Source organism: Coregonus clupeaformis, chromosome 31 (assembly GCF_020615455.1).
Source record: "Coregonus clupeaformis isolate EN_2021a chromosome 31, ASM2061545v1, whole genome shotgun sequence".
In the NCBI taxonomy this organism is placed as follows: Eukaryota; Metazoa; Chordata; class Actinopteri; order Salmoniformes; family Salmonidae; genus Coregonus; species Coregonus clupeaformis.
In genome coordinates this window covers 35,208,807-35,352,985 of record NC_059222.1, presented here as the reverse complement: position 1 = coordinate 35,352,985, position 144,179 = coordinate 35,208,807, and the positions used below count along the sequence as shown (strand labels likewise).

Here is a 144,179-nt window from a genome sequence, read left to right as displayed (position 1 = left end):
TGAGAGCTTGTTGAGTGATAAAGGCTGTCCAAGATATTATATACGTGTGGGAGCATCATGTACTGTACGCCAACAACAACTCCTTACTGCTCCAACAACTCCTCACTGCTCCAACAACTCCTCACTGCTCCAACAACTCCTCATTGCTCCAACAACTCCTCACTGCTCCAACAACTCCTCACTGCTCCAACAACTCCTCACTGCTCCAACAACTCCTCACTGCTCCATTGTAGCTTAGTGAAGAGAAATAAAAAAAAACAGCCTTAAACACTATTTAACACATGACCTTATCTAATAACATGTCAATGTGTATTCACAAAAGTTAGCATGGGATTTATCTCCAAACGTATCTTTTAACAGTGCTCATGAGAAGGCAGAGATTATTTATGCAGTTCAAGTAGCCAATGCAAAAATGTGTTGCATATGACGAGGAAGTATTCCAAACTGGTGTTAGTTAAAGTTCTAAACTCTACAACCTCGTCACATACAGTATAGCTACTTCAGTCCTCCTGGCCTCGTTGGTTGACTAGTGCTGCAGGCAGATAGACTTGTTTGACAGGAGAGGAAGACTGTTTCTTTCAAAGCTCAAGTTCAAAGTGCAGATGGCCTCTCTGTGTGTCCCTGACTGCACCTGTGCTGTTCAGCCAGACACACACACCCTTCCGTCTTGTCCACACCTCTGACAGATCAGTGACCTTGTTTTAAGCCTGTGGCAGTGTTTGTGTGTGTGTGTGTGTATGCATGCGTGTCTGTTTGTGTGTGCATGTGCTGTTGCTCACTAAAGAGCTTGTCAGAAGATTTTAGGAATTTTGTCACAACATCTGAGATGGAGGGAAGGGTTGGCGGGGTAGACGGAGAGGGAGGGGTTCATGAAAGGGTGGAAAGAGAGAGTGGTGGACACCTGCATTCATCTGCAAGAATGCTACTTATCATCAGACCCTCTACAGACTTAACCTTTAATGCCCAGGGAGGTGAGCGAGAGCGAGAGAGAGAGAGAGAGAGAGAGGCAGAGAGAGAGAGAGAGAGAGAGAGAGAGAGAGAGAGAGAGAGAGAGAGAGAGAGAGAGAGAGAGAGAGAGAGAGAGATAGAGAGAGAGGGAGAGAGAGAGAGCGAGAGAGCGAGAGATAGAGAGAGAGCGAGAGAGAGAGAGAGAGAGAGAGAGAGAGAGAGAGAGAGAGAGAGAGAGAGAGAGAGAGAGGGGGAGAGAGAGAGCGAGAGAGAGAGAGAGAGAGAGAGAGAGGGAGAGAGAGAGAGAGAGAGAGAGAGAGAGAGAGAGAGAGAGAGAGAGAGAGAGAGAGAGAGAAGACAAGTATAGCCTGAGGATGTAGGCTAAAGCAGGAGGAACACTTAGCTGGATCTCATGTTGTACTTTCAAAATTAAATGCAACGCAACCTACCCACTATATACACACACACACACACACACAAACACATCCCCAAGCAATAGATGCTTTCGTGACACACAGATATATATACACAGGTCTACACATAAAGACACACCCTCCTTCAATTCTTTCTCCCTCTGTCTCTCCCTCCCTCCTTCCCTCGCTTCATCTCTCCTCTTTCAGTACCACCATTAGTCTTTGCTCGCTGATGCCAGCATGCTGTGGGGTGGCAATAAATCAGCTTAGCTAATGCAGGACCATTCACTGTACCACGCACACCCATATGGGCTCTTCCACACACACACACACACACACACACACACCACACACACCATTGACTGTAGCCTCCCGGTTGTAGCCCATTAGCTGTGGCATGTCTTTCTAAACAGTTGGATTTATTGGGCAAGCCGTCTATTCACTGCAAGGCTAGCATGATGTCTTGTATTGGGGAAGAAGTGTGAAGTATCTTGTTTCACACACACATGCGTATGCACGCACGCACACACACACACACACATAAGCACACGCACACACGTGCACACACTCAAACACACTGTTTTCCCATGATTCCATGATATCTTCCATAGCATAGACACACGAATAAGCCAGCTGTGCCCCATCCCTCCACAGTTCAAGGTCAGATGAAGTCTCAGGCATGTGTGTGTGTGTGTGTGTGTGTGTGTGTGTGTGTGTGTGTGTGTGTGTGTGTGTGTGTGTGTGTGTGTGTGTGTGTGTGTGTGTGTGTGTGTGTGTGTGTGTGTGTGTGTGTGTGTGTGTGTGTGTGTGTGTGTGCTAATCATAATCTTGTATCTGTGGTGGTGGGAAGAATTTGCCTCTGTGCTCATTGTCTGTAGTGATGACAGGCACACGTTCTCCTCCACATCTTAATTCTCTGACACACACACACCATACATTCATCAATGGGGGATAATGTCTGCCAATATTGAAGTTGCAGCGTTCTGTCCACAATAACTCATGATCATTTCTTTCTTTCTCTCTCCTTGGCTGTGTGCAGGGAAAGCTCTCTCTCTGTCCAGAGTAACTGTAAGTAAGTAAGCAGTCTACACTGTTAGTCTAAAATGTACTTGATTTGAACTATATCTGTGTGTCTGATAGTATCATTGTGTTGTCCAGCCTGCTCCTGTGGTCAATAATGGGGATTTAACATGATCACAACATCAGATAGCATCTTCACTCACACCTCTCTCATTCACTCACCACACATTGTCTCTGTAGTCAGATCTGGTCAGTGTGTGTAATATTTTTCAAAGGAATTGATCATGAAGCCGTTATCATCACCCATCTGCAGTTCAAATCAGTTAGGATTTTTGAATAGAGACAAGCTGAAAGCTGAGAGTTGGTTTAGTACAGGGAGAAGACTAACAGGGATCTGCATTAGAGTCCAAACCTCCCCATGCTCTTGTCTCCTACTCTACTAAAACACTCCTCTTGAGACAAAACACAGAACTGAAAGCACCAGCTAAAACTGTAACTATAACTATTACACACACAGACACGGAGATAGAGATCATCTAAGAGCACCGCTCTACCATCACCACCCCCTACCTGTCCTCTCCTTGCTCCTGAAGTGGGAGTGACAGAAACAGGCTGTTATGTGGGCAGCTTGTCTCTCCCTTTTCTGTTTCCCTTCCTCCTTGTTTTGTCCCCTCTGTGTCTGTTGTATCTGTATGTGTGTTTGTCCCCTTTATGTGGGTGTGTCTGGAGTGGATCAGGGGGCGTGCTCAGGATCTGCCTCTCCTGTGCAGCTGCGGGTTGTTTCCAGTGATTCCTGCCTACGCAGCTGCATCCTATTCTCTAATCAACCTGCACTACTAATTCCGGGGCATGGCTCTCCACCGGCGCCAGATCGTTGTTCTTACCAGAGCGTTTCGGACATACCTCCCAACCTGCCTGCCTTCCTGCCTGTCGGCCTGCCTGCCTGCCTGCCTGCCTGCCTCAGCCTCTCCTTCCTCCGGAGCCGACTAGCCCACTCTGTTCCTTTACTTCAGTTGTTTTTGGACTAAGACAATTTTAACTTTTATTAAATATTTTTGTTTCTTCCACTCCCTTTGTCGTGTTTGTTTCTCTGAGTGCTGGGTTGAACCATAGCCTAACAGAACGATCTGGCCATGGACCCAACAGAGAGACAGCACGGGGCAAACGAAGACAGCTTCCAACAAGCTATCCAGGCTCAAGGAACGTTGCTAGGACAGCATGACCAACTGATTCGGACTCTTTTGGAAAATAATCATCAACTGCTGAACCAGGTGACTCAGTTAACTACACAAGTCTCTAAATTGTCTGTTATCAGTTCTCCATCTCTCTCTGACCCCCAGTTTGATGCACCCCAAGTTGGTTCCTCGGACATGATGCAGGCTTCGTTCCATCGGGAACCCCCTGTCACGTCGCCTGAACCGTTCAATGGAGAATTGGACAAGTGTCGGGGATTTTTGCTTCAGTGTGACTTGATTTTTCGGCAGAGACCACTGTCATTTTCTACTGATTCCTCTAAGGTACATTATGTTCTGGGGCTGTTAAGAGGGAGAGCTCTGGTTTGGGCTGAGGCTGTGTGCTCAAATCAAACTTTGACTGGATTGACTTTCGCTGATTTTTCTGCTAAATTGAAGACTGTTTTTGACCATCCTGACCATGTGGGTAATTCCTCCAAGATACTTTTTAATTTGAGGCAGGGTTCTAACAGTGTGGCTGAGTACTCTATTGAGTTCTGGACTTTGGCAGCGGACTCCAAGTGGAACAATGTGGCACTTCAAGGAGCATTTCTAAACGGTTTGAATGAAGCCATTAAGGATGAACTGGCTGCTCGTGACGAGCCACATGATTTACATTCTCTCGTTTCCCTGTCCATTAAGCTAGACAACCGGTTGCGGGAGAGGCGTCGGGAGAGAGGCGGTCGGCCGCATCTAGGAGGACGAGTTCCCCAGCCTTCAACCACTCGAGTCTCGCCTCCCCGGAGCCGGCAGCTTCTTATTCCTGATTCCATCCCGAGCACAGAGGAGGAACCTATGCAAGTGGGTCGAGCTCGACTACCTCCAGCAGAACGGCAACGGGCGCCTCCAGGCGGGTGAGTGCCTGTACTGTGGAGACGCCACACACATTCTGGCTACATGCCCTAAGCGGCCAAAGACAAGGCTCGCTCGTAGCGGTGGGTCTACTTGCGAGCCCAGAGTTAGATCCTGAACCCATCATTCCCCGATTACAAGTACCTGTAACCTTACGTTTCCAGAGTCATTCCCTGCCACTCTCAGCTCTCATAGACTCAGGTGCAGAAGACAACTTTATTAGCCACCAGTTCGTTACACAAGCTCGTATCCCCATGGAGCCACTACCTACCCCCATTCGGGTCACAGCCCTTGATGGGCGCCTCCTCGCGGAGATAACTCATCAAACCACCCCCGTTTCCCTAGTGATTTCTGGCAATCATTGTGAAAGCATTCAGCTAAGAGTTATGTCTGGCTCAGCTACCTCCCTAATCCTTGGCTTCCCCTGGTTGGCTCTTCACAACCCACAAATTGATTGGACACGTCACACCATTCTCAGTTGGAGCACTAACTGCCATTCAGAGTGCCTTAGGTCAGCGGTTCCCCCACTAAGTGTAACCCAACTCATCCCTCAGCTCCTCTTGATCTGTCATCTGTCCCCAAAGAATACCATGACTTAGCGGAGGTTTTCAGTAAGGACAAGGCTCTGTCTCTACCCCCACATAGGCCTTATGATTGCCCTATTGAACTGCTTCCTGGTGCTCCCTTGCCCTCTAGTCGCTTATACAATCTGTCCCGACCGGAAAGAGAGGCAATGGAGCAGTACATTGGTGATTCTCTGGTCTCGGGCATAATCCGTCCCTCGTCATCTCCTTTGGGTGCAGGTTTCTTTTTCGTGGAAAAGAAGGACAAGTCGTTACGCCCTGTATCGATTTCAGGGGTTTAAACAACATAACTGTTAAAAACAAGTATCCCCTTCCACTCATCAACTCTGCTTTTGAACCTCTGCATGGCGCCACAGTTTTCTCCAAGCTCGACCTCAGGAACGCTTATCACCTTGTCCGGATCCGTAAGGGAGATGAGTGGAAAACCGCTTTCAACACTCCACTGGGACATTTTGAGTATTTGGTCATGCCCTTTGGGCTCTCAAACGCCCCTGCTGTTTTCCAAGCCATGGTGAACGATGTTCTTAGGGATTTTTTGAACCGTTTTGTCTTTGTATACCTGGATGATATTCTTGTTTTTTCCAAGTCACCCGAGGAGCATGAGTCACACGTCCGTCAAGTCCTTCAACGGCTCTTGGAAAACAAGCTGTATGTCAAAGCAGAGAAGTGTGAGTTCCACAAACAGTCTACATCGTTCCTTGGTTTCATCATTGAGAGCGGGCAGGTGAAGGCGGACCCCGAGAAGATCCGGGCAGTGACGGAATGGCCCATACCCGCCACCCGTAAGCAACTTCAACGATTTTTGGGCTTTGCTAACTTCTACCGTAGGTTCATTAAGGGTTTTAGTAAAGTGGTGGCACCCCTTACTAGACTCACATCCCCAAAAGTCCCTTTTCTGTGGTCCCCTGAGGCGGAGCAGGCGGTAGGGGTTTTGAAGGAACTGTTTTCCACCTCCCCTGTGTTGATACACCCCAATACCTCTCTGCAGTTTGTTGTGGAGGTGGACGCGTCGGACTCAGGTGTGGGAGCCGTCCTCTCCCAGCGCTCCCCCACTGACCAAAAGCTTCACCCCTGTGCTTTTTTCTCCAAAAAATTGTCACCCACAGAACGGAATTACGACGTTGGAAACCGAGAACTGCTGGCGGTCAAGCTAGCACTGGAAGAATGGCGGCACTGGCTGGATGGAGCTGAACTGCCGTTTGTGGTCTGGACAGACCACAAGAACTTGGCTTACATCCAAGCCACTAAGAGACTCAACTCACGCCAAGCCAGATGGGCCCTGTTTTTAGTAGGTTTAACTTTATTCTTACATACAGACCGGGGTCAAGAAATGTTAAACCAGATGCTTTGTCCCGCCAGTTTGCTGACCCTTCGGAGACCAGCGAGCCTGAGGCAGTCCTGCCTTCCTCATGCGTCGTGGCGGCTGTTCAGTGGGAGATCGAGTCTCTTGTGAAGACTGCACTTGCCACGGACCCGGGACCGGGTGATGGACCTCCCAACCTACTCTTTGTTCCCGAGACGGTCCGGTCTCAGGTGTTGCAGTGGATTCACACCTCCCGTTTTGCTGGTCACCCTGGGATGAGACGCACGTTGACGCTGCTTAGGAGACATTTTTGGTGGCCTTCAATGGAAACTGACGTTCGGGCTTTTGTGGCAGCCTGTTCAACCTGTGCTCGGGGCAAAGCCTCCCATCAGTCCCCTTCGGGGCTGCTGCTACCCCTCCCAGTTCCCAGCCGTCCCTGGTCCCACATAGCCATGGATTTTGTCACCGGCCTACCCAAGTCTGAAGGTAATGATACTATACTTACCATTGTGGACAGATTCTCTAAATCTGTTCACTATATAGCATTACCAAAATTACCGTCTGCCAGTGAGACAGCGGACCTCCTAGTCCAACATGTATTCCGTCCCCATGGAATACCTGTGGACATCGTATCTGATAGAGGCCCACAGTTTACTTCCCGTGTTTGGAAGGTTTTCTGTTCTGCTTTGGGTGCTTCCGTTAGTCTGTCCTCAGGGTTTCATCCCCAGACCAACGGTCAAACAGAAAGAGCCAATCAAGACCTCGAAGCAACCCTTCGTTGTGTGCCTGCTCAACATCCATCATCCTGGGCCAAACATCTGCCTTGGATAGAGTACGCCCACAACTCCCTCACCACCTCTGCCACTGGTCTTTCACCCTTCGAAGTTACCATGGGTTATCAACCCCCTCTGTTTCCTGCTCAGGAGAAGGAATTGGCGGTTCCTTCGGTTCAGGAGAACCTCCGCCGCTGCCAGAGAGTGTGGCGCGACGCTCGGGAAGCGTTGCTTCGGACCACCGACAGGAACAAGATGACAGCGGATAGGAGCAGGACTCCCGCACCTGTGTTTCATCCTGGTCAAGAGGTTTGGCTGTCGTCTAAGAATGTACCTCTTCGTACCAAATCACGCAAGCTGTCTCCTCGGTACCTGGGTCCGTTTGTGGTGGAGTCCATCATTAACCCCGCTGCGGTTCGTTTGAAGTTGCCTTCAGCCATGAAGATACACCCTACTTTCCACGTCTCCCAACTGAAACCTGTGTCCTCCAGCCTTTTGTGTCCGCCGGCTGTTCCACCTCCACCTGTTCGTCTCATTGACGACCATCCGGCCTACACCGTCAGTAGGCTACTGGACTCTCAGAGGCGGGGTAGGGGTCTCCAATACCTAGTCGATTGGGAAGGTTATGGACCAGAGGAGAGGTCTTGGGTCCCTAAGCGTTTTGTGTTGGATCCTCAGTTGATCACGGACTTCCATCACGACAACCCTGACAGGCCTGGTGGGTCGCCAGGTGGCGACCATTGAGGGGGTACTGTTATGTGGGCAGCTTGTCTCTCCCTTTTCTGTTTCCCTTCCTCCTTGTTTTGTCCCCTCTGTGTCTGTTGTATCTGTATGTGTGTTTGTCCCCTTTATGTGGGTGTGTCTGGAGTGGATCAGGGGCGTGCTCAGGATCTGCCTCTCCTGTGCAGCTGCGGGTTGTTTCCAGTGATTCCTGCCTACGCAGCTGCATCCTATTCTCTAATCAACCTGCACTACTAATTCCGGGGCATGGCTCTCCACCGGCGCCAGATCGTTGTTCTTACCAGAGCGTTTCGGACATACCTCCCAACCTGCCTGCCTTCCTGCCTGTCGGCCTGCCTGCCTGCCTGCCTGCCTGCCTGCCTCAGCCTCTCCTTCCTCCGGAGCCGACTAGCCCACTCTGTTCCTTTACTTCAGTTGTTTTTGGACTAAGACAATTTTAACTTTTATTAAATATTTTTGTTTCTTCCACTCCCTTTGTCGTGTTTGTTTCTCTGAGTGCTGGGTTGAACCATAGCCTAACACAGGCAGGTGGATTATTATCAACAGCTCCTCCATCCAGCATCACCCCTTAAGAGAGCATGGGACTACAACCTGTGTGTGTGTGTGTGTGTGTGACTCACCCCTCATCCAATACATACCATGGCCAGGCATCAGCATATTAACGCCAGAGCTGGCCGAGAGAGAGATTGAGAAAGGTCGTTGTAGGCAGACCTGGCTCTCAAGAGAAGACAGGCTATGTACCCACAAAATGAGGTGGAAACTGAGCTGCACTTCCTAACCTCCTGCCAAATGTATGCCCATATTAGAGACACATATTTCCCTCAGATTACACAGACCCACAAAGAATTCGAAAACAAATCCAATTTTGATGAACTCCCATATCTATTGGGTGAAATACCACAGTGTGCCATCACAGCAGCAAGATTTGTGACCTGTTGCCACAAGAAAAGGGGAACCAGTGAAGAACAAACACCATTGTAAATACAACCCATATTTATGTTTATTTTTCCTTTTTTTCCTTTAACTATTTGCACATCGTTACAACACTGTATATATACATAATATGACATTTGAAATGTCTCTATTATTTTGGAACTTGTGTGAGTGTAATGTTTACTGTTCACTATTTATTGTTTCTTTCACTTTAGTTTATTATCTATTTCACTTGCTTTGGCAATGTAAACATATGGTTCCCATGCCAATAAAGCCCCTTGAATTGAATTGAGAGAGAGGGGGGGTAGAGAGAGAGAGGGGGGTGGAGAGAGAGAGGGTGGGGGAGAGAGAGAGAGTGGGAGGGTGGGGGGAGAGAGAGAGAGGGAGGGGGAAGAGAGAGAGAGAGAGAGAGAGAGAGAGAGAGAGAGAGAGAGAGAGAGAGAGAGAGAGAGAGAGAGAGAGAGAGAGAGAGAGAGAGAGAGAGAAATAAAGAAAGGGGGAGGAAGGGAGGATATATTTCTCTAACTCATGAGTAGGTGAGGGAGTCTGGACCTGTCTGGTCTGACTATTGAGAAACAGAGGGAGTGTCAGAGTTGGACGTATACAGAAAGACAAAGACAAAGACAAAGAAAGGAAAAGCAAGAGAGAGAAATAGAGAGAGAGAAGGAGAGGTAGAGAGAGAAAGGGAAAGAGAAGGAGAGGGAAAGAGAAGAAGAGGTAGAGAGGGAAAGAGAAGGAGAGGTAGAGAGAGAGGGAGAAAGATAAGGAGAGGTAGAGAGGGAAAGAGAAGGAGAGGTAGAGAGAGAGGGAGAAAGATAAGGAGAGGTAGAGAGGGAAAGAGAAGGAGAGGTAGAGAGGGAAAGGGAAGGAGAGGTAGAGAGGGAAAGGTAAAGAGATTCAGGATGATGATTATCTTTTCGGGGAGCAGAGTACTTGAGGAGGTCACATTCTGTAGCTCCCCTGGTGAGTGTGTGCCTGGGGGTGGTGTGTATGTGCCTGGGGGTGGTGTGTGTGTGCCTGGGGGCGGTGTGTGTGTGTGTGTCACCAGCCCCCTCCACAGGTGTGAGCTGTGAATGGCACTGACCCGAGGCTTGGTTTCCAAAACAGGGGCTTACACCATGACTCAGGGGAGTGTGTGGGTGTGTGTGTGTGTGTGTGTGAGAGAGGCCTTCCTTCGCATGTGTAGGTTTGTTACACAGGAGAATGTGTGGGTGTGTTTGAGGCCTTGATAACACTTTCCCCGTTGTAATCCTCTTGGGAAGATTGTCACTCTAGACTGGGGCGGCAGGTAGCTTAGTGGGTAAGAGCGTTGTGCCAGTAACCGAAAGGTTGCTGGTTCTAATCCCCGAGCCGACTAGGTGAAAAATCTGTCGATGTGCCCTTGAGCAAGGCACTTAACCCTAATTGCTCCTGTAAGTCGCTCTGGATAAGAGCGTCTGCTAAATGACAAAAATAATAATAAAAATAATAGACTATATACCCTTACAGAAAAACCACATGATTTCACATGCGGAAAATTTCAAGAGAAATAATCATGTGAAAACCTGTATTTTTGTAACACTTCACGTGATCACGTTTTCACCTGTGTAGTTTCATGTTATCACATGTTGCTTTACATGTTCTCATGTTAATACATTACCGTCACATAAGATCACGTGATCACATGAAAACGTGTTTTTGGAACACTTCACGTGATCACGTGAAATTTCTGTGGTTTTTCCGTAAGGGTAGGACCTGTGTCCTATATAATGTATCACACCCCATGCACATTTGATTGTCCACTGCTCATGGGTCAGAAGCTGGTCAATCAGAAGCATAAAAGAAAACGCAGCCGCCTCCATTGGTTACTATGTAAAGCCGATGGTAGTGGCTCTCTGCAAAAACAAATGCCTGCTAGCAAATGTCGTCCTCGTTGGACCTGCGTTTACGGCGTATTCAATTTCGGTTTGTGTGGATGTTGCTGTACTTTTCTGTAACTCTAGGTCTGTTTGGTCAAATCATCAAATCAAATCAAATTGTATTGGTCACATATACGTGTTTAGCAGATGTTATTGCGGGTGTAGTGAAATGCTTGTGCTTCTAGCTCCGACAGTGCAGTAATATCTAACAAGTAATATCTAACAATTTCACAACATATACCCAATACACACAAATCTAAGTAAAGCAGATGTGATTTAGAACGGTAATAAGGCATTTTCTGTTGGGTCTACTTCAGACGTGTACAGTAACTTTTACAATTGTCCCATTATCTGAAATTAATGCACAGTGTAAGTACGGCGTCACTAAAGACCCCCTGGTTCGATTCCAGGCTGTATCACAACCGGCTGTGATTGGGAGTCCCATAGGGTGGCGCACAATTGGCCCAGCGTCGTCCGGGTTTGGCCGGTGTAGGCCGTCATTGTAAATAAGAATTTGTTCTTAACTGACTTGACTAGTTAAATAAAGGTTAAAAAAATATATATATAATAATAATATGAAGAGCTCAGTAACTTTCAACGTGGCACCGTCATAGGATGCCACCTTACCAACAAGTATTTTAGTTAAATTTCTGTCCTGCTAGAGCTGCCCTGGTCAACTGTAAGTGCTGTTATTGTGAAGTGGAAACGTCTAGGAGCCACATCAGCTCAGCCACGAAGTGGTAGGCCACACAAGCTCACAGAACGGGACCGCCGAGTGATGAAGCGCGTAACGAGTAAAAATTGTCTCTCCTCAATTGCAACACTGACTACTGAGTTCCAAACTGCCTCTGGAAGCAACATCAGCACAAGTGTTCGTTGAGAGCTTCATTAAATGGGTGATCTTAGGCACTCAAGCCTAAGACCACCATGCGCAATGCCAAGCGTCGGCTGGAGTGGTGTAAAGCTCGCCGCCATTGGACTCTGGAGCAGTGGAAACGCGTTCTCTGGAGTGATGAATCACACTTCACCATCTGGGTTTGGCAGATGCTAGGAGAATGCTACCTGCCCGAATGCATAGTGCCAACTGTAAAGTTTGGTGGAGGAGGAATAATGGTCTGGGGCTGTTTTTCATGGTTCGGGCTAGGCCCCTTAGTTCCAGTAAAGGGAAATCTTAATGATTCCGTGCTTCCAACTTTGTGGCTACAGTTTGGGGAAGGCCCTTTCCTGTTTCAGCATGACAATGCCACCATGCACAAAGTGAGGTCCATACAGAAATGGTTTGTCGAGATCGGTGTGGAAGAACTTGACTGGCCTGCACAGAGCCCTGACCTCAACCCCATCGAACGCCTTTGGGATGAATTGGAACGCCGACTGCGAGCCAGGCCTAATCGCCCAACATCAGTGCCCGACCTCAGTAATGCTCTTGTGGCTGAATGGAAGCAAATCCCATCAGCAATGTTCCAAGATCTAGTGGAAAGCCTTCCCAGAAGAGTGGAGGCTGTTATGGCAACAAAGGGGGGACCAACTCCATATTAATGCCCATGATTTTGGAATGAGATGTACGACGAGCAGGTGCCCACATACTTTTGATCATGTAGTGTATCTATAAAGAGAGAGAGTTGTTATACATACTGAAGAGGTCTGTCTCGTCAAATGCATGAAAATGCAGTTGTTTAAGATATACATCAAATTATATTTGTACAGTATTTGTGGGTTAATTTACTTCTCCCCGATGCCTTTTATTAACGTTTTCGTTTACGAATACGCAATCGAAAACTTTCATGAAAGGCATCGGTTAGTAGTAGCCTAGAATAATCCACGAATGCGAATATAGTTTTATATATAAATATATACAGTGGGGAAAAAAAGTATTTAGTCAGCCACCAATTGTGCAAGTTCTCCCACTTAAAAAGATGAGAGAGGCCTGTACTTTTCATCATAGGTACACGTCAACTATGACAGACAAATTGAGGAAAAAAAATCCAGAAAATCACATTGTAGGATTTTTTATGAATTTATTTGCAAATTATGGTGGAAAATAAGTATTTGGTCACCTACAAACAAGCAAGATTTCTGGCTCTCACAGACCTGTAACTTCTTCTTTAAGAGGCTCCTCTGTCCTCCACTTGTTACCTGTATTAATGGCACCTGTTTGAACTTGTTATCAGTATAAAAGACACCTGTTCACAACCTCAAACAGTCACACTCCAAACTCCACTATGGCGAAGACCAAAGAGCTGTCAAAGGACACCAGAAACAAAATTGTAGACCTGCACCAGGCTGGGAAGACTGAATCTGCAATAGGTAAGCAGCTTGGTTTGAAGAAATCAACTGTGGGAGCAATTATTAGGAAATGGAAGACATACAAGACCACTGATAATCTCCCTCGATCTGGGGCTCCACGCAAGATCTCACCCCGTGGGGTCAAAATGATCACAAGAACGGTGAGCAAAAATCCCAGAACCACACGGGGGACCTAGTGAATGACCTGCAGAGAGCTGGGACCAAAGTAACAAAGCCTACCATCAGTAACACACTACGCCGCCAGGGACTCAAATCCTGCAGTGCAAGACGTGTCCCACTGCTTAAGCCAGTACATGTCCAGGCCCGTCTGAAGTTTGCTAGAGTGCATTTGGATGATCCAGAAGAGGATTGGGAGAATGTCATATGAAACCAAAATATAACTTTTTGGTAAAAACTCAACTCGTCGTGTTTGGAGGACAAAGAATGCTGAGTTGCATCCAAAGAACACCATACCTACTGTGAAGTATGGGGGGTGGAAACATCATGCTTTGGGGCTGTTTTTCTGCAAAGGGACCAGGACGACTGATCCGTGTAAAGGAAAGAATGAATGGGGCCATGTATCGTGAGATTTTGAGTGAAAACCTCCTTCCGTCAGCAAGGGCATTGAAGATGAAACGTGGCTGGGTCTTTCAGCATGACAATGATCCCAAACACACCGCCCGGGCAACGAAGGAGTGGCTTGCACGAAGCATTTCAAGGTCCTGGAGTGGCCTAGCCAGTCTCCAGATCTCAACCCCATAGAAAATATTTGGAGGGAGTTGAAAGTCTGTGTTGCCCAGCGACAGCCCCAAAACATCACTGCTCTAGAGGAGATCTGCATGGAGGAATGGGCCAAAATACCAGCAACAGTGTGTGACAACCTTGTGAAGACTTACAGAAAACGTTTGACCTGTGTCATTGCCAACAAAGGGTATATAACAAAGTATTGAGAAACTTTTGTTATTGACCAAATACTTATTTTCCACCATAATTTGCAAATAAATTCATAAAAAATCCTACAATGTGATTTTCTGGATTTTTTTCCCTCATTTTGTCTGTCCTAGTTGACTTGTACCTATGATGAAAATTACAGGCCTCTCTCATCTTTTTAAGTGGAATTGCACAATTGGTGGCTGACTAAATACTTTTTTTCTCCACTGTATATATATATCTTAAATGACTGTGTTTTTATGCATTTGATTATATAATCTTGAAGCCCATTCAAAACAGTATGGGACTGGATATGGAAGTAAAACTTAAAAGGCGGTCACTTTCCCAGCTTATTATACAGTCCCACTGTAAGAAAGGGATTCTCCTGTACTTTAGTTAACTTTTTAGCCAGTAGTTCTGCAAGTAGCCTCACTAGCCAAAAGTAGTCCTTGAAAATTGTGTACTACGTCACATATGTGCATCTCTCTCTTTCTCTGCTGTGTGTGCATGATGTGCCAGCTGTCACTCAGAAAGGGGCTGAAGCTCATTGTTTGAACTCAAATTGCTAGGGGGCTGGCCAACGTGGGGGAAAATGTAGGGAAAATGGCACAGCACAACTACCAGAAAAACAGTTGCTTTCAAACTAGGGATTTCGTGGCTAATTGAGGTAAGACAGTAATTATTCTCATAGATTATGAATGTATGAACGACACATTGACACATCCAGCCCAAAGCGGGAGGTTTAAAAATATTTAGTAGTCGCTAAAGTTCCGGAGCACATGTTTAAGCAGTAAGACACACGAGGCTGTGCTATATCATGAATAAAGTCACAGGTAAATTGTGTTGCTGTGCCAGATGTGGAGGGACCTCCAGCCACAGCTTCTGTTGACTCAACACTATACTGTACAGCAAGCACACTGTCAGCTACCATTACTAATGGTAATTAGTAGTCCCGTGGTCCCACTTCTGTCCTGTGGTCTTCGTGTTCATCATTTACCTACCAAATACATTCCTATCAGATAATAGAGGCAAAACTTTCATTTGTTTTCAAACTAGTAACAAATGCATGTACACACGCACACACACACACACACACCAACAGGGCTTAGCTTCAGACTAAATAGTTTACATTAGGCTGGGAGATTGGTAGGCAAGAGACGGCACACACGCAGTCAGGCTCTCATGAGGAGCATCAACAGAGGCTTGGTGGGGCAAGCTTCAGCTAGCTAAACCACAGAGAGGAAGAGAGGGGAAGGGCCAAACACATGCACAGACAGACAGACACACAGACAGACAGATGGCTCATTAACACTCGCTGTTTGAATAGGTGTCTGGCTGACAAGAGACAATGTGTGAGTGAGTGTGTGTGTGTGTGCATGTCTGTGTCTGTGTGTGTGTGTGTGTTTGTGTGAGATGAGCCAGTGGGACATCACTCTACACTTGAAGCTGTGTGAAAGGGAGCTGATTCTTCCTAAAGCTGCTTGTCTAAAACATCACTGCCTTACTGTAGCTAACCAGAGGACACCATGCTTTAAGCTACTTCTCTATACCCCTCTCTGTTCAACATTAACAAATCAGTCAGCAGACACTACAGTGATTTACTGTACAATAAGTTCATTCATCAGGAAGGGGAAACAACCATGATCATCACATGTACAGTGGCTCAACCTTAATGCAACATTCCTCAATCAATTAATCAACAACGTTATTGTCCAGGTTGAGAAATTAATTAATTCATCCGGCTTCTTTACATTGGGAATGTTCTATTGCTCTGAATGTGGTCTGTAACCAGCCACACACTCCAGAAGAGGCTGCTGAGGGGAGGAATAATGGCTGGAACCCAGTGGTCTAAAGTACTTAAGTAAAAAAACTTTAAAGTACTTAAGTCGTTTTTGGGGTATATTTTTGACGTTTACTTTTCTCCACTACTTTCCTAAAGAAAATAATGTACTTTTTACTCCATACATTTTCCCTGACACCCAAAAGTACTCGTTACATTTTGTATGCTTAGAAGGACAGGAAAATGGTCAAATTCACACACTTACCAAGAGAACATCCCTGGTCATCTCCACTGCCTCTGATCTGGCGGACTCACTAAACACAAATGCTTTGTTTGAAAATTATGTCTGAGTGTTGGAGCATGCCCCTGGCTATCTGTAAATAAATAAAAATGGTGCAGTCTGGTTTGCTTAATATAAGGAATTTTAAATGATTTATACTTTTAGTTTTGATACTTAAGTATATTTGAGCGATTACATGTGCTTTTGATACTTAAGTATATTTCAAACCAAATACATTTAGACTTTTACTCAAGTAGTATTTTACTGGGTGACTTTCACTTTTACTTGAGTCACTTTCTATTAAGGTATCTTTACTTTTACTCAAGTATGACCATTGGGTACTTTTTCCACCACTGCTGGAACTGAACGAATGGAATGGCATCAAACACATGGAAACCATGTGCTTAATGTATTTGATACAATTTCACCTATTCCGCTCCAGCCATTACCATGAGCCTGTACTCCCCAATTAAGGTGCCACCAACCTCCTGTGATACACTCACAGGTAAAGGAGACCCAGCTGTGTGTGGGTGTGTGAGCGAGGCGGTCATGTTTTGGGTCGCAGGGTGAAAGTTCAGATCTGCACCTGTGCCTCAGCCTGAACACAATACCTGCCACCGACAGAGAGCCTTCAGAGCTGATGTGTGTGTGTGTGTGCGTGTGTCAGGAGAGCAAATACCTGAACCACGTGCGAGTCCACACACATTCAAAAAATATATTGGCTTTATTTTCTTATCAGCAGGCTATCCAGGAAGCACTAAAACATTTCTGCATTCCCCTGCCATGTGCGTTACTATGACAATAGAGATATATAGATGACACAAACTGCTGTTTAAAGGCACAGTCCAGTCAAAATTCAGTTTTTCCTGTGTTTTGTATCATACTGTACAACAGCTGATGAATATAACACTGTAAAAGTGTGAACACATTTATTCAGTGTTATTTCCTGGTTAAAAATACAATCTACACAGGACCTTCTTATCAGCGGGTTTTGCAAGGGTGGAGTTTCAGTTTCCCTGGGACATCATCAAGCAGTACTTTAGTTAATAGTCCAATAACAAAGAGAGTTCCAAACCTCTCTGCCAATAACAGCTAGTTTTCAGTTTTCCCCTCCCAACTCAGATCACTCCCAGACAGTCCTAACAAAATTCTTGCTTGAGGAATAGTACATTTCTTTGTTGTTGCTAAAATGCAATTTTTGTTTCTTTTGAACCATTTTGATGGACAACTATTACAGTTTGGTACTTAATTGTTACCCAGAAAAGATTTGATATCGTCATAAAAACGGCCTTTAAGCTTTTGATCGCAGTATGTGAGATTCTACTACATTTTTTTTTGCTAAGAGAGGAAGGGTGAATGTGTCTGTGTGTATGAAAACAAACAATGCAAACAGGTGTAACAGCGTCTGTGGGCAGCTTGAGGGAGTCTACTGCTCTGTTTATTGATCACACAGTATTACAGGTTACAGTCAGACAGAGGTCATTAAGACTGATCAGCTGCATTCATCATCCAAACACACAGCTGAGGCCTCATAGGCTACGTTTACACAGGCAGCCCAATTCTGATCTGGTGCCCAATTATTGGCAAAAGATATGATCGGATTAGTCAAAAGACCAATTATTGTTAAGAGATCAGTGTCATGGATAAGGCCCTTAAGAGTAGAATGATGTTACACCTCTAGTCACTGATCTAAGGCCAGTTTAGCATTCTCTCTCTAATGGTAAATTAGTATTTAGGGAGCGGAAGCTGATCCTAGATCTGTGTCTAAGGGTACCTTCTACCTGAAGTCTTTATAACAGCTTATTAAACAAACAGATGACTTGCGCAGAAACATTTTAATGGAAGTTCTCCTGAAACATGAGCTCTTTCCTTCTTGATCCTTTAGTCAGGGCCAGACCGTAACATTCCCATGATGTAAACATGTCTCTGCAGTGTGGATTTGGCTTAATGTATGGGAATCAATATTCTGTGTGCCAGCCAGCTTCTGCTTTAACCAACCTGTCCCGTCTAAACCTTCATGTGTGCTTGTTAATACAGGAACAGGTCAGTCAAGGTAAAACAAGGGTGTGACTGTAAACTGAAGTGTGTTTAGTTATTGTAGTCTTATCCAGAGCGACATACTGGAGCAATCAAGATTAAGTGACTTGCTCAAGGGCTCATCAACATATTTTTCACGTAGTCGGCTCGTGGATTCGAACCAGCAACCTTTCGGTTACTGACTCAACGCTCTTAACTGCTAGGCTACCTGCCGCCTGTGTAGGCTAACCCATCCAAGAATTTGATCTACTCAAAACAAAAGCACAAAGTGAGATCTGGGCAAACAACATCCTCCCTGCTCTCCTTACATCAGTGCAAATAAGAAGGCAGGATGGAAATTATCTTCCAATGAAATGTCCAAACATCCATGGTGAACAGCAATGTCAGCCAACTAATGTCAGTCCTGTAGGTGTTCAGGAATCACACAAAACTAAAACTCAATAGTTCCTCTCTCAGAAAATAATTACTGTACTTTACAACTTACTGTCAACAATAAATTAAGTCTATATCAATATTTGACATAACATTTTATCTGGTTTAATGAAAAAATGTGTTATCATTTAAATTCACCAATATATATGTAACAAGTATACTATATACTATGTATATTGTATGCAACCATTTTGAGAGAAATTCCTGATTTTAAACGTCGAGAAGAGGACTCCCTTCGCATCTCTACCAGTTCTGAAGGTAGAAGTTGCTCCTAACCACTGGTCTAGGATCAGATATTCTTTCATCCCCCAACAGTTAAGATAAGAATGACGAAACGACAAACTGATCCTAGATATGGGGTTACGGCCATCTTGTACCTGAAGCCTATAAACTATTGTCTGAGTTTACACTAAAGCCCCCTAAAGGCTGACTCTGTCACTCACACCTGGTCATATTATATTACTCAACAGCTTTACTGGGATGGTCACAGTGGCCCCTGGTGGGACTTACAGTGAACAACATTCTCATCCAGATAAAGTAACCGCAATAATTAACTCTACAGGTAGACTCAGCAATAGAACATCATACAAAGCTGGGCAACTTCCCTCTTACACATAACAGAATGCAAATCTGCCAAGATGACCGCCACTACTGGCTATTTCCAATCTGCGCCTCAATTAGACGATCTTGTTGTTAATTTCCTAAAGCAGGAAGTGGCCCACTGTCTGTGTATGATGATGTCATATTCTGCCTTTAAGAAACACTGACAGAACAGCTGTTGTCGAAATCATCACAACAATACTCTATGAAAGGAACTGGACACTTCACATATTTCACAACAGAAATCCGCAGGAGACAAGCAAAACAGAATCAACTTTTTCAGGTTGACATTTATGTGCGTTGTTATATGGTATAAATTGATAACATGACGTATTCACTTTCATAGCGTATTGTAAAATCTCAGTTTCAAACAGTTTAGCAGGGATGTTATTGGTTGAGCCACACATGGAGGTCTCTTATTGGCAGTCTGAACGGGGGTAAATAAGAGGTGGGTATTGGTTGGTTTATGTGCGTATCGATTCTTCCTCTCCGTTCCTCTTTCATTTCTCCCTCGCTCTGAACACCTGCATGCTCCGAAGGGAAAAGGAAGTGTGTTGATAGAGCAAAAAAGGAAGAGATGGTGAAGAGAGATGGCTGAAAGAAAATAGGTTTTTCTTTATTTTTCCTCCTCTACTTCTCTCCCTCCCTCTGCTGCGCTATCCTCTTCTCGTGCTGGTGCTTGGTGATTCCGTACTTGAAGAACTCATAGACGGACCAGCTGATGGCTGTGGAGGGCATCTGATAGATCACCCTGGCCTGGACTCCTTTAAAGAACCCAGGCAGGCCGCCCAGCCTGTACACTGTCCGGAAGGCATGGGCCAGGCCTGTGATGTGTCTGTGTGTCCCCTGCGCCTGACCTCCACCCTGGCCTGCAGCGGCGACACCCACCAGGGACTCCTGGGTGTTGAGCAGGGTCTTGCAGACATCCAGAGGGGTGGTGGCTGCAGCAGCAATGGCCCCGGCCAGGCCCCCAGACACCATGTGTGAGGAGGGGTTGTACTGTCTGTGGGGGTTGAGCAGCTCCTGGAGGTACTCGTAGGTCATGAAGTGGAGAGCCTGGAAGGGGACGTTCATGGTCAGCTGTGTGGTGTAGGAGCGGTAGAAGGCTGCAGCGCCCTCGCTCTGCCACACGGCGCGCACACAGTCCATCACACCGCGGTACGGAGAGTTATACATCTGCAAACGCTGCTTCACCACTGGACAGGGAGAAAAAGAGAGATGGAAGGTCGGACAGAGAGACGGAAGGTGGGACAGAGAGATGGAAGGTGGGACAGAGAGATGGAAGAGAGATGGAAAGTGGGACAGAGAGATGGAAAGTGGGACAGAGAGATGGAAGGTGGGACAGAGAGATGGAAGGTGGAACCGAGAGACGGAAGGTGGGACAGAGGGACGGAAGGTGGGACAGAGAGACGGAAGTTGGGACAGAGGGACGGAAGGTGGGACAGAGGGACGGAAGGTGGGACAGAGAGACGGAAAGTGGGACAGAGAGATGGAAGGTGGGACAGAGAGACGGAAGGTGGGACAGAGAGATGGAAGAGAGATGGAAAGTGGGACAGAGAGATGGAAAGTGGGACAGAGAGATGGAAGGTGGGACAGAGAGATGGAAGGTGGGACAGAGAGATGGAAGGTGGAACCGAGAGACGGAAGGTGGGACAGAGGGACGGAAGGTGGGACAGAGAGACGGAAGTTGGGACAGAGAGACGGAAGGTGGGACAGAGAGACGGAAGTTGGGACAGAGAGACGGAAAGTGGGACAGAGAGATGGAAGGTGGGACAGAGAGACGGAAGGTGGGACGGAAGGTGGGACAGAGAGACGGAAGTTGGGACAGAGAGACGGAAGTTGGGACAGAGAGACGGAAGTTGGGACAGAGAGATGGGGAAGTTGGGACAGAGAGATGGAAGGTGGGACAGAGGGACGGAAGGTGGGACAGAGGGACGGAAGGTGGGACAGAGGGACGGAAGGTAGGACAGAGGGACGGAAGGTGGGACAGAGAGACGGAAGGTGGGACAGAGAGACGGAAGGTGGGACAGAGAGACGGAAGGTGGGACAGAGAGATGACCCGAAGAGGGAGTAAGAAAGGGGAGAATGGTGGAAGAGAGAGAAGGAATGGGGGAAGAAAGCGAGGAGAGCAGCATAAAAGAAAACAAGGGATAGGTGAGTAGAGGGAAGCATTGGAGGGATGGATAGGTGAGCAGAGGGAAGTATTGGAGGGATGGAAAGAAGGATTGCCAGGTGTGTTTCCATCATCAGGGACCAGGAACATAGTCCAGAGAATGATAAAGAAATACACAAATTATTGTCCTAATAAAAATGGGAACAGTCATAACATCCTCAAAGGGTTTAACATATTTATTTAGGCTGTTGAAGTTAAAAGCAGTGACCCGTGTGTTACCCTAGACCCTGAGACTAGCACCTGTGTCCCTGGCCTCCACCCTAAACAGCTGCCTGAGGAGCACCTGTCCAGGCATGTCATCAAAGTCCTGTCTCTAGTCTACAGCTGGTGGTTGGGTACAGTATAGGGACAGGACCCGAGGGGAGCTTCTCTCTCCACATCTCCCCCTCAACCCTGCTCCCTCCCTCTATATCCCCGTCTTTATTTCTCCCTCTTTCGCTCTTGGCCATGCTCCTCCCCACCACCCTACCTCCCCTCTTTCTCAGTCTCCCCCACCACCCTACCTCCCCTCTTTCTCTCAGTCTCCCCCTCCACCCTACCTCCCCTCTTTCTCTCAGTCTCCCCCTCCACCCTACCTCCCCTCTTTCTCAGTCTCCCCCTCCACCCTACCTCCCCTCTTTCTCAGTCTCCCCCTCCACCCTACCTCCCCTCTTTCTCAGTCTCCCCCTCCACCCTACCTCCCCTCTTTATCTCAGTCTCCCCTCCACCCTACCTCCCCTCTTATCTCAGTCTCCCCCTCCACCCTACCTCCCCTCTTTCTCTCAGTCTCCCCCTCCACCCTACCTCCCCTCTTTCTCAGTCTCCCCCCTCCACCCTACCTCCCATCTTTCTCTCAGTCTCCCACCTCCACCCTACCTCCCCTCTTTCTCAGTCTCCCCCCTCCACCCTACCTCCCATCTTTATCTCAGTCTCCCCCTCCACCCTACCTCCCCTCTTTCTCTCAGTCTCCCCCTCCACCCTACCTCCCCTCTTTCTCAGTCTCCCCCTCCACCCTACCTCCCATCTTTATCTCAGTCTCCACCTCCACCCTACCTCCCCTCTTTCTCAGTCTCCCCCTCCACCCTACCTCCCCTCTTTCTCTCAGTCTCCCCCTCCACCCTACCTCCCCTCTTTCTCTCAGTCTCCCCCCTCCACCCTACCTCCCCTCTTTCTCTCAGTCTCCCCCTCCACCCTACCTCCCCTCTTTCTCTCAGTCTCCCCCTCCACCCTACCTCCCCTCTTTCTCTGTCTCCCCCCACCACCCTACCTCCCCTCTTTCTCTCAGTCTCCCCCCTCCACCCTACCTCCCCTCTTTCTCTCAGTCTCCCCCTCCACCCTACCTCCCCTCTTTCTCTCAGTCTCCCCCTCCACCCTACCTCCCCTCTTTATCTCAGTCTCCCCCTCCACCCTACCTCCCCTCTTTCTCAGTCTCCCCCACCACCCTACCTCCCCTCTTTCTCTCAGTCTCCCCCTCCACCCTACCTCCCCTCTTTCTCAGTCTCCCCCTCCACCCTACCTCCCTCTTTCTCTCAGTCTCCCCCTCCACCCTACCTCCCCTCTTTCTCTCAGTCTCCCCCTCCACCCTACCTCCCCTCTTTCTCTCAGTCTCCCCCCCTCCACCCTACCTCCCCTCTTTCTCAGTCTCCCCCACCACCCTACCTCCCCCTCTTTATCTCAGTCTCCCCCTCCACCCTACCTCCCCTCTTTCTCTCAGTCTCCCCCTCCACCCTACCTCCCCTCTTTCTCTCAGTCTCCCCCTCCACCCTACCTCCCCTCTTTCTCTCAGTCTCCCCCTCCACCCTACCTCCCCTCTTTCTCTCAGTCTCCCCCTCCACCCTACCTCCCCTCTTTCTCTCAGTCTCCCCCCTCCACCCTACCTCCCCTCTTTCTCAGTCTCCCCCTCCACCCTACCTCCCCTCTTTATCTCAGTCTCCCCCTCCACCCTACCTCCCCTCTTTATCTCAGTCTCCCCCACCACCCTACCTCCCCTCTTTATCTCAGTCTCCCCCTCCACCCTACCTCCCCTCTTTCTCTCTTTCTCTCATTCTCCCCCACCACCCTACCTCCCATCTTTCTCTCAGTCTCCCCCACCACCCTACCTCCCATCTTTCTCTCAGTCTCCCCCTCCACCCTGCCCTCTCCTCCTAGCTAGCAGTGCAGAGTAAAAGGCTAGGCCCTAGAATAGCTAGGCGCTACACCTGCAGAAGGAGCTCTGACACAGTAGTTTATCTGCAGCAAAGAACATCACCTGAATACACCCCATGTGTCAGATGGAGAAAAGCAGGTTCAACGCAGTGACCCCTGAGACTAGCACCTGTGTCCCTGGCCTCCACCCAGGGAAAGAGATATAGATTATTTATAGATGGAGAGATTTACCTTCAGATGGGTTCATGGCTGCGTCATGAAGTAATGTGGCCACACACCCCGCCGTACCTGTAACACATACCTCAACAGTGAAAAACAACGAGAGAGAGAGATCGCAGAGAACGAATGAAAGACCGGAGGAGAGAGGGGGTGAGGAGAGGCCAGATGAATGAAAGACCGGAGGAGAGAGGGGGTGAGGAGAGGCCAGATGAATGAAAGACCGGAGGAGAGAGGGGGTGAGGAGAGGCCAGATGTTCTCTCTAGTGGTAAACCAGGACATCATCACTCCTGATGGACCAGAGTAAGACTTCTCTTCCTCTACTGGGCAGGTCTGCAATCTCCTACCCTGCCTCTCCCCTGACCTGGAAACAAGGGAGGGGGGAAGAAGAGAGAATAAAAAAAGAGGGAAGGAAGAGACAGCTGACCTGGGAAGAAGGGAAGAGAAAGAAATGGCAGAGAACAGAAACAGGGATAAATAGAGCAAGATTCTCTAGTACTTGCTTGGTCTGAGTAAACTGTTTCAAGTTTCGTGTCCTGCAAATTTGAACAGTGTGTGGACAGACCTTGATGGCAGTGACTTAGTGAACTCTCAGAGCACTGTCTGTCTGACTCTAACTACAGGCTGCTTTCTTTTCAGATGCTCTAGTTGTAGCTCTATGGGTGACAGAAAGAATTCCTGCAGTAATATTAGCATCTTTCCTTCCCCTCTGAAGGTCTCTGATGAGTGGTGGACCCGGCCGGCGTAACGTGGCGTGCAGTCAGTCTTTGGCAGTGGTCTATTTGTGAATCTGGCTGACTCAGCAGAATGCTGACCATACAGACAGGGTCATATCAGCCCCATGGCCAGATAGATACCACTCCTACTACCCTGCTGGGCCGGAATTAGCACCCGCCACCAGCTGATCAACCGCCATAGTGCCTGGTGATGTTTTTCATCACACTGGCGGGTGGACCAACAACTTAGTTTCAGGCCAATCAATCAATTAAATGTATTTTCTAAAGCTCTTTTTACATCAGCAGTTATACAGATACCCAGACTAAAAAACCCTTTAGAGCAAGTAATGCAGAAGCACAGTGGCTAGGAACAACTCCCTAGAAAGGCAGGAACCTAGGACGAAACCAAGAGAAGAACCAGGGCCTGCTTATTGTACTGGGCATGAGCGAGCCTGGAGTATAGCACAGGCATTAGTCCTCTCTACTGTCCAGAAAATGGGGCTATAGGGGGTATGTAGCACCACCACTCCCCAGCCATTCTGCCCCAGGTGTTATAACTGGCAGGCTGACTCACTCACCCACCCACACAACTCAGAGAGAGCAAGGTTCATCTAGGTTAGTTCAAGCAGCATCCGCTTAGTGCCCAGAGAAGAAAAGGGCCTCTCCCTCTCTGCAGTGTGAACCAAGATTATCTCTACAGGACAACAGCTAAATAAATCTTCACTACTTGTTTGAGTTGCTAAAAAGAGTACTGGAAACACCAAATTAACTGGTAGTGTTTACTAGAAAAAACTGTAGGTTGCAGAGGAGAAGTATAGGCTTGGTATGCGCACATGTGCGTTTTGTGAGCTTGCTTTGTGGGTGCACAGTGCCTTCGGAAATTATTCAGACCCCTTGACTTTTTCCACTTTGTTACATTACAGCCTCTCAAGGACATTCAGAGACTTGTCCCGAAACCACTCCTGCGTTGTCTTGGCTGTGTGCTTAGGGTCGTTGTCCTGTTGGAAGGTGAACCATCACCCCAGTCTGAGGTCCTGAGCAGGTTTTCATCAAGGATATCTCTGTACTTTGCTCTGTTCATCTTTCCCTCAATCCGGACTAGTCTCCCAGTCCCTGCCGCTGAAAAACATCCCCACAGCATGATGCTGCCACCACCATGCTTCATTGTAGGGATCTGAATACTTTCCAAATGCACTGTATATGACGTGTGTGTGTGCTTTGTGTTCCCGGTATACCGTTGGCCAGATGGCTGTTAGCGCCGGGGTGGATGATGTCACCCAGACTCTTCTTCAGTTTCTCGTAGCAGGCGAAGTAGAGAGCATGCGCCGGTCCCGCCCCCACAGCCGTGGCATTCAGCCCTCTCATTGGTCGCCAGACACCCTCGGTGGTTATGATTCGCCGAAGCGCGTCCATCACATTCCGGTAGCGGGCGGCAGGCTCAGGCTGTAGGCTCTGCATTCGCGTCTACACAGGGGAGAGGTTAGAGATCACACACCTACTGGTTAGCCAAGTCATAACCTAACCATACACTTCTTTAATCTTGCCATACCTTACTCCAACCATAACGTTTAAATTACATTTGAGCAACTTCCATGTTAGAATTAAATCTGAGCAGAGGTGGGATGAATACACTAGTTGTAATCAATAAAAAAACAGCAAGTGATAATATTGTCAGTGCTTCCACTTGCTAAATAGTTGCATGTTTGAACATTGAGTACTCACGCCCATCCCTAGTGTTAAACAGAGGGAAGTGTTGAACAACGAGACCCAAGGTCAGAGGGACATAAGCTGCCTTCCTGTAAGCCTCTTTCCCCCCAGCAGCACTCACACGCCCTGACCTCACATACACACACACACCTTATCGCTTGGCCAGTGTCAAGGTTCAGGGTTCATCCTCGCTCTGTGAGGCCAGGGGCCAGCTAGTGCAGTGAAAAGCATAGAGGGTCTAATAACAACCAAAAGAGAGGCCTGGGCTACAGCTGAATGGACAACACATGCTGATTGCTTGCTGCATTGTGTGTGTCACTGTGTGTGTGTGTGCTGTCCAGGAACTGTAAAGCTATGTGGAATGCTGGGCCTATAAGAGACGTAACACCAGACTCCTACACGTCAACCAACCATGCATGCATAATGTAGCAGTACCTGTATTTGTGTGTGAAACTTTGGTAACATCGCCATCTTGTAAGATATTTGATGTCAATGTCTCAATGAGACTTCGATATAAATCAATGTTAAAGGAAATGAAAACAGTTCGCTCGGCCCTGATGCAGGGGTATCTGGAGCCTATAGCCTGTTGTGTATTGCAGAGAGCTTAGCTTCCCGGGAAAGAGCCTTTCTAACCTCAACCTTTAGAATGAGCGTAAACAACAAGTTGACATTATCTCTACCGTGCAATCTGTGTGACAACCACTGCAAGCTATTTTCCAAGGATTATTAACTGTGTGTGTGTTTGTTTGTGTCAGTGCTAGTCCACTGGGGTCAGCTGTCAGCTTGAGCTAGGGTCCCCTCTGTAGAGATCTGCTAATGTGTTTATAAGTAGAGACGGTTAATGCCATGTTGTTTGACAGGTGACATGATTTATAGATCAGTGAGTCTGTGCAGTGTGTCTCAGGCTGCCCTTCCTCAGCAAGCACTGTCTGGGCTGCACCTCAATACTCTAAAAGACACTTTAATTCACCTGCGCGCATCTGAAAACGCAGTATATGTGAAAGCAACACAGTGGCTGGATGCCAACTGGGAACATGTTTTGATTCGACTGTCCTGTTCTTTCATGTCGGTGAAAAGAGAGGTGACGGGGAGAGGAAGCCACCTTAGACTACTGAGACTAAGCCCAAGCTGTGTTAGCAACACCTGGATCAGAGGTGGGAACTACAGCTGGGAAAGACGGATGAATCTCTGCTTTGTTCTGAGAGAGCCCTGCTCTCCCACCTGACACTAACAGCTGACTCCTCTCCCTACCAGACTGCACTGACTCGGTTGCGCCGTCTCTGCTAACTGCGCAGTAGTATACAATGATCGTTTGACATTGCAGCTGTCTACAAATCTCCCTGAATCATAAATAACTACTCAATATTATTTGTAGATCAGTCAGTCACAATTGACCCATGATACATCACGGTTTTGATGCTCTCAAACAGGACCAATCATTTCCATCAGGGACCAAATCATGACTATCTCTTCAGGGATCACATAATAAGACTATACCAGACAAATGGCATGGCTCTCATGTGCTACAGCTCTTTGCTGAGTAGACCTAAATCAGTGAATGGGCCTATCAAAATGTAACTTACCACATCTTGTTTACATAACACCCAAGTCATCCCCAGGAAGTACTTCATCCAAAACGAATTTAAAGTATTATAACAATAACAGAACTATGGTTCTTAGGGTGTGCAGTGGTAGAGCCAACTTGTCAGCCTAATTCTGCATAATGAGCACAACAACATAGAAGCATTGTGCTCTTAATCCCAGAACATCCAGCCCTGTGTTTTCTGTAAACAAAGAACAGTTTCACCCCATCTAAATGCTGCCAGGTAGCAATTAGCATTGCGCAAGTTCGTTTTGCATGGCCCGATGCCCCGGGTGTGCGGAGTTTCCTCATTGATGAACATTCCATTGGTTTTTATGTGATATCCATCCACCCGGGTACCGGGCCAAGCAAAACGAACTTGCCCATTGACTAAATCTTAGAGACTATTTGACCGAATCCAGGGCCCTGTAGTTTATCTAACCTGTGGGTTATCTTCTTGAATACAGGGATATTTTGGAAATACAGGGAGTTACACCTAGAAGCCATATACATGCTAAAAGCAGTTTGGAACGTTTTCGATAGTAACGTTAGCTACTAATTGATCACATAGTCACGTACCGTTACTAGTCACCTAGCTAGCTGGTGGGCAACAGTGAGCGGTTCATGTGATTTGTATACATGTACAGGAAATGGGGCACACGTGCTGCCTCATTCTAGCTGTCTCTTTTCCCAAAAATAATAATAACGTAACTTTGCGTGTAATTAGTATGAAAAACTACTAGTGACAATAGAGCACTAATAACAATAGTGAATAGAGTAAGATTCATTATGAAAATGTTAAGCCTAAACCCATTATATCAGGCGCTAACTAAATAGCTAGCTACAGTACTAGCTAATCAACATTGACCCCCAGGCTCGAGCCGATGCACAGCCAGAGGCCGACCTTGCTGGTTTGGTTAGCTAACTAACGTTAGCTACCTAAGGCTAAGATGGCTAGCTAAGAAGATGACAACCACAGCAAAATACACTTCCTAAGTGTTTAACTTTCAACTTCAATGAAATCCTGTATGCCAAAGTTAAACTAATTAATATGGCGACTAATTTTGTGACAAATCTAACTTGTGTGCACTGCAGTTAACGTTACCTAACCTTGCAAGTAGAGTAGTTAGAGCCAATGAAATTCGCAGTGGATGGAAGTTAGCTCGTTAGCATGCTAAGTTAGCCAGTCTGGTTTCGACCTTGCCTCATCTGTGCTGTGACTGACAAACTTATTGACAAGGTGGCCACCATTCGGATTCGCATGGTGGCTGAAGCCACATCATGACGAGGCAAAGTAATTTCCAACCATCCAATGCAATGTGCCCAAGTTCCAAGCCCAGACGGTTAACTATCTAACTTGTTAGCGGCTAACGGTAGCCCTGCATAGCCTACCACGTTACCTTGACACAGTCGATGGGGAACATCAGGCAATGCTCCATGATCCCAGCCACTGCTCCTGCAAACATGTGGGTGCTGGTGGAAGCGCCTTGCGGCAAACCCTCATACTCCGGTTCCGAAGCATCTGCTATTTCAGGAGGGCCGTCGCTGAACTGAACAGTCTGAATCTCTGTCTCACCTCCGATCCGGGGAGACAAATTCCCAACGAGGCTCTCCGACACTCCCCAGATCCTTCCCCCGAACCATCGGACCTCTGCGCCGGCTGAGGCTCCAGCAACCCCGGCGTCCCCGCCTGCTGTCTCCGCTGTCATCCGACGCCTTCTCACGAAACCATCCGCTTCCATTGGAAGCCCGATGGACAGTTTACTTTACTTTATGCCCCAATGGCACTCCGTTTAAGGCGGTTTCGTGTTAGCGTACCGTTGATCGTTTTTACATTCCCGTCCCAGATGTTTACCGGTCGTACACCGTTTCCACGCCCCGCCTCCCTCACTCCCTAGAGCCGACAAGTCTACGCAGTGTTTGAGAAAGGCTAGCCTCTGCTGATTCCCCAAAAGCCGGATGTTCCGGTTTTCAGAGGAAGTGGAAAGAGAGCCTTGGATGTTAACATAATATGGTTGTCTGGTATAACTATCTTAAGATGAATGCACTAACTGTAAGTCACTCTGGAAAAGAGTGGCTGCTAAATGACAAAAATGTAGGCTAAATGTTCAAGAATCAGTAATATGGGTATATATTTGGCCACTATTTTTCTACAAAATCTTTAAAGGATACATAAATATGGCATACCTGGGACATTTTGTTGTGTTTTACATCATTGGGGTGTATGTACCAATTATTTATGGAGATATGGCCATGTGAATCCTGTCCAATATGGCCCTATGGAGCTGGTTGGCGGTCATTTTAAAAACTGGCCCTTCAGAGAATAATAGGTTAAATCTGCAATGGCACTATAGCTAGACATCTTTATTTAGACTCTTACTTACTTTGTGTAACGGCTGAAAGGTCTCATAAAAGCATTTTATTAAAATGGGTTACCTGTCTCTCTGCTGGACATAATGGGATTTTACCCAAAGTGACATGTACAGGGTAGGTTTTCTGTCACATTTCTATAACTTTTTTCAAAAACTACTTCTTTAGACATGCCCTAGCTGTGTGTGAAATTTGGTGGCTCTATCACAAAGTTTAAACAAATTCACGTAGCTGCTGGACTATAGTCGAAACGACCTCAATATGACCTTCATGAAGGTCTTAAGAGTACTTTATGATCAGAAGTATTGTCTATTGCCTCCTGAGTGGCGCAGCGGTCTAAGGCACTGCATCGCAGTGTTGCGGCGTCACTACAGCCTGGGGTTCGATCCGGGAGTCCCATAGGGCGGGTTAGGGGATGGTTTGGCCGGGGGGGCTCTACTTGGTTCATCGCGCTATAGCGACTCCTTGTGGCGGGCCGGGCACCTGCAGGCTGACTTCGGTCGTCAGTTGTACGGTGTTTCCTCCGACACACTGGTGTGGCTTGCTTCCGGGTTAAGCGAGCGGGTGTTAAGAAGCGCAGTTTGGCGGGTCATGTTTTGTAGGACGCGTGACTCGACCTTCGCCTCTCCCGAGCCCGTTGGGGAGTTGGAGCGATGAGACAAGATCGTAATATTGCGAAATTGGGGAGAAAAAAGGGGGTAAAACAATACATAAGTATTGTCTATATTATACAGTGAGGGAAAAAAGTATTTGATCCCCTGCTGATTTTGTACATTTGCCCACTGACAAAGAAATGATCAGTCTATAATTTAAATGGTAGGTTTATTTGAACAGTGAGAGACAGAATAACAACAAAAATATCCAGAAAAAATCCATGTAAAAAATGTTATAAATTGATTTGTATTTTAATGAGTGAAATAAGTATCTGACCCCCTCGCAATCAGAAAGATTTCTGGCTCCCAGATGTCTTTTATACAGGTAACGAGCTGAGATTAGGAGCACTCCCTTTAAGAGTGTGGAGCACACTCTTAAAGGGAGTGCTCCTAATCTCAGCTTGTTACCTGTATAAAAGACACCTGTCCACAGAATCAATCAATCAATCAGATTCCAAACTCTCCACCATGGCCAAGCCCAAAGAGCTCTCCAAGGATGTCAGGGACAAGATTGTAGACCTACACAAGGCTGGAATGGGCTACAAGACCATCGCCAAACACAAAATAACTGTCAATCTCCCTCAGCCTGGGGCTCCATGCAAGATCTCACCTCGTGGAGTTGCAATGATCATGAGAACGGTGAGGAATCAGCCCAGAACTACACAGGAGGATCTTGTCAATGATTTCAAGGCAGCTGGGACCATAGTCACCAAAAAAACAATTGGTAACACACTAAGCCATGAAGGACTGAAATCCTGCAGCGCCCGCAAGGTCCCCCTGCTCAAAAAAGCACATATACAGGGCCGTCTGAAGTTTGCCAATGAACATCTGAATGATTCAGAGGAGAACTGGGTGAAAGTGTTGTGGTCAGATGAGACCAAAATAGAGCTCTTTGGCATCAACTCAACTCGCCGTGTTTGGAGGAGGAGGAATGCTGCCTATGACCCCAAGAACACCATCCCCACCGTCAAACATGGAGGTGGAAACACTATGCTTTGGGGGTGTTTTTCTGCTAAGGGGACAGGACAACTTCACCGCATCAAAGGGATGATGGACGGGGCCATGTACCGTCAAATCTTGGGTGTGAACCTCCTTCCCTCAGCCAGGGCATTGAAAATGGGTCGTGGATGGGTATTCCAGCATGACAATGACCCAAAACACACGGCCAAGGCAACAAAGGAGTGGCTCAAGAAGAAGCACATTAAGGTCCTGGAGTGGCCTAGCCAGTCTCCAGACCTTAATCCCATTGAAAATCTGTGGAGGGAGCTGAAGGTTCGAGTTGCCAAACATCAGGCTCGAAACCTTAATGAGTTGGAGAAGATCTGCAAAGAGGAGTGGGATAAAATCCCTCCTGAGATGTGTGCAAACCTGGTGGCTAACTACAAGAAACGTCTGACCTCTGTGATTGCCAACAAGGGTTTTGCCACCAAGTACTAAGTCATGTTTTGCAGAGGGGTCAAATACTTATTTCCCTCATTAAAATGCAAATTAATTTATAACATTTTTGACATGCGTTTTTCTGGATTTTGTTGTTGTTATTCTGTCTCTCACTGTTCAAATAAACCTACCATTACAATTATAGACTGATCATGTCTTTGACAGTGGGCAAACGTACAAAATCAAATACTTTTTTCCCTCACTGTATGTGGGGTTTATTTACTGAGTAGATAACGCTGCAAAGTAATTTTGATATTGTTTGGAATGATTTTACCCTATTTTCTTCTAGGCTATGGCTGCAAATAAGGATTTTTTGCTCTAATGTTGTTGTACACTAAAAAACATGATATCGCTCTTGAGGCATGGAATGCATAGTTCAAACATGTCAACCATATCTTTAGTGTACAACATTACGTTTCCTCCTCCATGTCAATGAGGGGGAAGCGGTAGCGAAGCAGTCTGAGCACTGGGCAGAACATTTGAAAGAAATACCTGGCAAGTCAGCGTTCCAGAAAATCCGGAAACGCAGTCGTTCTCTTTCTGGCCAACAGGAAATCTGAATGGCAGCCATTTTACTAGTTGACTGACAGGCTTCCCAGACTGCATCCAATCTTTAAAATGTGTATATTTCGTGTACCAAGTTTGATAATTTTATCATAAAATGCACAATTATTTTAGATATCTGCTGGACTATGGGGAGTATTTGTATAAATACAAAAGTATGTGGACATCCCTTCAAATTAGTGGATTCGGCTAGTTCAGACACACCTGTTGCTGACAGTGTATACAATCAAGCACACCGCCATGCAATCTCTATAGACAAACATTGTCAGTAGAATGGCCTTACTGAAGAGCTCAGTGACTTTCAATGTGGCACCGTCATAGGATGCCACCTTTCCAACAAGTCAGTTCATCATATTTCTGCCCTGCTAGAGCTGCCCTGGTCAACTGTAAGTGCTGTTATTGTGAAGTGGAAACGTCTAGGAGCAACAACGGCTCAGCCGCGAAGTGGTAGGCCACACAAGCTCACAGAACGGGACCGCCGAGTGCTGAAGCGCTTAGCACGTAAAAATCGTCTGTCCTCGTTTGCAACACTCACTACCGAGTTCCAAACTGCCTTTGGAAGCACAAGAATAGTTCGTCGGGAGCTTCATGAAATGGGTTTCCATGGCCAAGCAGCCGCACACAAGCCTAAGATCACCATGCGCAATGCCAAGCGTCGGCTGGAGTGGTGTAAAGCTCGCCACCATTGGACTCTGGAGCAGTGGAAACGTGTTCTCTGGAGTGATGAATCACGCTTCACCATCTGTCAGTCCGACGGACTAATCTGGGTTTGGCGGATGCCAGGAGAACGCTACCTACCCGAAAGCATAGTGCAACTGTTAAGTTTGGTGGAGGAGGAATAATAGTCTGGGGCTGTTTTTCATGGTTCAGGCTCCTTAGTTCCAGTGAAGGGAAATCTTAACACTACAGCATACAATGACATTCTAGATGATTCTGTGCTTCCAACTTTGTGGCAACAGTTTGGGGAAGGCCCTTTCCTGTTTCAGCATGACAATGCCCCTGTGCACAAAGCGAGGTCCATACAGAAATTGTTTGTCGAGATCGGTGAAGAAGAACTTGACTGGCCTGCACAGAGCCCTGACCTCAACCCCATTGAACACCTTTGGGATGAATTGGAATGCCGACTGTGAGCCAGGCCTAATCGCCCAACATCAGTGCCCGACCTCACCAATGCTCTTGTGGCTGAATGGAAGCAAGTCCCCTCAGCAACGTTCCAACATCTGGTGGAAAGCCTTCCCAGAGGAGTGGAGGCTGTTATAGCAGCAAAGGGGGGACCAACTCCATATGAATGCCTAGGATTTTGGAATGAGATGTTTGACGAGCAGGTGTCCACATACTTTTGGTCATGTAGTGTATCTACAGTACAAAATCCATGTGTACCTGTGTGTAGAGTGTGTGTGTTATCACGTGTATGCGTGTGTCTGTGCCTGTGTGTGTGTCTCTTCACAGTCCCCGCTGTTCCATAAGGTGTATTTTTACCTTTTTTTTCAATCTGATTCTATTGCTTGCATCAGTTACCTGATGTGGAATAGAGTTCCATGTAGCCTTGGCTCTATGTAGTACTGTGCGCCTCCTATAGTCTGCTCTGGACTTTGGGATTGTGCAGAGACCTCTGGTGGCATGTCTTGTGGGGTATGCATGGGTGTCCGAGCTGTGTGCTAGTAGTTTAAACAGACAGCTCGGTGCATTCAGCATGTCAATACTTCTTACAGAAACAAGTAGTGAGGAAGTCAATCTCTCCTCCACTTTGAGCCATGAGAGATTGACATGCATTTGATTAATGTTAGCTCTCCCTGTACATTTAAGTGCCAGCCGTGCCGCCCTGTTCTGAGCCAATTGTAATTTTTGTGGCACCTGACCACACGAGGTGGCATCCTATGACGTTAAAAGTCAGAACTCTTCAGAAAGGCCATTCTACTGCCAATGTTTGTCTATGGAGATTGCATGGCAGTGTGCTCGATTTTATACACCTGTCACCAACGGGTGTGGCTGAAATAGCCAAATCCACTAATTTGAAGGGGTGTCCACATACTGTTGTATATCTAGTGTGTGTGGTAGTAGAGTAGTGGCCTGAGGGCACACACTTAATGTGTTGTGAAAAGTGTTATGAAATGTAATGTCATGTAATATTTTTAATTGTATGTAACTGCCTTAATGTTGCTGCATCCAAGGAAGAGTAGCTGCTGCCTTGGCAGGAGCTAATGGGAATCCTTAATAATCCCCAGGAAGAGTAGCTGCTGCCTTGGCAACAGCTAATGGGGATCCTTAATAAATACATATACAGTACAAATTGCCTGAGACTGGAAAATATTGTTTTGTTCATTTAGTGAAGTAAAGTCATAAAGAACACAAACCCTTAACAATGAGGTGCTGCTGACTAAAGGAAAAATCTAAACTTTTGAAAAGAATACCTAGCCACACACAATTCTCTTAATTGCAGTGCGATGAGTGTTACTTTCATTTCTTTTGAATTGGTTATATAGAGGCCCACATGCCACATCAAGATAAAAAAACGGTTGGTCACCAAAATGTGAAAATATGGGGGCAGGGTAGGGTCTGTGTGAATGAGATTGAAGGTCGTCCCCGTGTTCACTCAATGTCATGACATCTTGTAAATTGACATTTTGACTAAAGCCTGCTAATAAGAATCATGATGACTCAACAATGAGGAATGCTTCTCTCTCTCAGAGATCCCTCTGATCAACAGCTAACGGCCACACATAATCTCCTCCACCAGACTTCTCTCTGCCAACAGGGAAACTAGCTGATTTGTCCAGAAAACTAGCTAATTGCGTTTCAGTCCGGAGCTGTTTTAACTTAACGCTATTATCTCCTCTAGTCCCTGAGAGGACCTTCAAGGCAGTGCAGTGTTGAATTTCTGCCGACCAAGGGGTATGAAGTGTTAATTTCTGCTTACAAGAACGAAAGCCTCTGGTTCTGATCAAGTTAGGGTTGATTGTGTGTTGTCCAGAGGCGCTCCATAAAGGAAAGCCAAGCCGGAGGAGAAGGGTCATCATTCTCCTTTGACCCTAATGTCTCTCTAACACACTCTAACATGTCCTGGGAGAGAAGTGTTACAGGAGACTAGCGGGAAACCTTAGATCTCTTATACACCCCGCCCCGCCCCCCCGACCCACACACACACACACAGAGAGAGACCATAGATCACTAATAACGCACTACTTCATTCACTCTCCTGTGGGACGACAGGGGTTATTTTACACAGCATAAGCAAAACAAGACAGAAAATTCACATTACACTGCCTGAAAATGAGACGATAACCTGTTTACGTCCTGCTGTGTTTGGTTGTTTTTGCACGTTCAGTGAACACTCTTCCTTGGGTTACAGAATAGATACCTTCCGAATGGGTTCCCTGTATTCCCTTGGCTGCTGCATCGTTAGCTGGCCTATTACCTATTATTGTATTGAACACAGGCTTTGGACCACTGAAGATGCTGACGGAGCCCAATGTGACATATTAGGAAACCATCTTCTGTTAAGCAGACTCTCAAGGTAGGCCCTTCACTTAAAATGGTTTCCTTTAGTGCTCTTATTGAAGATGTCTGTCAGGGCTCTGTCATGATTGTATGTGGTCCTGTATGGCTCAGTTGCAACGCCAGTATTGTGTGTTCAATTCCCGGGACCACCCATATGTGAAATGTAGGAATGCATGACTGGATAAAAGCCTGCTTTGGATAAAAGCCTGCTAAATGGCATATATTATCATATTATGAGCATGATTTGACCTCTCTGGCAACTTCGGGTCCCTGGATTTGTCCAATGTTAACAAATGCGTACTATTAATATAGGTAATAGAAATGGTTAGAATGGAGTCAGGGCTTACTGGAAAAGGCTTCAGTTACCTTACTAACTAAAATATGTCACCTCAACATTGCTGCATCAACATGCCTTTCACCAGAAAATATATTCATTTTATACCTATTTTCAACATTGTGAAATCTTCTGTTTCTTTAACTGGTATTAAAAGTTGAAATTGCGCAGTCTACTTGTTTGTCTAGTCACTGGCTGATTCAGAATCTGAAAAAAAATATGTCATTCAAAACTATTTATAGGATTTTGTGTCAGTGTTATAAGAAGCTAAAAATCGAAATCACACCATGACATAGGTCAATGAAACAGTTCAATGAATGTGGATTTGGTCTACCTTCATTCCAACTGCAGTAAGGTGTTCCATGTGTGGACTATGCCCATTTGCTTATCTGTCTGAGATGCCATCTGAGTATTCGGGGTCTGTATTTAAGTGGAGGACATTGTTGGTTTTATGTAACAGCTGCACCACCATGTGGAAAAAAATAAAATGGCAAGCATGGATTTAAAAAAAGGTACACCTATTATTTATAGTCTTTATAGCTATGTAGAACTTCTAGCCATGGATATCAATCAATCACATTTTATTTGTATGTCTCTTTTTGCAAATACCTTTATTACAAAGTACAACCCGGTCCTAAACCTAACAAAGAGCGAGCAGAAAGAAGTGACCCCTTGCAGGAGTTGAAAAACCCTAACACACACATAAAAAAGTTGTAGCTACATAACAGGATGACAGGAATCTTGAAGATGTTGCAGCACAGAGGACAGGAGAGATAGGGAGAATCCATAGAGGACTCATCTTTGGATCTGTGCCATTGAGGCCATCTCCATTTTGAAGTAGTACATTTTCTTCACGATAGGATGATAACTCCTGATGACCCGGTTGGACATGACTCCCACCATGAGGGATCAGCCAATGAAGTTGGAAGTCCCACCCAGTTGACTATATTGAAATGGTGGAAGCCCTCAATGGCGCTGCCTATGCTAATACGGCCTTTTGGCCACTAGAGGCTTCTATCATTCTCTATGGGAGAATCTCAATGCATACTCCTTGCGCACCCTCTCTCCTCGCATTCTCAAAACTCATTGGAGGAAAAGGTCAGAGGGGAGGGACCTCTGGCTTTCTCATCCAATGGGTTTTGGGAAGGAGCCGAGAAGAGAGGACGTATGCAATTCAGATGCTACCATAGTCAAGGTCCGATAGCCGATAGACTAGGAATGGGATAATATCAGCCTATAGAATACTGTCCCGACCGATAGCCGATAGACTAGGAATGGGATAATATCAGCCCAGAATACTGTCCCGACCGATAGCCGATAGACTAGGAATGGGATAATATCAGCCTATAGAATACTGTCCCGACCGATTCTCAGTCCATCTCTAGTCAGCAGCACCTCTTACTGTATTCTTCACACTCATCATCTCTAGCTGGCATGGTCAAGTTCCTTATTCTGCACAGGTGTGAAGAGAAACAATTTCCACTCCATAACAATGGAAGTGATAAGTGGGGGGGCATGTGTACTAATGATGCAGTGCAGAAATACTACTCAAACACACTGGGGATTTGTTTGACAAACTACGTTTATTTTTACCACGTTGCAACTGCAATAAAAAGTGTATTTTGAAAATAGAAGTTACTCAACAGCAGAAATGTGACAAAAAAAACAAAAAAAAAACAAGTGCAAATAGTAAAACGAATCAACAGAACAGTTTAATATATATATGTAGGTCAATCCTACTAGGATTCATCTTCTGCATTGTTCAACAAAGTGCCTGAAAGAAATCACGTTACGTTTGTTCACTTTACCTGAGAAAGTGGAACACGTAGACACAGTTGCATCCCAAATGGCACCCTGTTCCCTATATAATGCACTACACAGGGAATAGGCCGGGGTGCCATTTTGGATGCAACTTTGGTCCAGAGTCTAGAAGACAGGCAGTTGGTCTAGACATGCACAATTCTATATGGATGCAGCCAGGTTATCTTCCATTGCAGTGTTCTTCTCTGGCTTCTCTCTGCCTCATTCCTTCATATAATCTTCATCCCTCCTTTCTGTGCCTCTCCCGGTCTCTTCCTTCTGTTCTGTGCCTCTCCCAGTCTCTTCCTTCTGTTCTGTGCCTCTCCCAGTCTCTTCCTTCTGTTCTGTGCATCTCCCAGTCTCTTCCTTCTGTTCCTCTCTCAGTCTCTTCCTTCTGTTCTGTGCCTCTCCCAGTCTCTTCCTTCTGTTCTTCTCTCTGCCTGCCTTGATTCTCCACCTCTTTCCTCCATCTCTGAATCTTTCTATAAATTGCCTCTCTCCTCACTCTCTCCCTTCCGTCTGTTCTTTCCTTCTCTCCTCCACCGCTGCTTCCCTCTTTTCTGTGACCCTCTCCTCCGTCTCTACTTCTGTTTGTTCTGCCTCCATGTCTCCATATTTGGTTCCTCATCTGACTCCTCTAGCGTAAGTTCCACCTCCTCCACCTCATCCATCTCATCCACCTCCTCCATCTCCTCCATCTCATCCACCTCATCCATCTTTAGAAGTTAGTCTTCCTCCTCTCCCTGAATGTCCTTTCGTTCCTCAGCTTCCTCCATGGCATAGTGCTTTTCTGGTGTCCTCTCCTCCTTGTCTTGTCCCTCTCCGTCTTGTCCTACCTCGTCCCCCTCATCCTCTTCTCCTTCCACCTCCATGACCCTTTCCCCTCTCTCTTCCGCCACTTCTCTCTCCCTGTGGGAGTGTTGGCTCTCCTGGCTGCTGCTCACAGCATCCTCAGGCAGAGGCTGCCAGTAGTCATACAGTTTACCCTGGAGGCAACACACACATTACATTACTATAAAACAAATCACATTGCTATCAAACATATTACAACAGTTTTACTATGCAGTAATAAATACACAGCATTAAATCACAGCTCTGCGATACTAGTTGCCCTGGCAGTACTTCCCCGAACTAACTACACACACATATATATATATATACACACACACACACATATGCATATCTATCTATCTATCTATCTATCTATCTATCTATCTATCTATCTACACACACACACACACACACACACACACACACACACATCTAGTTATGGCTTTACATACTGTAGCTGTACTGTATCTCTCTATGCATGTCTACCTGGAGAGGCCTGGTTCTATGGACCAGCACCTGCCACTTGGTGTAGATCCTGGCCACAAAGTCCTTCACCTAGAGGGAGAAAGAGTGAGCGATGAGGAAGAGAGAGCGAGAGGTGGGGTGGATGACGAAGAGAGTGCGGAGAGAGAGGAAGAGGAGGAGAGAGGGAGAGAGAACGAGGGGGGTTAAGAGCCGTTTAACCAGAGAGATCATATCATCATTAATGCATTTATGTGGATTACAGTTCCCATAGAAATGTTGTCTATACGGAAGAAGTGACCACATACCTTGCTCCTGTACAGCATCTTCTCACTCTCCCTGATGTCACTTTTGATGTGTTTCTCCAGCTCAGCACTTAGCAACAACAACTGGTTCTTTTGCTCCGAAGGGAAGAACTCAAAGTTGGTGGCTTCGTTGGCCAGGGCCAGGAGGCTGTAGCAGAGGTAGTAGGCCTGAAAACAACAATGTGTTCATTGGACACCAAACGGAAGAAAACAGGGACGACTTTGACTATTGCTCCAATAAATTGTTATATATATTTCCCTTGCAAACCACTGTTGGTTGTGTGACCTAATGAAAACCTGATTTAATTGGACAACAGGGGTGTAGTCACTAGGAACCAGACGCAAGCAAACAAACCTAAGATGGGAGGGACTAGTTGCTACTCTTGTCTAATAAGACATTTCCGTTTTGTTGCAAAATGTTTTCCGTTGCAAAATTACCCTTATATACCCTGGTAAATAAACCTTTGTTGACCTGCTGGTCCAGGGAGGCACAGTCCTCCTCTTCTTCCTCCCCCTCCCGCTCTCTGTGTGGGTGGGGACTCCTCCTGGAGCAGGAGGTGGCCAGGCCCCGGAGGAGTGAGGAGGGCCGCATTCGGGAGAGGTAGGGACGCAGGTCTGACAGCTGGAACTCTGTGTTGGAGGGAATGTAAGTGCATTTCTTGTTCAGTAGCTTGGAGATGGCCGACACACTGATGTGTCTCCTGAGTTGCTTGCCACGCATGCTGTCTGGCAGGAGCTCGACCAGCCAGCGCAGGTTGTGGTGGTCCTCAGTCAGGTCGACCAGCGACATGCAGATCCTGGGCAGCTACAGGACAGGACAGGAGATGGATCAACATCAACAATCAGACAGGCGAAACACACACACACACACACACACACACACACACACACAAAACAGTGAGATGAGTTTACCTAGCAAAGGAAATAAAGAAACTTCAAAAAAGCAAAAGAAAGAAATGGTGACATTCATTAATTCATCTCCAGAACCATACCAGTGTCTACATACAGTGAGCTCCAAAGGTTTTGGGACAGTAGATAGGTTTACATCCAATTTGTGACAGATTTTCATGTGAATATTCAAAAATCTGTATAGAACAATATGCGCATTTTCCACCAGAGATGTTTCCATCAAACTGACCTTTTGCGGATAAAAGGCTGTGCACGATGACGTAGTGCACATAAAAATAACTTTTGCCTTTAAATTCGATGTACCGAATGAAAAATACAAGTTAAATGGGTTTCCATAGGGCCTCCCGAGTGGTGCAGCGGTCTAAGGCACTGCATCGCAGTGCTAGAGGCGTCACTACAGACAAGGTTTTGATCCCGGGCTGTGTCGCAGCCGGACGCGACCGGGGGACCCATGAGGCGGCGCACAATTGGCCCAGCGTCATCCGGGTTAGGGGAGGGTTTGGCCAGCTGGGACTTCCTTGTCCTCTAGCAACTCCTGTGGCGCATGCACGCTGACACGGTCGCCAGTTGTACGGTGTTTCCTCCCACACGTTGGTGCGGCTGGCTTCTGGGTTAAGCGAGCAGTGTGTCAAGAAGCAGTGCGGCTTGGCAGGGTGGTGTTTCGGAGGACACATGGCTCTCGACCTTTGCCTTTCCCGAGTCCGTACGGGAGTTGCAGCGATGGGGCAAGACCGTAACTACCAATTGGATATCATGAAATTGGGGAGAAAAAAGGGGTAAAAAGTAACAAAAAATAATATTTAAATACAGTTGAAGTCGGAAGTTTATATACACCTTAGCCAAATACATTTAAACTCGGTTTTTCACAACGTCAGTTAGGATCACCACTTTATTTTAAGAATGTGAAATGTCAGAATAATAGTAGAGAGAATTATTTCTTTCATCACATTCCCAGTGGGTCACAAGTTTACACTCAATTACTATTTGGTAGCATTGCCTTTAAATTGTTTAACATGGGTCAAACGTTTCAGGTAGCCTTCCACAAGCTTCCCACAATAAGTTGGGTGAATCTTGGCCCATTCCTCCTGACAGAGCTGGTGTAACTGAGTCAGGTTTGTAGGCCTCCTTGCTCGCACACGCTTTTTCAGTTCTGCCCACACATTTTCTATAGGATCGAGGTCAGGGCTTTGTGATGGCCACTCCAATACCTTGACTTTGTTGTCCTTAAGCCATTTTGCCACAACTTTGGAAGTATGCTTGGGGTCATTGTCCATTTGGAAGACCCATTTGCAACCAAGCTTTATCTTCCTGACTGATGTCTTGAGATGCTGGTTCAATATATCCACATAATTTTCCTTCTTTATGATGCCATCTATTTTGTGAAGTGCACCAGTCCCTTCTGCAACAAAGCACCCCCACAGCATGATGCTGCCACTCCCGTGCTTCACGGTTGGGATTGTGTTCTTCGGCTTGCAAGCAACCCCCTTTTTCCTCCAAACATAACGATGGTCATTATGGCCAAACAGTTCTATTTTTGTTTCATCAGACCAGAGGACATTTCTCCAAAAAGTACGAACTTTGTCCCCATGTGCAGTTGGAAACCGTAGTCAGGCTTTTTTATGGCGGTTTTGGAGCAGCGGCTTCTTCCTTGCTGAGCGGCCTTTCAGGTTATGTCGATATAGGCCTTGTTTTACTGTGGATATAGATACTTTTGTACCTGTTTCCTCCAGCATCTTCACAAGGTCCTTTGCTGTTGTTCTGGGATTGATTTGCACTTTTCGCACCAAAGTACATTCATCTCTAGGAGACAGAACGCGTCTCCTTCCTGAGCAGTATGACGGCTGCGTGGTCCCATGGTGTTTATACTTGCGTACTATTGTTTGTACAGATGAACGTGGTACCTTCAGGCGTTTGGAAATTGCTCCCAAGGATGAACCAGACTTGTGGAGGGCAAAAAAAAAAATCTGAGGTCTTGGCTGATTTCTTTTGATTTTCCCATGATGTCAAGTAAGTTTGAAGGTAAGCCTTAAAATACCTCCACAGGTACACCTCCAATTGACTCAAATGATGTCAATTAGCCTATCAGAAGCTTCTAAAGCCATGACATCATCCAAGCTGTTTAAAGGCACAGTCAACTTAGTGTATGTAAACTTCTGACCCACTGGAATTGTGATACAGTGAATTATAAATTAAATAATCTGTCTGTAAACAATTGTTGGAAAAATTACTTGTGTCATGCACAAAGTAGATGTCCTAACCGACTTGCCAAAACTATAGTTTGTTAACAAGAAATTTGTGGAGAGGTTGAAAAATGAGTTTTAATGACTCCAACTTAAGTGTATGTAAACTTCCGACTTCAACTGTAAATGGGTTTCCATCATTTTCAACTCTACTGATGGTTTTGTCACAAAAACTGTTGCGTTATATTTCAAATGTGCCCACTCTGGTCTTGACACGTGCACTTTAACCAACATCTCGCAGATACAGTGTGGGTAGGCTACCTACATTATGAGATTATTATGGATAAGAGTGATATTATTTCTATTTGTCAAATGGCAGCAAAGCATTGATCATCATGTCACCAGAAAAATACCCAAAATATTTATTGGACAGAAGCATCAAGCTCATCACCTTGCAAATTCACCACCCTGTGAAGTTCATCATCACTTATTTAATCTGTAGCCTAATAAACTGTATGCTTTCCCGAGTCGGAGTGGGAGACTCGGATGACTCCAAATTTACTTCGATATGATGGTTATTATATTAATATTTGTTCATAAAAGCATTCCACTGCCATTTCTCGCATAATTTAATTTACAGACACAAAAAGATTCCACCATGTGGAACAAACTAATTGTCTGTCGGCATTTATGTTTCCATCCGCACGGTCGTGACTTTTGTTGATGCGGCAGGTAATTGGATGAAAACGTGGTTAGTGACACATTTTTTGTGATTTTGGCTCTGTACTCCAGCACTTTGGATTTGAAATGATACAAAGTTACAGATGCACAAATATCATCCCCCTAAAAAATGCTAACTTCCCCTGTTCTTGTAATGGTGAGAGGTTAGCAAGTGACTCCAAAATACACAATACATTATATCTCATTAATTTCTATTGGGCACAAAGTAATCTCAAAAACAATCAAAACAAACAGCAAATGCATTCAACAAGTTTGTAGAGTCAAGCTTGATGTAAATCATTGTGTGCTAGGAATATGGGACCAAATATTACACTTTTGACTACTTTAATACACAAGTGAATTTGTCCCAATACTTTTGGTCCCCTAAAATGGGGGGACTATGTACAAAAAGTGCTGTAATTTCTAAACGGTTCATCCGATATAATAATAATAAATAATATGCCATTTAGCAGACGCTTTTATCCAAAGCGACTTAAAGTCATGCGTGCATAAATTTTTATGTATGGGTGGTCCCGGGGATCGAACCCACTACCCTGGCGTTACAAGCGCCATGCTCTACCAATTGAGCTACAAAGGACCACAATGATAATACGATATGAATGATAATACCTTCAAATTAATGCTGACAGTCTGCACTTTAACTTTGTATCATCCAAAGTGCTAGAGTACAGAGCCAAAACAACAAACAATGTGTCACTGCCCCAATACTTTTGGGGCTCAGTGTATGTAAAAATGGTGCATGTCTACATTCTGTAGTTAAAAAGATAAGAAGGTCCTAAAAAAAGTCATAATCTAAGACATTATAGAGTAGGAGAAAAAAATAAAAAATAAAAAGTGATTTGAAAAACCCATAGAGATCCTATTAAATTACTATTGTAATTCCTAATTCAATGTCAAAACCTGCAATGAGTTTCTAGCCAGGGGGAGGGCATTCCCATGCTCCCGGTGTCACCACGAGTTAAAATGTTTTTACTTTAGATTACACCAATTGCACTTTTTAACTTTATATTTTTTTACTACAAAATGTAGAAATGTGCCATTTTCACGTACTGTATGTAGACACTGGTATGGTACCAGAGATCATGAATACGAGGTCGAAAAGTGGTGGAATTTCCCCTTTCAAGGCCTTTTCACACTGCATTTCACAATGCCCCTGGCTAAGACTGGCCCTGGGCTAGCTTATCCCACATTAACACAAGCATTTGTTAACCCTGTGCCAAGGATTCACACTTGTATTCCAAAGACCTGGGCTAACGTACAAACACAACATGCGACAAGTACATCCTATTTCTGACATGCGTTCAATGTTACATTCTATCTAGAGTCCTGCCCTGCCCATGCCCGCAACATTCAGGCCCTACTCTGGCCCGATTGCTTCTGCCAAAGTTAAAGGTGCGGCCGAACCCGAAATCAGAAATACAGTAACTTCCTCCTATCTATAGCTGTTTGTCTTGGTCTGTCCCCCACTCCCTGTGCTGTGTGTTTGAGTATCCATAGCAATGGTTCCGCTGTTGCGCACAACAAGACGTGAGAGTTGTTAGTTGACATTAGCTAGCTACGTTTCGTCACTCGAAACTTTGACAAAACTCATGGAACATTATTATTTTCTGTGAAATAATCTCTCCCTGTCGACCCGGACAGGTAAACAAGAGAGTTCGGTGCTAGCCCTGGGCTAAGGTTGGCGCTAGCCCACTTTAGAATGTGCAAGTGTGAACACTCCCTTAGCCCCGGGCTAAGGAGGCTGGGATTATTTAGCCCTGGGTTTATTTAGACAGCGAATAAGTGGATGGGGGAGACAAGCAAGTATAAGATTAAGTTAGAAAGGCTGAGGCGGGGATTGAACCCACAACCATTGTGGTTGCACGTGTACACGTGTTACTACGGCACCACTCAGAAGCCACAGAAGAAGAAAGAAATAAAAAGGTTGACTGACTGACCATGCTGTCCAAGTCCCTGATGCTGTTGACCAGGTTGTGCAGTAGGGAGCGGAGGTGCTCGGTAGGCTGGAGGGTGAGCTGCGTGTCCAGGCCCACTCTGCTCACCACCGTCAGGAGTAACAGCAGGTCTCTGTCACTGTAGGCCCGCGGGCACAACGACGTACAATGACACATGTACTTGATGACGTTGTCAAAGTTGTGTTCAGGGAAAGTTCTGAGCTTCTTACTGGACAGGCTCTCTGTGCTGATCTGGATGCCCTCTCTACACACACACACACACACACACACACACACACACACACACACACACACACGTAGTTATTACCGTCTATCATAAAAATTGTATGAACAAAGTTGTTATTGACACACAGACACACACACAGACTTACATCAGGTCTCCCTCAGTGAAGGGGGGTTGTAGGTTCTCCAGGGGGAACAGTGTGACAAAGGGAACCCCCATGTTCATGAAGACCAGGGTCACGTCTCCAACACTGGGCACCCACACCTCATACCTCTCACTCTTATTCAGCACCATGTGTTCAGCAGCAGAGCAGGCAATATCTCCAAGGGCCTTAAGGACCTGATGACAGGTCAGCTTGTCCGAGTGGACTGACATCATCTACAGGAGGGAGAGAGAGAGGCTGACTTTTTGTCTGTCTTTAATGAGCCATCCTCATTTGATTAAACCCCCCCCGCCCCCAAAAAACGAATTGCGTACCACCAAACCACCAGAGAGAGAGCGAGCAAGAGAGAGGAGACATCAATCCACTGATCAATCATTTACATTTAAGTAATTATACAAACAAATCAATTTGATTTGTCTAGCGCAGGAAGAGGTAAAAGGGGGTGTAGAGTAGTACCTGGAAGAGCCAGCGGGCCACCTGGGGAGGGCAGGGGGAGGAGCGGTAGGCTCTCTGGAACAGCTGGGAACTGACCTGGGTCCTGAACTGGTCTGGAGATGACCTGAGATACACAGAGGGAACGAGAGAATGGAGGGAGAGGACATTTTTTTGAGAGATGGGGTGATGGGGGCAAGAGAGGAGAGAACTGAACATTTCCTCTCAGTCTTTTCACTCTCTCACAGATACACACACACACCTTACCAGAGGATTGTTTTCTGTGTGGTGTCACACGGGGTGACGTTACAGTGTCTCAGCTGCAGTGTGTGTTGGCTGAAGAGACGGCCAAAGTTGTCCAGGCTGAACACCGCTTCGCCGGAGTGCAGGTCCTGGATGGCACTAGACAACACTGAGAAACGCTGCAGGAACTCCCTGGGGTTGACAAGAGATACACACATGGAAGTGTGGGATTGTGGTTATTAGTCCTCCTCATGTGTGTGTGTGTAGTTACCTCTGCTCCTGGGAGAAAGGAAAATGGGGTACCTAGACAGTTGGGGGTACCTAGACAGTTAAACCGAAATGAATCTTCTGCAGTTATCCGCCTTAAATCGATGTCTTCGGCGCCTGGGAAGCGGTTGTTGTTGGGGATTAAGTACCTTGGGGCAGAACGGCAGGTTTTTCCACCTTGCCGGCTCAGGGATTCGAACCAGCGACCTTTCGCGCTTAACCGCTAGGCTACCTGGCCTCCTCTATGTTTTATGTTCTCTCCTCTTTTGTGTATGTACATTATGTATGTACAGTGCATTAGGAAAGTATTCAGACCCCTTGACTTTTTCCACTTTTTGTTACAATACAGCCTTATTCTAAAATGGATGTAAAAAAAAATATATATATATCCTCATCAATCTACATACAATACCCCATAATGACAAAGCGAAAACAGATTTTTAGACATTTTTACAAATTTATTAAAAATAAAAACAGAAATACCTTATTTACATAAGTATTCAGACCCTTTGCTATGAGACTCAAAATTGAGCGCAGGTGCATCCTGTTTCCATTGATCATTCTTGAGATGTTTCTACATCATTTACCTGTGGTAAATTCAATTGATTGGACATGATGTGGAAAGGCACACACCTGTCTATATAAGGTCCCACAGTTGACAGTGCATGTCAGAGCAAAAACAAAGCCATGAGGTCGAAGGAATTGTCCGTAGAGCTCCAAGACAGGATTGTGTCGAGGCACAGATCTGGGGAAGGGTACCCAACAACTTTCTGCAGCATTGAAGGTCCCCAAGAACACATTGGCCTCCATCATTCTTAAATGGAAGAATTTGGAACCACCTAGATTCTTCCTAGAGCTGTCCGCCCGGCTAAACTGAGCAATCAGGGGAGAAGGGTCTTGTTCAGGAAGGTGACCAAGAACCCGATGGTCACTCTGACAGAGCTCCTGAGTTCCTCTGTGCAGATGGGAGAACCTTCCAGAAGAACAACCATCTCTGCAGCACTCCACCAATCAAGCCTTTATGGTAGAGTGGCCAGACGGAAGCCACTCCTCAGTAAAAGGCACATGACAGCCCGCTTGGAGTTTGCCAAAAGGCACCTAAAGGACTCTCAGACCATGAGAAACAAGATTCTCTGGTCTGACGAAACCAAGATTGAACTCTTTGGCCTGAATGCCAAGCGTCACATCTGGAGGAAACCTGGCACCATCCCTACGGTGAAGCATGGTGGTGGCAGCATCATGCTGTGGGGATGTTTTTCAGCGGCAGGGACTGGGAGACTAGTCAGGGTCGAGGGAAAGATGAATGGAGCAAAGTACAAGGAGATCCTTGATGAAGAGCGCTCAGGACCTCAGACTGGGGAACCCTAAGCACACAGCCAAGACAACGCAGGAGTGGCTTCGGGACAAGTCTCTGAATGTCCTTGAGTGGCCCAGCCAGAGGCCAGATTGAACCCGATCAAACATCTCTGGAGTCCTGAAAATAGCTGTGCAGCGACGCTCCCCATCCAACCTGACAGAGCTTGAGAGGATCTGCAGAGAAGAATGGGAGAAACTCCCCAACTACAGGTGTGCCAAGCTTGTAGCGTCATACCCAAGAAGACTTGGGGCTGTAATCGCTGCCAAAGGTGCTTCAACAAAGTACTTTGCAAAAATGTCTAAAAACATGTTTTTGCTTTGTCATTATGGGGTATTGCGTGTAGATTGATGAGGAAAATGAACTATTTAATCAATTTTAGGTCTGAATACTTTCCGAATGCACTGTATGTATGTATGTATGTATGTATGTATGTATGTATGTATGTATGTGTGTTTTAAGCGTGTGTAGTTACTTTTGCTGCTGGGAGATTGCCTCTATGTTCTCCTCCTCCTCCTCCTCCTCCGCCAGTCTCAGCAGGTTCTCCTTACAGGAGAGACGCAGCTTGGCCTCCATCTCCTTAGACCTGGGGGGAATAACCACGACATAGCACACATTGTTATGACATAGTACTCATATGATATGAAATAGAACACTTCTAATACTTAAAAGTCTAAGCCGTGGGGGGGGATTGTTTTAAGATGGTCATACTATGGCTCATTTAGCTATTTGATTTTGAATTTTAGGACCCCTTTGGGTAACAAAAAAACAACAAAATATTTGATAAAATATTGAATTCGGCCTTTACTACTATGGCCCAGAGAAAACGCATTGAATTACACATTCATAAATGACAAACAAGACAGTCAAAGAATATATCATATCTAGGAGATATGGTAGCTCAGGAAATATATCTATATACAGTGAGGGAAAAAAGTATTTGATCCCCTGCTGATTTTGTACGTTTGCCCACTGACAAAGACATGATCAGTCTATAATTTTAATGGTAGGTTTATTTGAACAGTGAGAGACAGAATAACAACCAAAAAATCCAGAAAAATGCATGTCAAAAATGTTATAAATTGATTTGCATTTTAATGAGGGAAATAAGTATTTGACCCCTATGCAAAACATGACTTAGTACTTGGTGGCAAAACCCTTTTTGGCAATCACAGAGGTCAGATGTTTCTTGTAGTTGGCCACCAGGTTTGCACACATCTCAGGAGGGATTTTGTCCCACTCCTCTTTGCAGATCTTCTCCGAGTCATTAAGGTTTCGAGGCTTATGTTTGGCAACTCGAACCTTCAGCTCCCTCCACAGATTTTCTATGGGATTAAGGTCTGGAGACTGGCTAGGCCACTCCAGGACCTTAATGTGCTTCTTCTTGAGCAACTCCTTTGTTGCCTTGGCCGTGTGTTTTGGGTCATTGTCATGCTGGAATACCCATCCACGACCCATTTTCAATGCCCTGGCTGAGGTAAGGAGGTTCTCACCCAAGATTTGACGGTACATGGCTCCGTCCATCGTCCCTTTGATGCGGTGAAGTTGTCCTGTCACCTTAGCAGAAAAACACCCCCAAAGCATAATGTTTCCACCTCCATGTTTGACGGTGGGGATGGTGTTCTTGGGGTCATAGGCAGCATTCCTCCTCCTCCAAACACGGCGAATTGAGTTGATGGCAAAGAGCTCGATTTGGGTCTCATCTGACCACAACACTTTCACCCAGTTCTCCTCTGAATCATTCAGATGTTCATTGGCAAACTTCAGACGGGCCTGTATATGTGCTTTCTTGAGCAGGGGGACCTTTCGGTTGCTGCACGATTTCAGTCCTTCACGGCGTAGTGTGTTACCAATTGTTTTCTTTGTGACTATGGTCCCAGCTGCCTTGGGATCATTGACAAGATCCTCCCGTGTAGTTCTGGGCTGATTCCTCACCGTTCTCATGATCATTGCAACTCCACGAGGTGAGATCTTGTATGGAGCCCCAGGCCGAGGGAGATTGTGAACAGCGCCGGAGAAGATGGCTGCCGTTTTACAGCCCTCTAACCAATTGTACTATTATGTGTGTTTTTCCGCGTTATTTGTAATTTATTTTGTACATAATGTTTCTGCCATCGTCTCTTATAACCAAAAAGAGCTTCTGGATATCAGGACAGCGATTACTCACCTCGCATTGGACGAAGATTTTTTCTTCAACGAGGCGGCCGCGAAGGATATCATACAGACACCCGACAAGGCCCAAATACCCGTCATTCGCGTGAGGAAGAGACGGAGATATCGCGGACGCAGATCCGGGTGCCTTGTAAGGATCCGACGGCGAGTGAGTAAAATGCCTCTTCCATCAATCCTATTAGCCAACGTTCAAGCTTTTGAGAATAAAATGGACGATTTAAGATTACGGTTATCCTACCAACGGGACATTAAAAACTGTAATATCTTATGTTTCACGGAGTCGTGGCTGAACGACAACAATGATAACATTCAGCTAGCAGGCTATACGCTACATCGGCAGGACAGAACGGCTGACTCTGGTAAGACAAGGGGTGGCGGTCTGTGTATATTTGTAAACAACAGCTGGTGCACAAAATCAAATACTAAGGAAGTCTCAAGGTTTTGCTCGCCTGAGGTAGAGTATCTTATGATAAGCTGTAGACCACACTATTTACCAAGAGAGTTTTCATCTATATTTTTCATAGCTGTCTATTTACCACCACAAACCAATGCTGGCATTAAGATTGCACTGAATGAGTTGTACAAGGCCATTAATCAACAGGAAAACGCTCATCCAGATGCAGCGCTCCTAGTGGCCGGGGACTTTAATGCAGGGAAACTTAAATCTGTTCTACTTAATTTCTACCAGCATGTTAAATGTGCAACCAGATGGAAAAAAACTCTAGACCACCTTTACTCCACACACAGAGACGCATACAAAGCTCTCCCTCGCCCTCCATTTGGCAAATCTGACCATAACTCTATCCTCCTGATTCCTGCTTATAAGCAAAAACTGAAGCAGGAAGCACCAGTGATTCGGTTAATAAAAAAGTGGTCAGATGACGCAGATGCTAAGCTTCAGGACTGTTTTGCTAGCACAGACTGGAACATGTTCCGGGATTCTTCAGACAGCATTGAGGAGTACACCACATCAGTCACTGGCTTCATCAATAAGTGCATCGATGATGTCGTCCCCACAGTGACCGTACAACCAGAAGCCATGGATTACAGGAAACATCCGCACTGAGCTAAAGGGTAGAGCTGCCGCTTTCAAGGAACGGGACTCTAACCCGGACGCTTATAAGAAATCCCGCTATGACCTCCGACGAACCATCAAACAGGCAAAGAGTCAATACAGGTCTAAGATTGAATCATACTACACTGGCTCTGACGCTCGTCGGATGTGGCAGGGCTTGAAAACTATTACAGACTACAAAGGGAAGCACAGCCGCGAGCTGCCCAGTGACACAAGCCTACCAGACGAGCTAAACCACTTCTATGCTCGCGTCGAGGCAAGCAACACTGAAGCATGCATGAGAGCACCAGCTGTTCCGGATGACTATGTGATCACGCTCTCCGTAGCCGATGTGAGTAAGACTTTAAGCAGGTCAACATTCACAAGGCCGCAGGGCCAGACGGATTACCAGGACGTGTACTCCGAGCATGTGCTGACCAACTGGCAAGTGTCTTCACTGACATTTTCAACATGTCCCTGACTGAGTCTGTAATACCAACATGTTTCAAGCAGACCACCATAGTCCCCGTGCCCAAGAACTCTAAGATAACCTGCCTAAATGACTACCGACCCGTAGCACTGACGTCTGTAGCCATGAAGTGCTTTGAAAGACTGGTCATGGCTCACATCAACAGCATAATCCCAGAAACCCTAGACCCACTCCAATTTGCATACCGCCCCAACAGATCCACAGATGATGCAATCTCTATCGCACTCCACACTGCCCTTTCCCACCTGGACAAGAGGAACACCTACGTGAGAATGCTATTCATTGACTACAGCTCAGCATTCAACACCATAGTGCCCTCTAAGCTCATCACTAAGCTAAGGATCCTGGGACTAAACACCTCCCTCTGCAACTGGATCCTGGACTTCCTGACGGGCCGCCCCCAGGTGGTAAGGGTAGGTAACAACACATCTGCCACACTGATCCTCAACACGGGGGCCCCTCAGGGGTGCGTGCTCAGTCCCCTCCTGTACTCTCTGTTCACCCATGACTGCATGGCCAGGCACGACTCCAACACCATCATTAAGTTTGCCGACGACACAACAGTGGTAGGCCTGATCACCGACAACGATGAGACAGCCTATAGGGGAGGAGGTCAGAGATCTGGCCGTGTGGTGCCAGGACAACAACCTCTCCCTCAACGTGACCAAGACAAAAGAGATGATTGTGGACTACAGGAAAAAAAAAGAGGACTGAGCACGCCCCATTCTCATCGACGGGGCTGTAGTGGAACAGGTTGAGAGCTTCAAGTTCCTTGGTGTCCACATCACCAACGAACTATCATGGTCCAAACACACCAAGACAGTCGTGAAGAGGACACGACAAAGCCTATTCCCCCTCAGGAGACTAAAAAGATTTGGCATGGGTCCTCAGATCCTCAAAAAATTCTACAGCTGCACCATCGAGAGCATCCTGACTGGTTGCATCACCGCCTGGTATGGCAACTGCTTGGCCTCTGACCGCAAGGCACTACAGAGGGTAGTGCGTACGGCCCAGTACATCACTGGGGCAAAGCTTCCTGCCATCCAGGACCTATATACCAGGCGGTGTCAGAGGAAGGCCCTCAAAATTGTCAAAGACTCCAGACACCCTAGTCATAGACTGTTCTCTCTGCTACCGCACGGCAAGCGGTACCGGAGTGCCAAGTCTAGGTCCAAAAGACTTCTCAACAGCTTCTACCCCCAAGCCATAAGACTCCTGAACAGCTAATCATGGCTACCCGGACTATTTGCACTGCCCCCCACCCCATCCTTTTTACGCTGCTGCTACTCTGTTAAGTATTTATGCATAGTCACTTTAACTCTACCCACATGTACATATTACCTCAACTACCTCAACTAGCCGGTGCCCCCGCACATTGACTCTGCAACGGTACCCCCCTGTATATATAGCCTCCCTACTGTCACTTTATTTTACTTCTGCTCTTTTTTTCTCAACACTTTTTTTGTTGTTGTTTTATTCTTACTTTTTTTGTTTAAAATAAATGCACTGTTGGTTAAGGGCTGTAAGTAAGCATTTCACTGTAATGTCTGCACCTGTTGTATTCGGCGCATGTGACCAATAAAATTTGATTTGATTTGATGATTGACAGTTCTTTTGTGTTTCTTCCATTTGCGAATAATCGCACCAACTGTTGTCACCTTCTCACCAAGCTGCTTGGCGATGGTCTTGTAGCCCATTCCAGCCTTGTGTAGGTCTACAATCCTGTCCCTGACATCCTTGGAGAGCTCTTTGGTCTTGGCCATGGTGGAGAGTTTGGAATCTGATTGATTGATTGCTTCTGTGGACAGGTGTCTTTTATACAGGTAACAAACTGAGATTAGGAGCACTCCCTTTAAGAGTGTGCTCCTAATCTCAGCTCGTTACCTGTATAAAAGACACCTGGGAGCCAGCAATCTTTCTGATTGAGAGGGGGTCAAATACTTATTTCCCTCATTAAAATGCAAATCAATTTATAACATTTTTGACATGTGTTTTTCTGGATTTTTTTGTTGTTATTCTGTCTCTCACTGTTCAAATAAACCTACCATTGTATGTTTGCCCATTTGTCAGTGGGCAAACATACAAAATCAGCAGGGGATCAAATACTTTTTTCCCCTCACTGTGTAATATATATATATATATATACAGCTCTGGAAAAATTAAGAGACCACTACAAAAATATAAGTTTCTCTGGTTTTACTATTTATAGGTATGTGTTTGGGTGAAATTAACATTTTTGTTTTATTCTATAAACTACTGACAACATTTCTCCCAAATTCCAAATAAAAATATTGTCATTTAGAGCATTTATTTGCAGAAAATGGAAACTGGTCAAAATAACAAAAAATATGCAGTGTTGTTAGACCTCGAATAGTGCAAAGAAAATAAGTTCATGTTCATTTTTAAACAACACAATACTAATGTTTTAAGAGTTCAGAAATCAATATATGGTGGAATAACCCTGATTTTCAATCACAGATTTCATGCGTCTTGGCATGCTCTCCACCAGTCTTTCACATTGATGTTGGTTACTTTATGCCACTCCTGGCGCAAAAATTCAAGCAGCTCGGCTTTGTTTGATGGCTTGTGACCATTTATCTTCCTCTTGATCACATTCCAGAAGTTTTCAATGGGGTTCAGGTCTGGAGATTGGGCTGTCCATGACAGGGTCTTGATCTGGTGGTCCTCCATCCACACTTTGATTGACCTGGCTGTGTGGCTTGGCGCATTGTCCTGCTGGAAAAACCAATCCTCAGAGTTGGGGAACAATGTCAGAGCAACAGGAAGCAAGTTTTCTTCCAGGACAACCTTGTACGTGGCTTGATTCATGCGTCCTTCACAAAGACAAATCTGCCCGATTCCAGCCTTGCTGAAGGACCCCCAGATCATCACCGATCCTCCACCAAATTTCATAGTGGGTGCGAGACACTGTGGCTTGTAGGCCTCTCCAGGTCTCCGTCTAACCATTAGACGACCAGGTGTTGGGCAAAGCTGAAAATTGGACTCATCAGAGAAGATGACCTTACTCCAGTCCTCTATGGTCCAATCCTTATGGTCTTTTGCAAACCTCAGCCTGGCTCTTCTTTGCTTCTCATTGATGAAGGGCTTTTTTCTAGCTTTGCACGACTTCAGCCCTGCCCCTAGGAGCCTGTTTCGAGCTGTCCTCGCCGTGCACTTCACCCCAGCTGCCATTTGCCATTCTTTTTGTAGGTCACTTGATGTCATCCTACGGTTGTTGAGTGACATTCGAATGAGTTGGCGGTCATCCCGGTCAGTAGAGTGTGTAGCTTTGTTGTCCCCAATGTCTGCTGCTTGACCTTGTTCTTATGAACCGCCCTCTTTGAAATTTTAAGGATGGAAGCAACCTGACGCTCACTTTATCCCTCTGCCAGTAAAGCCTGAATTGAACCGTTCTTTTCCTCACTCAAAACTTTCCTTTTCAACTCTTTTGGCATGGTCAATAGTTATTTTTTTATTAATATTACTTTTGAGGTACTATTAGCACTGTTTTGCCATCCAGCTGGTCCTATTGCAAGAGGATAGTGATGACCACAGCAGTGGTTTTTATACTTTTCCTCGTTAAATAAGATTTGGTTCAGGTGATCATCTAATCAGTACCTAATTCAGTAGAATGAGGTGTGCCTGTGTTGGTGGAATTCAACAGACACTGGAATGGAATGGCTGTCATACATGTAGAGATGCTGATTTAAGAAACATTTGCAGTGGTCTCTTAATTTTTTCCAGAGCTGGGGCGGCGCACAATTGGCCCAGCGTCGTCCAGGGTAGGGGAGGGAATGGCCGGCAGGGATGTAGCTCAGTTGGTAGAGCATGGCGTTTGCAACGCCAGGGTTGTGGGTTCGATTCCCACGGGGGAGCCAGTATGAAAAAAATAAATGTATGCACTCACTAACTGTAAGTCGCTCTGGATAAGAGCATCTGCTAAATGACTAAAATGTAAAAGATATTTCTTTACACATATTTAACCCTTTTTTGCGTAGGCACAAAACTACATTCATCCTTCCATTCATTATTTTAAACGGTACAGGATTAGTTTGTAGCCCAAATGGTTCGTACTCTACAAACAGAAGTAGGCACATCGACTGTACCGACTTCAGACGAGTCCCCTGACACTTGTGGCGGTCGTAAAGCTAAACGGATACCACCATCGTGTTCGTGAGAGTCTCCCCTTTCCATAGTCATAATAGTTTTTTAGGTCAAACCGTTCAGACGCTACAGACGTTTTCGTGAGAAGACCGATTTGCGGGATGTCTCATGGTCTGACAAACACCTATCACAGCTTCCTCCAAAGCTGCCTCCTCTCCTTGTTCGGGCAGGCTTCGGTGGCCGTCGTCACCGGCCTTCTAGCCACTGCCGCTCCTCATCTCATCATTCCATTGGCTTTGTCTTGTTGTTCACACACACCTGTTTCATATCCCCTCATCAGTACCTGTATAAGTGTTCCCTCTGCCCCCTTGTCTTTGTGTGTGATTGTTTATTGTGGAGGATAGTTAAGCTCGGCGGAGCTCCGTGTATTTTGTATCGCCGGGATAATTCCCTGTGTGCCTTGTATTTTCCAGTGCGCCTGTTTTGCGCACTGGAGTATTTTTGGACACATTACTGCATAACGCTGGATTTGCGGAATAAAGCCTGTTATTCTGTGATTTACCCTCCTGCGCCTGACTTCTTCGACATCACAACACCCCTCTAGCTCTGCCACCTTCCACGGCAGATGCGATGAGCGATGGTTGAGATGCAACCAATGCAAGAAAACAGATATCTCTATCTTAAACTGCGTTAATCAACTCTAGGGGGTTAAGCAATGCAGAGACCTCTCCATCACCTTAGACCTGGGGGGAATAACCACAACAGTGTTGTGACATTGTACTCATACAATATGATATAGAACTCGTTTAAGTAATGCAGACCTCTCCATCACCTTAGACCTTGGGGGAAAACAACAAGGACAGAACGTTTAACAGCAATGTGTCATCTCACAACAATGGCACGTTGTCATTTTAAAGCAATTTCTCCATCTCCAAGACCCACATGGAGAAAATAGCACTATAATGTCACTTATGATAAAGCAATACCTTTGAATGGTCTCCTTTTCCTTCAGCATCTCATCCAGGTTGTTCCTGTAACTCGTGGGTTTGGCTTTAGATGACGAAGGCTGCCAGAGAGAACACCCATTTAGACTGAGGTCATACTAGTGTAAAACACTGTACCAAACACCGTAGCATTGTTAGTGACGACTTGGGATTTGTAGTCCACTATTTTACGGCATTTCAAAATCAGTCATTTGAACTTTTCTAACCTTCTACAGTAAGTTACAACCAAATACAACCAAATCATATAAATGACAGTATAGAAAGTTGCTGCTTACAGACTGGTTATAGTGGCTTCTGGATCATATTTAGGCCTACATCAAAACTGGAAAATTACAATAAGTAAATAAAACATTTTAGTAGCCTCTTACTGGCTGGCTGTGGTGTCGGAGCCCAACGGGGCTGCTGGGAGCAGGGAAGGTTCCTTTTTCTGGGGTGTCTGGGGGCCGGGCGGTAAGGTCCAGGATCTGCTGCAGGGACGGCAGCTGGTCCTCGTCACTGCTGCTGCTGGTCTGGGATAGCGCCAACTCTAGCCCCAGGCTCAGGTCGAGGCCTAGGCCCAGCTCCACATCCAGAGGGTCCTCCTCCAGAAATGGCAGACTCTTCTGGGAATTTTCCTTCTTGCTTCTTTCTTCTCCTTCCTCAAAAAACAATAAACTCTTATGGAACTTCTGGTCTCCTTCCTTCCTCTCTTCACCCTCCTTTCCTTGTCCATGTTGGTCCAGGGGTGAGGTGGGACTGATTTTGAGGTCTGCCGTCTCCATGCTAAACGACTTGTCATTACACGAGGATGAGGACTTTGCAGAGGCTGAGAGGGGGATAGTTTTCAGGACGGAGGACTCAGTCTTGAGGTAGGAATTCTCATCCTCATCCATAGGTGACTCCAACCCTGCTAAAGCAATACCAGGAGATCTCGTTTTCAGTCCTGAGGCGACATCCTCCATCTTAACAGACTCCTCCTTACAGGACGAGGGCTTCCCTGAGGAAGAAGGAGTGCTGGTGATGGCTCTATACAAGCCAGTCTCTAGTTTAGTCAAGTCATTCCTGCCCATCTCCAGCCTTACAAAGGAGGAGTAGATTTTGGGGTCCAGGAGTAGCTTACAGGGGTCCATTGCAGTGTCCGTACAGGGAGAGATCTTGGGACACAGGATTCGCTGTGAGAGGGATTTTGGGGGGATTTCTCTTGGGCTTGTTAAAGAGGGGGACCCCGGTCCCATAGTAGCACTACTGACAGTAGCCAACACAACAGACAGAGGAACCTTGTTGTGTACAGAGGGCGAACCGTCTCCTCTCTGGGGACTGGGGGAAAAGGTAATCGCTGCTCTAGATGGGCTAGAGGTTATGGGGTCAGGGGTGAAAAGGTCATTCAGGTCATCTGGCAAGGCACTCGTTCTCCGGGGGACAGAGACGTGTCGGTTCTTTTCCAATGCGTGACGGCGCCGAAAACTAGGGCAGCTCGAGTCCGAGCTCTGAGACTTCGAGGAACTTTTGGGAGTTCTCCCGTCGGGGCGACCTGTCGGTTCTCCTCCTCTACTCTCTCGCTCTCTGGCCTCTTTATCTCTGCTGCATTCTCCTCTACTAGGGATTGTGACTGGCAGGTTGGCTGGGTTGCCAGATTGGCTGTAGTGGTTGCCAGTTTGGGGATTACTACCACTGTAAAAAGATTGAGTGTTGCCAGATTGGTGATCAATTCTCCTGTATCCAGCCTGAGGGTTGCCGTTCTCCCTCACACTATTGCAGCATGGCGTCTGTCCATGGCCGGTGCAGCGCTGCCTCGCAGGCTTGGGTGTGGAGAGTGGATAGGTAGGGACAGTCCTACTCCCACTCTCCATCCCTTCCTCTGTCTTCTTAGGGGTGAGTCTCTCCTTCAACCTTAGAGTAGGACTTGAGCTCAGACTGTTCTTCATGAAGACTTTCTTCAGGTAGGATGGGTTGGGGCTGGGGGACATCTTAGAACTAGGAGTACGGGGTCAAATTAAATCAAATGTATTCACAACAGAGCATTTAGCCATCACAAACCAGGCTTTACAGAGATCACAATCAGTAAGATTTCTGGCTTTTCAATGGTTATTTCAATTGATATTGTATTCATTGATTCTTGTAGAATATAACTTCTAAATGCCTTATGAGCTTAGTTAGCACAATTATATATACGATCACAAGACAAACGATAAGGTTAGCTTACTCCATTGTCCGTATTTCTGTAGTAATTTCCAGCAACTACACGTCATACAAAGTTAGCCCTAATAGTAATTGCCCGAAGGGGACAAATAAAGTTGCATTAAATTAAATGTCTACCCCTCTGCCCCACTCACCTGGCTGTTCCATAGGATGGGTGACTGGTACTGATAGGGCCTGGGATATAGTCCCCTGGACGCAGTCTCTTATTAGCCATGTACTCTGCTATTCCTCTGTTTCTCCCCTCCAAGTCTGGGTGTCTGAGTCTCTTCAGAGACAGGGATCTGGTGCCTCCTTTTGGGAGAAAACATCATCAACAACAACATTCACAGTAAATAGAATATTTCATGTAAAGTCCAACAAGTAAAATACTAGAGAATGAGAGTATGTGGGTTTTTACAAAGCTGTCAAAATATGACATTAATTGTTAAGTCTGAATTGTGATAACCACATTTCCAAGGCTTTTAGCACACGCTACAGAGAGGCCCACTAGATAAACTCTAACAGCAAACAGGTGCACTTCATGCAAAGTTAGCCTGAATTTGCATGGTATACTACTCTCAACAAGTCATTAGTCAAATGGCAGAAGGGGCCTCAGAAACTACTCCGTCTGCATCAGCATTGTTACTGTACAAAAATAACAACATTGAAACATATCATTTGGAGATGGTTAACCTATTGATGTGTTTATAGACTACATTTACAAGGGTTCAGTTATCTAAAATAGGAGGTCTATGATGGGCTTGTTTTTTACATAATAGTTAGTAGGTCTAATTTGTACCTGGAGTGAACCGCTCGTTAGAGGGTGTGGTTCCTCTGTGATCCAGGGAACCACGACTCTGTGGAAAGACCGAAACAGAAGAGAACCAAATATCAACATCATTGAATTGTCATTATTTACTTGCCTGTGTGAGGTGAGAGTGAGACAGTTTAGTTTAGAATATAGTCTATTTGTTTGTATCTGCTCCGGACATGGAGTTTCGGGATCAATGAAGTACACTACATGGCAAAAAGCTCGTTGAACATCTCATTCCAAAATCATGGGCATTAATATGGAGTTGGTCCCCCCTTTGCTGCTATAACAGCCTCCACTCTTCTGGGAAGGCTTTCCACTAGATGTTGGAACATTGCTGCGGGGAGTTGCTTCCATTCAGCCACAAGAACATTAGTGAGGTCGGGGACTGATGTTGGGCGATTTGGCCTGGCTCACTGTCAGCGTTCCAATTCATCCCAAAGGTGTTCGATGGGGTTGTCATGCTGAAACAGGAAAGGGCCTTCACCAAACTGTTACCACAAAGTTGGAAGCACAGAATCGTCTAGAATGTCATCGTAGGCTGTAGCGTTAAGATTTCCCTTCAAGGGGTGACCAACTCCATATTAAAGCCCATGATTTTGGAATGAGATGTTCGACCAGCAGGTGTCCACATACTTCTGGTCATGTAGTGTACCTGCTGTGGAGTGACAGGGATGCGCGTGGTCGGTGACAGTGGACCACCATTCCTCATTGTACTCTCCTTCCCGTCTCCTCCTACTTTGTACTGGCGGATAGACTGGAGAGACTGCGAGAGCTTCTGGGAGAAGTGGTGCCTGCGCTCTGCTGGGCTGCTCTCCGGGCTCCGGGGGTCCATGTAAGGGGAGGGTTGCGGCTGACTGCTCTGCCCCGGTCTGGAGGTAACGGTTGGGGGCACAGAGAGCCTGCGCGTCTGGGCAGCAGGGAACAGAGGTCTAGAGCTCCCAATATCACTGGATCCAACCTATAAGTGTGGTGGATAGACATGAGGTAAAGCTGCCGTGAGATTTCTATGTCAATGGAAAGTAGATAGATGCAGCAAATAAAGTATGTAGGGATCACGGTCGGGGTCAACTCCATTTCAATTCAGAAAGTAAACCAAATTCCAATTCCAAATTTACCCCACTGAAAAGCATTGAAGAGAACTGGAATGGGAATTGACCCCAACCCTGATAGGGATGTGATCAGAGAAAAGAGAACAAACTCAAAATAATCTCTACCTTGAGGTTCTTGTTCATGTCTTCCCTCGGCGCCGCTCCATAGTCCCTCCTTCTGCTGGGGGCACTGACTCTGCATGGGGGGATAGAGGGGGGCGACAGGGGGTTGTCCCTTCCCATACCACCTCTAGGGTTAAAGGTCGTGCCCCTAGAGGGGTTAGGGGTCACAGGGCTGTGGGGGGTCTGGGGTCTGTGGGAATGCTGGATCTTCCTGGTTAGGGTGTTTGTAAAGTTGGCTGGGCCATCCTTGGCTTCACCCCCACCTCCACCCCCAGAGGCTCGGTGGTGCAACCCTGGTGGGTGGGGAGGGTGAGGAGGCAGGCCAGGAACGGGCTTCGCCCTGAGTTTGTCCAGTTCGTGGCTGGTCAAGGGTAGCACCCGTTTGGGCAGGGGGTAGGTGTTGGGGTTGGAGAGGCGTCCTGGGGGCTGAGAGGGTTTCATTGGGGTCTCCTGGAGGGAGGAGGGGGCCGGAGAAGGTTTGGGACGAGGAGACCCCAGAGGGATGATGTCTTTGACTGCAAACACAGGTGGAAGAGGGATACCGGTGTGAGCACATAGACCAGCAGAGATACACTGCTCAAAAAAATAAAGGGAACAGTTAAACAACACAATGTAACTCCAAGTCAATCACACTTCTGTGAAATCAAACTGTCCACTTAGGAAGCAACACTGATTGACAATACATTTCACATGCTGTTGTGCAAATGGAATAAACAACAGGTGGAAATTATAGGCAATTAGCAAGACACCCCAAATAAAGGACTGGTTTTGCAGGTGGTGACCACAGACCACTTCTCAGTTCCTATGCTTCCTGGCTGATGTTTTGGTCACTTTTGAATGCTGGCTGTGCTTTCACTCTAGTGGTAGCATGAGACAGTCTACAACCCACACAAGTGGCTCAGGTAGTGCAGCTCATCCAGGATGGCACATCAATGCGAGCTGTGGCAAGAAGGTTTGCTGTGTCTGTCAGCGTAGTGTCCAGAGCATGGAGGCGCTACCAGGAGACAGGCCAGTACATCAGGAGACGTGGAGGAGGCCGTAGGAGGGCAACAACCCAGCAGCAGGACTGCTACCTCCGCCTTTGTGCAAGGAGGAGCAGGAGGAGCACTGCCAGAGCCCTGCAAAATGACCTCCAGCAGGCCACAAATGTGCATGTGTCTGCTCAAACGGTCAGAACAGACTCCATAAGGGTGGTATGAGGGCCCGACGTCCACAGGTGGGGGTTGTGCTTACAGCCCAACACCGTGCAGGACGTTTGGCATTTGCCAGAGAACACCAAGATTGGCAAATTCGCCACTGGCGCCCTGTGCTCTTCACAGATGAAAGCAGGTTCACACTGAGCACGTGACAGACGTGACAGAGTCTGGAGACGCCGTGGAGAACGTTCTGCTGCCTGCAACATCCTCCAGCATGACCGGTTTGGCGGTGGGTCAGTCATGGTGTGGGGTGGCATTTCTTTGGGGGGGCCGCACAGCCCTCCATGTGCTCGCCAGAGGTAGCCTGACTGCCATTAGGTACCGAGATGAGATCCTCAGACCCCTTGTGAGACCATATGCTGGTGCGGTTGGCCCTGGGTTCCTCCTAATGCAAGACAATGCTAGACCTCATGTGGCTGGAGTGTGTCAGCAGTTCCTGCAAGAGGAAGGCATTGATGCTATGGACTGGCCCGCCCGTTCCCCAGACCTGAATCCAATTGAGCACATCTGGGACATCATGTCTCGCTCCATCCACCAACGCCACGTTGCACCACAGACTGTCCAGGAGTTGGCGGATGCTTTAGTCCAGGTCTGGGAGGAGATCCCTCAGGAGACCATCCGCCACCTCATCAGGAGCATGCCCAGGCGTTGTAGGGAGGTCATACAGGCACGTGGAGGCCACACACACTACTGAGCCTCATTTTGACTTGTTTTAAGGACATTACATCAAAGTTGGATCAGCCTGTAGTGTGGTTTTCCACTTTAATTTTGAGTGTGACTCCAAATCCAGACCTTGTGTGATTTTGTTGTCAGCACATTCAACTATGTAAAGAAAAAAGTATTTAAAAAGATTATTTCATTCATTCAGATCTAGGATGTGTTATTTTAGTGTTCCCTTTATTTTTTTGAGCAGTGTATAACCCAGCACCATATGGATTAACCATCACCTCCCATTTCACAGTAAGCTTGCTCAAAGGGAAAATGCCCACTGTATTAATGCAGGTTAACAGCCCCAAAGCATTTCTTAGCCCACCACCATACGAAGGGCAACAAGATATTAGGGTTGTCACGATACTACGATACCAGGGCAAAAAAAGAAAAACACCCTATGGTCCTATAAAAACCTACTTTATGTAAAATTGTGGCTGCTACAGCATGCAAAATAAACAAATGTGACTCTAGATGGGCAGCTCGATGGTGAGAGATTTTGGCTTGCCTACGGTCTGTAGACTGACCAAGGTCCACTGTCACCCAGGAGGCCGTGTCCATGACATCAACTCTCTCCTGCCCACGGTTATGGCCAACTATTCCAATACTGACACCATCATCACTCACGTAGGTTTTAACGACCTTCGTTTTCAGCAATCCGAGGGAGGATGTTTTTTTTTTTTTTTTTACCCTCGCTAGCACAGGGAAGAGAATAATTATCTCTGGCCCCCTCCCGTGCTACCGAAGGGGTTTGGAACGTTTCAGCCGACTCTTTGCCCTAAACGAGCACCTAAAGAAACTTTGCAACAACAGGAATGTCTCTTTTTGTGACAACCTTGATTTGCTGTGGGAGCAACCAGCACTTTTTAAAAGAGACGGATTCACCCTAACCGCAGGGGTTTCAGGATTATTTCCAGCAACGTCCCAAACTGTTTTAGAGACTGACAGACAGGGTCTGTAGTGCTCCAGTTCTCCCTGTCAGAATAAGCAACAGAGGACTTGGAAACCATATCAACTCCAATAGAAATGATTGTGAGTAACCTAATTTATCTTCCTTTAACTCCACCTTCTGTCATCTCCTACCATTCTGATAGATTGGAGACTGTCAGAAAACGTGGTTGTAACGTTAATAATCTGGTTACCTCTAGGCAGATGCCCCAGGGGCAGAGTGGCCCACACTCATTGAATATGTCCCTTTTAAATGTTAGAGCAATCACAAGTATAACCGCTCTTATTGAAGCCCCTCCCCCCCGGACTACAGCTTTTCATTCTCTATCAGAAAAGGGAAAAAGGGTGGGGGGACAGCCTCTATTTTTACTAACACTCCCAGCTGTAAGGACATTTCATTTGGCGACTTTGGGTCTTTTGAGCATCATGCTATACTGTTTAAATGTCAGCCACCAGTGCTGGCTATAACACTGTATAGGCCACCAAAGCACTGATTTACTGATTTCTCTGAACTATTGTCCTTGAGAACTATAATACAATCATTGTGTTGGGAGATTTTTATATTCATGTTGACAAAGAGACTCCAAGGCCACTGAATTTCAAAATATTTTGCGCTCTATGGACTTTATCAAACATGTTACTGAGCCCACCCATAACTGCGACCATACTCTGGACCTGGTTATTACCAAGGGGCTTTCTATTGACATATCCTCTATTGTAGATGTTGCTTTATCTGATCACCACTGTTTATTATTTTACTACATTGTTGCCCATAGTACAGGATAATGCTGAACGCATTATTAAGAAACGCTTCTTACCTCTGAAGTTGCTACAGATTTTATTGAGTGTATGAACAATACTCCATCACCTATTCTGCCTACCTCGTGATGATTCAGTTGATAACTTTAATAGCAAATTAGGGGCAACCATTGATGCCATAGCTCCAGTAAAGTTGAAAAAGGTCACATCTAAACAGAGTGCCCATTGGATGAGTGAGGAAAATCAATTAAAGAGAAATTGCAGAAAGGCAAAGCGGAAGTGGAGAAAGTCAAAGTTGCAGGTCCATTATTATACTTTGAGAGGACATTTTTTTCCCTCATCAATCTACACACAATACTCCATAATGACAAAGCAAAACAGATAAAATTAAAATAAATATAGAAATATCACATTTACATAAGTATTCAGACCCTTTACTCAGAACTTTGTTGAAGCATCTTTGGCAGCGATTACAGCCTTGAGCCTTCTTGGGTATGACGCTACGAGTTTGGCACGCCAGTATTTGGGGAGTTTCTCCCATTCTTCTCTGCAGATCCTCACAAGCTATGTCAGGTTGGATGGGGAGCGTCGCTGCACAGCTATTTTCAAGTCTCCTCAGAGATGTTCGATCGGGTTCAAGTCCGGGCTCTGGCTGGGCAACTCAAGGACATTCAGAGACTTGTCCCGAAGCCACTCCTGTGTTGTCTTCGCTGTGTGCTTAGGGTCGTTGTCCTGTTGGAAGGTGAACCTTCGCCCCAGTCTGAGGTCCTGAGCGCTCTGGAGCAGGTTTTCATCAAGGATCTCTCTGTACTTTGCTCCGTTCATCTTTCCCTCGATTTTGACTAGTCTCCCAGTCCCTGTCCCTGAAAAACATTCCCACAGCATGATGCTGCCACCACCATGCTTCACCGTAGGGATGGTGCCAGGTTCTCAAGACGTGACGCTTGGCATTCAGGCCAAAGAGTTCAATCTTGGTTTCATCAGACCAGAGAATCTTGTTTCTCATGGTCTGAGAGTTCATTAGGTGCCTTTTGGCAAACTCCAAGCGGGCTGTCATGTGCCTTTTACAGAGGAGTGGCATCCGTCTGGCCACTCTACCATAAAGGTCTGATTGGTGGAGTGCTGCAGAGATGATTGTCCTTCTGGAAGGTTCTCCCATCTCCAAAGAACTCTGGAGCTCTGTCAGAGTAACCATCAGGTTCTTGGTCACCTCCCTGACCACGGCCCTTCTCCCCCGATTGCTCAGTTTGGCCGGGCGGCCAGCTCTTGGAAGAGTCTTGGTGGTTCCAAATGTCTTCCATTTAAGAATGGAGGCCAATGTGTTCTTGGGGACCTTTATACTGCATAATTTTGTTGGTACCCTTCCCCAGATCTGTGCCTCGACACAATCCTGTCTCGGAGCTCTACGGACAATTCCTTCGACCTCATGGCTTGGTTTCTGCTCTGACATGCACTGTCAACTGTGGGACCTTATATAGACAGGTGTGTGCCTTTCCAAATCATGTCCAAACAATTGAATTTACCACAGGTGGACTCCAATCAAGTTGTAGAAACATCTCAAGGATGATCATTGGAAACAGGATGCACATGAGCTCAATTTCGAGTCTCATATCAAAAGGGTCTGAACACTTACAGTTGATGTCGGATGTTTACATACACCTTAGCCAAATACATTTAAACTCTGTTTTTCACAATTCCTAAAATTTAATCCTAGTAAAAATTCCCTGTCTTAGGTCAGTTAGGATCACCGCTTTATTTTAAGAATGTGAAATGTCAGAATAATTGTAGAGATATTTATTTATTTCAGCTTTTATTTATTTAATCAGATCCCCAGTGGGTCAGAAGTTGACATACACTCAATTAGTATTTGGTAGCACTGCCTTTAAAATTGTTTAACTTGGGTCAAACATTTCGGGTAGCCTTCCACAAGCTTCCCACAATAAGTTGGGTGAATCTTGGCCCATTCCTCCTGACAGAGCTGGTGTAACTGAGTCAGGTTTGTAGGCCTCCTTGTTCACACACGCCTTTTCAGTTCTGCCCACACATTTTCTATAGGATTGAGGTCAGGGCTTTGTGATGGCCATTCCAATACCTTGACTTTGTTGTCCTTAAGCCATTTTGTCACAACTTTGGAAGTATGCTTGGGGTCATTGTCCATTTGGAAGACCCATTTGCGACCAAGCTTTAACTTCCTGACTGATGTCTTGAGATGTTGCTTCAATATATCCACATAATTTTCCTTCCTCATGATGCCATCTATTTTGTGAAGTGCACCAGTCCCTCCTGCAGCAAACCACCCCCACAGCATGATGCTGCCACCCTCGTGCTTCACAGTTGGGATGGTGTTCTTCGGCTTGCAAGCCACCCCCTTTTTCCTCCAAACATAACGATGGTCATTATGGCCAAACAGTTCTATTTTTGTTTCATCAGACCAGAGGACATTTCTCCAAAAAGTACGATCTTTGTCCCCATGTGCAGTTGCAAAGCGTAGTCAGGCTTTTTATGGCGGTTTTGGAGCAGTGGCTTCTTCCGTGCTGAGCGGCCTTTCAGGTTATGTCGATATAGGACTAGTTTTACTGTGGATATAGACACTTTTGTACCTGTTTCCTCCAGCATCTTCACAAGGTCCTTTGCTGTTGTTCTGGGATTGATTTGCACTTTTCGCACCAAAGTACGTTCATCTCTCGGAGACAGAACGCATCTCCTTCCTGCGTGGTCCCATGGTGTTTATACTTGCGTACTATTGTTTGTACAGATTAACGTGGTACCTTCAGGCGTTTGGAAATTGCTCCCAAGGATGAACCAGACTTGTTGAGGTCTACCATTTTTTTTCTGAGGGCTTGGGTGATTTCTTTTGATTTTCCCATGATGTCAAGCAAAGAGGCACTGAGTTTGAAGGTAGGCCTTGAAATACATCCACCAGGTACACCTCCAATTGACTCAAATGATGTCAATTAGCCTATCAGAAGCTTCTAAAGCCTAGCTTTTTAAAGGCACAGTCAACTTCTGACCCACTTGAATTGTGATACAGTGAATTATAAGTGAAATAATCTGTCTGTAAACAATTGTTGGAAAAATTACTTGTGTCATGCACAAAGTAGATGTCCTAACCGACTTGCCAAAACTATAGTTTGTTATCAAGAAATTTGTGGAGTGGCGTAAAAACGAGTTTTAATGACTCCAATCTAAGTGCATGTAAACTTTCGACTTCAACTGTATGTAAATAAGGTATTTCTGTTTTTCATTTTTACTAAATGTGCAAAAATTTCTAAAAACCTGTTTCACTTTGTCATTATGGGGTATTGTGTGTAGACTGATGAGGGGAGAAAAAAAACTATTTAATAAATTTTTTAATAAAGCTGTAACGTAACAAAATGTGGAAAAAGTCAAGGGGTCTGACTACTTTCTGAAGGCACTGTATAACAAGGCAATTAGAAATGCCAGACGGCTCATTGTTCTAACTTGCTCCTATTAATCTGAATAATTTGAGAGTGCTCTTCTTGACCATCGATTTGCCTAATAAAACCTATCCCCGCAAACCTATGTGAACTTTCCTCCACATCTAAATGTGATGAGTTTGCAGCATATTTCAGAGATAACAAACATTAGGCTGGGTATCAGTCAAGCTTGACCTGATGAGAAGTTTGATGATATGTGCCCTAGCCCACCACGCAAAGGCACTATGGATTTATTTTCCCTTGTTGACACCGACATGCTCAGGAAAGTGATATCACTTATTAAGCCTTCTACCTGCCTGCTCGATCCTATCCCCTCCACCTTCTTCAAAACAGTTTTTAATTGCATATCTGAAGAAGTGCAAGCTATTGTTAATCATTCCCTGTTCACAAGTACTTTCCCCACTGCACTTAAAACTGCTATGGTGAAACCCGTTCTGAAGAAAAGTAATCTAGATTCTTCAGCTCTTAGCAATTTTCAGCCAATCTACAACCTTCCATTCTTAAGCAATTTCTGGAGAAATGTGTTTTCAAACAAGTTAATTATTTTTTAAGTGCCAACTGTATTTAAAAATAAATAAATCTGGTTTTCGGGCCACAGCACAGAGACAGCATTAGTTAAAGTGGTAAATGATCTTAGAGCCAACATACACCACCGTTCAAAAGTTTGGGGTCCAAGTTTGTTGATCAGAAATACAGTGTAGACATTGTTAATGTTGTAAATGGCTATTGTAGCTGGAAACGGCTGATTTTTAATGGAATATCTACATAGGCGTACAGAAGCCCATTATCAGCAACCATCAGCCTGTGTTCCAATGGCACGTTGTGTTTGCTAATCCAAGTTCATCATTTTAAAAGGCTAATTGATCATTAGAAAACCCTTTTGCAATTATGTTAGCACAGCTGAAAACTGTTGTGCTGATTAAAGAAGCAATACAACTGGCCTTCTTGAGACTAGTTGAGTAGCTGGAGCATCAGCAATTGTGGGTTCGATTACAGGCTCAGAATGGCCAGAAACAAATAACTTTCTTCTGAAACTCGTCAGTCTATTCTTGTTCTGAGAAATGAAGGCTATTCCATGCGAGAAATTGCCAAGAAACTGAAGATCTCGTACAACGCTGTGTACTACTCCCTTCACAGAACAGCCCAAACTGGCACTAACCAGAATAGAAAGAGGAGTGGGAGGCCCCGGTGCACAACTGAGCAAGAGGACAAATACATTAGAGTGTCTAGTTTGAGAAACAGACGCCTCACAGGTCCTCAACTGGCAGCTTCATTAAATAGTACCCGCAAAACACCAGTCTCAACGTCAACAGTGAAGAGGCGACTCCGGGATGCGGACCATCTAGGCAGAGTTGCAAAGAAAAAGCCATATCTCAGACTGGCCAATAAAAATAAAAGATTAAGATGGGCAAAAGAACACAGACACTGGACAGAGGAAGATTGGAAAAAAAGTGTTATGGACAGACAAATCGAAGTTTGAGGTGTTCGGATCACAAAGAAGAACATTTGTGAGACGCAGACCAAATGAAAATATGCTGGAGGAGTGCTTGATGCCATCTGTCAAGCATGGTGGAGGCAATGTGATGGTCTGGGGGTGCTTTGGTGGTGGTCAAGTGGGAGATTTGTACAGGGTAAAAGGGATCTTGAAGAAGGAAGGCTATCACTCCATTTTGCAACACCATGCCATACCCTGTGGACGTCGCTTGATTGGAGCCAATTTCCTCCTACAATAGGACAATGACACAAAGCACAGTGCCAATCAAGCCAATCCAACTTGTCGGAGGTGCTTCAGGAAGCATGGGGTGAAATCTCTTCAGATTACCTCAACAAATTGACAACTAGAATGCCAAAGGTCTGCAAGGCTGTAATTGCTGCAAATGGAGGATTCTTTGACAAAAGCAAAGTTTGAAGGACACAATTATAATTTCAATTAAAAATCATTATTTCTAACCTTGTCAATGACTACATTTCCTATTCATTTTGCTATATTTCCTATTCAAACTAATTTCATGTATGTTTTCATGGAAAACAAGGACATTTCTAAGTGACCCCAAACTTTTGAACGGTAGTGTAGATGCCAAACAGCTCTCTGTCCTTGTACTCTTGGATTTAAGTTCTAAAGTGGTTTAGGACCTATTTCACCGGTGGTGAGTTTTTTGTCACCCTTGGTGAACATAACAGAGAAAATACATATCACGTGGCGTTCCACAAGTTTTGTTTTTGGGTCTGGTACTGTTCAGTTTATTTATGTTACCGCTTAGCAGTGTTATCAGAAAGCACAGCATTGATTTTCACTGCTACGCAGACCATACACAACTTTACATTTGTGTCACCAGAGGATTTTAGCTCCACGGATAAATTATTAGACTGTATTAGTGATTTAAATACTTGGATGGCTCACAACTTCCTCCAGCTAAATCAAGACAAGACCGAGGTACTTATTTTAATTTAACCTGAGGAACATTGCCAAGGTGCGGCCGTTTCTCTCTCAGGCTGATACAGAGAGACTCATCCATGCTTTTATTACAAGCAGGCTTGACTACTGTAATGCTCTCCTGTCTGGTCTACCCAAGAAAGCCATTGGTCAACTGCAAAACATACAGAATGCTGCAGCACGGGTACTGACCAAGACCAGACAGAGAGCACACATTACACTGGTTTTAAGGTCTCTGCACTGGCTGCCTGTTAGTTTTATAATTAATTTTAAGGTTCTTCTATTGGTTTTTAAATCAATCCATGATTGTGCACCCGAATACATGCCAGACATGCTTTTAAGTTATGTACCCATTAGGTCCCACAGGTCCTCTGGCACTGACCTTTGAACTATCCCAAAGGACAAAGGGGCATGGAGAGGCAGCCTTTAGTTACAATGCCCCCAGCCTCTGGAATAGCCTGCCAGAGAACCTGAGGGGGGCCGAAACTGTGGACATATTTAAAAAAAGATCATAAAACACACCTTTTTAGCTTTGCTTTTCCTCAGGGTGCTTTTAATCTTTCAGTTTTTATTGTTATTCTTTCGTTTTTTATCCTCTTATGTTTGTTGTGTAGTAAATATTAAACGTTTTTATTTTCATTGTTTTTATTAGTTTTTTTCCTGTGAAGCACATTGTGTTGCATTCCATGCCTGAAATGTGCTGTATAAATAAATCTTGATTTGATAACGCTGTTTGTTTCTAACATTAGGACTGTTTCCCTTAAGAAATGCAATCTTCTTAATGTTTTGTTTCCTTGCCACGATACTTCCGAATATTGCGATACTGGTCCTCTGTAGCTCAATTGGTAGAGAGAGCATGGCGCTTGTAACGCCAGGGTAGTGGGTTCGATCCCTGGGACCACCCATACGTAAAAGTGTATGCGCACATGACTGTAAGTCGCTTTGGATAAAAGCGTCTGCTAAATGGCATATATATATATATATTTTTTTTACTGGTATCGTGACAACCCTACAAGATATTATACATTGGTTAACGATAACTTTTCAGAATCCAGGGCAAGTGAGCGAGTGATAGTTTTGAGATTGAGCCCGAAGAATCATGTAGGCTATATAGTTAGTTGTGGTTATTGTGCTGAGCGGTCAAACAAAATCCACACAGACAGTGAGACAGAGAAAGACACACCCACACTACACTGTAGCAGCCAGGCTTTTGACCCAGTTCAAGGGTTAGTGTTAGCATAGCGTCAAATGATCCAACGATGAAGCATTATGCTGTAGCCTGTTAGTGCTCCATGCCACAACCCAATGCAAACCCATTCAAACTCTGTTTCTCACCCGCATTGGAGAAGTACTTCCTAAGGCTACTCATAATTCTATACAAGTATGATCTCACTCCGTTACACTAGCATGGGACAGCTCCTGAGGCAGTCACACGAAGCAGCAGGTGCCACAGTCATCTGTGCGTGGAGTCAAATCATTTGGGTTTAACTACAATATTTCAGTGTGTGTGTGTGTGGATACAGTCTCCCTGAGTCATAAGTTCGGTGTTGTTTTATCAGTTGTCAAGATCTTACATTCACCAGTACTGCTTTTCGTAGAGAAGTAGTCTGCAATTGATCTGCAAAAAAAGACAAAAGTCAGTCGAGAAGTAATTCCCATAAAAAAAACTCAGGTTCAACATTATGCTTTGTTTGAGTCAATTAAACATTAACAAGAAACATTGCATACAACAAATAATTCACACAATGGAAAGAGCACTTTCCCTTGACAAGGTAGATGGGCTAGCTACAACTGTCATTGACAATTTTTTGCGGGCTTCATGTGCTCGTGGGAATAGAGCGGCAGGCAGCCTACCAGTTAGAGCATTGGGCTAGTAACCGAAAGGTCGCTGGTTTGAATACCCTAATTTGCTCCAGGGGCATCATACTATTTTTTTTAACCCTGTAAAACAAGACATTTCACTGCACCTATCGGGTGTATGTGACAATTAAAATAGGAAACTGGGTACTGGAAAGTCATCATTTCGACATGATTGTGTTCAAGTGCTTTTGAAGTTGGAACAATTCTTCAACCAATAATATTTTAGCTAGCTTGATAACATTGCTAATAATAAAGTTAGCTAACAGCTTCGATCTCCAGGCCATCAGACTGCTAAATAGTCCCCACTAGCCGGCCTCTGCCCAGTACCATGCTCTGAACTTAGTCACTGTTAGTAGCCGGCTACCACCCGGTACTCTACCCTGCACCTTAGAGACTGCTGCCCTATGTACATAGTCATTGAACAATGGTAACTTCAATCATGTCTACATACTGTTTTACCCACTTCATATGTATATACTGTATTCTAGTCAAGGCTCATCCTACAGTGCACTCGGAAAGTATTCAGACCCCTTGACTTTTTCCACATTTTGTTATGTTACAGCCTTATTCTAAAATTGATTTTTTTTTTGTATATATCCTCAGCAATCAACACACAATACCCCATACTGAAAAAGCGAACAGTTTTTTTGAATTTTTTTGCAAATGTATTAAATATAAAAACCAGAAATACCTTATTTACATAAGTATTCAGACCCTTTCCTATGAGACTCGAAATTGAGCTCAGGTGCATCCTGTTTCCATTGATCATCCTTGAGATGGAGTCCACTTGTGGTAAACTCAATTGATTGGACATGATTTGGAAAGGCACACACCTGTCTACATAAAGGTCCCACAGTTGACAGTGCATGTCAGAGCAAAAACCAATCCATGAGGTCGAAGGAATTGTCCGTAGAGCTCCGAGAAAGGATTGTGTCGAGGCACAGATATGGGGAAGGGTCCCAAAACATTTCTGCAGCATTGAAGGTCCCCAAAAACACAGTGGCCTCCATCATTCTGAAATGGAAGAAGTTTGGAACCACCAAGACTCTTCCTAGAGCTGGCCGCCAGGCCAAACTGAGCAATCGGGGGAGAAGGGCCTTGGCCAGGGAGGTGACCAAGAACCCGATTGTCACTCTGACAGAGCTCCAGAGTTCCTCTGTGGAGATGGGAGAACCTTACAGAAGGACAACCATCTCTGCAGCACTCCACCAGGCCTTTATGGTAGAGTGGCCAGACGGAAGCCACTCCTCAGTAAAAGGGACATGACAGCCCGCTTGGAGTTTGCCAAAAGGCACCTAAAGGACTCTCAGACCATGACAAACAAGATTCCCTGGTCTGATGAAACCAAGATTGAACTCTTTGGCCTGAATGCCAAGCGTCACATCTGGAGGAAACCTGGCACCATCACTACAGTGAAGCATGGTGCTGGCAGCATCATGCTGTGGGAGACTAGTCAGCCTCGAGGGAAAGATGAACGGAGCAAAGTACAGAGGAGATGGCTGCTGTTTTACGGGCTCCTAACCAATTGTGCTATTTTGGGTGCTGTTTCTAACTTATTTTGTACATAACGTTCCTGCCACCGTCTCTTATGACCGAAAAGAGCTTCTGGATATCAGAACAGCGATTACTCACCTCGAACTGGACAAAGATGTATTATTTAACGAGTCAGACGCAAAGAATTTACTGCGGACACCGGACCAGGCCCAAAATCCCCGTCATTCGCATGAAGAAGAGACGGCGATACAGGGGACGCAGGTCCGGGTGCCTTGTGAGAATTCGTCGGCGAATGGGTAACTCGCCTCTACCATCCGTCCTATTGGCCAACGTTATAATCATTGGAGAATAAAATGGATGAGCTCCGTTCAAGACTATCCTACCAACGGGCCATTTAAAAAATGTTTACCGAGTCGTGGCTGAACGACGACATGGATAATATACAGTTGGCTGGGTTTTCCGTGCACTCGCAAGACAGAACAGCTTCCTCCGGTAAGACAAGGGGTGGTGGTCTGTGTCTATTTGTCAATACCAGCTGGTGCGCAAAATCTAATATTAAGGAAGTCTCAAGGTTTTGCTCGCCTGAGGTAGAGTATCTCATGATAAACTGTAGACCACACTATTTACCAACAGAGTTTTCATCTATATTTTTCGTAGCTGTCTATTTACCACCACAAACTGATGTTGGCACTAAGACCGCACTCAATGAGCTGTTTAAAGCCATAAGCAAACAAGAAAATGCTCATCCAGAAGCGGCGCTCCTAGTGGCCGGGGACTTCAATGCAGGGAAACATAAATCGGTTTAACCTAATTTCTAGCAGCATGTTACTTGCACCCAGAGGAAAAAAAACTCCAGATCACCTTTACTCCACACACAGAGACATATACACTACCGTTCAAAAGTTTGGGGTCACTTAGAAATGTCCTTGTTTTCCATGAAAACATACATGAAATTAGTTTGAATAGGAAATATAGCAAAATGAATAGGAAATGTAGTCATTGACAAGGTTAGAAATAATGATTTTTAATTGGAATTATAATTGTGTCCTTCAAACTTTGCTTTCGTCAAAGAATCCTCCCTTTGCAGCAATTACAGCCTTGCAGACCTTCGGCATTCTAGTTGTCAATTTGTTGAGGTAATCTGAAGAGATTTCACCCCATGCTTCCTGAAGCACCTCCCACAAGTTGGATTGGCTTGATTGGCACTTTTTACGTACCATACGGTCAAGCTGCTCCCACAACAGCTCAATAGGGTTGAGATCAGGTGACTGTGCTGGCCACTCCATTATAGACAGAATAACAGCTGACTGCTTCTTCCCTAAATAGTTATTGTATAGTTTGGAGCTGTGATTTGGGTCATTGTCCTGTTGTAGGAGGAAATTGGCTCCAATCAAGTGCCGTCCACAGGGTATGGCATGGCGTTGCAAAATGGAGTGATAGCCTTCCTTCTTCAAGATCCCTTTTACCCTGTACAAATCTCCCACTTGACCACCACCAAAGCACCCCCAGACCATCACATTGCCTCCACCATGCTTGACAGATGGCATCAAGCACTCCTCCAGCATATTTTTATTTGGTCTGCGTCTCACAAATGTTCTTCTTTGTGATCCGAACACCTCAAACTTTGATTCGTCTGTCCATAACACTTTTTTCCAATCTTCCTCTGTCTAGTGTCTGTGTTCCTTTGCCCATCTTAATCTTTTATTTTTATTGGCCAGTCTGAGATATGGCTTTTTCTTTGCAACTCTGTCTAGAAGGTCCGCATCCAGGAGTCGCCTCTTCACTGTTGACGTTGAGACTGGTGTTTTGCGGGTTCTATTTAAATGAAGCTGCCAGTTGAGGACCTGTGAGGCGTCTGTTTCTCAAACTAGACACTAATGTATTTGTCCTCTTGCTCAGTTGTGCACTGGGGCCTCCCACTCCTCTTTCTATTCTGGTTAGAGACACTTTGCGCTGTTCTGTGAAGGGAGTAGTACACAGCGTTGTACGAGATCTTCAGTTTCTTGGCAATTTCTCGCATGGAATAGCCTTCATTTCTCAGAACAAGAATAGACTGATGAGTTTCAGAAGAAAATTCTTTGTCTCTGGCCATTCTGAGCCTGTAATCGAACCCACAATTGCTGATGCTCCAGATACTCAACTAGTCTCAAGAAGGCCAGTTTTATTGCTTCTTTAAATCAGCACAACAGTTTTCAGCTGTGCTAACATAATTGCAAAAGGGTTTTCTAATGATCAATTAGCCTTTTAAAATGATAAACTTGGATTAGCAAACACAACGTTTCCAGCTACAATAGCCATTTACAACATTAACCATGTCTACACTGTATTTCTGATCAATTTGATGTTATTTTAATGGACAAAAAAATGCATTTCTAAGTATTCCCCAAACTTTTAAACCATAGTGTACAAAGCTCTCCCTCCCCCTCCATTTGGCAAATCTGACCATAATTATATCCTCCTGATTCCTGCTTACAAGCAAAAACTAAAGCAGGAAGTACCAGTGACTCTCTCAATACGGAAGTGGTCAGATGACGCAGATGCTAAGCTACAGGCCTGTTTTGCTAGCACAGACTGGAATATGTTACGGGATTCATCCGATGGCATTGAGGAGTATACCACATCAGTTACCGGCTTCATCAATAAGTGCATCAATGACGTAGTCCCCACAGTGACCGTACGTACATGGCCCAACCAGAAGCCATGGATCACAGACAACATCCGCACTGAGCTAAAGGGTAGAGTTGCCGCTTTCAAGAAGCGGGACTCTAACCCGGACGTTTATAAAAATTCCCGCTATGCCCTCCGACGAACCATCAAACAGGCAAAGCGTCAATACAGGACTAAGATTGAATCCTACTACACCGGCTCCGACACAGGTCAGATGTGGCAGGGCTTGCAAACTATTAAGGACTACAAAGGGAAGCCCAGCCGCGAGCTGCCCAGTGACACAAGCCTACCAGACGAGCTAAATTACCTCTATGTGCGCTTCAAGTTAAGCAACAATGAAGCATGCATGAGAGCACAAGCTGTTCCGGACGACTATGTGATCACGCTCTCCGTAGTCGATCTGAGTAAGACCTGATTGGCTCAAACGCATTAAGAAGGAAAGAAATTCCAATAATTAACTTTTAAGAAGGCACACCTGTTAATTGAAATGCATTCCAGGTGACTGCCTCATGAAGCTGGTTGAGAGAATGCCAAGAGTGTGCAAAGCTGTCATCAAGGCAAAGGGTGGCTATTTGAAGAATCTCAAATATAACATATATTTGGATTTGTTTAACACTTTTTTGGTTACTACATGATTCCATATGTGTTATTTCATAGTTTTGATGTCTTCACTATTATTTTACAATGTCAAAATAAAGTAGGTGTGTCCAAACTTTTGGCTGGTAGTGTAGTTAAACATTCACAAGGCTGCAGGGCCAAATGGATTACCAGAACGTGTATTCCAAGCATGCGCTGACCAACTGGCAAGCGTCTTCACTGACATTTTTTACCTTAAACAGGTAAACATTCACAAGGCTGCAGGGCCAAATGGATTACCAGAACGTGTACTCCAAGCATGCGCTGACCAACTGGCAAGCGTCTTCACTGACATTTTTTACCTGTCCCTGACCGAGTCTGTAATACCTACACTACCAGCCAAAAGTTTGGACACACCTACTTTATTTTGACATTGTAAAATAATAGTGAAGACATCAAAACTATGAAATAACACATATGGAATCATGTAGTAACCAAAAAAGTGTTAAACAAATCCAAATATATGTTATATTTGAGATTCTTCAAATAGCCACCCTTTGCCTTGATGACAGCTTTGCACACTCTTGGCATTCTCTCAACCAGCTTCATGAGGCAGTCACCTGGAATGCATTTCAATTAACAGGTGTGCCTTCTTAAAAGTTAATTATTGGAATTTATTTCCTTCTTAATGCGTTTGAGCCAATCAGTTGTGTTGTGACAAGGTAGGGGGGTATACAGAAGATAGCCCTATTTGGTAAAAGACCAAGTCTATATTATGGCAAGAACAGCTCAAATAAGCAAAGAGAAACGACAGTCCATCATTACTTTAAGACATGAAGGTCAGTCAATATGGAACATTTCAAAAAATTTGTAAGTTTCAACTGCAGTCGCAAAGACCATCAAGCGCTATGATGAAACTGGCTCTGATGAGGACCGCCACAGGAATGGAAGACCCAGAGTTACCTCTGCTGCAGAGGATTAGTTCATTAGAGTTACCAGCCTCAGAAATTGCAGCCCAAATAAATGCTTCAGAGTTCAAGTAACAGACACATCTCAACATCAACTGTTCAGAAGGGACTGTGTGAATCAGGCCTTCATGGTCGAATTGCTGCAAAGAAACCACTACTAAAGGACACCAACAAGAAGAAGAGACTTGCTTGGGCCAAGAAACACGAGCAATGGACATTAGACCGGTGGAAATGTGTCCTTTGGTCTGGAGTCCAAATTGGAGATTTTTGGTTCCAACCGCCGTGTCTTTGTGAGACGCGGTGTGGGTGAACGGATGATGTCCGCATGTGTATTTCCCACCGTAAAGCATGGAGGAGGAGGTGTTATGGTGTGGGGGCGCTTTGCTGGTGATACTGTCTGTGATTTATTTAGAATTCAAGGTCCACTTAACCAACATGGCTATGACAGCATTCTGCAGTGATACGCCATCCCATCTGGTATGGGCTTAGTGGGACTATCCTTTGTTTTTCAACAGGACAATGACTCAACACACCTCCAGGATGTGTAAGGGCTATTTTACCAAGAAGGAGAGTGATGGAGTGCTGCATCAGATGACCTGACCTCCACAATCCCCTAACCTCAACCCAATTGAGATGGTTTGGGATGAGTCGAACCGCAGAGTGAAGGAAAAGCAGCCAACAAGTGCTCAGCATATGTGGGAACTCCTTCAAGACTGTTGGAAAAGCATTCCAGGTGAAGCTGGTTGAGAGAATGCCAAGAGTGTGCAAAGCTGTCATCAAGGTAAAGGGTGGCTATTTGAAGAATCTCAAATATAAAATATATAAACCATTTAATCAATTTTAGAATAAGGCTGTAACGTAACAAAATGTGGGAAAAGTCAAAGGGTTTTAATACTTTCCGAATGCACTGTATGTTCCTAGGTTGTCGTGAACGCACTGAATTCGGAGATTTCCGAGTTGTTTTGAACGCGGCATCTGACAGTAATAGACAATCACACACGAGTCGACCTGTCCATTTGCTGAAAGTAGATAATTATGTCCACAAAGCAATTTGTCTCACTCGTCAACTTACCTGGAACTTGTATACATTTACATTTTAATCGTTTAGCAGATACAGTCTTTCTGAAATAACTTTTTTAATCGTCTAGAAAGCAAAACATGTATGGGTTGCTAGCTTGCTACTGTACTCTAGCAACCAACTATTTTGTTCACATGCTTCGTAAACAGGTGTACAGTAGAATTAACAGTGACATTTTTACTTACGGGCCCTTCCCAACAATGCAGAGCCAAAAAAAATCTAGAGAAAAATAACTAAATAACACAAGGAATAAATACACAATCATGGGTAACGATAACTTGGCTATATACAGCATATACACGGGGTATGTTATTCAAACTCCCGACAAGAACTTGCCCAGTAACATCTAGCTAGCTAGGTTAGTTTTACCTAGCAGTTTACACATCTGTATGTGATAGGACTACCTAGTAGTAAACTAACTTGTTCTCTTACAAGCCAAGATTTGACAAGCTAACATTGTCTAGCTTACTGCTGGCTTGTTTCTGTTGCACAGGAAGTGTAAGGCCCAAGGTAACGTAATGAAATGCAACTAACTAGTTTCTTACCTCCCATTTCCTTTAGATTGTATTTGTTTCATTATGACAGAACAAGTTACCCGTTAAACTAAATTCGCTAAGTATTTGTTTTCCATCAGGCTACCATGGCGCTTTTAACATAACTAGGAACTCCCCACCCGCCAAAAAACCGAGGTAAAAGTATGACGTCGTTTATGTTCAGGTCGGAGTGTGAGCGCTCTAGAAAGATGTCCGAGTTTCCGACTTGGGTGACGGTTCAAAACGATTTTTTCCAGTAGTAACTCTTTCTCTCTCTTGAATTCGAAGATTTCGGAGTTCCCAATTGTTTTGAAAGCGAGATAAAAAAAAATATATATATAGTTTTTTTTTAAAGAGAGGGAGATCTTTTCTTGCTTTCACTCTTCAGCCAGCTGTGAAGTCACAGTAAAGTTATCACACCTGACATTTTTGTTGATGTGATGAAAGTCACGTCCTGGCTGGGTGTACAGGTGTGACATTGATAGGCCTACTAAACCAGTCATTAGATTTCTATAATAAAAAACATACAAACTGACAAAATCCATGTTTTTATTTTTCCACACATTTATTGGCTCAGCACAGGCTTCAGAAACAGTGCATCGCAATGAAGTTGAACCCTAATAAATAACCTTTATTCCAAAGGATTTTCCTTTCAGTCAGAAGATTGGCAACAATGTCAAAGGAACAGCTGGGGAAGGATAGAGCAGGCATATTATTATATATATATTTTTTGTCATTTAGCAGACGCTCTTATCCAGAGTGACTTACTTAGTTAGCACATACATTATTTTTTATTTATTTTTCATACTGGCCCCCCGTGGGAATCGAACCCACAACCCTGGCGTTGCAAACGCCATGCTCTACCAACTGAGTTACATCCCTATCCTATAGGAATGGGTACCTGCATTGCAGTTTCCCCATTTAGAGGTGTTACGAACAGAAAAGGCAAACATCATCAAGTTATCCCACCAAAGTAAAGTTAACACAGTATAAATACTTTCAGAGTAGAATAGTGATTCTAGCAGCAGACAGGGTAGCTAAGGGAAACTAAGAGTATGGGCCTATTCATAGGTTGTGAATTCTCATAAAGTTGCAGATAAAAATGAAAATGTATATAATCTAATCAGCTCGCTTGGCCTTGGAAGAAGCGAGTTGGTCTGTTATGTGCAATCTATTTCTATCTGCATCTATGAATGTTTAGCCCTGAATGCCACTGATGTAGGCTAAAGCAGAAACAGATCGACATTGCAGGTACCAAATGTTTGATCCCATTGACAAAACAGTATCCATGAGACACTACTCAAGAGGAAATGGGATGGAAAGACATGTCACAAACAGCAGTACTAGACATGTACATGACACACAGGAGCACCATCCAAGGCTAGGAAAGGGGGCAGGGGAGAAAGAGGTATTCCGTCTCTGCCACAGATCTTAAAGGAGATGGACACTGTCTTCCAACTTCTGAGGTGGTTTTACAGTGAATTGTACAACCACAGACAGAGCAGTGGAAAATAAAAAGTAGAACTAGTACATCTGTGTGTGTTGTGGAAATATCCATTCTTTCTCCCTTTTTGTGGTGTTCTTTAATTTGCTATGAGATCAGTCAAACAACTAGCTGGCCTATTTTTTTCCCCCACCGGTAGGAATCACATTACTGTTTACGTTTTTTAAGTGCAAATATTATTCTTCTATAACATCTAAATATATACTACTTTCTAGCAAAGACTTGGAAGTATAGTAACGCAAGACTAACTATTTTCAAATAAATTGAGGTTTTATCACCACATTAGCAATCTCAGTGATCCATCGTCAAACAGGGGAAACACTTTTTTTGTCTTACAGACACAATAATAAGCCAGTTGAATGATGACTGTGTGATTTGAGTGTGTAGTCAGTGGTCCCCATATAAGTGGCTTGGTCAATAAATATCCACCTATACTAACTTATTAGTTGCTTTATAATTCAAATGTTTTACATTTCCGTCATTTAGCAGAAGCTCTTATCCAGAGTGACTTACACATTTTAGACTTTCTATGCACAGTAGAGTTGAATACGAACACACATTCTAAGTTCCTCTGTTTCTTGGACTTCATGTACAGTGTGTGTGACAGCTCCTTTGAGAGCTGTAGTATTATTGACCCTCTCCTCCAACCCATATCCCTTTTCCCCTACTCTGTGCCACATGGAGTAGAATGAAGCTTCCCATAGAGACTGATCTAGGGTCAGTTATACATGCTTCCTCCCTAATTAAAGGTTGGGAATTGGTGGGAGGCTAATATAAAATCTGATCCTAGATCTGTGAATAAGCGCAACTTCCTACTCCACGATACACAAAGTGCCCCCTCTCTCTCCCTCTACTTCTTGGCTTTGCCCTGGGCTGCCACGGCCTCCATAGCCTTCCTGACGGTCTCCTCGTCCCCCAGGAACTGCATGGGTTTGACAGGCTTCAGGTTCTTGTCCAGCTCGTACAGGATAGGGATGCCTGTGGGCAGGTTCAGCTCCATGATGGCTTCCTCTGACATACCTGCAGGGGGCAGCACAGAGCAGGACATGGGGTTTATGGTTGACAACATACTGTAAATCATGTCAATTAAAATATAATGACAAAAGAAAGTGTATACAAAATATACAAAAAAAATAATGAGCACACAGACTGACACAGGAGGGTTGAGGTGAAGCACATTTCAGTGTGCGATTATTTCAATATCATACATTTCATATGTGCCGATTAGAATGTGTAAGAAGTAAAACCTCAGTCCTGAAAAAAGATACTATCACAGGTACTTCCTAGAAACCAACCAGGGTTCTCCAATTCCACTCCTGGGGATAATTGGTGTGTGCAGGCTTTTGTTTCAGCCCAGCACTAACACACCTGATTCGACTAATTGTGACCATGAACAGTTTATGATTTAAAAACTGGTGTTTATTTTCCAAAAAGGTGCATTAGTACTAGGCTGTAACAAAAGCCTGCACTCCATGTGGCTCTCCAGAGCAAAGCAGTTAGAAATAATCATTGTTCTAAGCAGTTCCTACTACCGACCCTCGAGGTGCTTGACAATGCCCCTGAGGCTGTTGCCGTGGGCAGCAATGAGAACCCTCTTGCCCCGTTTGATCTGGGGGACAATCTCGTCGTTCCAGTAGGGCAGTGCCCGGGCGATGGTGTCCTTCAGGCTCTCACAGGACGGAAGCTGCTCCTCCGACAGGTCGCCATAACGACGGTCCTAAAGAGAAGATAGGCATTTTTTTGTTTCTTGACGTACTAACAGCAACCTGGGCCTAAACCCTCATACTACCATATTGCTTTCAATCAATCAAATCACATTTATAAAGCCCTTTTTACATCAGCAGTGGTCACTTTAGGCTTTTTTTTTTTTACACAGGCAGCCCAATTCTGATATTTTGCCCAATTATTGGCAAAAGAGCTGATCTGATTAGTCAAAAGACCAATTACACTGAACAAAAATATAAATGCAACATGTAAAGTGTTGGTCACATTTCATGAGCTGAAATAAAAGATACCAGAAAATGTCCTTATGCACAAATATCATATTTCTCTCAAATTCTGTGCACAAATTTGTTTACATCCCTGTTAGTGAGCATTTCTCCTTTGCCAAGATAATCTATCCACCTGACAGGTGTGGCATATCAAGAAGCTGATTCAACAGCATGATCATTACACAGGTGTGCCAGCTCAGGACCTCCACATCTGGCTTCTTCACCTGCAGGACCAGCCACCTGGACAGCTCATGAAACCGAGGAGTATTTCTGTCTGTAATAAAGCCCTTTTGTGGGGAAAAACTCATTCCGATTGGCTGGGCCTGGCTCCCCAGTGGGTGAGCCTGACTCCGAAGTGGGTGGGCCTATGCCCTCCCAGGCCCACCCATGGCTGTGTCCCTGCCCAGTCATGTGAAATCCATTGATTAGGGCCTAATTTATTTATTTCAATTGAATGATTTCCTTATATGAACTCTAACTCAGTAAAATCGTTGAAATTGTTGGGTTTATATTTTTGTTCAGTATAGTAAACAAAATATCAGAATTGGGCTGCCTGTGTAAATACACCCAAAGTGCTTTTACAGTAACTCGGCCTAGACCACAAAGAGCAAGCAAAAGCATAAGGCACATTGGCTAGGAAGAACTCCCTAGAAGAAATACATATTTGTTTATTCTCTAGGGAAGGAAGAAACCTTCAACTGTCCAGTGCTTTCAGTTCTATGTACATTGAAGTCATACAAATTAATTGCATTATCCAAATGTTTAGCCTATAAAGATCAGTAGGCCAATGCACCTGTACATCTCTGCTAGCCCTACGTGACTATTTTTAACATCACAACCACTGACCCCCGTCAGTACAGATGACGCATTCGCCAATCGATTCTGATCTCAGCTTAACTTTGAACTTTACCGTCCTATAATCGCACTCCTCTGCAATACATTAACTCAGAGTTGAAACACACAACACCAGAAGACCCTGTGCTATATAAGAGCACCATGAATAAAAAACAAACACTTCAAACATGAATGACCAGATGAGGCAGAAGCCATTTTGTTTTCGTGGTCAGCAGGACTAACCACCAGTATGCTTGAGGAAATGCTGCCCCTGTAGATTGTATCCAGTCCTGATCATAGCAACTTGAAAGATCACTACTTTAAAGCAAATCGATGATTACAGTTCAATAATAAGTGTTAAGATGGAACAAAATCCTGCACACAACAGCAGCTCTCCGGGACTGGAGTTGGCCCTCCCTGCCCTAGTCTGTGGTCTTCCCATGGGACCTGGTGGTGCAGACAGAGGGCACAGACACATAGGACGTATCCCAAATGGCACTCTATTCCTTATATTGTGCACTACTCCTAATAGGGTGTTATTTGGGACACAACCATAACCTAAAGCACTCTCCTCAGCATAACACACAGCCCATAATAGTCTCTGCTGCTGCCCCTCTGACAGAACACTGGTGGGTTGCCATGACGGCAGCTTGAGCTTGGCATCTACCATATCAGAGACCCCAGACTCTAATCACGCCTCCTGTTGAGGGGTATCTCAGGGACAATTTATCAATGAACTTGGGAAAACACATGGTGATTCTTTGAGACATGCTCTACTGTAGCCCTCAGAAACAGGCTAGTACAAGGAGAACCCCAATTAAAAGGTAAACTCTGCAATATACACTGAGAACACAAAACATTAAGAACGCCTGTTCTTTCCATGACAAACTGACCAGATGAATCCAGGTGAAAGCTACGATCCCTGATTGATGTCACTTGTTAAATCCACTTCAAATCAGTGTAGATGAAGGGGAGGAGCGGTTAAAGAAGGATTTTTAAGTCTAGAAACAATTGAGACATGGATTGTGTATGTGTGCCATTCAGAGGGTGAATGGACAAGAAAATATTTAAGTGCCTTTGAACCGGGTATGGTAGTAGGTGCACCGGTTTGTGTCAAGAACTGCAACGCTGCTGGGTTTTTCACGCCCCAACAGTTTCCTGTGTATATCAAGACTGGTCCACCACCCAAAGGACATCCAGCCAACTTGATACAACTGTGGGAAGCAATTTGATATTAGGAAGGTGTTCTTAATATTTGGTATACTCCAAGTATAGTCTCAGACGTTCTGCTTAGAAAATCAACAACAAGACTAGGGCTGTTAGGGTGACCGTGAGGGCAGTCAAATTCCACGTGACCGTTTAGTCACGGTAATTAGGCTTCTCCAAGCTCTGATGTTGCTGCTGGTCAGTAGTAGCCTACCAAACTTGCTAACTGCCTGGTATTAAGCACTCTATTGTCCCTCTAATCACTCTGACAATGCAAATGCAATCTAAAATCTAAATTAAAACACTTCATTAGTGTCCATGAATTGCATTAAATAAAACAATTAAATAAAAAATTACAAACAAAAAAGTTGATGGCCTCTATTAAAAAGAGGATCCCATCAGCTTTCTATAGGCTAGGCCTACTATATTTATTTATCAACTTTCCAAATATTAAGCACATTGCTTTGCAACGGGAGTATAGCCTACTTGGCTGGCATGAAAATGAACCATGGGTAAAGCATCCTCCATTCGCTATTTAAGTGCATAGATGACATGTATCTTTTTTGGGTCCATTCTAAATCCAAACTAATATCACACATCTATTATATATAAAGACAACATTAAATTAAGAATAGTCTAATGGGTAACAATATTAGCCTATCACTTGTCAATGATGCCCAGCTTGTGCATTAAGGTAAGAAACAGCGCACTTTCTTTTTTTGTTGTTGACTTTTTCAAAATCACAGTCGCACACCTCATCTAGCCTAGCCCATAGGCCTATATGTTTTGATAAGGTTTGTATCAAAACTAAAGTGGCCAAATAACTTCTTAAAATTAAGCACATTAATCCGCTTTATAACCGGTGTAGAGCCTACCTGGCATACATAGGCTGCGTGTGAGTTTCAAGTTTGGGGAAGATCATTTTCACCATAAAAATGCACCTTTATAATAAAGCATCACATGCATAATCGCATTTGCAGTCACTTTCAAGAACAGTGTTTTCCCGTTAATTGATTGCATTTTGGAACATTCGCGCTTATAGCCTACTGCCGTGTGCGCATTGCTGCGCTTATGTGAAAGAATAGCCTAATACTTTATAGAAAATGTAAGATAAACAAATCAGCCTCATTGCTTTAAAAGGTTTTTTGATGCGAGTGGTTCTATTCATTATCCCAGAGTATGTTTGGAATATTTATTGCACAGAAGGACAAGTTGACCAATAGACTCGGTCTCCCGAGTGGTGCAGTGTTCTAAGGCACTGCATCTCAGTGCTTGAGGCATCACTACAGAACCCCTGGTTCGATTCCAGGCTGTATCACAACCGGCCGTGATTGGGAGTCCCATAGGGTGGCGCACGATTGGCCCAGCGTCGTCCGGGTTTGGCCGGTGTAGGCCGTCATTGTAAATAAGAATTTGTTCTTAACTGACTTGCCTAGTTAAATAAAGGTAAAATAAATTTAAAATAGGTCAACTTTTGTACTATGGGGGATAGTAGATTGACATAGGCTAGTGGTTTGCTGTTCGTTAGGCCTACTCATCTTGTTGGCTGACGAAAAGTAGGCTAAATGTGGACAGTTCTAACATCTTCAATATGCGCCTCAGAATTCGATAAGAGGGACGCACACGCGCAGTTGCGCCCCCGATGTGTCTGTCTTCATTCACTTGTAGCCTACTTCTTAGCTGAAATGCCTGTGAGAAGGACTCGATCACGTGACGGGCATTGGCTACATCTGAGAGAACCATGTGAGTGAAAGGTGCTTCAAGAGCTTTGGCCGCAAAAGGCATGGATTATTTCAGGGGGCATTACGGCCACACAAGGGGGATGCCGCCAGTAAATTTGAGGCCTTGTGAGAATATTGTCAGGTGCTTTGAGAATGAGAGACTGATGAAGTGTGTGCAGCTTGTGACTTTTTACAAATCATTATTAGAGTCCCATCCTGCAGCCTTATAATGTATTAAACGTCAAAACATATAGCTCAACTTTTGTTTCACAACTAAAGTTGCATAAATAACTCTAAAGCAAGCATATAGGATGACCAGTTTCTTTGTTAACCGCTAAAACACAGAATAGCCGCATGTGCGCACTTCCTTTTAAATCGTTTGGGGAAAATATCCTTTCTATTTTATTAAGCTATGTTCAGTTTGATTCTTCATACTATAAAATAATAAAAAATAATGCCACGGAATTCTAAGCAAATATTGTCTGCTAAATGAACTAGTGTAGCCCACAGCCATATGGCATAGCCGGATCAGGACCTAACATAAGGACAACTCAGTGTATGCCATTCTGTTCTTCTGAAATAGACTACATTTTCCTCATATCATGTTTCTTTAGACCTGTCTAAAATAAATAATGGATTTATTAAATGGATATTAGACTTTTTTAAATCTAGCTGTTCAAAAGGTCTGCATCAGTGGCTTGTAGGCTATGAGTGGAAGCCAGGAGATACTAAGTGTGTTTATGCTAATTAACGGTAAATTACCGTGAGACCGGCAGTTATTTGCTTGACAATCACCTGCTGACAAAAATGACCGCCACAGCCCTAAACAAGACTGCCACTATAGGCTCTTCCCAATGTGAGTGAGCCTAAAGACAGATTAAAATGATGTTGTTGTTTATGTCTGATGTCATATCAGGCAAATTCTCACCCATGTTAGTGAGTGTGTCCCTCACCTTGCTGATGACGGTGTAGAAGTCGTGGTCCGGGTCCATAGTGGGAGGAGGGATATCGAAGCTCCGCCTCCATATCTTCACCTGAGACTCTCCGTGCTTGGCAGCAGTCTCCGACTTGTTTAACCCAGTCAGGCCACCATAGTGGCGCTCGTTGAGGCGCCAGGTTCGGTGGACGGGAAGCCACATCTGGTCAATGCTGTCCAGACACAGCCACAGAGTGCGGATGGCCCTCTTCAGGACTGAGGTGTAGCACACATCAAACTCATAGCCAGCATCTGAGGAAGAGAAAGGATGTGATCAGGGTTTGATTCAGGATGATTTTGGTGGGTGGGTGGACAGCTATGTAAGTAACATCTCTGGTCAATATTCAAATCATCAGCCAACATAGCATGGGTTACTAGAAGCCTAAGTTTTGGGCCGAATACGTCTAAACTCGAGTCAGAAACACCAGATATTTCCCTAACCAACACACTGAGAAAGGTTTTGATTTCATTCATTGCATGAAGCAGCACGTCTAGAAAGTCATGTTCACATCCTTTGGAAGAGCTGTGACACCAAAAGCGGTGGAGGCGGGATCTCCGTTGCTCATTCATCCACAGTAAAAGGGGGCTGAACTAATAGGCGGAGCCCAACCATAGATAGCAATACCACAGAACAATGAATGGGTTAGTTATTAAAACCATTGGCAATACGCCATAAAAGTCACACCCAAGTAATTTCCTGGTTCAAGTCTAGGTCGAAAATATAAGATTGTAATCTTCAACCTAGACTTGAACCAGGAAGTAGGTGGGACTTTCATAGGGTATGGAATGGGGGCATGGTCGAGGTGGAAACAAGGGGTACAGTCACAACTGTGGTAAAATTGATTTGATGTTGGATATTCACTGGACATTTGGACCTTCAAACCTCAATAGCTCGTGAACTGTTTGAGCTACAGACCTCAGGTTAGGCTCTTTATGAAGGAAAATAGGTGTACAACATTGCACAGGTCTTATTTTCCCGATTCCAATCAGAGCTTCATAATCTCATGGCAACGGTGTAGGCAGGCCACCACACGGTCTTTGCAACTAGTTAGGGACCGTCAACAATGTGCATGATCACAATATTCAAATTCTGAACACGTCACCTAGAAACTTCAAACCAACTTTAAACTGTTCAGAAGGGAGGGACACATGCTGCACATCCTTTGTCCTCCTCACAAAATGATTTTAATATTTTTTTTAACAGATGGTATCTAACCACGTATTCGCAATCTCTCAAGATGAAAGAAAATCATATATTTCTCCACTCCTGTCCCAGAGTCTAAATTTTGCCTACATTTGGTGCATCATTTTACTGCAAGAAATGCTTAATTCTGCAGGAGTTAATATTAAGGCTATGTGAGCGGTTATAGTCCTACAGTCAGTGTCCAGATTTCAGTTTCCATTTAACCCATCTGAACAGTAGACTATAGTTCCCTTGACTTGCCATACGCCTATTTGAAGTCCCCATCTTGTGCCTGTCGAATTTGTATAGCCCCTCACAATCACACATAACTGCCACTTTTTCTGCCAGTTCCCAAAAGCATGTGTCTATTGGAGTGTAGGCTATTTGGCGCGAGTGTACAGTTAGGCCCTAAAGTTTAGGTTTATGCACTAATGCCAGATAGCTTTTTATTTCATTATTTTAGGCTAAATGTAGCCTATAAATAACAATAATTATAAATTTATGTATTTTAAGGTGTTGTTTTCTCTTTATTCAACCCACACACCTGCCCCTCATCCACACAATATTTAATGACCCTAAACGGATAGGCTACCGCGGGGACTGCGGGTTATGAGTCAACCCGTTCATCACTAATGCATAGTAATGTTCAGACCGAGCATCGGAATATTAATAAAACTCCCCATACAGAAGACGCCTTCGTCCAATGACTCGTGTGTAATGTAATGGAACTGAGTATCATGCTCAAGGGATAGCATGGGACGTGCAGCAGGCTGCCTACATCGTTGCTGTGATATTATTAAACTCGGTCCATAAAAGAGCCTAACCTGCGCAAACCGTTCACAAGCAATTGAGTTTTGAAGGTCCGGCGAATATCGAACAATCAAACCAACTTTACCACGGTGCGGAACAGCCACGAAAACACCTCCATCCTATCTCAAAATTGATGGAGTCATCACGTGACATTGCTGGTATTGGTAACAAGTGTTTCCACAATTACAATTTCTATAGTGAATAGACATCAAATAAGATAGTTGAGATTCCTTCAGGCAGCATAAATGGCCAACTGTGCTGGCACTACAGGCTTCGAAAATGCTGTAGGGTTAGCAGCTGCGACACATATTTAAATAAATAGATCATTAAAATGTACAATCAAAGTCAGTTGCTTTAGTGAGGAAATATTTGATGTGTTTGTTGTGTCTGATATAACACAAAGTGAGTAACTAGCTGGTCAAATAAAAAAGAACAAGAATCCACCTTTCAGGGCCTGTCCTCCTCTCCTCGCCTCCCGTTCTCCAGTCTCACTCAGATCTGCGTCAAACCAGCCGCAGAATCGATTCTCCTGGTTCCAGTTGCTCTCTCCGTGGCGGATCAACACCAGCTTGTAGGCGGCCATAGTGATATATTATTTTGCGTTGATTAAGCTCCGAAAATGAGGAGTAAACGCCGCTGTTCAAGTTGAAAAGACAGCAACAGAATGGATGGACACGGACAGCTATATCTGACACTAGAGGATGCGAGTGATGCGATTGGTTATTTTCTCGCTCTTGTGTTTTACAGCAATCTTAACAGGATCCCGCTGCGGTACTTCCTTCATATTCCTAGACCAATGAAATAGAGGTAGGCGGGCACATGGACAGTCCAATGACCTTCATAGGGAACACTGAGGGAGTTATTTTACACTGGCCCGGGTTGAACCGCGCAAAGGGCCGCACGTCATCAGGCGAAAACGGGAGGGAGGAGCGCCCTTCTCAAATCGAACAGTAATCTGGGCCGCTTGGTCATTTTGTCAACAAGGCAGCATGGTGCATCGCTCAGAAACATACAGCATCTCTTTTCCATAAAATACATGTTAGAATTTTCTAACTAGTTTTCATTGGGAAGGTAGATAAAGCATTTTTATCAAAAGCAATCACTATTTCGTGGTAGAACACAGAACCCTACTACAGATGCTTAATTACGTCACTTTTCTTTTGAGCCAACTTCGTGGTCAGACAGAGCGGGGCAACTGGCTTACGCCCAGGAGGCAGCCCGGTTCCAAATTTTCCTCATTTAGCAGACGCTCTTATCCAGAGCAACTTACAGTTAGTGAGTGCATACATTTTCATACTGGCCCCCCGTGGGAAACGAACCCACAACCCTGGCGTTGCAAGCGCCATGCTCTACCAACTGAGCTACAGGGGACTTCGAATGCAAAACACGCCTATACGCACGAGATTTATCGAGCCCCCTCGTTGCACTTGGATATTAGTTACCGCCGGTTAATTTAGCCATTATGGGGGAAATTAATGGGGAAAGAATGGAGTTTTGGGATAAACGCCGAAAGTAAGGACTGAGGTTAACGCAGCCTTGGGAGATCTAGGCCTACGTTTTGTTCTATGAGATAATATCAGTCAGTTAACATGACGTTTTTATGTGCTTGTTTCAATTATATTATACTTTTTTCATTTAGCAGATGCTCTTATCCAGAGCGATTTACAGTAGTGAGTGCATACATTTTCGTACTGGTACCCCCGTGAGAATTGAACCCGCAACCCTGGCCTTCCAAGCCGTGCTTTACCAGCTGAGCCACACAGGACCGTAGGCCAACATCAAAATTCACAAAAAGTGACATTAGCTGATGAATATTAGCTCACAGTAAAACATTAACAAAACGTAGGCTATAAAATCTCCTAAGCCTGTGTTTACCACAGATACCCCATTAATTTCCCCATAGGCTTTGGCCAACGAGCCATGGCGCCGTTAGTTCCTACAAAAATGCGATATTACTATTGCTCTCTATTATAATTTGATAGCCGCAATGTTGAGGTCTGTGTGTGACTGATTTATTCATCCCGTTCGCACCTGCAGCTTTTCATACCGCACCCGCCCACACCCACTGGCTTTCTGTCCGACTCCCACCTGCTACCTCAAGAACTGGTCCCGAACCCAACTGCAATGTTATTTTAGGCATAGGCCTATGTAACGCAGCTTACCTGCCAGCCATGGTCCCAGCAATTGTGCGCACTGTGCAATATCAAAATCCGCAAAAATAACCTAAGAAATAGGGTAAATTACCAGAGATTCTCACGTGGACCATTATATTAGGCTATCGGTATTACTGGGCTATATCAGCCAATAAGCTAGACGTAGTTTGAAGAAAGCAGAGTTAAGAGAGACTTGCACTTTCTCTTGAGCTACGTTTATTTATTCAGATGGAGACACATATGGGTGATCAATATTTATTTCTAGGCAATGTAATAAACTATAACCTAATCATATTTAGGAAGTACATTTCCTTGGAAAGATAACTGCCCCATGCTTCTCCGGCCATGCATAGGCTATAGCCTCCTAGCATACTCTATTTAATTGAGACCACACGCGCACCCGAGTGAAATCGCACATATGGCTACTGAAGTTGAAGCAGCGAATGATGAGAGCGGACACTTGCGCTTTCTCTAGAGCTATGTTTTGTATATATGATATAGCCTACCTTTTAGCAGGATGATAAGCAGGCAGAGACAAATAAATGGGTAACCAATATTTATTGAAAATTGAAAGGCGCAACGCTCGCTCACCATTGAGCCATGTTTCAAGGATACTATTTTTGGGATTGCACCTCGATTCACGTTGTTTGAGCGCCCTCCACTTCTTTACATGATCAGAATACATTTACAAAGTATTCAGACATTTTAGCAGACGCTCTGGGACTTACAGTTAGTGAGTGCATACATTTTTCATACTGGCACCCCATGGGAATCGAACCAACAACCCTGGCGTTGCAAGCGCCATACTCTACAAACTGAGCTACAGGAGGCTCAGACCTTTTGATCTTTTCCACATTTTGTTACGTTACAGCCTTATTCTAAAATGGATTACATGTTTTTTCCCCCTCATCAATATACACACAATACTTCATAATGACAAAGCAAAAACAGGTTTGTTGATTTTTTTTGCACATTTATTACAAATAAAAAACGGAAATATCACATTTTCATACACTACCAGTCAAAAGTTTGGACACACCTACTCATTCAAGGGTCTTTCTTTATTTTTAAATTTTTTTACATTGTAGAATAATAGTGAAGACATCAAAACTATGAAATAACAGATATGGAATCATGTAGTAACCAAAAACGTGTTAAACCTGGAATGCATTTCAATTAACAGGTGTGCCTTCTTAAAAGTTAATTTGTGGAATTAATTTCCTTTTTAATGTGTTTGAGCCAATCAGTTGTGTTGTGACAAGGTAGGGGGGTATACAGAAGATAGCCCTATTTGGTAAAAGACCAAGTCCATGTTATGACAAGAACAGCTCAAAAAAGCAAAGAGAAACGACAGTCCATCGTTACTTTAAGACATGAAGGTCAAATCAAATCAAATCAAATCAAATTTTATTGGTCACATGCGCCGAATACAACAGGTGCAGACATTACAGTGAAATGCTTACTTACAGCCCTTAACCAACAGTGCATTTATTTTAAACAAAAAAAGTAAGAATAAAACAACAACAAAAAAAGTGTTGAGAAAAAAAGAGCAGAAGTAAAATAAAGTGACAGTAGGGAGGCTATATATACAGTAAAATAAAGTGACAGTAGGGAGGCTATATATACAGGGGGGTACCGTTGCAGAGTCAATGTGCAGGGGCACCGGCTAGTTGAGGTAGTTGAGGTAATATGTACATGTGGGTAGAGTTAAAGTGACTATGCATAAATACTTAACAGAGTAGCAGCAGCGTAAAAAGGATGGGGTGGGGGGGCAGTGCAAATAGTCCGGGTAGCCATGATTAGCTGTTCAGGAGTCTTATGGCTTGGGGGTAGAAGCTGTTGAGAAGTCTTTTGGACCTAGACTTGGCACTCCGGTACCGCTTGCCGTGCGGTAGCAGAGAGAACAGTCTATGACTAGGGTGGCTGGAGTCTTTGACAATTTTGAGGGCCTTCCTCTGACACCGCCTGGTATAGAGGTCCTGGATGGCAGGTCAGTCAATACATAACATTTCAAGAACTTTTAAAGTTTTGATATAACATATTTTTATACAGTATTTGTTAATGTCTTTGATCTCATATAGAGAGGATAAGGACACGCCATGTGTTATTTATGTCACTGGTGGGTGCTAGAAGGTCTGCGCGCCAAGATAGATTGGGGGCCACTGGTGCTAATCTTAGAAGGAGTACGTGATGGAATAGCCTGGCTAGGGTGCAACACGATAACATGTAGGGGCATCCTATTGTAGGAGATGAGTGACATTCAATGATGGTTGGCAACTGTTGGATGGAAGTAGCTCGGAAAGCATTATATAAACTAATAGGTTTTCTATGTAAGTCATTCGGATGACAATAGGCTACGCCCGTACCGCTTGTCATACGAATCCAGTACTGTAACTATTAAATAACTATGAATCAACTCTCCATCTAAGTGTTTATCTATTCTCTTACATCCTGAAGTACGAGATACCAGAGAAAGCCGTCATAACAAGTTTCTTCAAGTGCTGTCACAAAAACCATCAAGCGCGATGATGAAACTGGCTCTCATGAGGACCACCACAGGAAAGGAAGACCCAGAGTTACCTCTGCTGCGGAGGACAAGTTCATTAGAGTTAACTGCACCTCAGATTGCAGCCCAAATAAATGTTTCACAGAGTTCAAGTAACAGACACATCTCAACATCAACTGTTCAGAGGGGACTGTGTAAATCAGTCCTTCATGGTCTAATTGCTGCAAAGAAACCACTACTAAAAGGACGCCAATAAGAAGAAGACACCTGCTTGGGCCAAGAAATATTATTGGGCCAAAAACATTATTCTCTGCAGATCCTCTCATGCTCTGTTGTGTTGGATGGGGAGGATCGCTGCACAGCTATTTTCAGGTCTCTCCAGAGATGTTCGATCGGTTTCATGTCCGGACTCTGGCTGGGCCACTCAAGGACATTCAGAGACTTGTCCCGAAGCCACTCTTGCGTTGTCTTGGCTGTGTGCTTAGGGTCGTTGTACTGTTGGAAGGTGAACCTTCGCCCTAGTCTGAGGTCTTAAACGGTCTGGAGCAAGTTTTCATCAAGGATCTATCTGTACTTTGCTCCGTAAAATGTTCCCTCAATCCCGACTAGTCTCCTAGTCCCTGCCGCTGAAAAACTTCCCCATAGCATGATGCTGCCACCACCATGCTTCACCTTAGGGATGGTGCCAGGTTTCCTCCAGATGTGACGCTTGGCATTCAGGCCAAACAGTTCAATCTTGGTTTCATCAGACCAGAGGATCTTGTTTGTCATGGTCTGAGAGTCCTTTAGGTGCCTTTAGGCTAACTCCATACGGCCTGTCATGTGCCATTTACTGAGGAGTGGCTTCCGTCTGGCCACTCTATCATAAAGGCCTGATTGGTGGAGTGCTGCAGAGATGGTTGTTCTTCTGGAAGGTTCTCACATCGCCACAGAGGAACTCTGGAGCTCTGTCAGAGTGACCATCGGGTTCTTGGTCACATCCCTGAACAAGGCCCTTCTCCCTGATTGCTCAGTTTAGCTGGGCGGCCAACTCTAGGAAGAGTCTTGGTGGTTCCAAACTTCTTCCATTTAAGAATGATGGAGGCCACTGTGTTCTTGGGGACCTTCAATGCTGCAGACATTTTTTGGTACCCTTCCCCAGAGCTGTGCCTCGAGACAATCCTGTCTCTGAGCTCTACTGACAATTCCTTCGACCTCATGGCTTGGTTTAGGCTCTGACATGGACTGTCAACTGTGGGACCTTATATAGACAGGTATGTGCCTTTCCAAATCATGTCCAATCAATTCAATTTACCACAGGTGGACTCCAATCAAGTTGTAGAAACATCTCAAGGATGATCAATGCAAACAGGATACACCTGAGCTCAATTTAGATTCTCATAGCAAAGTGTCTGAATACTTATGTAAATAAGTTATTTCTGTTTTTTATTTTATAATAAATTAGCAAACATTTCTAAAAACCTGTTTTCGCTTTGTCATTATGGGGTATTGTCTGTAGATTTAATCAATTTTAGAATAAGGCTGTAACGTAACAAAATGTAGAAAAGGGGAAGGGGTCTGAATACTTTCCAAATGCACTGTATAGGCAGCCAACTCTATTTAATTGAAACCACACATTTTACTCATTTAGCGGACGCTCTCATCCAGAGCGATAGTGAGTGCATACATTATTTTTCATACTGGCCCCTCGTGGGAATCGAACCCACAACCCTGACGTTGCAAACGCCATGCTCTACCAACTGAGCTACAGCCCTGCTCGCCATTCCCTCCCCTACCCTGTACGACGCTGGGCCAATTGTGGGCCGCCCCATGGGTCTCCCGGTCGCGGCCGGCTACGATAGAGCCTGGATTCGAACCAGGATCTCTAGTGGCACAGCTAGCACTGCGATGCAGTGCCTTAGAACACACATATGGTACTAGGCGCACTTGATCTCGCACGCCCAGCAAGGAGAGTAGAGGTAGGCCACTTAACTTGAAGCAGCAAATTCTTAGTGTGTGAATAATGCGACGAAGATGTGCTTTCAATAAAATAGGTAAGCTTAGGCTAACGCATACAAAGCAGAAAGACGACAGTTTTCTAATAATCTGCGAGACAAAACAAATATGTTCATCCCACAGTTGTCTGCGTAACCGCCCGCTCTCAACTACAGCATCAAAAATGCCAACCATGCAGCAATGATCTCTGTCTGGTCCAGCCGGCATCCTGCGGGAATGTAGCCCTCTACTCAGCCTGGTCTCATAGAGTAGACGGAAGATAGTAATGTAAATCCGATTGAGAAAATTAGTATGATATGTTACGTTTGGTATGGTTACATAAAACAGATGGTTATTAAGGCAAAAATAGGGTGGATGGGTGGGCATATAACGCAAACATCTAGCATCCCAAAGGTTGCGAGTTTGAATCTCATCACGGACTAGATAGCATTTTCGGTAGGCTAATTAGCAACCTGTCAACTACTTACTACTTTTTAGCTACTTTCAACTAATTAGCATGTTAGCTAACCCTTCCCATAACTCTAACCTTAACCCTTTTAGCTAACCCTTCCCCTAACCCTAACCTAATCCTTTTAGCTAACCGTTCCCCTAAGCCTTTAACCTAACTCCTAAACTTAACTCTAACATTAACTCTAACCCCTAACCCCTTGCCTAGCTAACGTTAGCCAGCTAGCTAATGTTAGGGACCTATCTCGAATTCGTAACATATAATACGTTTGGCAAATTCGTATCATATTGTATGTTTTACAAAATCGTAACATATAATATGAATTGTAATTCGTAACATATCATACAAATCATATTAAGCTCTGACGAAGGCCTTGAGGCCAATACGTAAAGCTTAATAAAGAGCAGTGATACTAGCAAGAGCAGTGTGCGGGTTTCTTCTATTTTCTCATCTTATTAACTGTTGCCATGCACCTGCAACAAAGATAGCTCAGATGTGTGAGTGCCTTTTGAATTTTGTAACATATCATACCAAATGGGTGATGGACATCCACAAATGAATACATACCATAAGAAATGGACTGTCCCGGATTTACATACAGAATAATACGAAATGCTCTGAGACCAGGTTGCTCTACAACAAAGTGACTACTACCACATTTCAGTGGAATCAAACGCAACCACTGAATTTTGACTGAAAGTGATGAAGAATTGTAAATGTTATGATAGAACACTTGAGAAATAATTTTAACTACCAGCGCCCAATCTTGCCTGATTTATCACATTCCTTTGATCAGTGGGGGTGATCAGAATATGGATCAGAATCATCGATTACATTTAAAGTATTATATTTCACAGATTTCACCACAAAAGCGCCCCTCAGAAATGGGGCGGTACCACGAGGAGGCTGGGCGGAGGAAACGCCAATTGCAAGTCTCTATTCCGAGTGGGCGGGTCTTTATGCAGAAGATGACAGTCATGTTTTGTTTGAAAGCTTGGAATCAGCAGCATTGAAACAACAGCGTAGAAACACCTTGTCTGATTCCCTCATCCTGGCTCCTATCTGTCAATTTACCGGCCCCTGTAATACCCCAAATCCCACGCTGAAATGGAGGAAACGAGCCACCTCGTCTCCCCTCTCCAGGACTCCATAGATTACAATTACTGCCAGAGCGAAGCCACCAGTCCAAGAACGCCGGGTTCTGTGGTGCGAGTGTCGGCTGGGAGCCCCGGACGCAGCCGGGAGAGACAGACGCTTTTGGTCCGGGACAGAGGGAACTCTCCGCGGGATCCACACAGGAATGAGTTTCCGGACGACCCGGAGTTTCGGGAGATCATGAGGAAAGCAGAACAAGCCATAGAAGAAGATATCTTTCCAGAGAGGATCTGCCAAGGATCTAGTGGTAGCTACTTCGTGAAAGACTCTCAAGGGGTGAGACCGACTGGCTTCGTCCCGCAACTAGCCTTTTAAATGAGCATTTATGTTAAACATTTTGACCTTGACTTTTAATGTAACATATCATATCTGTAACATTAAAACATTAAGACTGACAAGCTTCTAACTAGGACTGTTGGTCTGATGGATGGATGGACGGACAGACAGACAGAGGCAGGGAGGGAGACAGATGGGGAGAGGATGCAATCTGTCATTTTTTTAAACGCCCTTTGTTTTTTTATCAAGTAAGCCATATAACTCAGTCTTATGCAGCAGAATCATCACATGATTTTGCTTACACTGTCTGTCTGCTCTGGCAACCTGCTGTTGCTGATTCTAGCTCTGACAGTGTAGTGGTCATCATGTTCTGTATTGACTTCCACCAGCTGCAGTATCTCTCTGCAGTGTTGCTTTTTGGGTGATGTGGCAGTTGAGGTAAGCAATTTACACAGCCATAGTAGACCATGCTGTGTAGTTGATATGGTATGTAGTTTAACCATGCCAGGCTGGGGCTGTGGCCTGGCATCATCTCAGAGCCCATGGTCATTGGCACAGTGGCAGTCAGGGTGGGAAAAACCTCTGTGGGCTGCCAGCCTCACGATGGTATGACGCGGTGGTGTGACGCATGGAATAGAAAGAAGTTGCCCCCAGACGTTGATCTAAGGATAAGGACATTGTAAGATCCTAGACATGCCTTGGGGCAACTTCTATTAACACCAGTGTGGTGCACAGTGCACACAGGCCCAATCTTTCAAAGAGATTAGCTGTCACTATCAGTTCTCAGGCCTAAGCAAATATACTGCTGTCCCTGTAGAGAAAAGGTTGAGACACTGTCATACAGGAGGCCTATTATATAGGGCAGGCTGGGAGAGAGTATTATGCTTTGTTCACATGTTAATGCGATCTGCCGTAGACCAGCCGAGGAGTCTTTTTTTTAACCCATAGAAAATCTATTTACTCTGTGAGTGTGAGTACCCTGTAGGCTGCTGTCTGTTACGATGTCGTAACCTAGGAGAAGTCATGTGCTAGCAATCTGAATGGCTAAAGGTAGAGCTCTCCATTTTCTCTCCAGAGGTAGGCCTAGTAATCAGCATCCTCATGCTCTCTGAAGAGGATGAGAAGATTTCTGTTACTCTTCTATGGACCAGTGAGCTATTACATGCAACAGATATAACCTTACAGGGTTGCATAGGCTGTGTTTTAGGGTGTCTTTACTGTAGTCGTGCTGTGCATATGTAGCAGAGGTGAGTCAGACTCACAATTTCATGATGAGGTAGCCCTCCCTGCTTGCAACTTTACAAATCTGTGTCACCCTTGGCCCAAGAGGGAATTGTGTCTTGGTCTAATGGTTAAGGCGTTGGTTTCTCAGTCAAGCGGGAGACCAGGGTTCAGATCCCACTCATGGCACATACACTACATTGCCAAAAGTATGTGGACACCTGCTCGTCGAACATCTCATTCCAAAATCATGGGCAGTAATATGGAGTTGGTCCCCCCTTTGCTGCTATAACAGCCTCCACTCTTCTGGGAAGGCTTTACACTAGATGTTGGAACATTTCTGCAGGGACTTGCTTCCATTCAGCCACAAGAGCATTAGTGAGGTCGGGAACTGATGATGGGCGATTAGGCCTGGCTCGCAGGCGGCGTTCCAATTCATCCCAAAGGTGTTCGATGGGGTTGAGGTCCGGGCTCTGTGCAGGCCAGTCAAGTTCTTCCACACCGATCTCGACAAACCATTTCTGTTGCCACAAAGTTGGAAGCACAGAATCGTTTAGAATGTCATTGTATGCTGTAGCGTTAAGATGTCCCTTCACTGGAACTAAAGGGGCCTGAACCATGAAAAACAGGCGCAGACCATTATTCCTCCTGCGCCAAACTTTACAGTTGGCACTATGCATTTGGGTAGGTAGCGTTCTCCTGGCATCCGCCAAACTCAGATTTGTCTATCGGACTGCCAGATGGTGATTCATCACTCCAGAGAACACGTTTCCACTGCTCCAGAGTCCAATAGCGGCGAGCTTTACACCACTCCAGCCGACGCTTGGCATTGTGCATGGTGATCTTAGGCTTGTGTGCGACTGCTCGGCCATGGAAACCCATTTCATGAAGCTGCCGACAAACAGTTATTGAGCTGACGTTGCTTCCAGAGGCAGTTTGGAACTCGGTAGTGAGTGTTGCAACCAAGGACAGACCATTTTTACGCGCTTCAGCACTCGGTGGTTCTGTTCTGTGTGCTAAGCCATATCAATTTGGTTCCAGATATGTTAAACACTTTTCCAGGTGTTGTGAGATCTGATCATCTGGCACAGCCAGCGAGACTGCATTAAAGACGACCTGGAACGTGCCCATAGACTACAAAGCTAGCCTCAGTCTCTGTGCTTAGCCTTCTGTGTGGCTCCCTCCACATGTGAGGAAACTGAAGTTAATCCGATTTACTTTAATGGGTTGCGAAACCATTCCAATTCCAACTCGTTAGCCCCAGCCTGCAGGTTCTGTTGCACCATGAATCACCCTCTTTGATGGCAAATGTTGTGTTATGTCACTTCCTCTGACATTACCACTCCCTTTCTCTTGCTATGGGTAAAGAATGTTAGAGTGTAACAAGTACCAATAATAATCCCCCCTCTCTCTCTCTCTGTCTGTCTGTCTGTCTGTCTCTCTGTGTAGAACGTAATCGGTGTGTTCAAGCCTAAGAACGAGGAGCCGTATGGTCAGCTGAACCCAAAGTGGACCAAGTGGCTCCAAAAGCTGTGTTGTCCCTGTTGCTTCGGACGGGACTGTCTGGTCCTGAACCAGGGTTATCTGTCTGAGGCCGGGGCCAGTCTGGTGGACCAGAAACTACAGCTCAATATCGTGCCCCGGACCAAGGTGTGGGGAGGGGGGCTTACAGGCACACACACAGGGTATGAACAATAAATTATCTTTATCTCCACCCCCCCCCTCTCTCTCTCTCTCCCGCTCTCTCTCTCTTTTTCTCCCCCCTCCTTCTCTCTCTCTCCTTTCTTTTCCCTCCTCTTCTCTAGGTGGTGTCCCTGGCCAGTGATGCATTTAACTACAATGCTATAGACAGAGTCAAGTCTCGGGGAAAGAAGCTAGCTCTGGAGAAAGTTCCCAAAGTGGGACAGCGCTTCCACAGAATAGGCCTCCCTCCTAAGGTAGGTTCAACTGCTGCTTGCGGTTCAGAACCTACAACTGGGCAGTGCTCATTAGGCATGAAACAGGAGAAAGCAATCCAAAACAGCTTGAAACAGTAAGGTATTACCTGAACATGTTCAATGAGATACACTGGTTCACCAGGCATGAAATGGAAGAAAACAGTCCAGAACAGATTGAAACAGTGAAGCACTATCTGAACTTGTCCAATAAGAAACACTCATTTAGTTTTAGAACTTTTAGAAATGTTTTGCTACAGTGTGCTTTAATGAACACAACCCTGTTGTTATGGTGCTTTCTGTCTCTGCTTTAGCCAACATTTCATGCGTCATACATGCCTCATGTAGCGTTGTTGACTAATTCAACCAATCAAGGGCTTGAGGAGCAGTTGATGAGTTGAATCAGGTGTGTTAGTGCTGGGCTAGAACAAAAGCCTGCCTTATATTTTGGGTTCTGATGGGGTATAACAGTTGAACTAAGCCCTTGAGGCATTCATAAGTTATATTCTTCAAGAATCAATGAGGATGTCATTCATTTATAAGTCCAAAAAATGGATGTAGCAACAGCAGATAGCCCCTTTAAAGCCTGCAGGTATAATCATTTAGAACTTCCTATAAGCATGTATGAGCCCTTATAATGTCTTATAATAAGGCTTATACATAATCCATTTTCCGCATGGCTCAGGTGGGATCATTCCAGTTGTTTGTGGAGGGCTACAAAGATGCAGACTATTGGCTAAAGCGGTTTGAGGCGGAGCCTCTTCCAGAGAACACCAATCGGCAACTGCAGCTTCAGTTCGAGAGACTGGTGGTCCTCGATTATATAATCAGGAACACAGGTGTGTGTGTGTGCATGCGTGTGCGAGAAACGGAGAAACTAGTGGTTCTGTATTTCATTGTCAGGAACACAGGTGTGTGTGTGTGATGGGGAAGATAAATAACTGAATTAGATTTATTGTAACTTAATGTGGTGATGTTGATGCTTGCAGATCGGGGGAATGACAACTGGCTGTTAAAATACGACTGTCCAATGGACACAGAAAGGAACCAGGTGAGTAGACTTACAAAATACAATTCAAACCGAAGAGATTTCAACTTGCAGCATTAGTTTTATAGGAGTTTTTAAAGAAAGTGTGAAACTGGAATGTCACATTCTTATTTTCTCTCTGTCTGTCCCTCTTTGTGTCTGTGTGTGTGTGTGTGTGTGTTTGTGTAGGACACAGACTGGCTGGTGGTAAAGGAGCCTATCATCAGACTGGCAGCCATAGACAACGGCCTTGCCTTCCCAATCAAACACCCCGACTCCTGGAGAGCCTGTGAGTCTCTCTCTCTCACTCACTCACACTCTCTCACTCACTCACTCACTCATTCATTCATTCACTCTCTCTCTCTCTCTCTCTCTCTCTCTCTCTCTCTCTCTCTCTCTCTCTCACACTCACTCACTCACTCACTCACACACACACACACACACACACACACACACACACATATGTATATATATATATATATATATATATATATAAAGTGAGAAAGAAAGATAAACACACATTACTTTATTCCTCCTCTCTGTAGATCCATTCTACTGGGCGTGGCTATCTCAGGCCAAGGTTTCTTTCTCTCAGGAGATTAGGGACCTGGTTCTGCCCAAACTGACCAACCCCAACTTCATCAAAGACCTGGAGGAAGACCTCTACGAACTCTTTAAGGTTAGCAGAGGGTTTAATTTGTCTGGCCCCATATCTGCTTTTGTATTTCTGCCAACACTTATGGAACTCACAAACTTATCTGGGACCAAGGTTTTCATGGCCTTGATGTCACTTGACGTCACAACAAAGTTCTACTCTACTCTACTCCTGTTCTATTATACTCTACTCCTGTTCTACTCTACTCCTGTTCTATTCTACTGTACTCCTGTTCCATTCTACTCTACTCCTGTTCTATTCTCTTCTACTCCTGTTCTATTCTACTCTACTCCTGTTCTACTCTACTCTACTCCTGTTCTATTCTACTCTACTCCTGTTCTATTCTACTCTACTCTACTCCTGTTCTATTCTATTCTACTCTACTCATGTTCTATTCTACTCTACTCTTGTTCTATTCTACTCAACTCCTGTTCTATTCTACTCTACTCCTGTTCTATTCTACTCAACTCCTGTTCTATTCTACTCTACTCCTGTTCTATTCTACTCTACTCCTGGTCTACTCTACTCTACTCCTGTTCTATTCTACTCTACTCCTGTTCTACTCTACTCCTGTTCTATTCTACTCCTGTTCTATTCGACTCTACTCCTGTTCTATTCTACTCTACTCCTGTTCTATTCTATTCTACTCTACTCCTGTTTTATTCTACTCTACTCCTGTTCTACTCTACTCAACTCCTGTTCTATTCTACTCTACTCCTGTTCTATTCTACTCTACTCCTGTTCTACTCTACTCCTGTTCTATTCTACTCCTGTTCTATTCGACTCTACTCCTGTTCTATTCTACTCTACTCCTGTTCTATTCTATTCTACTCTACTCCTGTTTTATTCTACTCTACTCCTGTTCTATTCTACTCTACTCCTGTTCTATTCTACTCTACTCCTGTTCTACTCTACTCCTGTTCTATTCTACTCTACCCCGGTTCTATTCTACTCTACTCCTGTTCTACTCTACTCCTGTTCTATTCTACTCTACTCCTGTTCTATTCTACTCTACTCCTGTTCTACTCTACTCTACTCCTGTTCTATTCTACTCTACCCCGGTTCTACTCTACTCTACTCCTGTTCTATTCTACTCTACTCCTGTTCTACTCTAATCTACTCCTGTTCTATTCTACTCTACTCCTGTTCTATTCTATTCCTGTTCTATTATACTCTACTCCTGTTCTATTCTATTCCTGTTCTACTCTACTCTACTCCTGTTCTATTCTACTCTACTCCTGTTCTATTCTACTCTACTCCTGTTCTACTCTACACTTTTCGTGTTCTATTATACTCTACTCCTGTTCTATTCTATTCTACTCTACTCTATTCCTGTTATATTCTACTCTGCTGTACTCTACTCCTGTTCTATTCTACTCTACTCCTGTTCTATTCTACTCTACTCTACTCCTGTTATATTCTACTCTTCTACTCTACTCCTGTTCTATTCTACTCTACTCCCGTTCTATTCTACTCTACTCCTGTTCTATTCTACTCTACTCCTGTTCTATTCTACTCTACTCTACTCCACTCCTGTTCTATTCTACTCTACTCCTGTTCTATTCTACTCTACTCCTGTTCTATTCTACTCTACTCCTGTTCTACTCTACTCTACTCCTGTTCTATTCTACTCTACCCCGGTTCTACTCTACTATACTCTACTCCTGTTCTATTCTACTCTACTCCTGTTCTACTCTACTGTCAGAAGGCGACAGTGAAATGCGGTAGGCGAAGTCACACGCAGGACACAGAGCTTACTGGAAACCGTATTTTAATCGAAAGTAACCAGTGAAAAAACTATCTCCAAACATCGGAGGAAACAAACAACCCGCACACGAACACTGCCGATGACGCAAACAATAACACACAACACACAATGCATGACAGAGGGTTAAATAGGGAATACAATACAACATAATGGGGAACAGGTGTGCACAATCAGGACACAACAAGTCAAACACCGAAACATAGATCGGGGGCAGCTAGTACTCCGGGGACGACGAACGCCGAAGCCTGCCTGAGCAGGGAGGAGGAGCAGCCTCGGCTGATTCCGTGACAGAATCCCCCCCTTGACGCGCGGCTCCAGCCGTGCGCCAACCCCGGCCTCGGGGACGGCCAAGAGGACGCGGAGCAGGACGAGTCGGATGACTCCGGTGGCAGTCCCTCAACATGGAGGGATCTAGAATGTCCCTCCTGGGGACCCAGCACCGTTCCTCCGGACCGTACCCCTCCCACTCCACGAGATACTGCAGGCCCCCCGTCCGACGCCTCGAATTCAAGATGGACCGGACTGAGTACGCCGGAGCCCCCTCGATGTCCAACGGGGGCGGAGGAGCCTCTCGTACCTCATTCTCCTGGAGTGGACTAGCCACCACCGGCCTGAGGAGAGACACATGGAACGAGGGGTTAATGCGATAATACCTGGGCAGTTGTAACCTATAACATACCTCGTTCAATCTCCTCAGGACTTTAAAGGGCCCCACAAACCTCCGACCCAGCTTCCGGCAGGGCAGGCGAAGGGGCAGGTTTCAGGTCGAGAGCCAGACCCGGTCTCCTGGTGCATACACCGGAGCCTCACTGCGGTGGCGATCGGCGCTCGCCTTTTGCCGCCTGATGGCACGCTGCAGATGGACATGCGCAGCATTCCAAGTTTCCTCCGAGCGCCGAAACCACTCGTCCACCGCAGGTGCTTCCATCTGGCTCTGATGCCAAGGTGCCAGAACCGGCTGGTAACCTAACACACACTGGAAAGGCGTCAGGTTAGTGGACAAATGGCGGAGGGAGTTTTGGGCTATCTCTGCCCAGGGAATATATCCCGACCACTCCCCTTGCCGGTCCTGGCAATATGACCTCAGAAACCTACCCACATCCTGGTTAACTCTCTCCACCTGCCCATTACTTTCGGGGTGAAAACCTGTGGTAAGGCTAATCGAGACCCCCAGACGTTCCATAAATGCCCTCCAGACTCTAGAGGTGAACTGGGGACCCCGATCAGACACTATATCCTCAGGTACCCCATAGTGCCGGAAGACGTGTGTAAACAGGGCCTCAGCAGTTTGTAGGGCAGTAGGGAGACCTGGCAGGGGAATGAGACGGCAGGCTTTAGAAAACCGATCCACAACGACCAATATCGTAGTGTTCCCCAGGGAGGGGGGAAGGTCCGTAACAAAAAATCCACCGATAGGTGAGACCACGGCCATTGTGGAACGGGTAGGGGTTGTAACTTCCCCCTGGGCAGGTGTCTAGGTGCCTTACACTGGGCGCACACCGAGCAGGAGGAAACATAAACCCTCACGTCCTTGGCCAAGGTTGGCCACCAGTACTTCTCACTAAGGCAGTGCACTGTCCGACCAATACCCGGATGACCAGAGGAGGGTGACGTGTGAGCCCAGTATATCAACCGGTCGTGAACCTCGAGCGGCACGTACCTCCGACCCTCTGGACACTGTGGAGGAGTAGGGTCGGAACGTAACGCCCGCTCGATTTCCGCATCCACCTCCCACACCACCGGTGCCACTAAACAAGACTCCGGGAGTATGGGAGTGGGCTCAATGGACCTCTCCTCTGTGTCATATAGTCGGGACAGGGCGTCTGCCTTAGCGTTCTGGGACCCTGGTATATAGGTGAGCTTAAATACAAAGCGGGAAAGAAACATTGACCACCTTGCCTGGCGAGGATTCAGCCTCCTCGCTGCCCGGATGTACTCCAGGTTACGATGGTCAGTCAGAATGAGAAAAGGGTGTTTAGCCCCCTCAAGCCAATGTCTCCACACCTTCAGGGCCTGAACCACAGCCAGCAGCTCCCTATCCCCCACGTCATAATTGCGCTCCGCCGGACTGAGCTTCTTAGAATAGAAAGCACAGGGGCGGAGTTTAGGTGGCGTACCCAAGCGCTGAGACAGCACAGCGCCGATCCCAGCCTCGGAAGCGTCCACCTCCACCTGGAATGCCAAAGAGGGATCCGGATGCGCCAGCACCGGAGCCGAGGTAAACAGGTCCTTCAGGCGTTTAAACGCCCTGTCCGCCTCAGCTGACCACTGCTGACCCTTTAGCAGAGAGGTAATGGGAGCTGCTACCTGTCCAAAGCCCCGGATAAACCTCCGGTAGTAATTGGCAAAACCCAAGAAGCGCTGCACCTCCTTTACCGTGGTCGGAGTCTGCCAATTACGCACGGCAGAAACGCGGTCAATCTCCATCTCTACCCCTGACGCGGACAACCGATGTCCCAGGAAGGAGATGGACTCCTGGAAGAACAGACATTTCTCCGCCTTCGCATACAGGTCATGCTCCAACAGTCTACCAAGCACTCGACGCACCAGGGACACATGCTCGGCTCGTGTAGCGGAATATATTAGGATGTCATCAATATATACCACAACACCCTGTCCATGCAAGTCCCGAAAAATCTCGTCCACAAATGATTGGAAGACTGAAGGAGCATTCATTAACCCATATGGCATGACGAGATACTCATAGTGGACCGAGGTGGTACTGAATGCTGTCTTCCACTCATCTCCCTCCCTAATGCACACCAGGTTGTACACGCTCCTGAGATCTAATTTTGTGAAGAATCGCGCCCCGTGTAATGACTCCGTCATACTAGCAATCAGAGGGAGAGGATAGCTGTATTTGATGGTGATCTGATTTAGACCACGGTAATCAATACACGGGCGTAGACCCCCATCCTTCTTCTTCACAAAAAAGAAACTAGAGGAAGCAGGGGAAGTAGACGGCCGTATGTAACCCTGTCTCAAAGATTCGGTGACGTAGGTCTCCATAGCGGCCATCTCCTCCTGAGATAGAGGATACACGTGACTACGTGGAAGCGCAGCGCCTACCTGGAGGTCTATCGCACAATCCCCCTGTCGATGAGGTGGTAATTGAGTCGCCTTCTTCTTACTGAAGGTGAGAGCCAAATCGGCATACTCAGGTGGAATATGCAAGGTGGGAACTTGGTTCGGGCTTTCCACCGTCGTTGCCCCTACGGAAACGCCTACACACCGCACAGTACACTGATCAGACCATCCCTGGAGAGCTCTCTGATGCCATGAAATGTTGGGGTCATGAGCTGTTAACCGGGGAAGCCCCAACACCACGGGAAACGCAGGAGAATCAATCAAATACAAACGTACTATCTCCTCATGACCCTCCTGCATTTTCATCCGGAGTGGTGCCGTGACCTCCCTAATCAACCCAGAACCCAACGGGTGGCTATCTAGGGCATGAATGGGTAGGGCACATCAACAGGCACGATAGGAATCCCTAACTTATAGGTGAGCTGGCGATCAATGAAATTCCCAGCTGCGCCTGAATCTACTAGTGCCTTATGCTGGGAGTGAGGAGAAACCCAGGGAAACACCACTTTAATACACATATGATCAGCAGAGAGCTCTGGGTGAGTTGGGTGCCTACTCACCTGGAATGACTCATCAGTGTGTCGCCCACTGCCTCGATTCCTAGGAGACCCTCCCCAGCACCGACCAGCAGTGTGTCCTCTGCGGCCACAGTTGGTGCAGGGGACGGCCTCCCTCCTGGTCTCCCTCCTGGTCTCCCTAGCACCAGCACCCCCGAGCTCCATAGGGGTCGGCTCGGAAGTGCTGGGGGATGGAATGGACGGCCCCGAATCCGGACGTCCGCGGGTAGCCAACAGGGTATCCAGGCGAATCGACATGTCCACCAGTTGGTCAAAGCTGAGGTTGGTGTCCCTGCAGGCTAACTCCCGACGCACGTCCTCCCTCAGGCTGCATCTGTATTGGTCGATGAGGGCCCTCTCATTCCATCCCGTGTTGGCGGCTAGCGTCCGGAAGTCCAGCGCGAACTCCTGCGCGCTCCTCCTCCCCTGTCTAAGGTGGAATAGACGCTCACCCGCCGCTTTACCCTCTGGGGGATGATCAAATACTGCCCGGAAGCGGCGGGTGAACTCCGCATAGCTGACCGTAGCGGCGTCTATCCCACCCCATTCGGCGTTGGCCCACTCCAGCGCCTTGCCGGACAGACAGGAGATGAGGGCGGACACGCTCTCGTATCCCGAGGGCGCCGGGTGAATGGTTGCTAGGTAGAGTTCAACCTGGAGTAGGAAACCCTGACACCCGGCCGCGGTGCCATCATAAGCCCTCGGGAGCGAGAGCCGAATCCCACTGGACTCCGGAGATGGACCGAAGGGTATGGCTGATGGTGGTGGTATCGTAGGAGGAGGTGTGGGCAAACCTCCACTCTCCCATCACCTCAAAGTGTCCATCACCTCTTGCATGGTGGTGCCCAGGTGCTGGATCCTGGCCTCTTGGTGGATTACGTGCTCCTCCAGTGATCCCCTTGGCACAACCGATCCTGCTGACTCCATGATGGTGTGTTATTCTGTCAGAAGGCGACAGTGAAATGCGGTAGGCGAAGTCACACGCAGGACACAGAGTTTACTGGAAACCGTATTTTAAACGAAAGTAACCAGTGAAAAAACAATCTCCAAACATCGGAGGAAACAAACAACCCGCACACGAACACTGCCGATGACGCAAACAATAACACACAACACACAATGCACGACAGAGGGTTAAATAGGGAATACAATACAACATAATGGGGAACAGGTGTACACAATCAGGACACAACAAGTCAAACACCGAAACATAGATCGGTGGCAGCTAGTACTCCGGGGACGACGAACGCCGAAGCCTGCCCGAGCAGGGAGGAGGAGCAGCCTCATCTGATTCCGTGACATCTACTCTACTCCTGTTCTATTCTATTCTACTCTACTCCTGTTCTATTCTACTCTACTCCTGTTCTATTCTATTCTACTCCTGTTCTACTCTACTCTACTCCAGTTCTACTCTACTCTACTCCTGTTCTATTCTACTCTACTCCTGTTCTATTCTACTCTACTCCTATTCAACTCTACTCCTGTTATATTCTACTCTACTCCTGTTCTATTCTACTCTACTCCTGTTCTATTATACTCTACTCCTGTTTTATAATACTCTACTCCTGTTCTATTCTACTCCTGTTATATTCTTCTCTACTCCTGTTCTATTCTACTCTACTCCTGTTCTACTCTTCTCTACTCCTGTTCTTTTCTATTCCTTTTATATTATACACTTTTCCTGTTCTATTCTACTCTACTCCTGTTCTATTCTACTCTACTCCTGTTCTATTCCACTCTACTCCTGTTCTATTCTACTCTATTCCTGTTCTATTCTTCTCTACTCCTGTTCTATTCTACTCTACTCCTGTTCTACTCTTCTCTACTCCTGTTCTTTTCTATTCCTGTTATATTATACTCTATTCCTGTTCTATTCTACTCTACTCCTGTTCTATTCTACTCTACTCCTGTTCTATTCCACTCTACTCCTGTTCTATTCTACTCTATTCCTGTTCTATTCTACTCTACTCCTGTTCTATTCTACTCTACTCCTGTTCTATTCTATTCCTGTTCTATTCTTCTCTACTCCTGTTGTACTCTACTCTATCCCTGTTCTATTCTACTCTACTCCTGTTCTATTCTACTCTACTCCTGTTCTATTCTATTCCTGTTCTATTATACTCTACTCCTGTTCTATTCTATTCCTGTTCTACTCTACTCTACTCCTGTTCTATTCTACTCTACTCCTGTTCTATTCTACTCTACTCCTGTTCTATTCTACTCTACTCCTGTTCTATTCCACTCTACTTCTGTTCTATTCCACTCTACTCCTGTTCTATTCTACTCTACTCCTGTTCTATTATATTCCTGTTCTATTCTTCTCTACTCCTGTTCTACTCTACTCTATTCCTGTTATATTCTACTCTACTCCTGTTCTATTCTATTCCTGTTCTATTCTACTCTACTCCTGTTCTATTCTATTCCTGTTCTACTCTACTCTACTTCTGTTCTATTCTATTCCTGTTCTACTCTACTCTACCCCTGTTCTATTATACTCTACCCCTGTTCTATTATACTCTACTCCTGTTCTATTCTACTCTACTCCTGTTCTATTCTACTCTACTCCTGTTCTATTATACTCTACTCCTGTCCTATTCCACTCTACTCCTGTTCTATTCTACAATATTCCTGTTCTATTCTACTCTACTTCTATTCTATTCTACTCTTGTTCTATTCTACTCTACTCCTGTTCTATTCTTCTCTACTCCTGTTCTCCTCTACTCTTTTCATGTTCTATTCTACTCTACTCCTGTTCTATTCTACTCTACTCTACTCTATTCCTGTTATATTCTACTCTGCTGTACTCTACTCCTGTTCTATTCTACTCTACTCCTGTTCTATTCTACTCTACTCTACTCCTGTTATATTCTACTCTATTCTACTCCTGTTCTATTCTACTCTACTCCCGTTCTATTCTATTCTACTCTACTCCTGTTCTATTCTACTCTACTCCTGTTCTACTCTACTCTACTCCTGTTCTATTCTACTCTACTCCTGTTCTATTATACTCTACTCCTGTTATATTCTATTCTACTCATTTTCTATTCTATTCTACTCCTGTTCTATTCTACTCTACTCCTGTTCTATTCTACTCCATTCTGTCATCCTCAGAACACTTAATGCATCATGCCAGCGTTATTGAAGTGAACTCTTGTCGTGTCCTACAGAAGGATCCAGGCTTTGACAGAGGACAGTTCCACAAACAGATAGCTGTGATGAGAGGACAGGTGAGTTGGTTGGGGAATACCTGGACATCTGAACAGTGTCAGTATTTGTCATTGTGGTCATACTGTTACACTGTGTATGTGTATGCTATGTTATGCTGAAGCTCTGTTTCTGTCATGTTTCTCTGTGTGTGTGTATGCTATGTTATGCTGAAGCTCTGTTTATGTCATGTTTCTCTGTATGTGTATGCTATGTTATGCTGAAGCTCTGTTTCTGTCATGTTTTCTCTCTGTGTGTGTATGCTATGTTATGCTGAAGCTCTGTTTATGTCATGTTTCTCTGTATGTGTATGCTATGTTATGCTGAAGCTCTGTTTCTGTCATGTTTCTCTCTGTGTGTGTATGCTATGTTATGCTGAAGCTCTGTTTATGTCATGTTTCTCTCTGTGTGTGTATGCTATGTTATGCTGAAGCTCTGTTTATGTCATGTTTCTCTCTGTGTGTGTATGCTATGTTATGCTGAAGCTCTGTTTCTGTCACCAGATCTTCATTATGTAAATGTTTCTCTGTGTGTGTGTTGTGAGTGTTGTTTGTGTAAACCTATGCTGAAGCTCTGTATGTCTACCAACAGATGTTGAACCTCAGCCAGGCCCTGAAGGAGAGTAAGAACCCCTTACACCTGGTCCAGATGCCCCCAGTCACAGTGGAGACAGCCAGAGCACCACAGAGAGCCAACAGTGAGTCCTACACACAGAGCTTCCAGAGCAGGAAACCTTTCTTTACCTGGTGGTAGAGGAGAGGAGGAGGAGGCCAACTAGAAGAGGAGGCAAGAGGGGGAGTGAGGAGAGACTTGGGAGGGAGGAAGAATGTATAAGACTGGAGCAGAAAGAGAGGAGAGAGGGAGGAGAAGAGAAGCAAGACAGAGGAAGAGGGAAGAGTAGGGAGGAAGAATGGACCAGATTGAGAGACTGGCCTTACCTCTGTTTCATCAGCCAATAAAGCTTTTCCCCTCTCCCACTCCATAGCCAATAGGAAGCCAGGTATGTTTATACCTTCACTCGAACCCATCAAAGCCACAGTTGTGCTGTTACTACAGACATTCACTAGAAAGATAGGAGGGAGGAGGTAGAGAGGGGTGTAGAGGAATTGAGAAGATGGTTGGGAAATGAGGGAGGAGAAGAAGAGGGAAAATATATACACTGCTCAAAAACATAAAGAGAACACTTAAACAACACAATGTAACTCCAAGTCAATCACACTTCTGTGAAATCAAACTGTCCACTTAGGGAGCAACACTGATTGACAATACATTTCACATGCTGTTGGGCAAATGGAATAGACAACAGGTGGAAATTATAGGCAATTAGCAAGACACCCCCAATAATGGACTGGTTTTGCAGGTGGTGACCACAGACCACTTCTCAGATCCTATGCTTCCTGGCTGATGTTTTGGTCACTTTTGAATGCTGGCGGTGCTTTCACTCTAGTGGTAGCATGAGACGGAGTCTACAACCCACACAAGTGGCTCAGGTAGTGCAGCTCATCCAGGATGGTACATCAATGCGAGCTGTGGCAAGAAGGTTTGCTGTGTCTGTCAGCGTAGTGTCCAGAGCATGGAGGCGCTACCAGGAGACAGGCCAGTACATCAGGAGACGTGGAGGAGGCTGTAGGAGGGCAACAACCCAGCAGCAGGACTGCTACCTCCGCCTTTGTGCAAGGAGGAGCAGGAGGAGCACTGCCAGAGCCATGCAAAATGACCTCCAGCAGGCCACAAATGTGCATGTGTCTGCTCAAACGGTCAGAAACAGACTCCATGAGGGTGGTATGAGGGCCCGACGTCCACAGGTGGGGGTTGTGCTTACAGCCCAACACTGTGCAGGACGTTTGGCATTTGCCAGAGAACACCAAGATTGGCAAATTCGCCACTGGCGCCCTGTGCTCTTCACAGATGAAAGCAGGTTCATACTGAGCACCTGACAGACGTGACAGAGTCTGGAGACGCCGTGGAGAACGTTCTGCTGCCTGCAACATCCTCCAATATGACCGGTTTGGCGGTGGGTCAGTCATGGTGTGGGGTGGCATTTCTTTGGGGGGCCGCACAGCCCTCCATGTGCTCGCCAGAGGTAGCCTGACTGCCATTAGGTACCGAGATGAGATCCTCAGACCCCTTGTGAGACCATATGCTGGTGCGGTTGGCCCTGGGTTCCTCCTAATGCAAGACAATGCTAGACCTCATGTGGCTGGAGTGTGTCAGCAGTTCCTGCAAGAGGAAGGCATTGATGCTATGGACTGGCCCGCCAGTTCCCCAGACCTGAATCCAATTGAGCACATCTGGGACATCATGTCTCGCTCCATCCACCAACGCCACGTTGCACCACAGACTGTCCAGGAGTTGGCGGATGCTTTAGTCCAGGTCTGGGAGGAGATCCCTCAGGAGACCATCCGCCACCTCATCAGGAGCATGCCCAGGCGTTGTAGGGAGGTCATACAGGCACGTGGAGACCACACACACTACTGAGCCTCATTTTGACTTGTTTTAAGGACATTACATCAAAGTTGGATCAGCCTGTAGTGTGGTTTTCCACTTTAATTTTGAGGGTGACTCCAAATCCAGACCTCCATGGGTTGATCAATTTGATTTCCATTGATAATTTTTGTGTGATTTTGTTGTCAGCACATTCAACTATGTAAAGAAAAAAGTATTTAATAAGATTATTTCATTCATTCAGATCTTGGATGTGTTATTTTAGTGTTCCCTTAATTTTTTTGAGCAGTGTATATAGAGAGAGAGGTAGGAGGGGTAGAGAAATAAGTTGGTTAGGTATATATATAGAGAGAGGAAGGAGGGGTAGAGATATAAGTTGGTTAGGTATATATATAGAGAGAGAGGGAGGAGGGGTAGAGAAATAAGTTGGTTAGTTATAGAGGGAGAGAGAGGGAGGAGGGGTAGAGAAAGAAGTTGGTTAGGTATAGAGAGGGAGGAGGGGTAGATAAATAAGTTGGTTAGGTATAGAGAGGGAGGTGGGTTAGAGAAATAAGTTGGTTAGGTATAGAGAGGGAGGAGGGGTAGAGAAAGAAGTTGGTTAGGTATAGAGAGGGAGGAGGGGTAGATAAATAAGTTGGTTAGGTATAGAGAGGGAGGAGGGGTAGATAAATAAGTTGGTTAGGTATAGAGAGAGGGAGGAGGGGTAGAGAAATAAGTTGGTTAGGTATAGAGAGAGGGAGGAGGGGTAGATAAATAAGTTGGTTAGGTATAGAGAGGGAGGAGGGGTAGAGAAAGAAGTTGGTTAGGTATAGAGAGGGAGGAGGGGTAGAGAAATAGTTTGGTTAGGTATTGTGATGTCACGAGAGGCTGTGTCCTGGAGGGACGTTACATCCCCCTGAGATGGCTGCAAACCCAGACAGCTATGGCTCCATCTGCTGGTATGGTCGGGAACTCCAACCCTCTATGGCCAATCTTCCCACGCAGCTGAAACCAATCAGGAGCTGATGAGCTGAAGGTTTGTTGAAGGGAAGAGACACGGTCTCGAGGGTGGGCTCTCTGGAGGACAAGAGTGCTGCACGTCCACTTCCATGAGGAATATAAGGATTTGGAGATACTTACCTTTGGGAAATACTCACCTTGGGATATATGCACCTGTGGAAATACGTGTGGGACATTTGGAAGGACGTTTTGCTGGGTTGGCCACTAGCTGCAACGTGGGATACAGTAAGACTGGGGAAAAGTTATTTGAGCGAGGGAGAGTTATGATTTTGGATGTGGAAGAGACATCCCTGAACTGTTAACCCTTAAGAGCCACCAGAGAACAGAATTGTGTTATACTTTCGTTAGTTTTCCCAAGACCTTTAATAAAATCCTTGTTTTGGTTGAACCTGGTCTCCTTGCACTACTTGAGCAATCCCGCTGAAAGCTGTGTAGCCTCTCGTGACATCACAGATGGTGGAGAATACGGGCACGCTCAAGCGTTAATAGTGCATGTCAGAGGAGGATACCGAAGGTTTGATCACCCAGTTTTCCAAGTTGGCCGTAGGCTCCCCGCCGACTGAAATGGAGGACATATTGAAAGCCCTTGTTGCTGGCCAGCAAGCCCAGATGCAAGCAAACGTGGCTCTCTTGGAGGAGCAAAAGAAAGCCAACCTTCTGAAGGCAGAGGAATTGCAGTTGCAGAGACAGAGGGTGGTCCAAAATACCCGCCCAATAAAGGCAAGTGACTTTATATCTAAGATGGGAGCTACCGATGACATTGAGGCATACCTGCATGCATTTGAGGCCACGGCCACTAGGGAAGCCTGGCCCAAGCAACAGTGGGTTGGTCTGTTAGCCCCCTTCCTAACCGGGGAAGCGCTGAATGCTGTCCGGGACCTGGGCCCTGACCAGGTTACTGACTATGATGCCCTGAAGTCTGAGATCCTCAGCAGATATGGACTCACAAAATTTGGTATGGCCCAGCGCTTTCACAGTTGGACCTTCCAACCAGACCAACCTCCTCGGGGCGCAGATGCATGAACTTGTCCGAATCGCAAGGGAAATGGCTGGATCCGCAGAGGAATACAGCAGCGGCGGTGGTGGAGGCCGTTGTGGTGGATCGTTACCTACGCGCCCTGCCTTATGAGGCAAAACGGTTCATCAGTCAACAGGCCTTGACCACGGCTGATCTGACCGTGGAAGCTGTGGAAAAGTACCAGGCCACAGCGGAGATGCTGAATGCTTCCCGAAAAGACCCCAGGAGTGCGGCCCCACCACAAATGGGAAGGACCCGTCCAAAGGACCCCAAGGTCTCGAACCCAGCCACGGCAGGACTTATCCCGGCTCCAGGGGGGAGCCAGAAACCAGGCGGGTCCAAGAAGAGTACACCAGGAGGGGGAAACTCGACAGTGTTACCGGTGTGGGGGAGATGGGACATATCTCCTGGCAGTGTGGGAAACCAGCCGATGAACCTATGCCCACTGCGGAGTCCTCCAGCTCAGCACCCACACACCGGGTTGCCTCGCTCTTGGGAGTCGTAGATGGCGGCCCAGATCGACCCCCCACCTGCCCGGTAACTGTGAATCACCATGATGTGGAGGCCTTACTGGATTCTGGTAGCCGGGCCACCCTGGTGCGTAAGGATTTGGTGGGCCCAACGTGTCTGACCCCGGGGAAAGTCCTCCCAGTTTCCTGTGTCCATGGGGACACCAGAGAATACCCCATTACTGAACTTACAATGACCAGCACACGGGGAACCATACACACGACGGCGGGGGTGGTTGATTCCCTCCCCGTCCCTGTCCTAATTGGACGAGACTGCCCAGCCTTTTACCCACTCTGGAGAGAGTCTCAGGAGAGGATAACCCGAGTACCTCGGAAACGGAGAGGCAAGACTCATCCTGGGAAGGCTCCGGTGCAATCCTCCGAATTACTCACTCCCGCCCGGGCTCTGATAGGGATGGCAGGTGCCCAGACCGACACAGAGACGGAGCTACAGAATCTGGACAAAGAACTGTCTGGTCTGAAGGGGACCGCTGAGAGGTATCGTTTGTTAAAGCAACAGTTAGACATGAAGACAGAAGAGTTAGATATCCTCCAGGCTAAACTCCAACAGAGCTCCTTCCATAAGCAACAGGAGGAGCTGGAGAGGCTGCGCAGGACCATCGAGGAGTGTGAGGAGACCCTGCGCAGTAGTAAGGAGGTCCAGAAGAAGGCAGAGGAGAAGTACAAGGTGTTGGAGAACAAGATGAAGAATGCGGAGGCAGAGAGAGAGAAGGAACTGAAAGCTGCTCAACAGAAGCTAAACTCTGCTAAAACCAAGGCTGATGCGTTCAGTAAGAAACTCAAGGAGAGACAACAGGAGGCTGAGTCCCTGGTCCTAGAGGTGGAGGAGTTGAAGAGAGAGCAGGCTGGCAAGCACCACGGCAATGCGGACGCCCTCTCCCGGCGTGATGCCTTCTTCGCTGCCTTTACCCCGACGAGGACGTCGGTCCCGAGGAGGGGGATGTGTGATGTCACGAGAGGCTGTGTCCTGGAGGGACGTTACATCCCCTGAGATGGCTGCAAACCCAGACAGCTATGGCTCCATCTGCTGGTATGGTCGGGAACTCCAACCCTCTATGGCCAATCTTCCCACGCAGCTGAAACCAATCAGGAGCTGATGAGCTGAAGGTTTGTTGAAGGGAAGAGACACGGTCTCGAGGGTGGGCTCTCTGGAGGACAAGAGTGCTGCACGTCCACTTCCATGAGGAATATAAGGATTTGGAGATACTTACCTTTGGGAAATACTCACCTTGGGATATATGCACCTGTGGAAATACGTGTGGGACATTTGGAAGGACGTTTTGCTGGGTTGGCCACTAGCTGCAACGTGGGATACAGTAAGACTGGGGAAAAGTTATTTGAGCGAGGGAGAGTTATGATTTTGGATGTGGAAGAGACATCCCTGAACTGTTAACCCTTAAGAGCCACCAGAGAACAGAATTGTGTTATACTTTCGTTAGTTTTCCCAAGACCTTTAATAAAATCCTTGTTTTGGTTGAACCTGGTCTCCTTGCACTACTTGAGCAATCCCGCTGAAAGCTGTGTAGCCTCTCGTGACATCACAGTATATACAGTGGGGGAAAAAAGTATTTAGTCAGCCACTAATTGTGCATGTTCTCCCACTTAAAAAGATGAGAGAGGCCTGTAATTTTCATCATAGGTACACGTCAACTATGACAGACAAAATGAGAAAAAAAAATCCAGAAAATCACATTGTAGGATTTTAAATAAATGTATTTGCAAATTATGGTGGAAAATAAGTATTTGGTCAATAATAAAAGTTTCTCAATACTTTGTTATACAGTGGGGGAAAAAAGTATTTAGTCAGCCACCAATTGTGCAAGTTCTCCCACTTAAAAAGATGAGAGAGGCCTGTAATTTTCATCATAGGTACACGTCAACTATGACAGACAAATTGAGAAAAGAAAATCCAGAAAATCCCATTGTAGGATTTTTAATGAATTTATTTGCAAATTATGGTGGAAAATAAGTATTTGGTCACCTACAAACAAGCACGATTTCTGGATCTCACAGACCTGTAACTTCTTCTTTAAGAGGCTCCTCTGTCCTCCACTCGTTACCTGTATTAATGGCACCTGTTTGAACTTGTTATCAGTATAAAAGACACCTGTCCACAACCTCAAACAGTCACACTCCAAACTCCACTATGGCCAAGACCAAAGAGCTGTCAAAGGACACCAGAAACAAAATTGTAGACCTGCACCAGGCTGGGAAGACTGAATCTGCAATAGGTAAACAGCTTGGTTTGAAGAAATCAACTGTGGGAGCAATTATTAGGAAATGGAAGACATACAAGACCACTGATAATCTCCCTCGATCTGGGGCTCCACGCAAGATCTCACCCCGTGGGGTCAAAATTATCACAAGAACGGTGAGCAAAAATCCCAGAACCACACGGGGGGACCTAGTGAATGACCTGCAGAGAGCTGGGACCAAAGTAACAAAGCCTACCATCAGTAACACACTAGGCCGCCAGGGACTCAAATCCTGCAGTGCTAGACGTGTCCCGCTGCTTAAGCCAGTACATGTCCAGGCCCGTCTGAAGTTTGCTAGAGTGCATTTGGATGATCCAGAAGAGGATTGGGAGAATGTCATATGGTCAGATGAAACCTAAATATAACTTTTTGGTAAAAACTCAACTCGTCGTGTTTGGAGGACAAAGAATGCTGAGTTGCATCCAAAGAACACCATACCTTCTGTGAAGCATGGGGGTGGAAACATCATACTTTGGGGCTGTTTTTCTGCAATGGGACCAGGACGACTGATCCGTGTAAAGGAAAGAATGTGTGGGGCAATGTATCGTGAGATTTTGAGTGAAAACCTCCTTCCATCAGCAAGGGCATTGAAGATGAAACGTGGCTGGGTCTTTCAGCATGACAATTATCCCAAACACACCGCCCGGGCAACGAAGGAGTGGCTTCGTAAGAAGCATTTCAAGGTCCTGGAGTGGCCTAGCCAGTCTCCAGATCTCAACCCCATAGAAAATCTTTGGAGGGAGTTGAAAGTCCATGTTGCCCAGCGACAGCCCCAAAACATCACTGCTCTAGAGGAGATCTGCATGGAGGAATGGGCCAAAATACCAGCAACAGTGTGTGAAAACCTTGTGAAGACTTACAGAAAACGTTTGACCTGTGTCATTGCCAACAAAGGGTATATAACAAAGTATTGAGAAACTTTTGTTATTGACCAAATACTTATTTTCCACCATAATTTGCAAATAAATTCATTACAAATCCTACAATATGATTTCCTGGATTTTATTTTCTCATTTTGTCTGTCACAGTTGACGTGTACCTATGATGAAAATTACAGGCCTCTCTCATCTTTTTAAGTGGGAGAACTTGCACAATTGGTGGCTGACTAAATACTTTTTTCCCCCACTGTATACCCTTTGTTGGCAATGACACAGGTCAAACGTTTTCTGTAAGTCTTCACAAGGTTTTCACACACTGTTGCTGGTATTTTGGCCCATTCCTCCATGCAGATCTCCTCTAGAGCAGTGATGTTTTGGGGCTGTCGCTGGGCAACACGGACTTTCAACTCCCTCCAAAGATTTTCTATGGGGTTGAGATCTGGAGACTGGCTAGGCCACTCCAGGACCTTGAAATGCTTCTTACGAAGCCACTCCTTCGTTGCCCGGGCGGTGTGTTTGGGATCATTGTCATGCTGAAAGACCCAGCCACGTTTCATCTTCAATGCCCTTGCTGATGGAAGGAGGTTTTCACTCAAAATCTCACAATACATGGCCCCATTCATTCTTTCCTTTACACGGATCAGTCGTCCTGGTCCCTTTGCAGAAAAACAGACCCAAAGCATGATGTTTCCACCCCCATGCTTCACAGTAGGTATGGTGTTCTTTGGATGCAACTCAGCATGCTTTGTCCTCCAAACACGACAAGTTGAGTTTTTACCAAAAAGTTCTATTTTGGTTTCATCTGACCATATGACATTCTCCCAATCCTCTTCTGGATCATCCAAATGCACTCTAGCAAACTTCAGACGGGCCTGGACATGTACTGGCTTAAGCAGGGGGACACGTCTGGCACTGCAGGATTTGAGTCCCTGGGGGCGTAGTGTGTTACTGATGGTAGGCTTTGTTACTTTGGTCCCAGCTCTCTGCAGGTCATTCACTAGGTCCCCCCGTGTGGTTCTGGGATTTTTGCTCACCGTTCTTGTGATAATTTTGACCCCACGGGGTGAGATCTTGCGTGGAGCCCCAGATCGAGGGAGATTATCAGTGGTCTTGTATGTCTTCCATTTCCTAATAATTGCTCCCACAGTTGATTTCTTCAAACCAAGCTGGTTACCTATTGCAGATTCAGTCTTCCCAGCCTGGTGCAGGTCTACAATTTTGTTTCTGGTGTCCTTTGACAGCTCTTTGGTCTTGGCCATAGTGGAGTTTGGAGTGTGACTGTTTGAGGTTGTGGACAGGTGTATTTTATACTGATAACAAGTGGAGGACAGAGGAGCCTCTTAAAGAAGAAGTTACAGGTCTGTGAGAGCCAGACATCTTGCTTGTTTGTAGGTGACCAAATACTTATTTTCCACCATAATTTGCAAATAAATTCATTAAAAATCCTACAATGTGATTTTTTCTGGAATTCTTTTTCCTCAATTTGTCTGTCATAGTTGACGTGTACCTATGATGAAAATTACAGGCCTCTCTCATCTTTTTAAGTGGGAGAACTTGCACAATTGGTGGCTGACTAAATACTTTTTTTCCCCACTGTATATAGAGAGAGAGGAAGGAGGGGTAGAGAAATAAGTTGGTTAGTTATAGAGGGAGAGAGAGGGAGGAGGGGTAGAGAAAGAAGTTGGTTAGGTATAGAGAGGGAGGTGGGTTAGAGAAATAAGTTGGTTAGGTATAGAGAGGGAGGAGGGGTAGAGAAAGAAGTTGGTTAGGTATAGAGGGAGAGAGAGGGAGGAGGGGTAGAGAAAGAAGTTGGTTAGGTATAGAGAGGGAGGAGGGGTAGATAAATAAGTTGGTTAGGTATAGAGAGAGGGAGGAGGGGTAGATAAATAAGTTGGTTAGCTATAGAGAGAGGGAGGAGGGGTAGAGAAATAATTTGGTTAGGTATAGAGAGGGAGGAGGGGTAGAGAAATAATTTGGTTAGGTATAGATAGGGAGGATGGGTAGAGAAATAATTTGGTTAGGTATAGAGAGGGAGGAGGGGTAGATAAATAATTTGGTTAGGTATAGAGAGGGAGGAGGGGTAGAGAAATAATTTGGTTAGGTATAGAGAGGGAGGAGGGGTAGATAAATAAGTTGGTTAGGTATAGAGAGAGGGAGGAGGGGTAGATAAATAAGTTGGTTAGGTATAGAGAGAGGGAGGAGGGGTAGAGAAAGAAGTTGGTTAGGTATAGAGAGGGAGGAGGGGTAGATAAATAGTTTGGTTAGGTATAGAGAGGGAGGAGGGGTAGATAAATAAGTTGGTTAGGTATAGAGAGAGGGAGGAGGGGTAGATAAATAAGTTGGTTAGGTATAGAGAGAGGGAGGAGGGGTAGAGAAATAAGTTGGTTAGGTATAGAGAGAGGGAGAGGAGATGCGTTGAGTAAAGAATGAGATTGTGTAGTGTCAATATTCAGAACGAATGTCTCTTACAAATGCTCTTATACAGTGCATTCGGAAAGTATTCAGACGCCTTTACTTTTTCCACCTTTTGTTACGTTACAGCCTTATTCTAAAATGGATTAAATATTTTTTTTCCCTCAGCAATATACACACAATACCCCATAATGACGAAGCAAAAACAGGTTAAGAAATGTTTGCTAATTTATTAAAAATAAAACACTGAAATATCACATTTACATAAGTATTCAGACCCTTTACTCAGTACTTTGTTGAAGCATCTTTGGCAGTGATTACAGCCTCAAGTCTTCTTGGGTATGACGCTACAAGCTGTATTTGGGGAGTTTCTCCCATTCTTCTCTGCAGATCCTCTCAAGCTCTGTCAGGTTGGATGGGGAGCGTCGCTGCAGAGCTATTTTCAGGTCTCTCCGGAGATGTTCGATCAGGTTCAAGTCCGGGCTCTGGCTGGGCCACTCAAGGACATTCAGAGACTTGTCCCGAAGCCACTCCTGCGTTGTCTTGGCTGTGTGCTTAGGGTCGTTGTCCTGTTGGAAGGTGAACCTTCGCCCCATTCTGAGGTCCTGATCGCTCTGGAACAGGTTTTCATCAATGATCTCTCTGTACTTTGCTCCGTTCATCTTTCCCTTGATTCTGACTAGTAGTACCAGTTCCTGCTGCTGAAAAACATCCCCACAGCATGATGCTGCCACCACCATGCTTCACCGTAGGGATGGTTCCAGGTTTCCTCCAGACGTGATGCTTGGCGTTCAGGCCAAAGAGTTCAGTCCTGGTTTCATCAGACCAGAGAATCTTGTTTCTCATGGTCTGAGAGTCTTTAAGGTGCATTTTGGCAAACACCAAGCGGGCTGTCATGTGCCTTGTACTGAGGAGTGGCTTCCGCCTGGCCACTCTACCATAATGCCTGATTGGTGGAGTGCTGCAGAGATGGTTGTCCTTCTGGAAGGTTCTCCCATCTCCACAGACAAACTTTGGAGCTCTGTCAGAGTGACCATCGGGTTCTTGGTCACCTCCCTGAACAAGACCCTTCTCCCCTGATTGCTCAATTTAGCTGGGCGGACAGCTCTAGGAAGAGTCTTGGTGGTTCCAAACGTCTTCCATTTAAGAATGATGGAGGCCACTGTGTTCTTGGGGACCATCAATGCTGCAGAAAGTTGTTGGTACCCTTCCCCAGATATGTGCCTCGACACAATCCTGTCTCTGAGCTCTACGGACAATTCCTTCGACCTCATGGCTTGGTTTTTGCTCTGATTTGCACTGTCAACTGTGGGACCTTATATAGACAGGTGTGTGCCTTTCCAAATCTTGTCCAATCAGTTGAATTTACCACAGGTGGACTCCAATGAAGTTGTAGAAACATCTAAAGGATGATCAATGGAAACAGGAGGCACCTGAGCTCAATTGAGTCTCATAGCAAAGGGTCTGAATACTTATATAAATAAGGTATCTGTTTTTTTATTTGAAATAAATGTGCTATCATTTCTAAAAACATATTTTGGCTTTGTCATTATGGGGTATTGTGTGTAGATTGATGAGGAAATGTTTTTATTTAATCCATTTTAGAATAAGGCTGTAAAGTAACAAAATGTGGAAAAGGGGAAGGGGTTTGAATATTTTCCGAATGCACTGTATAAATAAATATAAAAGGGGGAAAAAGGATGGTATGTTAAGACGGTTGGGTAGCCCTGCACTGGTAGTTGGCTGAAAGATGATTATAAAGATGCAAAACTGTGAAAGACTCCCACTGCGGCACAGGTTCCCATTGCCAATTGATGGTTCTATTTATTGTAGCATTCTCCTTCAGTGACTGATCAAGTCCGTTTTTTCTATCGTTACAAAATGTAAACATATGGTAGTCCGATCCGTCCTGAAATTCAAGTGCACAGAATATATTTTTACCTAAGGTTAAACATTTTAGCCCCAACTCGTCACTTTCCTTACCAAGTTACAGCCTTACTAGTATCTCTTATGGTCATGGACACTGAAGCATGACATTACCATGAAAGGTATGGCCTGTAGCTAGCAAGCAGATAAGAAGTCAAGTGTCCTGATATTTGTAACTATATTCTTTATGTCCTATTAGGTTTGCAAAATTCCATTAACCTTCCCAAAATTCCTAGGTTTTTCAGAAATCCTGGTTGGAAAATTATGGATTTCCTACTTTTACCCTCCAGAAAACCTAGGAATGTTGTGAAAGTTACCGTAATTTTGCAACCGTATGGTGTATGTATGTATGTATGCTGCGGTCAGACATTCAGAATTTTGGGCCTTATTTGAATTAGTGTCTTCCTTTGACCCAGAAGAGCTTGACAACAGGAGGTTGGTGGCACCTTAATTGGGTAGGACGGGTTTGTGGTAATGGCCGGAGTAGAATCGGTGGAATGGAATCAAATACAAACACATGGTTTGAAAAAAAAAAACACATGGTTTGATGCCATTCCATTGCTCTGTTCCAGCCATTATTATGAGCCATCCTCCCCTCAGCAGCCTCCACTGAGCCTGATTGAAGTAGCCTGGTTAAACAAGACTGAACTCAGCATTCACCGTTGTTTCACTTCATGAGTGCAGTGTTAGCCTGGTTAACCCAGATTTATGACAGAAGGGCCAGGTTACAGGTGGTACTAACTACTCACACTGGGATTGAAGTTTGAACTGCAGATTGAACTGGGCCATGTTCATTAGTGCACACCGTGGGAAAATGTTTTTCAACAGAAAACAAAAATAAGCATTTATTATTGGACAAGGCCGGATGGTACCTTCTGATTTCACTCCTTTTCTGACACTTTTCTTCCATTTTGTGCCTACTGAACATAAACCAGGTAACAGTGCCTGTTGTATGGGCATCTGCATGTGATGGCAGCCATGTGGCGCCCCCTAGGGGACGACTGCAATGTACTGTCAAATACGCGCATTGCCTGTCATGCTTGTTTCCTCACATCTCATGTCTTATTACGTTTACGTTTTTGTTTATTTAAATGTATATTTCCTGCTGTAGCAACCAAACTGTTCTACTGATGTATTGTATTGACAATGCACAGCACAGGAGGTTGATGGCACCTTAATTGGGCAGGACGGGCTCGTGGTAATGGCTGGAGCGGAATTGGTGGAATGGTATCAGATACATCAAACACATGGTTTCCATGTGTTTGATGCCATTCCATTTAGTCCATTCCAACCATTATTATGAGCCGTCCTCCCCTCAACAGCCTCCACTGATGTACAGTACAAATTGTATGTCATGTATTAAAGAATGAAATATATAAAGAATTGTACTATTCCATTATCAAGGTCTCTTGTACTTTTCTTGTCTCATAAGCTGCATTATGATTTTCTACGGTTCTCCCAAAGTGTGCTAGTAGCGTGCACTTGCACACATTCTCACATGGATTTAGCAATCGTGGAAACTCACTCCAGACAATTCTTACACCAATCACATGCTTTTAAATCCATGACCGGGAGTGTGTAAGTGCTGACTTCTTGAGAGGGCGGAGAATTGGGAGGCAGACTTGGTTGATTTATTTTAAAGGAATGCCGATCATTAAAATTGTTCCGCAAAATCCTTCCAATGTCCACCAGAGGGCGAATGTTCAGAGAGAAGAAACCATTTATCATAAATCAGCTCAGAGGGTGTGAAATGTTCTGAATGTTGCAAATAGAAAAAGAACAGAGCTGACAATTTCCTCTTCTGACAGACAATCATATCTGTTCAGCACGGAGGTTGATGTATCTGTTCTACGTGATACATTAGTCTGAAAGTTCTGTTGTTACACCCCCCCGAAAAGGTACTAGGTATCAGCTAATGATTAAGCTAATCAAGGCCCCCCACCACCCTCCTCCTGAAAAGGTACTAGGTATCAGCTAATGATTAAGCTAAGTAAGGCCCCCCACCACCCTCCTCCTGAAAAGGGACTAGGTAAAATGTAAATGTAAATGTATCAGCTAATGATTTCGCTAATCAAGTCCCCCCACCACCCTCCTCCTGAAAAGGTACTAGGTATCAGCTAATGATTTAGCTAATCAAGTCCCCCCACCACCCTCCTCCTGAAAAGGTACTAGGTATCAGCTAATGATTAAGCTAAGTAAGGCCCCCCACCACCCTCCTCCTGAAAAGGGACTAGGTATCAGCTAATGATTCAGCAAATCAAGTCCCCCCACCACCCTCCTCCTGAAAAGGTACTAGGTATCAGCTAATGATTAAGCTAATTAAGGCCCCCCACCACCCTCCTCCTGAAAAGGTACTAGGTAAAATGTAAATGTAAATGTATCAGCTAATGATTTCGCTAATCAAGTCCCCCCCACCACCCTCCTCCTGAAAAGGTACTAGGTATCAGCTAATGATCAGCTGTAGTGCCTTGCGATCAGAGGCCAAGCAGTTGCCATACCAGGCGGTGATGCAACCAGTCAGGATGCTCTCGATGGTGCAGCTGTAGAATTTTTTGAGGATCTGAGGACCCATGCCAAATCTTTTTAGTCTCCTGAGGGGGAATAGGCTTTGTCGTGCCCTCTTCACGACTGTCTTGGTGTGTTTGGACCATGATTAAGCTAATCAAGGCCCCCCACCACCCTCCTCCTGATAAATTACTAGGTATCAGCTAATGATTCAGCTAATCAAGTCCCCCCACCACCCTCCTCCTGAAAAGGTACTAGGTATCAGCTATTGATTAAGCTAATCAAGGCCCTCCACCACCCTCCTCCTGAAAAGGTACTAGGTATCAGCTAATGATTCAGCTAATCAAGTCCCCCCACCACCCTCCTCCTGAAAAGGTACTAGGTATCAGCTAATGATTCAGCTAATCAAGTCCCCACCACCCTCCTCCTGAAAAGTTACTAGGTATCGGCTAATGATTCAGCTAATCAAGTCCCCACCACCCTCCTCCTGAAAAGGTACTAGGTATCAGCTAATGATTCATCTAATCAAGGCCCCCCACCACACTCCTCCTGAAAAGGTACTAGGTATCAGCTAATGATTAAGCTAATCAAGGCCCCACCACCCTCCTTCTGAAAAAGTACTAGGTATCAGCAATGATTCAGCTAATCAAGTCCCCACCACCCACCTCCTGAAAAGGTATTAGGTATCAGCTAATGATTCAGCTAATCAAGTCCCCCCACCACCCTCCTCCTGAAAAGGTACTAGGTATCAGCTAATGATTAAGCTAATCAAGGCCCCCCACCACCCTCCTCCTGAAAAGGTACTAGGTATCAGCTAATGATTAAGCTAATCAAGGCCCCCCACCACCCTCCTCCTGATAAATTACTAGATATCAGCTAATGATTCAGCAAATCAAGTCCCCCCACCACCCTCCTCCTGAAAAGGAACTAGGTATCAGCTAATGATTCAGCAAATCAAGTCCCCCCACCACCCTCCTCCTGAAAAGGAACTAGGTATCAGCTAATGATTAAGCTAATCAAGGCCCCCCAACCACCCTCCTCCTGAAAAGTTACTAGGTATCGGCGAATGATTCAGCTAATCAAGTCCCCACCACCCTCCTCCTGAAAAGCTACTAGGTATCAGCTAATTATTCATCTAATCAAGGCCCCCCACCACACTCCTTCTGAAAAGGTACTAGGTATCAGCTAATGATTAAGCTAATCAAGGCCCCCCACCACCCTCCTCCTGAAAAGGTACTAGGTATCAGCTAATGATTCATCTAATCAAGGCCCCCCACCACCCTCCTCCTGAAAAGGTACTAGGTATCAGCTAATGATTAAGTTAATCAAGGCCCCCCACCACCCTCCTCCTGAAAAAGTACTAGGTATCAGCTAATACTTAAGCTAATCAAGTCTCCCCACCTCCTCCTGAAAAGGTACTAGGTATCAGCTAATGATTAAGCTAATCAAAGCCCCCCACCACCCTCCTCCTAAAAAGGTACTAGGTATCAGCTAATGATTAAGCTAATCAAGCCCCCACCACCCTCCTCCTGAAAAGGTACTAGGTATCAGCTAATGATTCAGCTAATCAAGTCCACCCACCACCCTCCTCTTGAAAAGGTACTAGGTATCAGCTAATGATTAAGCTAATCAAGGCCCCCCACCACCCTCCTCCTGAAAAGGTACTAGGTATCAGCTAATGATTCAGCTAATCAAGCCCCCCACCACCCTCCTCCTGAAAAGGTACTAGGTATCAGCTAATGATTCGTCTAATCAAGGCCCCCACCACCCTCCTCCTGAAAAGGTACTAGGTATCAGCTAATGATTAAGCTAATCAAGGCCCCCCCACCACCCTCCTCCTGATAAATTACTAGGTATCAGCTAATGATTCAGCTAATCAAGTCCCCCACCACCCTCCTCCTGAAAAGGTACTAGGTATCAGCTATTGATTAAGCTAATCAAGGCCCTCCACCACCCTCCTCCTGAAAAGGTACTAGGTATCAGCTAATGATTAAGCTAATCAAGGCCCCCCACCACCCTCCTCCTGAAAAGGTACTAGGTATCAGCTAATGATTCAGCTAATCAAGCCCCCACCACCCTCCTCCTGAAAAGGTACTAGGTATCAGCTAATGATTCAGCTAATCAAGGCCCCCCCACCACCCTCCTCCTGAAAAGTTACTAGGTATCGGCTAATGATTCAGCTAATCAAGTCCCCACCACCCTCCTCCTGAAAAGCTACTAGGTATCGGCTAATGATTCAGCTAATCAAGTCCCCACCACCCTCCTCCTGAAAAGTTACTAGGTATCGGCTAATGATTCAGCTAATCAAGTCCCCACCACCCTCCTCCTGAAAAGTTACTAGGTATCAGCTAATGATTAAGCTAATCAAGGCCCCACCACCCTCCTTCTGAAAAAGTACTAGGTATCAGCTAATGATTCAGCTAATCAAGTCCCCACCACCCACCTCCTGAATAGGTATTAGGTATCAGCTAATGATTCAGCTAATCAAGTCCCCCCACCACCCTCCTCCTGAAAAGGTACTAGGTATCAGCTAATGATTAAGCTAATCAAGGCCCCCCACCACCCTCCTCCTGAAAAGGTACTAGGTATCAGCTAATGATTCAGCTAATCAAGCCCCCCCACCACCACCCTCCTCCTGAAAAGGTACTAGGTATCAGCTAATGATTCAGCTAATCAAGCCCCCACCACCCTCCTCCTGAAAAGGTAGTAGTTATCAGCTAATGATTCATCTAATCAAGTCCCCCACCACCCTCCTCCTGAAAAGGTACTAGGTATCAGCTAATGATTAAGCTAATCAAGGCCCCCCACCACCCTCCTCCTGATAAATTACTAGGTATCAGCTAATGATTCAGCAAATCAAGTCCCCCCACCACCCTCCTCCTGAAAAGGAACTAGGTATCAGCTAATGATTCAGCAAATCAAGTCCCCCCACCACCCTCCTCCTGAAAAGGAACTAGGTATCAGCTAATGATTAAGCTAATCAAGGCCCCCCACCACCCTCCTCCTGAAAAGTTACTAGGTATCGGCGAATGATTCAGCTAATCAAGTCCCCACCACCCTCCTCCTGAAAAGCTACTAGGTATCAGCTAATTATTCATCTAATCAAGGCCCCCACCACACTCCTTCTGAAAAGGTACTAGGTATCAGCTAATGATTAAGCTAATCAAGGCCCCACCACCCTCCTTCTGAAAAAAGTACTAGGTATCAGCTAATGATTCAGCTAATCAAGTCCCCACCACCCTCCTCCTGAAAAGGTATTAGGTATCAGCTAATGATTAAGCTAATCAAGGCCCCCCACCACCCTCCTCCTGAAAAGGTACTAGGTATCAGCTAATGATTCATCTAATCAAGGCCCCCCCACCACCCTCCTCCTGAAAAGGTACTAGGTATCAGCTAATGATTAAGTTAATCAAGGTCCCCCACCACCCTCCTCCTGAAAAAGTACTAGGTATCAGCTAATACTTAAGCTAATCAAGTCTCCCCACCTCCTCCTGAAAAGGTACTAGGTATCAGCAATGATTAAGCTAATCAAAGCCCCCCACCACCCTCCTCCTAAAAAGGTACTAGGTATCAGCTAATGATTAAGCTAATCAAGTCCCCACCACCCTCCTCCTGAAAAGATACTAGGTATCAGCTAATGATTAATCTAATCAAGGCCCCCCACCACCCTCCTCCTGAAAAGGTACTAGGTATCGGCTAATGATTCAGCTAATCAAGCCCTCCCACCACCACCCTCCTCCTGAAAAGGTACTAGGTATCAGCTAATGATTCAGCTAATCAAGTCCCCCCACCACCCTCCTCTTGAAAATGTACTAGGTATCAGCTAATGATTAAGCTAATCAAGGCCCCCCACCACCCTCCTCCTGAAAAGGTACTAGGTATCAGCTATTGATTCAGCTAATCAAGCCCCCACCACCCTCCTCCTGAAAAGGTACTATGTATCAGCTAATGATTCGTCTAATCAAGGCCCCCCACCACCCTCCTCCTGAAAAGGTACTAGGTATCAGCTAATGATTAAGCTAATCAAGGCCCCCCACCACCCTCCTCCTGATAAATTACTAGGTATCAGCTAATGATTCAGCTAATCAAGTCCCCCCACCACCCTCCTCCTGAAAAGGTACTAGGTATCAGCTAATGATTCAGCAAATCAAGTCCCCCCACCACCCTCCTCCTGAAAAGGAACTAGGTATCAGCTAATGATTAAGCTAATCAAGGCCCCCCACCACCCTCCTCCTGAAAAGTTACTAGGTATCGGCGAATGATTCAGCTAATCAAGTCCCCACCACCCTCCTCCTGAAAAGCTACTAGGTATCAGCTAATTATTCATCTAATCAAGGCCCCCACCACACTCCTTCTGAAAAGGTACTAGGTATCAGCTAATGATTAAGCTAATCAAGGCCCCACCACCCTCCTTCTGAAAAAGTACTAGGTATCAGCTAATGATTCAGCTAATCAAGTCCCCACCACCCTCCTCCTGAAAAGGTATTAGGTATCAGCTAATGATTAAGCTAATCAAGGCCCCCCACCACCCTCCTCCTGAAAAGGTACTAGGTATCAGCTAATGATTCATCTAATCAAGGCCCCCCCACCACCCTCCTCCTGAAAAGGTACTAGGTATCAGCTAATGATTAAGTTAATCAAGGTCCCCCACCACCCTCCTCCTGAAAAAGTACTAGGTATCAGCTAATACTTAAGCTAATCAAGTCTCCCCACCTCCTCCTGAAAAGGTACTAGGTATCAGCTAATGATTCAGCTAATCAAGTCCCCACCACCCTCCTCCTAAAAAGGTATTAGGTATCAGCTAATGATTAAGCTAATCAAGGCCCCCCACCACCCTCCTCCTGAAAAGGTACTAGGTATCAGCTAATGATTCATCTAATCAAGGCCCCCCACCACCCTCCTCCTGAAAAGGTACTAGGTATCAGCTAATGATTAAGTTAATCAAGGTCCCCCACCACCCTCCTCCTGAAAAAGTACTAGGTATCAGCTAATACTTAAGCTAATCAAGTCTCCCCACCTCCTCCTGAAAAGGTACTAGGTATCAGCTAATGATTAAGCTAATCAAAGCCCCCCACCACCCTCCTCCTAAAAAGGTACTAGGTATCAGCTAATGATTAAGCTAATCAAGTCCCCACCACCCTCCTCCTGAAAAGATACTAGGTATCAGCTAATGATTCATCTAATCAAGGCCCCCCACCACCCTCCTCCTGAAAAGGTACTAGGTATCGGCTAATGATTCAGCTAATCAAGCCCTCCCACCACCACCCTCCTCCTGAAAAGGTACTAGGTATCAGCTAATGATTCAGCTAATCAAGTCCCCCCACCACCCTCCTCTTGAAAAGGTACTAGGTATCAGCTAATGATTAAGCTAATCAAGGCCCCCCACCACCCTCCTCCTGAAAAGGTACTAGGTATCAGCTATTGATTCAGCTAATCAAGCCCCCACCACCCTCCTCCTGAAAAGGTACTATGTATCAGCTAATGATTCGTCTAATCAAGGCCCCCCACCACCCTCCTCCTGAAAAGGTACTAGGTATCAGCTAATGATTAAGCTAATCAAGGCCCCCCACCACCCTCCTCCTGATAAATTACTAGGTATCAGCTAATGATTCAGCTAATCAAGTCCCCCCACCACCCTCCTCCTGAAAAGGTACTAGGTATCAGCTAATGATTCAGCAAATCAAGTCCCCCCACCACCCTCCTCCTGAAAAGGAACTAGGTATCAGCTAATGATTAAGCTAATCAAGTCCCCCCACCACCCTCCTCCTGAAAAGTTACTAGGTATCGGCGAATGATTCAGCTAATCAAGTCCCCACCACCCTCCTCCTGAAAAGCTACTAGGTATCAGCTAATTATTCATCTAATCAAGGCCCCCCACCACACTCCTTCTGAAAAGGTACTAGGTATCAGCTAATGATTAAGCTAATCAAGGCCCCACCACCCTCCTTCTGAAAAAAGTACTAGGTATCAGCTAATGATTCAGCTAATCAAGTCCCCACCACCCTCCTCCTGAAAAGGTATTAGGTATCAGCTAATGATTAAGCCAATCAAGGCCCCCCACCACCCTCCTCCTGAAAAGGTACTAGGTATCAGCTAATGATTCATCTAATCAAGGCCCCCCACCACCCTCCTCCTGAAAAGGTACTAGGTATCAGCTAATGATTAAGTTAATCAAGGTCCCCCACCACCCTCCTCCTGAAAAAGTACTAGGTATCAGCTAATACTTAAGCTAATCAAGTCTCCCCACCTCCTCCTGAAAAGGTACTAGGTATCAGCTAATGATTAAGCTAATCAAAGCCCCCCACCACCCTCCTCCTAAAAAGGTACTAGGTATCAGCTAATGATTAAGCTAATCAAGTCCCCACCACCCTCCTCCTGAAAAGATACTAGGTATCAGCTAATGATTCATCTAATCAAGGCCCCCCACCACCCTCCTCCTGAAAAGGTACTAGGTATCGGCTAATGATTCAGCTAATCAAGCCCTCCCACCACCACCCTCCTCCTGAAAAGGTACTAGGTATCAGCTAATGATTCAGCTAATCAAGTCCCCCCACCACCCTCCTCTTGAAAAGGTACTAGGTATCAGCTAATGATTAAGCTAATCAAGGCCCCCCACCACCCTCCTCCTGAAAAGGTACTAGGTATCAGCTATTGATTCAGCTAATCAAGCCCCCACCACCCTCCTCCTGAAAAGGTACTATGTATCAGCTAATGATTCGTCTAATCAAGGCCCCCCACCACCCTCCTCCTGAAAAGGTACTAGGTATCAGCTAATGATTAAGCTAATCAAGGCCCCCCACCACCCTCCTCCTGATAAATTACTAGGTATCAGCTAATGATTCAGCTAATCAAGTCCCCCCACCACCCTCCTCCTGAAAAGGTACTAGGTATCAGCTATTGATTAAGCTAATCAAGGCCCTCCACCACCCTCCTCCTGAAAAGGTACTAGGTATCAGCTAATGATTAAGCTAATCAAGGCCCCCCACCACCCTCCTCCTGAAAAGGTACTAGGTATCAGCTAATGATTCAGCTAATCAAGCCCCCCACCACCCTCCTCCTGAAAAGGTACTAGGTATCAGCTAATGATTCGTCTAATCAAGGCCCCCCACCACCCTCCTCCTGAAAAGGTACTAGGTATCAGCTAATGATTAAGCTAATCAAGGCCCCCCACCACCCTCCTCCTGATAAATTACTAGGTATCAGCTAATGATTCAGCTAATCAAGTCCCCCCACCACCCTCCTCCTGAAAAGGTACTAGGTATCAGCTATTGATTAAGCTAATCAAGGCCCTCCACCACCCTCCTCCTGAAAAGGTACTAGGTATCAGCTAATGATTCAGCTAATCAAGTCCCCCCACCACCCTCCTCCTGAAAAGGTACTAGGTATCAGCTAATGATTCAGCTAATCAAGTCCCCACCACCCTCCTCCTGAAAAGTTACTAGGTATCGGCTAATGATTCAGCTAATCAAGTCCCCACCACCCTCCTCCTGAAAAGCTACTAGGTATCGGCTAATGATTCAGCTAATCAAGTCCCCACCACCGTCCTCCTGAAAAGTTACTAGGTATCGGCTAATGATTCAGCTAATCAAGTCCCCACCACCCTCCTCCTGAAAAGTTACTAGGTATCAGCTAATGATTAAGCTAATCAAGGCCCCACCACCCTCCTTCTGAAAAAGTACTAGGTATCAGCTAATGATTCAGCTAATCAAGTCCTCACCACCCACCTCCTGAAAAGGTATTAGGTATCAGCTAATGATTCAGCTAATCAAGTCCCCCCACCACCCTCCTCCTGAAAAGGTACTAGGTATCAGCTAATGATTAAGCTAATCAAGGCCCCCCACCACCCTCCTCCTGAAAAGGTACTAGGTATCAGCTAATGATTCAGCTAATCAAGCCCCCCACCACCACCCTCCTCCTGAAAAGGTACTAGGTATCAGCTAATGATTCAGCTAATCAAGCCCCCACCACCCTCCTCCTGAAAAGGTACTAGGTATCAGCTAATGATTCATCTAATCAAGGCCCCCCACCACCCTCCTCCTGAAAAGGTACTAGGTATCAGCTAATGATTAAGCTAATCAAGGCCCCCCACCACCCTCCTCCTGAAAAGGAACTAGGTATCAGCTAATGATTAAGCTAATCAAGGCCCCCCACCACCCTCCTCCTGAAAAGTTACTAGGTATCGCGAATGATTCAGCTAATCAAGTCCCCACCACCCTCCTCCTGAAAAGCTACTAGGTATCAGCTAATTATTCATCTAATCAAGGCCCCCCACCACACTCCTTCTGAAAAGGTACTAGGTATCAGCTAATGATTAAGCTAATCAAGGCTCCACCACCCTCCTTCTGAAAAAGTACTAGGTATCAGCTAATGATTCAGCTAATCAAGTCCCCACCACCCTTCTCCTGAAAAGGTATTAGGTATCAGCTAATGATTAAGCTAATCAAGGCCCCCCACCACCCTCCTCCTGAAAAGGTACTAGGTATCAGCTAATGATTCATCTAATCAAGGCCCCCCCACCACCCTCCTCCTGAAAAGGTACTAGGTATCAGCTAATGATTAAGTTAATCAAGGTCCCCCACCACCCTCCTCCTGAAAAAGTACTAGGTATCAGCTAATACTTAAGCTAATCAAGTCTCCCCACCTCCTCCTGAAAAGGTACTAGGTATCAGCTAATGATTAAGCTAATCAAAGCCCCCCACCACCCTCCTCCTAAAAGGTACTAGGTATCAGCTAATGATTAAGCTAATCAAGTCCCCACCACCCTCCTCCTGAAAAGATACTAGGTATCAGCTAATGATTCATCTAATCAAGGCCCCCACCACCCTCCTCCTGAAAAGGTACTAGGTATCAGCTAATGATTCAGATAATCAAGTCCCCACCACCCTCCTCCTGAAAAGTTACTCAGGTATCGGCTAATGATTCAGCTAATCAAGTCCCCACCACCCTCCTCCTGAAAAGCTACTAGGTATCAGCTAATGATTCATCTAATCAAGGCCCCCCCACCACACTCCTCCTGAAAAGGTACTAGGTATCAGCTAATGATTAAGCTAATCAAGGCCCCACCACCCTCCTTCTGAAAAAGTACTAGGTATCAGCTAATGATTCAGCTAATCAAGTCCCCACCACCCACCTCCTGAAAAGGTATTAGGTATCAGCTAATGATTCAGCTAATCAAGTCCCCCCCCACCACCCTCCTCCTGAAAAGGTACTAGGTATCAGCTAATGATTCAGCTAATCAAGGCCCCCCACCACCCTCCTCCTGAAAAGGTACTAGGTATCAGCTAATGATTCAGCTAATCAAGCCCCCCACCACCACCCTCCTCCTGAAAAAGGTACTAGGTATCAGCTAATGATTCAGCTAATCAAGCCCCCACCACCCTCCTCCTGAAAAGGTACTAGGTATCAGCTAATGATTCATCTAATCAAGGCCCCCACCACCCTCCTCCTGAAAAGGTACTAGGTATCAGCTAATGATTAAGCTAATCAAGGCCCCCACCACCCTCCTCCTGATAAATTACTAGGTATCAGCTAATGATTCAGCTAATCAAGTCCCCCCACAACCCTCCTCCTGAAAAGGTACTAGGTATCAGCTATTGATTAAGCTAATCAAGGCCCTCCACCACCCTCCTCCTGAAAAGGTACTAGGTATCAGCTAATGATTCAGCAAATCAAGTCCCCCCACCACCCTCCTCCTGAAAAGGAACTAGGTATCAGCTAATGATTAAGCTAATCAAGGCCCCCCACCACCCTCCTCCTGAAAAGGTACTAGGTATCAGCTAATGATTCAGCTAATCAAGCCCCCCCACCACCACCCTCCTCCTGAAAAGGTACTAGGTATCAGCTAATGATTCAGCTAATCAAGCCCCCACCACCCTCCTCCTGAAAAGGTACTAGGTATCAGCTAATGATTCATCTAATCAAGGCCCCCCACCACCCTCCTCCTGAAAAGGTACTAGGTATCAGCTAATGATTAAGCTAATCAAGGCCCCCACCACCCTCCTCCTGAAAAGGAACTAGGTATCAGCTAATGATTAAGCTAATCAAGGCCCCCCACCACCCTCCTCCTGAAAAGTTACTAGGTATCGGCGAATGATTCAGCTAATCAAGTCCCCACCACCCTCCTCCTGAAAAGCTACTAGGTATCAGCTAATTATTCATCTAATCAAGGCCCCCCACCACACTCCTTCTGAAAAGGTACTAGGTATCAGCTAATGATTAAGCTAATCAAGGCTCCACCACCCTCCTTCTGAAAAAGTACTAGGTATCAGCTAATGATTCAGCTAATCAAGTCCCCACCACCCTTCTCCTGAAAAGGTATTAGGTATCAGCTAATGATTAAGCTAATCAAGGCCCCCCACCACCCTCCTCCTGAAAAGGTACTAGGTATCAGCTAATGATTCATCTAATCAAGGCCCCCCCACCACCCTCCTCCTGAAAAGGTACTAGGTATCAGCTAATGATTAAGCTAATCAAAGCCCCCCACCACCCTCCTCCTAAAAAGGTACTAGGTATCAGCTAATGATTAAGCTAATCAAGTCCCCACCACCCTCCTCCTGAAAAGATACTAGGTATCAGCTAATGATTCATCTAATCAAGGCCCCCCACCACCCTCCTCCTGAAAAGGTACTAGGTATCAGCTAATGATTCAGATAATCAAGTCCCCACCACCCTCCTCCTGAAAAGTTACTAGGTATCGGCTAATGATTCAGCTAATCAAGTCCCCACCACCCTCCTCCTGAAAAGCTACTAGGTATCAGCTAATGATTCATCTAATCAAGGCCCCCCACCACACTCCTCCTGAAAAGGTACTAGGTATCAGCTAATGATTAAGCTAATCAAGGCCCCACCACCCTCCTTCTGAAAAAGTACTAGGTATCAGCTAATGATTCAGCTAATCAAGTCCCCACCACCCACCTCCTGAAAAGGTATTAGGTATCAGCTAATGATTCAGCTAATCAAGTCCCCCACCACCCTCCTCCTGAAAAGGTACTAGGTATCAGCTAATGATTCAGCTAATCAAGGCCCCCCACCACCCTCCTCCTGAAAAGGTACTAGGTATCAGCTAATGATTCAGCTAATCAAGCCCCCCCACCACCACCCTCCTCCTGAAAAGGTACTAGGTATCAGCTAATGATTCAGCTAATCAAGCCCCCACCACCCTCCTCCTGAAAAGGTACTAGGTATCAGCTAATGATTCATCTAATCAAGGCCCCCCACCACCCTCCTCCTGAAAAGGTACTAGGTATCAGCTAATGATTAAGCTAATCAAGGCCCCCCACCACCCTCCTCCTGATAAATTACTAGGTATCAGCTAATGATTCAGCTAATCAAGTCCCCCACAACCCTCCTCCTGAAAAGGTACTAGGTATCAGCTATTGATTAAGCTAATCAAGGCCCTCCACCACCCTCCTCCTGAAAAGGTACTAAGGTATCAGCTAATGATTCAGCAAATCAAGTCCCCCCACCACCCTCCTCCTGAAAAGGAACTAGGTATCAGCTAATGATTAAGCTAATCAAGGCCCCCACCACCCTCCTCCTGAAAAGTTACTAGGTATCGGCGAATGATTCAGCTAATCAAGTCCCCACCACCCTCCTCCTGAAAAGCTACTAGGTATCAGCTAATTATTCATCTAATCAAGGCCCCCACCACACTCCTTCTGAAAAGGTACTAGGTATCAGCTAATGATTAAGCTAATCAAGGCCCCACCACCCTCCTTCTGAAAAAGTACTAGGTATCAGCTAATGATTCAGCTAATCAAGTCCCCACCACCCTCCTCCTGAAAAGGTATTAGGTATCAGCTAATGATTAAGCTAATCAAGGCCCCCCACCACCCTCCTCCTGAAAAGGTACTAGGTATCAGCTAATGATTCAGCTAATCAAGTCCCCCCACCACCCTCCTCCTGAAAAGGTACTAGGTATCAGCTAATGATTCATCTAATCAAGGCCCCCACCACCCTCCTCCTGAAAAGGTACTAGGTATCAGCTAATGATTAAGCTAATCAAGGCCCCCCACCACCCTCCTCCTGATAAATTACTAGGTATCAGCTAATGATTCAGCTAATCAAGTCCCCCCACAACCCTCCTCCTGAAAAGGTACTAGGTATCAGATATTGATTAAGCTAATCAAGGCCCTCCACCACCCTCCTCCTGAAAAGGTACTAGGTATCAGCTAATGATTCAGCAAATCAAGTCCCCCCACCACCCTCCTCCTGAAAAGGAACTAGGTATCAGCTAATGATTAAGCTAATCAAGGCCCCCACCACCCTCCTCCTGAAAAGTTACTAGGTATAGGCGAATGATTCAGCTAATCAAGTCCCCACCACCCTCCTCCTGAAAAGCTACTAGGTATCAGCTAATTATTCATCTAATCAAGGCCCCCCACCACACTCCTTCTGAAAAGGTACTAGGTATCAGCTAATGATTAAGCTAATCAAGGCCCCCCACCACCCTCCTCCTGATAAATTACTAGGTATCAGCTAATGATTCAGCTAATCAAGTCCCCCCACAACCCTCCTCCTGAAAAGGTACTAGGTATCAGCTATTGATTAAGCTAATCAAGGCCCTCCACCACCCTCCTCCTGAAAAGGTACTAGGTATCAGCTAATGATTCAGCAAATCAAGTCCCCCCACCACCCTCCTCCTGAAAAGGAACTAGGTATCAGCTAATGATTAAGCTAATCAAGGCCCCCACCACCCTCCTCCTGAAAAGGTACTAGGTATCAGCTAATGATTCAGCTAATCAAGCCCCCCCACCACCACCCTCCTCCTGAAAAGGTACTAGGTATCAGCTAATGATTCAGCTAATCAAGCCCCCACCACCCTCCTCCTGAAAAGGTACTAGGTATCAGCTAATGATTCATCTAATCAAGGCCCCCCACCACCCTCCTCCTGAAAAGGTACTAGGTATCAGCTAATGATTAAGCTAATCAAGGCCCCCCACCACCCTCCTCCTGAAAAGGAACTAGGTATCAGCTAATGATTAAGCTAATCAAGGCCCCCCACCACCCTCCTCCTGAAAAGTTACTAGGTATCGGCGAATGATTCAGCTAATCAAGTCCCCACCACCCTCCTCCTGAAAAGCTACTAGGTATCAGCTAATTATTCATCTAATCAAGGCCCCCCACCACACTCCTTCTGAAAAGGTACTAGGTATCAGCTAATGATTAAGCTAATCAAGGCTCCACCACCCTCCTTCTGAAAAAGTACTAGGTATCAGCTAATGATTCAGCTAATCAAGTCCCCACCACCCTTCTCCTGAAAAGGTATTAGGTATCAGCTAATGATTAAGCTAATCAAGGCCCCCACCACCCTCCTCCTGAAAAGGTACTAGGTATCAGCTAATGATTCATCTAATCAAGGCCCCCCCACCACCCTCCTCCTGAAAAGGTACTAGGTATCAGCTAATGATTAAGTTAATCAAGGTCCCCCACCACCCTCCTCCTGAAAAAGTACTAGGTATCAGCTAATACTTAAGCTAATCAAGTCTCCCCACCTCCTCCTGAAAAGGTACTAGGTATCAGCTAATGATTAAGCTAATCAAAGCCCCCCACCACCCTCCTCCTAAAAAGGTACTAGGTATCAGCTAATGATTAAGCTAATCAAGTCCCCACCACCCTCCTCCTGAAAAGATACTAGGTATCAGCTAATGATTCATCTAATCAAGGCCCCCCACCACCCTCCTCCTGAAAAGGTACTAGGTATCAGCTAATGATTCAGATAATCAAGTCCCCACCACCCTCCTCCTGAAAAGTTACTAGGTATCGGCTAATGATTCAGCTAATCAAGTCCCCACCACCCTCCTCCTGAAAAGCTACTAGGTATCAGCTAATGATTCATCTAATCAAGGCCCCCCACACACTCCTCCTGAAAAGGTACTAGGTATCAGCTAATGATTAAGCTAATCAAGGCCCCACCACCCTCCTTCTGAAAAAGTACTAGGTATCAGCTAATGATTCAGCTAATCAAGTCCCCACCACCCACCTCCTGAAAAGGTATTAGGTATCAGCTAATGATTCAGCTAATCAAGTCCCCCCCCACCACCCTCCTCCTGAAAAGGTACTAGGTATCAGCTAATGATTCAGCTAATCAAGGCCCCCACCACCCTCCTCCTGAAAAGGTACTAGGTATCAGCTAATGATTCAGCTAATCAAGCCCCCCACCACCACCCTCCTCCTGAAAAGGTACTAGGTATCAGCTAATGATTCAGCTAATCAAGCCCCCACCACCCTCCTCCTGAAAAGGTACTAGGTATCAGCTAATGATTCATCTAATCAAGGCCCCCACCACCCTCCTCCTGAAAAGGTACTAGGTATCAGCTAATGATTAAGCTAATCAAGGCCCCCACCACCCTCCTCCTGATAAGTTACTAGGTATCAGCTAATGATTCAGCTAATCAAGTCCCCCCACAACCCTCCTCCTGAAAAGGTACTAGGTATCAGCTATTGATTAAGCTAATCAAGGCCCTCCACCACCCTCCTCCTGAAAAGGTACTAGGTATCAGCTAATGATTCAGCAAATCAAGTCCCCCCCACCACCCTCCTCTGAAAAGGAACTAGGTATCAGCTAATGATTAAGCTAATCAAGGCCCCCACCACCCTCCTCCTGAAAAGTTACTAGGTATCGGCGAATGATTCAGCTAATCAAGTCCCCACCACCCTCCTCCTGAAAAGCTACTAGGTATCAGCTAATTATTCATCTAATCAAGGCCCCCCACCACACTCCTTCTGAAAAGGTACTAGGTATCAGCTAATGATTAAGCTAATCAAGGCCCCACCACCCTCCTTCTGAAAAAGTACTAGGTATCAGCTAATGATTCAGCTAATCAAGTCCCCACCACCCTCCTCCTGAAAAGGTATTAGGTATCAGCTAATGATTAAGCTAATCAAGGCCCCCCACCACCCTCCTCCTGAAAAGGTACTAGGTATCAGCTAATGATTCAGCTAATCAAGTCCCCCCACCACCCTCCTCCTGAAAAGGTACTAGGTATCAGCTAATGATTCATCTAATCAAGGCCCCCCCACCACCCTCCTCCTGAAAAGGTACTAGGTATCAGCTAATGATTAAGTTAATCAAGGCCCCCACCACCCTCCTCCTGATAAATTACTAGGTATCAGCTAATGATTCAGCTAATCAAGTCCCCCCACAACCCTCCTCCTGAAAAGGTACTAGGTATCAGATATTGATTAAGCTAATCAAGGCCCTCCACCACCCTCCTCCTGAAAAGGTACTAGGTATCAGCTAATGATTCAGCAAATCAAGTCCCCCCACCACCCTCCTCCTGAAAAGGAACTAGGTATCAGCTAATGATTAAGCTAATCAAGGCCCCCCACCACCCTCCTCCTGAAAAGTTACTAGGTATAGGCGAATGATTCAGCTAATCAAGTCCCCACCACCCTCCTCCTGAAAAGCTACTAGGTATCAGCTAATTATTCATCTAATCAAGGCCCCCCACCACACTCCTTCTGAAAAGGTACTAGGTATCAGCTAATGATTAAGCTAATCAAGGCCCCCCACCACCCTCCTCCTGATAAATTACTAGGTATCAGCTAATGATTCAGCTAATCAAGTCCCCCCACAACCCTCCTCCTGAAAAGGTACTAGGTATCAGCTATTGATTAAGCTAATCAAGGCCCTCCACCACCCTCCTCCTGAAAAGGTACTAGGTATCAGCTAATGATTCAGCAAATCAAGTCCCCCCACCACCCTCCTCCTGAAAAGGAACTAGGTATCAGCTAATGATTAAGCTAATCAAGGCCCCCCACCACCCTCCTCCTGAAAAGTTACTAGGTATCGGCGAATGATTCAGCTAATCAAGTCCCCACCACCCTCCTCCTGAAAAGCTACTAGGTATCAGCTAATTATTCATCTAATCAAGGCCCCCACCACACTCCTTCTGAAAGGTACTAGGTATCAGCTAATGATTAAGCTAATCAAGGCCCCACCACCCTCCTTCTGAAAAAGTACTAGGTATCAGCTAATGATTCAGCTAATCAAGTCCCCACCACCCTCCTCCTGAAAAGGTATTAGGTATCAGCTAATGATTAAGCTAATCAAGGCCCCCACCACCCTCCTCCTGAAAAGGTACTAGGTATCAGCTAATGATTCAGCTAATCAAGTCCCCCCACCACCCTCCTCCTGAAAAGGTACTAGGTATCAGCTAATGATTCATCTAATCAAGGCCCCCCACCACCCTCCTCCTGAAAAGGTACTAGGTATCAGCTAATGATTAAGCTAATCAAGGCCCCCCACCACCCTCCTCCTGATAAATTACTAGGTATCAGCTAATGATTCAGCTAATCAAGTCCCCCCACAACCCTCCTCCTGAAAAGGTACTAGGTATCAGATATTGATTAAGCTAATCAAGGCCCTCCACCACCCTCCTCCTGAAAAGGTACTAGGTATCAGCTAATGATTCAGCAAATCAAGTCCCCCACCACCCTCCTCCTGAAAAGGAACTAGGTATCAGCTAATGATTAAGCTAATCAAGGCCCCCCACCACCCTCCTCCTGAAAAGTTACTAGGTATAGGCGAATGATTCAGCTAATCAAGTCCCCACCACCTCCTCCTGAAAAGCTACTAGGTATCAGCTAATTATTCATCTAATCAAGGCCCCCACCACACTCCTTCTGAAAAGGTACTAGGTATCAGCTAATGATTAAGCTAATCAAGGCCCCCACCACCCTCCTTCTGAAAAAGTACTAGGTATCAGCTAATGGTTCAGCTAATCAAGTCCCCCACCACCCTCCTCCTGAAAAGGTATTAGGTATCAGCTAATGATTAAGCTAATCAAGGCCCCCACCACCCTCCTCCTGAAAAGGTACTAGGTATCAGCTAATGATTCAGCTAATCAAGTCCCCCCACCACCCTCCTCCTGAAAAGGTACTAGGTATCAGCTAATGATTCAGCTAATCAGGTCCCCACCACCCTCCTCCTGAAAAGGTACTAGGTATCGGCTAATGATTCAGCTAATCAAGTCTCCACCACCCACCTCCTGAAAAGGTACTAGGTATCAGCTAATGATTCAGCTAATCAAGCC

General features: G+C 45.5%; 4 protein-coding genes across 7 annotated transcripts; 1 reads left to right on the top strand and 3 right to left on the bottom strand.

Annotated features, from left to right (window-relative positions):
- Positions 1 to 17,366: 17,366 nt before the first annotated feature.
- On the bottom strand, positions 17,367 to 29,511 carry LOC121547085 (mitoferrin-2). Of its 2 annotated transcripts, none has more exons than XM_041858188.1 (4): positions 28,959 to 29,511; positions 25,505 to 25,733; positions 23,568 to 23,624; positions 17,367 to 20,235 (listed from the first exon to the last, which is right to left on the bottom strand). In XM_041858188.1, exons 1-4 carry the CDS (start codon positions 29,298 to 29,300, stop codon positions 19,670 to 19,672), a joined length of 1,194 nt encoding a protein of 397 aa, XP_041714122.1. In that variant the 5' UTR covers positions 29,301 to 29,511; the 3' UTR covers positions 17,367 to 19,669. The 2 variants fall into 2 exon arrangements, with proteins under 2 accessions (XP_041714122.1, XP_041714123.1); XM_041858189.2 differs by lacking the exon at positions 28,959 to 29,511 and adding an exon at positions 28,669 to 28,933.
- Positions 29,512 to 37,984: 8,473 nt separating this feature from the next.
- Positions 37,985 to 80,136, bottom strand: LOC121547084 (serine/arginine repetitive matrix protein 2). 3 transcript variants are annotated; one of them, XM_041858185.2, is made up of 17 exons: positions 79,977 to 80,136; positions 72,363 to 72,406; positions 61,289 to 61,800; positions 60,727 to 61,032; positions 60,060 to 60,117; positions 59,416 to 59,572; positions 57,472 to 59,056; positions 57,086 to 57,165; positions 48,755 to 48,865; positions 46,683 to 46,850; positions 46,440 to 46,542; positions 45,969 to 46,198; positions 45,580 to 45,841; positions 40,261 to 40,617; positions 39,816 to 39,980; positions 39,532 to 39,600; positions 37,985 to 39,200 (listed from the first exon to the last, which is right to left on the bottom strand). In XM_041858185.2, the coding sequence occupies exons 1-17, from the start codon at positions 80,006 to 80,008 to the stop codon at positions 38,940 to 38,942; spliced, it is 4,500 nt and encodes a 1,499-aa protein (XP_041714119.1). In that variant the 5' UTR covers positions 80,009 to 80,136; the 3' UTR covers positions 37,985 to 38,939. The 3 variants fall into 3 exon arrangements, with proteins under 3 accessions (XP_041714119.1, XP_041714120.1, XP_041714121.1); XM_041858186.2 differs by having other exon boundaries at positions 40,285 to 40,617; XM_041858187.2 differs by lacking the exons at positions 37,985 to 39,200; positions 39,532 to 39,600 and having other exon boundaries at positions 39,831 to 39,980; positions 40,251 to 40,617.
- A 360-nt stretch (positions 80,137 to 80,496) lies between these two features.
- On the bottom strand, positions 80,497 to 90,941 carry LOC121547083 (phosphoglycerate mutase 1). Its single transcript, XM_041858184.2, has 4 exons — positions 90,634 to 90,941; positions 88,174 to 88,448; positions 83,005 to 83,185; positions 80,497 to 82,488 (listed from the first exon to the last, which is right to left on the bottom strand). Exons 1-4 carry the CDS (start codon positions 90,770 to 90,772, stop codon positions 82,319 to 82,321), a joined length of 765 nt encoding a protein of 254 aa, XP_041714118.1. The 5' UTR covers positions 90,773 to 90,941; the 3' UTR covers positions 80,497 to 82,318.
- Positions 90,942 to 98,341: 7,400 nt separating this feature from the next.
- Positions 98,342 to 112,972, top strand: LOC121547923 (phosphatidylinositol 4-kinase type 2-alpha-like). Its single transcript, XM_041859335.1, has 9 exons — positions 98,342 to 98,722; positions 101,393 to 101,593; positions 101,749 to 101,880; positions 102,563 to 102,716; positions 102,867 to 102,928; positions 103,094 to 103,193; positions 103,450 to 103,583; positions 112,139 to 112,198; positions 112,767 to 112,972. The coding sequence occupies exons 1-9, from the start codon at positions 98,399 to 98,401 to the stop codon at positions 112,926 to 112,928; spliced, it is 1,329 nt and encodes a 442-aa protein (XP_041715269.1). The 5' UTR covers positions 98,342 to 98,398; the 3' UTR covers positions 112,929 to 112,972.
- Positions 112,973 to 144,179: the final 31,207 nt, after the last annotated feature.

What these genes read in the sequence shown, in the direction of transcription:
- LOC121547085 (XM_041858188.1), bottom strand. Translation starts at nt 29,300, where the DNA reads ATGGAAGCGGATGGTTTCGTGAGAAGGCGTCGGATGACAGCGGAGACA. An exon ending in TAACAGCCATCTGGCCAACG is followed by an intron (nt 23,625 to 25,504) that starts GTATACCGGGAA and finishes TATGTGTTACAG; the next exon opens with GTACGGCGGGGTGTGTGGCC. An exon ending in AGCCATGAACCCATCTGAAG is followed by an intron (nt 20,236 to 23,567) that starts GTAAATCTCTCC and finishes CTCCCTGTCCAG; the next exon opens with TGGTGAAGCAGCGTTTGCAG.
- LOC121547084 (XM_041858185.2), bottom strand. Translation starts at nt 80,008, where the DNA reads ATGAAACAAATACAATCTAAAGGAAATGGGAG. An exon ending in ACATGAACAAGAACCTCAAG is followed by an intron (nt 61,033 to 61,288) that starts GTAGAGATTATT and finishes CCACACTTATAG; the next exon opens with GTTGGATCCAGTGATATTGG. An exon ending in ATAGAACCAGGCCTCTCCAG is followed by an intron (nt 39,201 to 39,531) that starts GTAGACATGCAT and finishes TGTTGCCTCCAG; the next exon opens with GGTAAACTGTATGACTACTG.
- LOC121547083 (XM_041858184.2), bottom strand. Translation starts at nt 90,772, where the DNA reads ATGGCCGCCTACAAGCTGGTGTTGATCCGCCACGGAGAGAGCAACTGG. An exon ending in AGGAGGACAGGCCCTGAAAG is followed by an intron (nt 88,449 to 90,633) that starts GTGGATTCTTGT and finishes TCTCTTCCTCAG; the next exon opens with ATGCTGGCTATGAGTTTGAT. An exon ending in CATTGTCAAGCACCTCGAGG is followed by an intron (nt 82,489 to 83,004) that starts GTCGGTAGTAGG and finishes TGCCCCCTGCAG; the next exon opens with GTATGTCAGAGGAAGCCATC.
- LOC121547923 (XM_041859335.1), top strand. Translation starts at nt 98,399, where the DNA reads ATGGAGGAAACGAGCCACCTCGTCTCCCCTCTCCAGGACTCCATAGAT. An exon ending in ATATCGTGCCCCGGACCAAG is followed by an intron (nt 101,594 to 101,748) that starts GTGTGGGGAGGG and finishes CCTCTTCTCTAG; the next exon opens with GTGGTGTCCCTGGCCAGTGA. An exon ending in CCCCGACTCCTGGAGAGCCT is followed by an intron (nt 103,194 to 103,449) that starts GTGAGTCTCTCT and finishes TCCTCTCTGTAG; the next exon opens with ATCCATTCTACTGGGCGTGG.